The 132,172-nt window shown below is 47.4% G+C and overlaps 3 protein-coding genes, 1 long non-coding RNA gene and 1 pseudogene across 17 annotated transcripts; 2 read left to right on the forward strand and 3 right to left on the reverse strand.

Annotated features, from left to right (window-relative positions):
- Nucleotides 1-3,614: 3,614 nt before the first annotated feature.
- ZNF786 (zinc finger protein 786) lies at nucleotides 3,615-25,265 on the reverse strand. 2 transcript variants are annotated; one of them, XM_063815757.1, is made up of 5 exons: nucleotides 24,254-24,382; nucleotides 14,225-14,351; nucleotides 13,688-13,772; nucleotides 8,014-8,166; nucleotides 3,615-6,124 (listed from the first exon to the last, which is right to left on the reverse strand). In XM_063815757.1, the coding sequence occupies exon 5, from the start codon at nucleotides 6,108-6,110 to the stop codon at nucleotides 4,074-4,076; it is 2,037 nt and encodes a 678-aa protein (XP_063671827.1). In that variant the 5' UTR covers nucleotides 6,111-6,124; nucleotides 8,014-8,166; nucleotides 13,688-13,772; nucleotides 14,225-14,351; nucleotides 24,254-24,382; the 3' UTR covers nucleotides 3,615-4,073. The 2 variants fall into 2 exon arrangements, with proteins under 2 accessions (XP_063671827.1, XP_527956.6); XM_527956.8 differs by lacking the exon at nucleotides 13,688-13,772 and having other exon boundaries at nucleotides 24,254-25,265.
- Nucleotides 25,266-39,154: 13,889 nt separating this feature from the next.
- On the reverse strand, nucleotides 39,155-62,767 carry ZNF425 (zinc finger protein 425). 3 transcript variants are annotated; one of them, XM_009454460.5, is made up of 4 exons: nucleotides 62,243-62,767; nucleotides 54,601-54,727; nucleotides 48,526-48,663; nucleotides 39,155-41,922 (listed from the first exon to the last, which is right to left on the reverse strand). In XM_009454460.5, exons 1-4 carry the CDS (start codon nucleotides 62,633-62,635, stop codon nucleotides 39,968-39,970), a joined length of 2,613 nt encoding a protein of 870 aa, XP_009452735.3. In that variant the 5' UTR covers nucleotides 62,636-62,767; the 3' UTR covers nucleotides 39,155-39,967. The 3 variants fall into 3 exon arrangements, with proteins under 3 accessions (XP_009452735.3, XP_519465.5, XP_063671828.1); XM_519465.8 differs by having other exon boundaries at nucleotides 48,526-48,684; nucleotides 62,243-62,390; XM_063815758.1 differs by having other exon boundaries at nucleotides 48,526-48,667; nucleotides 62,243-62,328.
- Nucleotides 62,768-80,880: 18,113 nt separating this feature from the next.
- LOC129135455 (uncharacterized) lies at nucleotides 80,881-83,312 on the reverse strand. Its single transcript, XR_008536295.2, has 2 exons — nucleotides 83,062-83,312; nucleotides 80,881-82,309 (listed from the first exon to the last, which is right to left on the reverse strand). It is a non-coding gene; the product is annotated as an uncharacterized LOC129135455 (long non-coding RNA).
- A 15-nt stretch (nucleotides 83,313-83,327) lies between these two features.
- On the forward strand, nucleotides 83,328-120,878 carry ZNF398 (zinc finger protein 398). Of its 11 annotated transcripts, none has more exons than XM_063815760.1 (7): nucleotides 83,747-84,233; nucleotides 87,168-87,243; nucleotides 89,931-90,326; nucleotides 101,889-102,015; nucleotides 102,548-102,661; nucleotides 114,550-114,663; nucleotides 116,725-120,878. In XM_063815760.1, exons 2-7 carry the CDS (start codon nucleotides 87,205-87,207, stop codon nucleotides 117,876-117,878), a joined length of 1,944 nt encoding a protein of 647 aa, XP_063671830.1. In that variant the 5' UTR covers nucleotides 83,747-84,233; nucleotides 87,168-87,204; the 3' UTR covers nucleotides 117,879-120,878. The 11 variants fall into 11 exon arrangements, with proteins under 11 accessions (XP_001166485.1, XP_063671830.1, XP_003951223.1 ...); XM_527957.7 differs by lacking the exon at nucleotides 83,747-84,233 and adding an exon at nucleotides 84,268-84,466; XM_054655267.2 differs by lacking the exon at nucleotides 83,747-84,233 and adding an exon at nucleotides 84,292-84,525.
- On the forward strand, nucleotides 100,760-101,605 carry LOC134810590 (centrosomal protein of 83 kDa-like; annotated as a pseudogene).
- Nucleotides 120,879-132,172: the final 11,294 nt, after the last annotated feature.

Consider the following 132,172-nt stretch of genomic DNA (forward strand, 5'->3'; position numbering starts at 1 on the left):
TAATTGGTACCATTTCACCAAAATAAAATTTAAAGTGACAGTTTGCTCCAATACAACTATGAGAAATTATCTTCTTCAAAACATTTTGCACCAGAAAAGCAAAACATCACTTTCCCTAGAAGGTGACAAAGCAGAATAAGGAAAATGCCCTTTAGTTTCCTAGTAATTAGAAAACAGAATAGAAGCTTGACTAGGCAGTCACTAGCCCAGAGACGCAACACCATTAACATTAATAATACCACGCCTGTAATCCCAGCACTTTGGGAGGCCAAGGCAGGCGGGCACGTGGTCAGGAGTTCGAGACCAGCTTGGCCAATATGGTGAAACTCAGTCTCTACTAAAAATACAAAGCTCAGCCGGACATGGTGGTGCGTGCCTGTAGTCCCAGCTACTCAGGAGGCTGAGGCAGGAGAATCACTTGAACCTGAGAGGCGGAGGTTGCAGTGAGCCGAGATCGCGCCACTGCACTCCAGCCTGGGCAACTGAGTGATACTCCGTCTCACACACACACACTAGCCGGGCGTGGTGGCGCACGCCTGTAATTCCAGCTGCTTGGGAAGCTGAGGCACGAGAATCGCTTGAACCCGGGAGGCGGAGGTTGCAGTCGGCTGACATGGCACCACTGCACTCCAGCCTGGGTGACAGAGCGAGACTCCGTCTTAAATAAATAAATAAAAAGAAAATGGAAGTGCCTAATATTGCAATTCAGCATTGTACTTTCACATGTGCCCTTTATGGGAATCCTTTCCTTTTCTCACCCGTAATTTTCAGTTCTTTCTCCCAATCTGCACCTCATCCAGCACAGTCTCCGCCCACAAGCTGCGCTTAGGGAAGCAGGCACTCTCCGGAAACTCTGGACTGAGTAAAATCAATGGGTGCGTGCAGGACTCCTCCACTGATTCTTTGATTCCACAGCATTTGTACAGCACCCACGGGGGCCCCACACTAGGTGGGAAACGAAGATGAAAAGTCGCAGTCTCTGTTCCAAAGACCGCAGAGCCCAGGGCTGCGTTTCTTTCCCGGCCTTTTGTCCAGGCCCCAGGGAGCGAGCTGGGGGAAGGCTCCCCGGCCAGGGCTTCCCCGCAGATTTTACTAGGTCAGGGCAGCCCCGGGGAGGCGCCGCCTCCCGGCCGGAACCGCCCGACTCCGCTTCGTCCTCTTGGGCCCACAGACCACTCCCCACTGCCCCAGCCCCAACACCTGCAGATCCTGCGAGCCCGAGCCCTCCCGCGACCGCCCAGAGAGGGTCTGACACCCGAGGGGGAACCCCAGGGACTAGTCCTGCCGTAGTCTGAGCTCTGGTCTCGCGGAGGAAAAGCAGGGGCAGCCCCCGTACGCGGGGCCTGCGCCCTTCAGCCCCAGCCCCACCCTGCGCGACCCCGGGATCTCGCTTGGCGGCGGCCGTTGCCCAGGGCACAGGCAGGGCATGCTGAGAACGCTCTGCCTTTCCTGTGCCTGGACACGGCTCCGGCTGGGATCCCACAGCGCCGCCTTCTGGCGGGAGGCACCCCCGCGGCGCTGTGCATTCTGGGCTCCCTGGATCTCTGAACTTGAATTGGAGCTGCTCCAAGCTCTCCAGAGGTAACCTCCTTAGGGTTACACGAGATTGCCTCTGAAATTGATGGGTATGTAAATTAGTAGGGATTTGGAGAATGTGTAACGTCGCCATTTTCGGTCTCAATTTTTGCTACTACAAGCCGCCTGTCTTCAAAATGAAACTGTGTTATACGCCGGGCGCGGTGGCTCATGCCTATAATCCCAGCACTTTAGGAGGCTGAGGCGGGCGGATCACCTGAGGTCAGGAGTTTGAGACCAGCCTGGCCAACACGGTGAAACCCCGTCTCTACTAAAAATACAAAAATTAGCCGGGCGTGGTGGCACGCGCCTGTAGTCCCAGCTACTGGGGAGGCTGAGGCGGGAGAATCACTTGAACCCAGGAGGTGAAGATTGCAGTGAGCCGAGATCGCGCCACTGCACTCCAGCCTGAGCAACAGAGCAAGATTCCGTCTCAAAAAAAGAAAAAAAGAAAGTGTTATTAAATAAAATAATAGGAGTCCATTGGTTCGGACTCAGCTCCAGCACTAGGCTCCAACAGACCACACCAAGATGGAGTTACTCATGCAAAAGTGCCACATCACCAAAGCAAGTGGAGATGTTTATCTGACCAAACAGGCCAGCATGATAAGGAAGACCCCTCTGCTTTTTTTTTTTTTTTTTTTTTTTTTTTGAGACAGAGTCTCACTCGGTCGGCCAGGCTGGAGTGCAGTGGCACAATCTTGGCTCATTGCAACCTCTGCTTCCCGGGCTCAAGCACTTCTCCTGCCTCAGTCTCCCAAGTAACTGGGATTACAGGGGTGTGTCACCACGCCCGGCTAATTCTTGTATTTTTAGTAGAGACGGGGGTTTCACCATGTTGGCCAGACTGGTCTTGAACTCCTGACCTCAGGTAATCCACCCGCCTCGGCCTCCCAAAGTGCTGGGATTACAAGTGTGAGCCACTGTGCCCGGCCAGAAGACACCCCCTCTGCTTTAACCTTTAGAAGAAAAAAGTAACTTTGAAACAACCAACCCACTTTTAGTTTTCTGTTTCTGCTTTTCCCAAGCTTTTTAAGTCCATAAAACCAACCGCAGGCCGGGTGCAGTGGCTCACACCTGTAATCCCAGCACTTTGGGAGGCCAAGGTGGGCAGATCACGAGATCAGGAGTTCGAGACCAGCCTGGCCATCCTGGTGAAACCCCCGTCTCTACTAAAAATACAAAAAATTAGCCAGGCATGGTGGCGCGCATCTGTAATCCCAGCTACTCGGGAGGCTGAGGCAGAATTGCTTGAACCCGGGAGGTGGAGGTTGCAGTGAGCCAAGATAGCGCCACTGCTCTCCAGCCTGGGTGACAGAGGGAGACTCCTTCTAAAAAAAAAACAAAAAAACAAAAAAACCCGCCTGGGCTGGCTCATCCAAACACTTATTCTGTTTTTTTGTTTTTGTTTTTGAGACCGAGTTTCGCTCGTTGCCCAGGCTGGAGTGCAATGGCATGATCTCGGCTCACTGCAACCTCCGCCTCCCGGGTTCAAGCGATTCTCCTGCCTCAGTCTCCCGAGTAGCTGGAATTACAGGTTCGCATCGCCACACCCACCTAATTTTTTTGTATTTTTAGTAGAGACAGGGTTTCACTGTGTTTGCCAGGATGGTCTCGATCTCCTGACCTTGTGATCCACCCACCTCGGCCTCCCAAAGTGCTGGGATTACAGGTGTGAGCCACCACCCCTGGCTCAAATTTTTTTTTTTTTTTTTTTGAGACGGTGTCATACTATGTCATCCATACTGGAGTGCAGTGGCACCATCATTGCTCACTGCAGCCTTGACCTCCCTGGGCTCAGGCGATCCTCCCACCTCAGCTTCCGGAGTAGCTGGGACTACAGGTGTGTACCACCATGCCTGGCTAACTTTTGTATTTTTAGTAGAGACAGGGTTTTGCCATGTTGCCCAAGCTGGTCTCAAACTCCTTGGCTCGTGATCCTCCTGCCACGGCCTCCCAAGTGCTGGGACTACAGGCATGAACCACTGTGCCTGGCCTAAATTTACTTTTATAACAATTACTTTTTAAAATGTCAGAACTTCCTTATAATTACACACATATATTTTTATATAAATGTACAAAGGTAATCACATCTTATCTGGATTTCTGTGTGCACCTTTTCTTAAAAATGTTAACAATCACATATAACCTCGTATAAATTGTTTTCGTTTGCAGATGCCTCCTTTTTCATAAAATTATGTCCTTGTTTTATAATGCTGTCTTTTCCAATATAGCTGGGATCACGCCACTGCACTCCAGCCTGGGTGACAGAGCAAAACTCCATCTTGGAAAAAAAAAAAAAAAGAAAGAAATATAATTGGTGATGTTTCTGAAGAGAAAATCCTTTGTGGTTCTTCATATTCCTAACTTGCATGACACTCTTGCTCAAAGAAGGACACCTGCTCCTAAAACCCGTCTACCAGCGGGTCTGGCTACTGTTGCTGTGGATTCCTGGGCAATACCAATCCTGCTCAACGCTTTGGATGTCCCACTCTGCCTCAACTCCAATCGGCCTCTATCATTGCAAACAGTTGGCTGAGCCTTTTCTTAATGTCCAGTTCATTTGGAGCAGGACAGGATTTTGTGTGTACTCTGATGTGCTCCGCAAGCTTAGACTTGTAAATGAAGCCCTTCCCACAATCGCCACAGGCAAAGGGCCTCTCGGGCCTGTGGATGCGCTGGTGCCTCAGCATGTGTCCCCTTTCCCGGAAGTTCTTGTCACACTCAGGGCAGTGAAAAGGCCTCTCCCCTGTGTGCAGGCCCTGATGGCTGAGCAGCTGCGCCTTCAGGCGGAAACTCTTGTCACACTTGGGACACTGAAAAGGCTTCTCTCCCGTGTGCGTTCTGATGTGCTCGATGAGCTTGGAGTGTTTCACAAAGCCCTTGCCACACTCACAGGAGAAAGGCATCTCCCCGCTGTGCAGCAGCTGGTGGGCCTTCATGTCGGCCTTCACGCGATAGCGCTTGTCGCACTCCGGACACTGGAAGGGCCTCTCTCCCGTGTGCAGGCGCTGATGGCTGAGCAGCTGCCCCTTCAGGCGGAAGCTCCTGTTGCACTCTGGGCACTGGAAGGGTCTCTCCCCGCTGTGCACGCGCAAGTGCTCCGTGAGCTTGGATTGTCTGGTGAAGCCCTTGCCACATTCCCCGCACGAGAACGGCCTCTCCTTGCTGTGCGTGTGCTGGTGGGCCTTCAGGATGCCCTTCAGGCGGAAGCGCTTGTCGCACTTCAGGCACTGGAAGGGCCTCTCCCCGCTGTGCACTCTCAGGTGCTCACGGAGCTTGCACTGGTGGGTGAAGCCTCTGCCACACTCGCTACAGGAGAACGGCCTCTCCCCACCGTGCCGGAGCCGGTGGGCTCTCAGCATGCTCTCCAGGCGGAAGCTCAGCCCACACTCTGGGCACTGAAAGGGCTTCTCGTCCGTGTGCAGCCGCTGGTGCCGCAGCAGCTGTCCCCTCTGACGGAAGTTCCTGCCACACTTGGCACACCAGAAAGGCTTCTCTCCGCTGTGGACTCGAATGTGCTCCGTGAGTTTACACTGCTTGGCGAAGCCCTTGCCACACTTCCTGCAGGAGAACGGTCTCTCCCCACCGTGCGCGTGCTGGTGGACCTGCAGCAGGCGGCGCAGGCGGAAGCGCTTGGTGCAATGCGCACACTGGAAGGGCTTTTCTCCAGTATGCGCCCTGCAGTGGCTGGCGAGCCTGGCGCTCATAGGGGAGCGCTCGCCACACTCCGAGCAGGAGCAGGGCCCCTCTGCGCCATGCTGCAGCGCCTCCGTGTCCCCTTCCTGGTGGCTGTTCCCCTCCTGGGGCAGGCGCGAGCCTGGCTTCTGTCCCGAGTGCACACTGCTGGAAGCCCCGCGGCCTTCTCTCCAAGAGGCCGGCCCCTCCCGGCTGTGCTGGCACCGGCGAGCCTGCGTGCTGTCCACCGGGAGGGAGCACTTGGCGCATGGAGTGCACGGGGCAGGCTTCTCCCCCTGCTGCGGGAGGCGGTGGCTGGGATGCGCCAGCTCGTGTCGGAAGCACATTTCACCGTCAGCGCTCTGGAAGGGGCCCCTCCCCGTGTGGGCCGCCAGATGGCGCAGGAGACACAGCTTCCGGCGGAAGCTCTTACCGCACACGCCACACCGGAAGTGCCTCTGTACCCGAGGGCTGCTCCACGGCATCTGCGTCTCCGCTCTCTTGTTGAATTTCTCCCAGGCCCTACGTGTCCGGTCCTTTGAGTGGCCTCTCTGGTGCATTACTAAATGGTTGTTCTCCCAACAGCTTTCCCCGCAGACAGGCCAAGGGTGCTGGGTGCTCTCCCAGGCGGGGACGTCCCGCAAACCAGGAAGATCCAGATTTCTGGGACCTGGGATTCCTTCTTTTAGGGTAGATTCACTGGGGCCGCAGGCTAGTGGCGGAGGAGCCCTGGCGTCGTGTCTCTGTGGGCTCGCGAGGGTGATGCCTTGGTCAGGCCTGAAGGAAACAAAGGATCCAAAGGAACACTGGCTCTCAGGATCTAATTGGAAATGGCTTTTAGTTTTTCCTGAATTCATAGCCTGCTGGCTTCCTGCAATTGAAAACAAAAATTCAGTCGGTATTCCTGTCTGCAGCACTACTAGCGATTCTCACAGTCAAGTGACCCACAAGAGTGCCTTGTGGTGGCCTGGGAACCCAGCTTCCACTGAGCTACCCAACCATGCAGTGTGGTCTGTCTCATGGCCGTGAGTTTGGTGAGTCTCCTGAAACTAAACTGAACAGACATATCTTTGGATAATATTGAAAAAAGGAAAATATAGGTCACAAATATAGAGTGTAAGCTCTGGAATCAGTCTGCCTAGTTTTGAATCCTATCTGTCCACTGTGTAACCTTTGTCAAGCTAATCTCTTTTGGCTTCAGCTCCTTCTGTAAAAACATGGAAACAAAAGTACATAAGATTACTGTGAGAATTAAATGAGCTAATGTGCATGAGGTGCTTAGCATGGTGCCTGGCATAGTGCATGTACTCTGTAAGTGTTGACTGTTCTCATGACTTCAGGAAAGCCAGTGTATCGCATTCTGATGTACAGACACACCTGGAGTCCCGAGCTGGAGCCCTGACTAATACCACAGTTATACGTGATCCTTGAACCATCCTGTCTCTAAGACCTGGCAGCAAGGCTTGGGCCTATTCCTCCCTCCCTGCCCCCATTTCTGCCAATGTTTCAAGAAGGTTTCTTGGAATAATGAATAGATGGTAGAAAGTTGGGTAATTTGTGGGGAAAAACCTTCACTTTCGAAAGAAGCACCTAAAAACAAAAACTATTTGACAAGATTTCTTGAAATGATGCTCCTGTTTGACTTTTTCATTCTGTACTTTAAGAATCCAAAAATCTCAGACTCTCTCATCATGACAAGAAATGAAAGAGAGGAGCTCAGGTTGAAGTATTCAAGTAGACAACAGTCTCTAGTTAGGAAGGAAGCCACGTTAGTCACAAAGATCTGGATAACCATGGGCCAGGCATGGTGGCTCACACCTATAATCCCAACACTTTGGGAGGCTCAGGTGGAAGGACTGCTTGAGGCCAGGACTGCTTGAAGCCAGGAGTTCAAGACTGCAGTGAGCTATGGTCATGCCACTGTGCTCCAGCCTGGGTGACATAGCAAGATCCTGTGTCTTAAAAAAACAAACAAACTAGATAACCAGTTTCTGCTGAGTTCTTACTATATAAACTGTCTCTCAATATATATACACATATATATGTATACATATATACACATATTTATGTATACATTTATATATATGTATATACACGTGTGTGTGTATATATGTGTGTGTGTGTATGTGTGTGTGTGTGTGTGTGTATATATATATATATATAGTTTTTTTTTTTTTTTGAGATTGAGACTTGCTCCATCGCCCAGGCTGGAGTGCAGTTGCATAATCTCAGCTCACTCACTGCAAACTCTGCCTCCCAGGTTCAAGCAATTCTTCTCCCTCCGCCTCCTGAGTAGCTGGGATTACAGGCACCTGCCACCATGCCTGGCTAATTTTTTTGTATTTTTAGTAGAGTAAGGGTTTCACCATGTTGGCCAGGCTGGTCTGGAACTTCTGACCTCAAGTGATCTGCCCGCCTCGGCCACCCAAAGTGCTGGGATTACAGGCCTGAGCCACCATGCCTGGCCTAACACTATATATATTAACCAATTCAATCCTGTTAACATGGGTACTTTCATTTTATAGATCAGGCATTGAAATACCAAAAGGTTCAATAACTTGCCCAAGGTCACCAAGAAAAAGCAAGATCCAGACACAGACTCTAGAACCCACATTCCTAACCATTATGCTTTACTGCCTTTATCTAGAAGATAAGAGTCATCAAACCTCAGCTTGCCCAAACAGGATGACAAGATCAGAGAAGAGAAACAAATCTGAACACGATGTCTCAAGGTTGGGGCCCTGATTTCTTAATACTCACCCCAAAACAGCTGTTCCTCAAAACCTGGATCAAAATGCTTATCAACAGAGGAGCAAATTATGTTTCCTGATTTCTGTGATTCTCTCCATTTCCTGAAGGGCTCTCCCCCGTGTTCAATCCAGGATATTAGTTCTGGTTTTGGAAGTCCATCATCTGCACAGAGAAGTCAGACAGGGTAGTTTGGCTTCCTGAATTTAAAGCACACTAAGTTTCTAAATTTCTCAACATTCACTCCTGGGACAAAGTATGAGAACAACATGTCAAAAAAAAAAAAAAAAAAACAGGTTTACACAAAGATGAAAAAACCGCCTACACATCCTAACAATGCCTTCTAGTCTGTCTGGGCATGTTAGATCAGGTATGTTGTTTTAATTTTGTCATGGTCCCCACACATTTAGCAATGCTGTATTTTGTCCAAAAACAAAATGGCTAATGCTATATATATATATATATATATATATATTTTAAATTATTTATTTATTTATTGAGATGGGTTCTCACTCCGGTTGCCAAGGCTGGATTGCAGTGGTGCAATCATGGCTCACTGTAGCCTCGGCTTCCCGGGCTCAGGTAATTCTTCAACCTCAGCCTGGGACTACAGGCACGGACCACCAGGCCAAGCTAATTTTCGCATTTTTAGTGGAGACGGGTTTCACTGTGTTGCCCAGGCTGGTTTCAAATTCCTGTGCTCAAGCAGTCTGCCTGCCTTGGCCTCCCAAAGTGCTGGGATTACAGGCATAAGCCACTGCGCCCAGCCTTCAATATTCTTAATAGTGATTTAATAACAGCCAGATCATAGGGTCCAATTTTAAAGCAAGTTGGTTATGGCAAAAATGCGGTCAAAAAGGAGTTTTTAAAATAATGCTTTAAGTTATTATTACTATTGTTTTAGATAGGGTCTCACTCTGTCTCTCAGGCTGGAATGCAGTGGCATGATCACAGCTTACTGCAGCCTCAACCTCCTGGGCTCCAGTGATCTGCCCACCTCAGCCTCCTGAGTAGCTGGGACTACAGGCAAGAGCTACCACACTGGCTAATTTTTTTTATTAGTTTCTGAAATGGGGTCTCACTATGTTGCCCAGGCTAACCTCAAACTCCTGGACTCAAGTAGTCTTACCCCACCCTGGAGTCTCAAAGTGCTGCGATTACAGGCATGAGCCACCGCACCTGGCCAGTGGTTTAACTTATTAGAAATATTTCTGGCACATGGAGAAGGAGAAAAATATACAAAAACCTGGATGCCATCTAACTTTGTCAAATCCTACTGTGCTGACACACTTCAGGTTTTTTTTTTTTTTTTTTTTTTTTTTTTGATAGGGTCTCACTGTGTCTCCCAGGCTGAAGTGCAGTGGTGCAATCATAGCTCATTGCAGCCTCAACCTCCTGGGCTCAAGTAATCCTCCCACCTCAGCCTCCTGACAGCTGGGACTACAGGCGGGAGCCACCATGCTCAGCTAATTTTTAAATTTTTTGTAGAGAGAGGGTCTCCCTAGTTTGTCCAGGCTGGTCTCAAACTCCTCGGCCCAAGATATCCTCCTACCTCAGCCTCCGAAAGTGCTGGGATTATTGGGATGAGCCACCATGCCCAGTCTACTTCAGGTTTTTTGAAGATATGAGACATTACACAGTTTAAGCCCCTGTATATCCCTCTCCAGACATAAGCACTACCCTGAATCTGGTGTACATTATTCCTATGCATGTTCTTATTTTAAAATATATATGTATAAATAAAATGTTGCTGGGTTTTTGTTTTGTTTTTTTTTTGACAAAGTTTCACTCTTGTTGCCCAGGCTGGAGTACAATGGCGCAATCTCAGCTCACCGCAGCCTCCGCCTCCCAGGTTTAAGCGATTCTCCTGCCTCAGTCTCCCGAGTAGCTGGGATTACAGGCATGCGCCACCACACCTGGCTAATTTTTGTATTTTTAGTAGAGACAGGGTTTCTCCATGTTGGTCAGGCTGGTCTCGATCTCCCGACCTCAGGTGATCCGGCTGCCTCGGCCTCCCAAAGTGCTGGGATTACAGGCATGAGCCACCGTGCCCGGCCTATATTGCTGGTTTTAAACTTTACACAGACCAGGCCGGGCGCAGTGGCTCACGCCTGTAATCCCAGCACTTTGGGAGGCCGAGGCGGGAGGATGACGAGGTCAGGAGTTCGAGACCAGCCTGGCCAATATGGTGAAAGCTCATCTAATACAAAAGTTAGCTGGGTGTGGTGGTGTGTGCCTATAGTCCCAGCTACTCGGGAGGCTAAGGTAGGAGACTTGCTTGAACCTGGGAGGTGGAGGTTGTGGTGAGCCGAGATCGCGCCACTGCACTCCAGCCTGGGCAAGAGAGAGAGACTCCATCTTGAAAAAAAAAACAAAAAACTTTACATAGACCATACCACATTGTACTGCAACTTGCTCTTCTCTCCTCAAATTATATTTTGAAAATTTCTCCATTTTGGAACACTTGGCTTCATTTGTTTGATAGTCTTGATTATATGAATATATCACAGTCTGTCTTTTTCTTCTGCTCCCTGGCATGCCTCTATGAATACACACATAAGCACTGACAGTTCTTGAAGTGAATTGCTGTATCATAGGATAAGCATGTCTTCAACTTTACTGTATGTTACCAAATTGCTCTCCAAAGTGGCTATGCTGATTGACAATAGAGTAGGAATGTTCACTTTGCTTCATATCTTGACAACACACGATGCTATCAGATGTTTTACTATCTCTAACACAGTGTCACATAATAAGTCTTGCTATCTGATAAGACAATCAGTCACGTTCCATCTTGTTCCATAAGACTGTCTTCATTATTCTTGTCTTGGTTCTCCCATGTTCTTTAGGATCAGCTTATCAAATTCTGCAGAAAGCTCTATTGGGATTCTGACTGGACTTGCTTTGAATCTATAGATTCATTTGGGGAGAGAATTGACAGAAGGCAGAAAGATCCACGTAACTGACTATTAGATTAAGAAGATGGGTGGCCAGGCGTGGTGACTCACGCCTGTAATCCCAGCACTTTGGGAGGCCAAGGCGGGTGGATCATGAGGTCAGCAGATCGAGACCATCCTGGCAAACACGGTGAAACCCCGTCTCTACTAAAAATACAAAACAATTAGCCGGGCGTGGTGGCGGGCGCCTGTAGTCCCAGCTACTCGGGAGGCTGAGGCAGGAGAATGGTGTGAACCCGGGAGGCGGAGCTTGCAGTGAGCTGAGATTGCGCCACAGCACTCCAGCCTGGGCGACAGAGGGAGACTCCTTCTCAAAAGTAAATAAATAAATAAATAAAAGAAGATGGGTGTTCTCCTAGCCGGCCACAGTGGCTCACGACTGTAATCCCAGAACTTGGGGAGGCCAAGGCAGGTGGATCACTTGACCTCAGGAATTCGAGACCAGCCTGGGCAACATGATGACGATGATGGATAATCACAAGGATATGATGAAAGCATGAGAAACAGTTGTGGCCCAACAGTGAAACAAATTAAAATGTAGCATAATTTTGTCTTTTTTTTTTTTTGAGATGAAGTCTCACTGTTGCCCAGGCTGGAGTGCAATGGCGTGATCGCGGCTCACTGTAGCCTCCGCCTCCTGGGTTCAAGCGATTCTCCTCCCTCAGCCTCCCAAGTAGCTGGGATTACAGGCATGCACAACCACACCCAGCTATTTTTTGTATTTTTAGTAGAGATGGGGTTTCACCATGTCGGCCAGGCTGGTGTCAAACTCCTGACCTCAAGTGATCCACCCACCTCAGCCTCCAAAAGTGCTGGGATTACAGGCGTGAGCCACCACACCTGGCCAAAATGTAGCATAATTTTGAACAACTGATAAGAATGAAAAAAAGAGAATCCATTTGATCTTGATGCTTGGAACATTCTTATTAGGCTGGCACAGGGTTAATGGCATAGAATTATATTTTTGCCTCTATAGATTCATTTACTGTAACTGATTCTTCAGTAACAATGAAAATAATGTAATGTTTTCAGTTATATGTTTTAGAAACAATCCATACATTACAGCCTGCAAAAGTTAACTATGGTAGGCCAGGCACGGTGGCTCATGCCTGTAATCCCAGCACTTTGGGAGACCAAGGTGGGTGAATCACCTGAGGTCGGGAGTTTGAGACCAGCCTGACCAACATGGAGAAACCCCGTCTCTACTAAAAATATAAAATTAGCAGAGCGTGGTGGCGCATGCCTGTAATCTCAGCTACTCAGGAGGCTGAGGCAGGAGAATTGCTTGAAGAGGCGGAGGCTGCAGTGAGCCGACATGGTGCCATTGCACTCCAGCCTGGGCAACAAGAGTGAAACTCCGTCTCAAAAAAAAAAAGTTAACTATGGTAACAGAACAGAATATAAATATTAGAAACTTCGCAATATAAAGGAAGTGGTATGGCTGTTGTCAACTGGCAGAAGAGATGAAGGGAAATACTAGAGAACGAATTATCTTTATATACTGAATGAGTCAGATGAAAATGATGGAATACAATCTAGAATCTTAAACATATTATTTTAAATTATAAAGCTGACCAACAGAGGCACAAAAACTATCAAAAACTGGGGAGAAGATGATAGAAGAGGGATTGTATAAGTGAACTAATGCCTAATTTTTCATTGTAATTAATTCTGTCTAAACTCGATAAATCAAGTTATTGGAAGCATATTTAGATTGGAGGAAGCCACTTTAAAAACTAAAACAAAAATGGTTAAAAGTGGTTGCCCTCACGTGGTTAACTGAATGTGGAGATAAGAATGAAACGGGCTGGGCGTGGTGGCTCACGCCTGTAATCCCAGCACTTCGGGAGGCTGAGGGCGGCGGATCACGAGGTCAGGAAATCGAGACCATCCTGGCTAACACGGTGAAACCCTGTCTCTACTAAAAATACAAAAAAATTAGCCGGGTGCAGTGGTGGGCGCCTGTAGTCCCAGCTACTCGGGAGGCTGAGGCAGGAGAATGACGTGAACCCGGAAGGCGGAGCTTGCAGTGAGCTGAGATCCCGCCGCTGCACTCCAGCCTGGGGGACAGAGCCAGACTCCGTCTCAAAAAAAAAAAAGAAAAGAATGAAACAGGAGACTTCGATCTTTCACTTGATGCTTCTCTGAACAGACTGATTTTTTAAAAATGATATTTGATAAATGAAATATAAAAACCAAATAAGCAAAAAGGACATCCAATACCATACCCAGGCAGAGACAGCTACTCTTTTTTTTTTTTTTTTCCTTTTTGGAACGGAGTCTCACTCTGTTGCCAGGCTGGAGTGCAGTGGCGTGATCTCGGCTCACTGCAACCCCCGCCTCCCAGGTTCAAGTGATTCTCCTGCCTCAGCCTCCTGAGTAGCTGGGACTACAGGCGCCCGCTACCACGCCCAGCTAATTTTTGTATTTTTAGTAGAGACGGGGTTTCACCATGTTGGCCAGGATGGTCTTGATCTCTTGACCTCGTGATCCACCTGCCTTGGCCTCCCAAAGTCCTGGGATTACAGGCGTGAGCCACCGCGCCCAGCAGACAGCTACTCTTAAAACACTTCAGGCCAGGCGTAGTGGCTCACGCCTGTAATCCCAGCACTTTGGGAGGCCGAGGTGGGTGGATCACGAGGTCAGGAGATTAAGACCATCCTGGCCAACATGGTGAAACTCTGTCTCTACTAAAAATACAAAAATTAGCCGGGCATGGCAGCACGCACCTGTAGTCCCAGTTACTCGGTAGGCTGAGGCAGGAGAACTGCTTGAATCCGGAAGGCAGAGGTTACAGTCAGCCAAGACTCCAGCCTGGGTGACAGAGTGAGACTGTGTCTCAAAAAAACAAACACTTCATTGTACACCCTTCCAAAATAGCTTTTCTGAAGTATTTAGACCCCACTGTAAAAGCTGTGAGGTGGGGACATCGTAGGTTAAAGATATACAGAGCACTTCATGAATGTGCGCTAGGTGTGCTCCTATGTGGACAATCATGGCATCCTGATAGTAAGTCATGACTAAAGGCCCCTCATAAATAATATTTAGTCACCCGGACCACCTTACATTGTTCAAATATTCTCATGCAACAATGTCTACCCTTGAGTAAAGATTAACAATGTTTAACAATAGATTGCAGGGTAAAAATACCCTTCTGAGTTAATTTCTGAGAAATCTTGCTACCTGAGAAACAGGAGCATCAAGTGACTGTGACCCCTTACAGGATCCAGTTCCATGACCTACCCACAAAGGTGAACAGGTCTTACCTAGAGAGACGAGAGTCTCATAATTGCTTCTCATCACATGCTTGTAAAGTTCCTTCTGCCATGCCTCTAGATCCTGCCATTCTTGCTCGGAGAAATAAATGGCAACATCCTCAAAAGTCAGAGGTAGCTGAAATTGTAGACATAAGACATATGCATTCATGGTTGCTTCAAAATGACTCCAGCTCCTTCTCCTTGTTAATTTAAAAGACTTCTGCAGTGGACAAATGTTTTTGGTTGTTCAGCAGCTTCTTCCTGGAGAACTACTCCTTCCTCTACTCCAATTACATCATTCTGCTGTTAACCACTACATCCCCCGCTCCACGTTTCATTATGCTTGTTCAAAGTATATATACACATGTAGAGTATGGAATTTTTTTCTTTACAAAATGGGAACAAGTCACTTTGTAACTTCATTCACTTAATATGTCACAGACTTCTTTCCAGGTCAATAATATATATTGAGGCAAATTCATTTTTTTGGTAAAGTCGCACTATATTCCATGAGTAGATATACCCCACTGATGGGACATATAGTTTGTTTCCCTTATAAATTACAGTATTCGGCCAGGCGCAGTGGGTCATGCCTGTAATCCCAGCACTTTGGGAGGCTGAGGCGGGCAGATCACGAGATCAGGAGTTCGAGATCAGCCTGACCAACGTGGTGAAACCCCACCTCTACTAAAAATACAAAAATTAGCCAGGTGTGGTGGCGTGCACCTGTAATTCCAGCTACTGGAAAGGCTGAGGCAGGAGAATTGCTTGAACCTAGGAGGCAGAGGTTGCAGTGAGCGGAGATCGCGCCACCGCACTCCAGCCTGGGCGACAGAGCAAGACTCGGTCTCAAAAAAAAAAAAAAAAAAAAAGTGTTCTCATGTGCTTTCTAGGTATTAGTGCTTTTAGTTCTTCAGGATAAAGTATAAAAGGGGAAATACTAAATCAAAGAGAATACACATCTTCAGTTTTAATAGATAACATCAGATTGCCTTCCAAAAAGAATGCAGCACATTTACCCTTGCTATTAACATGAGACTTCTTGTTTCTTTACACCTTTGCCAGCACAAGATGTTCTCAAACCTTATTTTTTGCCAATGTGGGGCGGCAAGTTGTATTTCAGTATTTTAATTTACATTATAAGGCTGGAAGTCCTAGCCACAGCAATCAAGCAAGAGAAAGAAAGAAAGGGCATCCAAATTGGAAAACTATCTCTGTTTGCCAATGATATGATCCTCCACCTAGAAAATCCTAGAGACTCCTCCAAAAGACTCCTCCAAAAGACTGCTAGATTTGACAAATGAATTCAACAAAGTCTCAGGTAACAAAATTAATGTATATAAATCAGTAGCACTGCTATACACCAACAGCGACCAAGCTGAGAAATCAAGAACTCAGTACCTTTTACAATGGCTGGAAAAAACAATAAAATGCCTAGGCATTCACTTGACATGGTTTGGCTCTGTGTCCCCACCCAAATCTCCTGTTGAATTGTAATCCCCAGGGTTGGAGGAGGGGCCTGGTGGGAGGCAACTGAATCATGGGGGCGGACTTCCCCCTTGCTGTTTTCATGATAGCGAGTTTTCACAAGATCTGGTTGTTTAAAAGTGTGTAGCACTTGCCCCTTCGCTGTCTCTCTCCTGCTCCAGCCATGAGAAGACCGTGTGATTGTAAGTCTTCTGAGGCCTCCCCAGAAGCAGAAGACTAAGAGTTACCAGCAATTGGTTTTGAATTTTACTGCTTTTCTAAAAACTGCATTAGAAAAAATGCAATGTATGCAAATGTTCAGTATTGTTTAATATTTGTGTTTATTACAGTTGACTTGGATAAACGGATACTTCCTGAGGCTCACAACTAGGAGTATGTAAATTATATATTTGTTAATTTAAAACACTCTAATTACATAAGCATACATCCCACCTTTTATTGAACTGCCATTGTTATTGCCATATGTCCTCAATTTTTATGGGTATTAAAGTTTATCTTGTTCCAACTTAAATTTTTTTTTTTTTTTTTGAGACGGCATCTTGCTCTGTTGCCAGGCTGGAGTGCAGTGGCGTGATCTTAGCTCACTGCATCCTCCACTTCCCAGATGCAAGCAATTCTCCTGCCTCAGCCTCCTGAGTAGCTGGGACTACATGTGTGCACCACCACACCTGGCTAATTTTTTTGCATTTTTTGTAGAGATGGGCTTTCACCATGTTGGTCAGGCTGGTCTCCAACTCCTGACCTCAAGTCATCCACCCACCTTGGCCTCCCAAAGTGCTGGGACTACAGACATGAACCACCATGCTCAGCCTCTTCATCTTTTATTTTTATTTATTCATTTTGAGACGGAGTCTCACTCTGTTGCCCAGGCTGGAGTGCAGTGGCGTGATCTTGGCTCACTGCAACCTCCACCACCCTGGTTCAAGCGATTCCCCTGCCTCAGCCTCCTGAGTAGCTGGGATTACAGGCACACGCCACCACACTGGGCTAATTTTTTTGTATTTTTAGTAGAGATGGGGTTTCACCATGTTGGCCGGCTGGTCTTGAACTCCTACCTCAGGCAATCTGCCTGGCTGGGCCTCCCAAAGTGCTGGGATTACAGGCACGAGCCACCGCACCCAGCCAGCCTAGTCATCTTTAAATTTTTTTTTCTTTTTTTTTGAGACGGAGTTTTGCTGTTTTGCCCAGGCTGGAGTAAAGTGGCACGATCTCAGCTCACTGCAACCTCCACCCACCAGGGTTCAAGCGGCTCTCCTACCTCAGCCTCCCAAGTAGCTGGGATTATAGGTGCCGGCCACCACCCCTAGCTAATTTTTGTATCTTTAGTAGAGACAGGGTTTCGGCACATTAGCCAGGCTGGTCTCGAACTTCTGACCTCAGGTGATCCACCCGCCTCGGCCTCCCAGTGCTAGGATTACAGGCGTGATCCACCGCGCCCGGCCAAAGTTTATTTTTATTTATTTATTTGTTTATTTTAAATGTTAGTTTCAGGCGTACATGTGCAGGTTTGCTATACAGGTAAATTGCATGTTGTGGGGGTTGGTGTGCAGACTGTTTCATCACCCAGGTAATAAGCATAGTACCCAATAAGTAATTTTTCAGTCCTCATTCTCCTCCCAGCCTCCACCTTCAAGTAGGCCCCAGTGTCTGTTATTCCCTGCTTCGTATCCATATATACTCAGTGTTTAGCTCGCCCTTATAAGTGAGAACGGCACTTTGTTTTCTACTCCTGTGTTATCTCACTTAAGACAATGGCCTCCAGCTCCATCCATCTTTCTGCAAAGGATATGATTTTCTTTATGGCTGCATAGTATTCCATAGTGCATATGTACATTTTCTTTATCCAGTCTGCCACTGATGGGCATTTAGGTTGATTCCACATCTTTGCTATTGTGAATAGTGCTGCAATGAACATATGCAAACATGTGTCTTTATGCAGAACAATTTATATTCCTTCGGGTATATATTCAATAATGGGATTGCAGGGTCAAATGGTAATTCTGGCTGGGCGCGGTGGCTCACGCCTGTAATACCAGCACTTTGGGAGGCCAAAGCGGGCAGATCACCTGAGGTCAGGAGTTCTAGACCAGCCTGGCCAACATGGAGAAACCCCATCTCTACTAAAAATACAAAAAATTAGCTGGGCGTGGTGGCACGCGCTTGTAATCCCAGCTACTCAGGAGGCTAAAGCAGGAGAATTGCTTGAACCCAGGAGGCAGAGGTTCCAGTGAGCTGAGATAGCACCAGCCTGGACAACAGAGCAAAACTGCATCCCCCCCAAAAAAAAAAAAAAAAGTTAATTTTGCTTTGAGTTCTTTGAGAAATCACCAAACTGCTTTCCACAACGGCTGAACTAATTTACATTCCCACCAGCAGTGTATATGTGTTCTCTTTTCTCTGTAACCTTGTTTTTAACTTTTTAATAGCCATTCTGACTGATACGGTTTTGATTTGCATTTCTCAAATGATTAGTGATGCTGAGCATTTCTTCATAAGCTTGTTGGCCATGTGTATGTATGTCTTCTTTTGAGAAGTGTCTGTTCATGTCCTTTGCCCATTTTTTAATGCAGTTGTTTTTTGCTTGTAAATTTAAGTTCCCCATAGATTCTGGATATTAGACCTTTGTCAGTTGCATAGTTTGCAAATATCCCATTCTGTAGGGTGTCTGTTTACTCTGCTGATAGCTTCTTTTGCTGCATAGAAGCTCTTTAGTTTAATTAGGTCCCATGTGTCAATTTTTGTTTTTGTTGCAGTTGCTTTTGGAGTCTTCATCACGAAATCTTTGCCAGGGCCTATGTCCAGAATGCTACTTCCTAGGTTATCTTCCAGGGTTTTTATAATTTTAGGTTTTACATTTAAGTCTTTAATCCATGTTGAGTTGATTTTTGTATATGGTGTAAGGAAGGGGTGCAGTGTCGGTCTTTTGCATATGGCTAGCCAGTTATCCCAGCACCATTTATTAAATAGGGAGTCCTTTTCCCACTGCTTGTTTTTGTTGACTTTGTAGAAGATCAGATGATTGTAGGTATGTGGCGTTATTTCTGGGCTCTCTATTCTGTTCCATTGGTCTATATGTCTGTTTTCTTACCAGTACCATGCTGTTTTGGTTACTGTAGCCTTGTATAGTTTGAAGTCAGGTAGTGTGATGTCTCCAGCTTTGTTCATTTTGCCTAGGACTGCCTTGGCTATTTGGGCTCTTTTTTGGTTACATATGAATTTTAAAATAGTTTTTTCAGCCAGGTACTGGCTCATACCTGTAATCCCAGTAAGTTGGGAGCCCAGGAGTTTGAGAACAGTCTGGGCCACATAGCTAAACCCCATCTCTACCAAAACAGTAACAAAACCCACAAAAATTAGCAGGGCATGGTGGCACATGCCTGTAGTCCTAGCTACCTGAGAGGCTGAGGTGGGAGAACTGCTTGAGTATGGGGTTTCACCATATTGGCCAGGCTGGTCTCGAACTCCTGGCCTCATGATCTGCCCGCCTTGGCCTCCTGAAGTGTTGGGATTACAGGCGTGAGCCACCACTCCTGGCAATATAGTTTTTTTCTAATTGTCATTGGTAGTTTGATAGGAATAGCAATGAATCTGGAAACTGCTTTGGGCAGTATGGCCATTTTAACAATATTGATTCTTCCTATCCATGAGCATTAAATGTTTTTCCCTTTGTGTTATCTCTGATTTCTTTGAGTAGTGTTTTGTAATTCTTGTTGTAAAGATCTTTAACCTCCTTGGTTAGCTGTATTCCTCGGCATTTTTGACTAGATGTGAATGGGACTGTGTTCTTGATTTGGCTTTTAGCTTGGATGTTGTTGGTGTATAGGAATGCTACTGATTTTTGTACACTGATTTTTGTATTCTCAGACTTTGCTGAAGTTGTTTTATCAGATCAAGGAGCGTTTGGGCACCCTATGGGGTTTTCTACATATAGAATCATACAGTCTGCAAACAGGGATAGTTTGACTTCCTCTATTTCTGTTTGGATGACTTTTATTTCTTTCTCTTGCCATACTGCTCTGGCTAGGACTTCCCATCTTTTTGTTATATTCATTATGAAATTTAGAGTTGAGTTTTAAAAACTCTGACTTCTTTAAATTTGTCTTAGTCTGTTTAGTATTGCTGTAAAGGAACACCAAGGTGGGGTAATTTTTAAAGAAAAGAGGTTTATTTGGTTCACAGTTCTGCAGGCTGTATAAGAAGCACATCACCAGCATCTACTTCTGGCGAGGGCCTCAGATGGCTTTTGTTCATGGTGGAAGGTGAAGGGGGCTGGGCACGGTGGCTTACACCTGTAATCCCAGCACTTTGGGAGGCCAAGGTGAGCAGATCACCTGAGGTCAGAAGTTCAATACCAGCTTTGCCAATATGGCTAAACCCTGTCCCTACTAAAAATACAAAAATTAGCTGGGTGTGGTGGCAGGGGCCTGTAATCCCGGCTACTTGGGAGGCTGAGGCAGGAGAATCGCTTGAACCCAGGAGGCAGAGATTGCAGTGAGCCAGTATCACACCATTGCACTCCAGCGTGGGCGACAGAGCGACACTCTGTCACACACACACACACACACACACACACACACAGAAGGTGAGCTGGCATGTGCACAGATCACATGGCAAGAAGAAGCAAGACAGAAGGGGGGATGTCAGGCTCTTTTTAACCAGCTCCCTCAGGAACTAATAGAGGACAGCACCAAGACATTCATGAGGGATCCACCCCCCATGACCTAAACACCTCCCATTACAGCCCACTTCCAACAGCGCAGATCCATTTTTTTTTTTTTGAGATAGAGTCTTGCTCCATCGCCCAGGCAGGCTGAAATGCAGTGGCACGATCTCAGCTCACTGCAGCCTCCACCTCCCAGGTTCAAGCAATTCTGTCTTGGCCTCCCAAGCAGCTGGGACTACAGGCGCCTGCCAACATGCTCGGCTAATTTTTGTATTTTTAGTAGAGGCAGGGTTTCACCTTGTTGGTCAGGCTGGTCTCGAACTCCCGACCTCAGGTGATCCACCTGCCTCAGCCTCCCAAAGTGCTGGGATTACAGGCGTGAGCCACTGTGCCCAGCTGCAAATCCAATTTTGACATGAGCTTTAGGGACAAATATCCAAACTGCAGATATAGCAACACTTAAATCAGATATTCATTATTTTAACTTTAAGGAAATATAGTCATTTCTGCTATAATCCTTGTTTTGAAATGTGAATTTGTTCCAACATGATTATTAGGAGACAATATATTACAAAATTTTGCATTTGCTTATGTGCAATTCTGTCTATAAGAAACACTAGATTAGTGGTTCTCAATCAGAACAATTTTGTCCCCTGGCGACATTTTTTATTGTTATAATGTGGGGAAGCAGGGTGGCCTACGGGCATCTAGTGCGTAGCAGCCAAGAATAGTGATAAACATCCTACGATGCGCAGGACAGCCTGCAAAACAGAAAATTATCCAGCACAGGATGTTAGTAGTGGCAAGGGTGAGAAACTTTGTACTATGTGAACAAACAGAACTGGGCTGCATAGACATACGCAAAATGCACACATGCAACACACTTCAAACATCAGATTACCCTGTGTTATGAGCCCTACCCATTTGCCTCCGGGGTCACAACTTTCCATCTCATTTCAGATAACCTTCCTTTCACCACTTCACAATAGCTCACAAACTGCAACCCTTGCTATGCCCACTTCCACAAGCACATTTCAGGTAGTTCTTTTAGGTTTTTTTTTTTTTTTGAAATGGGGTCTCACTCTGTTGCCCAGGCCAGAGTGCAGTGGTGCCAACACAGCTTACCATAGCTTTGCTCTCCTGGGCTCAAGTGATTCTGTTGCCTTAGCCTCCCGAGTAGCTAGGACCACAGGGATATGCCACCACACCTGGCTAATTTTCTGTAGAGAGGGGTCTCACCATGTTGCCCAGGCTTCTTTTTTTTTTTTTTGTCTTTCTTTCTTTAGAGACCGAGTCTTGCTCTGTCACCCAGGCTGGAATGCATTGACGCGATCTCAGCTCACTGCAACCTCCACCTCCGAGGTTCAAGTGATTCTCCTGCCTCAGCCTCTCGAGTATCTGGGATTACAGGTGCCCGCCACCACATCCAGCTAATTTTTTTATTTTTAGTAGAGATGAGATTTCACCATGTTGGCCAGGCTGGTCTTGAATTCCTGACCTCAGGTGATCTGCCCACCTGGACTTCCCAAAGTGCTGGGATTACAGGTGTGAGCCACCACGCCTGGCCTGCCCAGGCTTATTTCAGGCAGTTTTTAAGGCAATTGAGATAATTTATTACTCATTAAAGTGCATAAAACTGCTTTTAGGTTCTTTCAACACATCACTGATGAAAGTTTGAGTATTGTATGTGTAACATTTCTCCCAATAAGCTCTGTGGTTTTTATTGCACAATTTTGCATAGCACTATGATTTTTAGAAATGCATATGCTGTATTATTGCAGAACTGAACGTATGTTTATACTTGTGTTAAAGATACTCATTCTCTTCTCTTCTCTGATTAAAATTCCTTACTTTTAAAACTTTTTTAATTTTTAGAAGTTTAAAGATCCAGAAAGTTACAGAGAAAACTATAAGCATCCTAGTATTCACCACTGACTTAACAAGTTTAACATTTTTCTTCAGAGTTCCTTTTAATGAAATAGAATGTGACCGGTGAAACTCAAGTTCTTGTGGTTCCTCTCTTCAATCATGTTCTGATATTGTCACATTCTCCTTCCTTTGTAAAGGCAAACATTATAAATAATATGGGAACTTTCCAGTTCATTTTAATACATATATGTATCTGTAAATATTCAGTATTACTTTGTGTCTTTTATACGTAAATACTTTATTATACTTGTATTCTTCCCTCAACATTTTGGGATCTGGCCCTGTTGAGTTTCCTTTTTTTTTTTTTTTGGAGACAGAGTCTTGCTCTGTCGCCCAGGCTGGAGTGCAGTGGCGCGATCTCGGCTCGCTGCAAGCTCCGCCTCCCGGGTTCTCCCGCCTCAGCCTCCCGAGTAGCTGGGACTACAGGCTCCCGCCCACACGCCCAGCTAATTTTTGTTTTTGTATTTTTAGTAGAGACGGGGTTTCACCGTGTTAGCTAGGATGGTCTCGATCTCCTGATCTCGTGATCCGCCCGCCTTGGCCTTCCAAAGTGCTGGGATTAGAGGCGTGAGCCACCACGCCCGGCCCTGTTGATCATATATGTAGCTAATTTATTTTAATTTTGTATAGTGTTCCACCGTCTGAATGTCACAAGTTTGTTTGTTTTTGAGATAGAGTCTCGCTCTGTCGCCCAGGCTGGAGTGCAGTGGCGCCATCTCAGTTCACTGCAACCTCCACCTCCCGAGTTCAAGCAATTCTCCCTACCTCAGCCTCCCGAGGAGCTGGGATTACAGGCGCCCGCCACCACACTCAGCTGATTTTCGTATTTTTTAGTAGAGACAGTTTTTCGCCATGTTGGCCAGGCTGGTCTTGAACTCCTGACGTCAAGTGATCTGCCCACCTCGGCCTCTCAAAGTGCTGGGATTACAGGCGTAAACCACGGCGCCTGGCCTGAATGTCACAGGTTTTAAAATCCATTCTTTTACTCATTAATAATTTATTTTCAGGTCTGTGATTTGGCTGTTTATATCCTTTCCCCATATATATAGGTATGTATATATTTTTGGAGACGGAGTTTCGCTCTTGTTGCCCAGGCTGGAGTGCAATGGTGCAGTCTCGGCTCACTGCAACCTCCGTCTCCCGGGTTCAAACAATTCTCCTGCCTAAGCCTCCCGAGTAGCTGGAATTACAGGCGCCCGCCATCATGCCAGGCTAATTTTTTGTATTTTTAGTAGAGTTGGGGTTTCACCATGTTGGCCAGGCTGGTCTCGAACTCCCGACCTCACGTGATCCACCCGCCTCGGCCTCCCAAAGTGCTGGGATTACAGGCGTGAGCCACCGCGCCCGGCCTAATTCATTTAATAATCAGCAAAAATCCTCAACATTAAAGTTTACAAGATAAAAATACCCTCTAAACCTCGATTTTAAGAAACCACTAACTTAATTTTTTGCATCCTCTTCTACTCTTCCCAACGTATCATCTTACACTCAACCCAAATCACGCTAGACAATAAATTCTGACATTGAAGCCCGCGCCAAACACCGTTTCAACCATTCGGAATCTTAAACTTTTTGGAACAGTTGTTCTGATTTCGGTGACTATGATGTAAAACTGGTTGACCTGTAACATCCACCTCTGGCCCCAAACCTTTCTATCCTTTCCACCGTCCGCTCCCCGTCCGCCCGGCATCCTCGCCCAGGCTCCGCCACGCTCCTAGGTCGGCCTCGGTCCACGCTCGGCTTTGTCCAGGGGTTTGGCCACGGACAAGCCGCGGGAGCGGAGGCCACCTGCTCACCGCAGGGCCCAGAATCCACATCCCCAGCAGAAGCGGCCTGCAGACTCCGTCCTACCAGTGCACCGCGCGCACTCACGGGGACCCCAGGACACGGGCGAGCCCGGAACCCGAGGACCCACCACGACCCCGAAACCGGGCGTCCAAACAGGCTAGCCCGCTTACCCGAGGCGGCTCCGCCATGGTCCGCGCGGTCCCGCCCGGCCCTGGCAAAGCCGACAGTCTCCGGCGGCTCCGCGGGAACCTGCCCTGCTGCGCACTGACTCCCCTCCGCTCCGCCCCAACCCGACTCCCACGCACAGCCCGGGTGGCCCCCAAACGCAGCGCCGGCCGGGCGCGGTGCATGCTGGGACCCGGCGCCCGGCCGCGGCTGCCGCTCCGCCCTACAGCGCCTCCTGCGGGAGGAAGAAGCGGCGCTGCCTGAGCGTCGGTCCTCAGAGGAGGGACCCAGGGGCCCGGGCACCCTCAGAGCAGGCCGCAGCACGCCGGTCTTTGAGGGACCCTCGGATTCCCGGGATCTGGGGAGGGAAGCGGTCAGAGACAAGCTGAGGAGCTGACCGGAGGGGAAACGGAGGGGCAGGACATGGAGAGATCAGGGACAGGGACAGGGAGAGATCAGGGACAGGGACAGGGAGAGATCAGGGACAGGGACAGGGAGAGATCAGGGACAGGGACAGGGAGAGATCAGGAACAGGGACAGGGAGAGGGAGACGCGCTCCACAGAAACCCAGACTGAGAGGCAGCGAGAGGGGAACCTCCGGTGCGGTTCCTCCCAAAGCCGCCCCCGAGACAGGCTTCGTCTGTGAGGGGGTCCCGGGAATCCAGCGAGGCCGGAAAGTGGGTGGGGGGCGCGCGCTGCCCGCAGTGGCCCGGGGCATCCGTCCCGCCGGGGGCGCGGAGGCCGTGGGAGCCCCATGCTTGTCCCGCCGGGGACGCGGAGGCGGGGTCCGCCCACCAGGTCCGGTCGCCGTGGGTCTAGAGCCCTCCGGGCTCCCCGGGCGGCCACGCTCCTTCCTTAGCAGAGAACGGCTTTGGGCAGAGACCCCATGCGGAAGCCACCCCGGCCTCAGGGCCGCCTGCAGGGACTCAGGGTGGCCCAAGGCTGCGGTCGGGCACCCCCGGCCCCGGCAGGAGACAGAGACAGAGTAGGAGGAGAAGACGGAGGAGGCCATGACACAGGGCGTGAGAAACACGAGAACGCAAGAACAGGGGAGAGGTGGGGAAACCAGGAAGAGACAGAAAGGAGAGAGGGCGAGGAAGGGGGTGGCGATTGTCTCCAGAAAATCAACCTCGCATTCTGTCTTAGTCATGTTTTAGGTGTCAGGCTGAAGTAGCAAAGGAAAAGTGTGTAGTTTGGAGAGGATGTGCATAAGAAATAAAATAGTCCCTGCGTAGGCTGAGGAGCATATACGCATCTGTGTTTGCCACAGAATCGTGAAATGTACATGCACCTTACTGTTTAACGTTTTTTATTTTTACAACTGTTATACAGTACAATTTTTTTTTTTTTTTTTTTTTTGGAGACAAAGTCTCACTCTTGTCACCCAGGCTGGAGTGCTGTGGCGCAATCTCGGCTCACTGCAACCTCTGTCTCCTGGATTCAAGCAATTCTCCTGTCTCAGCCTCCCGAGTAGCTGGGATTACAGGCATTTGCCACCACGCCCGGCTAATTTTTGTATTTTTAGTAGAGACGAAGTTTCACCATGTTGGTCAGGCTGACCTCAAACTCCTGACCTTGTGATCTACCTGCCTCGGCCTCCCCAAGTGTTGGGATTACAGGCGTGAGCCACGGCGCCTGGCCTTTTTTTTTTTTTTTTTTTTTTGAGACAGAGTCTTGCTCTGTCGCCAGGCTGGAGTGCAGTGGTGGGATGTCGGCTCACTGCAACCTCCGCCTCCCGGGTTTAAGCGATTCTCCTACCGCAGCCTCCCGAGTAGCTGGGACTACAGGTGCGCGCCACCATGCCCGGCTAATTTTTTGTATTTTAGTAGAGACGGGGTTTCGCCATATTGGTCAGGCTGGTCTCGAACTCCCAACCTCAGGTGATCCACCCGCCTCGGCCTCCCGAAGTGTATACAGTACAATTTTTTTTTTTCTTTTTTATTGATCATTCTTGGGTGTTTCTCGCAGAGGGGGATTTGGCAGGGTCACAGGACAATAGTGGAGGGAAGGTCAGCAGATAAACAAGTGAACAAAGTTCTCTGGTTTTCCTAGGCAGAGGACCCTGCGGCCTTCCGCAGTGTTTGTGTCCCTGGGTACTTGAGATTAAGGAGTGGTGATGACTCTTAACGAACATGCTGCCTTCAAGCATCTGTTTAACAAAGCACATCTTGCACCGCCCTTAATCCATTCAACCCTGAGTGGATACAGCACATGTTTCAGAGAGCACAGGGTTGGGGGTAAGGTCACAGATCAACAGGATCCCAAGGCAGAAGAATTTTTCTTAGTACAGAACAAAATGAAAAGTCTCCCATGTCTACCTCTTTCTACACAGACACAGCAACCATCCGATTTCTCAATCTTTTCCCCACCTTTCCCCCCTTTCTATTCCACAAAACCGCCATTGTCTTCATGGCCCGTTCTCAATGAGCTGTTGAGTACACCTCCCAGATGGGGTGGTGGCCGGGCAGAGGAGCTCCTCACTTCCCAGTAGGGGCGGCCGGGCAGAGGCGCCCCTCACCTCCTGGACGGGGCGGCTGGCCGGGTGGGGGGCTGACCCCCCACCTCCCTCCCGGACAGGGCGGCTGGCCGGGCAGAGGGGCTCCTCACTTCCCAGTAGGGGCGGCCGGGCAGAGGTGCCCCTCACTTCCCCGACGGGGCGGCTGGCCTGGCGGGGGGCTGACCCCCCACCTCCCTCCCGGAGGGGGCGGCTGGCCGGGCAGAGGGGCTCCTCACTTCCCGGTAGGGGCGGCCGGGCAGAGGCGCCCCTCACCTCCTGGACAGGGCGGCTGGCCGGGCGGGGGGCTGACCCCCCAACCTCCCTCCCGGACGGGGCGGCTGGCCGGGTGGGGGGCTGACCCCCCCACCTCCCTCCCGGACGGGGCGGCTGGCCGGGCGGGGGGCTGACCCCCCCACCTCCCTCCCGGACGGGGCGGCTGGCCGGGCGGGGGGCTGACCCCCCCCACCTCCCTCCCGGACGGGGCGGCTGGCCGGGCGGGGGGCTGACCCCCCCACCTCCCTCCCGGACGGGGCGGCTGGCCGGGCAGAGGGGCTCCTCACTTCCCAGAAGGGGCGGCCGGGCAGAGGTGCCCCTCACCTCCCGGATGGGGCGGCTGGCCAGGCGGGGGGCTAACCCCCCCATCTCCCTCCCGAACGGGGCGGCTGGCCGGGCCGGGGGCTGACCCCCCCCACCTCCCTCCCAGACAGAGTGGCTGGCCGGGCAGAGGGGCTCCTCACTTCCCAGTAGGGGCGGCCGGGCAGAGGCGCCCCCCCCACCTCCTGGACAGGGCGGCTGGCCGGGCAGGGGGCTGATCCCCCCACCTCCCTCCCGGACGGGGCGGCTGGCCGGGCGGGGGGCTGACCCCCCCACCTCCCTCCCAGATGGGGCGGCTGGCCGGGAGGGGGGCTGACCCCCCCACCTCCCTCCCGGACGGGGCGGCTGGCCGGGCAGAGGGGCTCCTCACTTCCCAGTAGGGGCGGCCGGGCAGAGGCACCCCTCGCCTCCCGGACGGGGCGGCTGGCCAGGCGGGGGGCTGACCCCCCCACCTCCCTCCCGGACGAGGCGGCTGGCCGGGCAGAGGGGCTCCTCACTTCCCGGTAGGGGCGGCCGGGCAGAGGTGCCCCTCACCTCCCGGACGGGGCGGCTGGCCGGGCGGGGGGCTGACCCCCCCACCTCCCTCCCAGACGAGGAGGGAGGACGCTCCTCACTTCTCAGACGGGGTGGCTGCCAGGCGGAGGGGCTCCTCACTTCTCAGACGGGGCGGTTGCCAGGCAGAGGGTCTCCTCACTTCTCAGACAGGGCGGCCGGGCAGAGACACTCCTCACATCCCGGACGGGGCGGCAGGGCAGAGGTGCTCCCCACATCTCAGACGATGGGCGGCCGGGCAGAGACGCTCCTCACTTCCCAGATGTGATGGCGGCCGGGAAGAGGCGCTCCTCACTTCCTAGATGGGATGGCGGCCGGGCAGAGACGCTCCTCACTTTCCAGACTGGGCAGCCAGGCAGAGGGGCTCCTCACATCCCAGACGATGGGCAGTCAGGCGGAGACGCTCCTCACTTCCCAGACGGGGTGGCTGCCAGGCAGAGGCTGCAATCTCGGCACTTAGGGAGGCCAAGGCAGGCGGCTGGGAGGTGGTTGTAGCGAGCCGAGATCACGCCATTGCACTCCAGCCTGGGCGCCATTGAGCACTGAGTTAACGAGACTCCGTCTGCAATCCCGGCACCTCGGGAGGCCGAGGCTGGCGGATCACTCGCGGTTAGGAGCTAGAGACCAGCCCAGCCGACACATCGAAACCCCATCTCCACCAAAAAAATACGAAAACCAGTCAGGCGTGGCGGCGCACGCCTGCAATCGCAGGCACTCGGCAGGCTGAGGCAGGAGAATCGGGCAGGGAGGTTGCAGTGAGCTGAGATGGCAGCAGTACCGTCCAGCTTCGGCTCGGCATCAGAGGGAGACCGTGGAAAGAGGGGAGAGGGGAGAGGGGGGAGGGGGGAGGGGGGAGGGGGGAGGGGAGGGGGGAGAGGGGAGAGGGGAGAGGGGAGAGGGAGCTCTATCTACCACACAGTCCTTCTCTGAATATGAGTCGGTCCCAACTACAGTACAATTTTTTAATGTATACCACTATGAACTTTTTTTTTTTTTTTAGACGAAGTCTTGCCCTTGTTGCCCAGGCTGGAGTGCAGTGGCACGATCTCAGCTCATTGCAGCCTCTGGGTTCAAGTGATTCTCCTGCTGGCCGGGCGCGGTGGCTCAGGCCTGTAATCCCAGCACTTTGGGAGGCCGAGGCGGGCGGATCACGAGGTCAGGAGATCGAGACCATCCTGGCTGACACGGTGAAACCCCGTGTCTACTAAAAATACAAAAAATTAGCCGGGCGAGGTGGCGGGCGCCTGTAGTTCCAGCTACTCTAGAGGCTGAGGCAGGAGAATGGTGTGAACCCGGGAGGCGGAGCTTGCAGTAAGCTGAGATCGCACCACTGCACTCCAGCCTGGGCGACAGAGCGAGACTCTGTCTCAAAAAAAAAAAACAAAAAAACAAAAAAACAAAAAAACAAGTGTGATTCTCCTGCTTCACCCTTGCGAGTAGCTGAGATTACAGGCGCATGCCACCATGCCTGCCCCGCTAATTTTTCGTATTTTTAGTAGAGACGGGATTTCACCGTGTTAGTCAGGATGGTCTCCATCTCCTAACCTCGTGATCCGCCCACCTCGGCCTCCCAAAGTGCTGGGATTACAGGTGTGAGCCACTGCACCCTGCCATGAACTTTTAACTATTAACTTTTTTTATAACTGTAAGTTATATAGAAGTATAACTTCTATACTACTACATAGAACTCCAAATTTTAACATATGCATAAACATGTAACTGACATCATAATCAGGCTGTTGTAGAACCCCAAAATCAGGCTTGTGTACCTCATGGGCAGCTGAGGCCAAACACTGAGACACCGGTGCTTGGAGATGCAAAAAGGTTTCATTGATTTGGCCAAAGCGAGAAGGCAGCAGAGCAAATCTCTAAAATCTGTCCTAACAAAAGGAAGCAGGGAGTTTTTATGGGGCTAGAGAGTAAGGGAGGGGGAGTTTCAGGGAACCAAGGGGGAAAGTCTGTGTTTCTTCAGTCTCTGATAACACCTTGAGCAATCAGGCTTCTGGGCGTCAGGGGCTGGCCGCAACGACCCTGAAGGCATTCCCCCTGCAACAATTTTTCATGACCCTGAAGTTATCTCCTTCTCCTTGACAATCAAACAGTACATCAGCAGTATGTAATTATATTGTAAGAACAGGGAATATTGGGCAAAAAGCAAGTGGTTAAAACGTGCAAACAAGCAAGGGCCTGATCAAAATTTTCATTTATTCAGTCCTTAAGAACTGCAGAATGCTGAAGTCTCAAGGGGCCCGGTTACAAGGCTATTGGAAGTTTCATCACCCTCTAAAATGCCCTTAAATAGCCTTTTTTGTTTGTTTTTTAAAAAATTGTTGGTCCGGCGCGGTGGCTTACGCCTGTAATCTCAGCATTTTGGGAGGCTGAGGCAGGCGGATCACCTGAAGTCAGGAGTTCTAGACCAGCCTGGCCAACATGGTGAAACCCCGTCTCTACTAAAAATACAAAAATTAGCTGGGCGTGGTGGCACGCGCCTGTAATCCCAGCTACTCGGGAGGCTGAGGCAGAAGAATCGCTTGAACCCTGGAGGTGGAGGTTGCAGTGAGCCGAGATCACGCCACTGCACTCTGGCCTGGGCAACAGAGCGAGACTCCATCTCAAAAAATAAAACAAAACTAGCCAGGCATAATGGCAGGTGCCTGTAATCCCAGCTACTGGGAAGGCTGAGGTGGGAGAATCACTTGAACCCAGGAGGCGGAGGTTGCATTGAGCCAAGATCACGCCATTGCACTCCAGCCTGGGCAACCGAGCAAGACTCTGTCTCAAAAAAAAAAAAAAAAAAGTGTAGAGACAGGGTCTTGCTATGTTGCCCAGTCTGGTCTCAAAATCCTGGCCTCAAGTGATCCTCTGCCTGGGCCTCCCAAAGTGCTGGGATTATAGGTGAGAGCCACTGTGCCCAGCCATCTTGTAATGTCTTTTGATCCACCTCCCTTCCTATATCTGTAACCCCTAGCAAGGGCTGATTTATTTCTGTCCCTATAGTTTTACCTTTCAAGAATGTCATATAAACGGAATTATACAGTATGTAACCTTTTGAGACTTATAAAAGTTTACAACATACTTCAACTCACTATACCTTTGAGATTCATCCACATTGTTATCTGTATCAATGTTATTAAGGAGCACCAGCTGTAGTGGCTCTCACCTGTAGGTCCCCTCAAGGGATCCTGAGGTGGGAGGATCCCTTAAGCCCAAGAGTTCATGGCCAGCCTGGGCAATATAGCGAGACCCCTGTCTCCAAAAAGAAAAATAAATGCAGGCCAGGCACAGTGGCTCATTCCTGTAATCCCAGCACTTTGGGAGGCCGAGGTGGGCGCATCACTTGAGATCAGGAGTTTCAGACCAGCCTGGCCATCATGACAAAAACCTGTCTCTACTAAAAATACAAAAATTAGCTAGGCGTGATAACGCCTGCCCGTAGTCCCAGCTGCTTGTGAGGCTGAGGTAGGAGAATCACTTGAACCCGGGAGGCAGAGGTTGTAGTGAGTGGAGATCACACCACTGCAATCCAGCCTGGGCGACAGAGGGAGACTTTGTCTCAAAAGAAAAGAAAAAAATGCATTAGTACTATGGATGTATCACAGTTTGTATAGCCACCATTCATCAAAGGACATTTGGATTGTTCCAAATTTTAGCAATTCTGAAGGGAGCTGCTGCAAACATTCATGTACGTGTTTTTTTCTTTTTTTTTTTTTTTTGAGATGGAGTCTCGCTCTGCCGGCCAGGCTGGAGTGCAGTGGCGCGATCTTGGCTCACTGCAAGCTCTGCCTCCCAGGTCCATGCCATTCTCCTGCCTCAGCCTCCAGAGTAGCTGGGACTACAGGCGCCCGCCACCACGCCCGGCTACTTTTTTTTTGTATTTTTAGTAGAGACGGGGTTTCACCATGTTAGCCAGGATGGTCTCGATCTCCTGACCTCGCGATCCGCCTGCCTCGGCCTCCCAAAGTGCTGGAATTACAGGCGTGAGCCACCACACCTGGCCATGTCATGTACATGTTTTTGTGTGAACAGAGGTTTTCATTTGTCTAGGATAAATACCCAAGAGTGGGATTGCTGGTCATTCGGTAAGTACATATTTATAAGAAACAAATCATTTTCTAGAATGGCATGATGCTGTTTTGCATTCCCATCAGCAATGTGTGAGAACTCTAGTTGCTCCATATTCTCCATAGTAGCTGGTATTGTCAGATGTTCTAAGGAGTAGAAAGCCTACAGTGGGCTGTGCCTCATGTTTCACTGGTTTAATCCCAGCACTTTAGGAGGCGAAGGCAGCAGAGGATAACTTGAGGCCAGGAGTTCAAGACTAGCCTGGGCAACATGGCAAGACCCTGTCTCTATTTAAAAAAGAAAAGAGAGGCCGGGCACGGTGGCTCACGCCTGTAATCCCAGCACTTTGGGAGGCCGAGGTGGGTGGATCATGAGATCAGGAGTTCAAGACCAGCCTGGCCAAGATGGTGAAACCCCGTCTCTACTAAAAATACAAAAAAAAATTAGCCAGGCACAGTGGCAGGCATCTGTAATCCCAGCTACTTGGGAGGCTGAGGCAGGAGAATCGCTTGAACTCGGAGGGCGGAGGTTGCAGTGAGCCGAGATCGCGCCACTGCACTCCAGCCTAGGCGACAGAGTGAGACTCCATCTCAAAAAATAAAAAAAAATTAAAAAATAAAATAAAAGAGAAAGCCTACAGTGCAGGGCACTGACAACTGAACATGTCAAATAGAAACCTTTGAAACACCCCACCCAGCAAAAATCCTAACTATGAAATAGTCTTTAGTTTTAGGAAGAAGACATAAAATTTTAACTGCAGGCCGGGTGTGGTGGCTCATGCCTGTAATCCCAGCACTTTGGGAGGCCGAGGTGGGCAGATCACCTGAGGTCAGGAGTTCGAGACCAGCCTGGCCAACATGGTGAAACCCCGTCTCTACTAAAAATACAAAAAGTAGCCAGGCATGGTGTGCACACCTGTAGTCCCAGCTGCTCGGGAGGCTGAGGCAGGAGAATCGCTTGAACCCGGGAGGCAGAGGTTGCAATGAGCCAAGATTGCGCCACACTGCACTCCAACTTGGGTGACACACTGACAGCTTGGGTGATGCTGCACTCCAGCTTGGGTGACAGCTGCACAAGATTGTGCCACTGCACTCCAGCTTGGGTGACAGCCATCTCGAAAAAAAAAGAAAAAAGAAAAAAAAATTTTTGAGTGGTTTTTCTCAAATTCACTGTTTGGAAAGAAAATGGGAGAGGAAGAGTAATGATACAAAATTAGCATGTCAGAATCACCTGTGACAGCTTTGAAATGTACATACATTATTTTCCCATCTAGTGGGACTGAAAGACATGATTTCAAGAATGTTTGATTTCTCCCTCATGTGACCCAGTCACCAAACCCTGCTTAATCTTCTTTACCTTTTTTCATATCCATCCTTTCTATCCTCAGTACCCAAAACCCAATTCATCGCTCCTTCTGACCATTCAAGAAGAATTTCTAGAATGTCTTGTTTTTCTTCCTTTTAGAAACGGGCTCTTGCTATGTCCTCCAGGCTGGCCTCAACCTCCTGAGCTCAAGCGACCCTCTCACCTCAGCCTCTCAAGTAACTGGGTGTGCCACCATGCCTAGTCCTAGAATGTCTTCTATGTCAGGTGTGTGTTAAGTGGAGAAAATGCAAAAACAAGAGCATACAGATGCCCTCCAGGGGTTCAGGCTATGAGGGGAAGCAGACAGAGTTTCAGTGGGGAGTGCTTTAGAGGAAGGAATTTAGAGGTGCTGGGAGAAGAGACAAGCATATAGCTAAAACATTCCTTTTCTCTGGACTGAATCATGGAATGTGAGGGAGGTGAAGTGAGGGAGGGAAGGCATTCCAGACAGACGAGAGTCGTGAGAGAATATAATGCACTTGAGAAAGATGCATGCTGTGCAATGAGGCTGAGGCTCACATTGTGAAGGTCAAACTGAAGCGGCAGGTCAGGGTCAGCTCACAGGTTCTTCTAGGTCTCGCCACCTCGCCCGGCTAATTTTTTGTATTTTTAGTAGGGACGGGGTTTCATCGTGTTAGCCAGGATGGTCTCGATCTCCTGACCTCGTGATCTGCCCATCTCGGCCTCCCAGAGGGCTGGGATTACAGGCGTGAGCCACCGTGCCCGGCCTCTTCTAGGTCTTATTAAAGAGTGCATTTATAATAAAATGGGAAACTTCTTTTTTTTTTTTTTTTGAGACAGTCTTGCTCTGTTGCCCAGGGTGGAGTGCAATGGCATGATCTCAGCTGACTGCAACCTCCGCCTCCCGGGTTGAAGCAATTCTCCCACCTCAGCCTCCCGAGTAGCTGGGACTACAGGCATGTGCCACCATGCCTGGCTAATTTTTGTATTTTTAGTAGAGACGGGGTTTCACCACGTTGGCCAGACTGCTCTCGAACTCCTGACCTCGAGTGATCCGCCCGTCTCGGCCTCCCAAAGTGCTGGGATTACAGGCATGAGCCACCGCGCCCGGCCAAAATGGGAAACTTCTAAGTATTTCTTGAAGGGAGCAGCGTTAGAATTGCATTTTAGAAGAACCCATCTGGCAGATGGATGATAAATGTACTGGAGGAAAAAAGCCAGAAGCAAGGAAACCTGTCAAGGAAAACACTATTAAATAAATAAATAAAGTGAGCTTCAAGTAGTAACAGCAGAGATAGCGAGAAAGGATCTTGTTTGGGAAGAATCAGGAGCTAGATGCTAGATTGGGTGTAAGAAAATCTAGGTGCATCATCAGATTTATAACTTTGGAGATGAGGTAGATTTAGTATACAGAGGTAGGAAATACAGAACAGTCTAACAAAGAAGGGTAGAGGCCGGGCACAGTGGCTCATGCCTGTAATCCCAGCACTTTGGGAGGCTGAGGCAGGCGGATCATTTGAGGTCAGGAGTTCGAGACGAGCCTGACATGGTGAAACCCTGCCTCTACTAAAAATAGCAAAAAAATAAAAAATAAAAAAAAAAATAAGCTGGGCGTGGTGGCGGGCGCCTGTAGTCTCAGCTACTCGGGAGACTGAGGCAGGAGAATTGCTTGAACCTGGGAGGCAGAGCTTGCAGTGAGCCAATATCGCGCCACTGCACTCCAGCCTGGGTGACAGAACGAGACTCTGTCTCAAAAAAAAAACAACAACAAAAAAACGGCCGGGCGTGGTGGCTCATGCCTGTAATCCCAGCACTTTGGGAGGCCGAGATGGGCAGATCACGAGGTCAGGAGATCGAGACCATCCTGGCTAACACGGTGAAACCCTGTCTCTACTAAAAATACAAAAAAATTAGCCAGGCGTGGTGGCGGGTGCCTGTAGTCCCAGCTACTCGGAAGGCTGAGGCAGGAGAATGGTGTGAATTCGGGAGGCAGAGCTTGCAGTGAGCCGAGATGACGCCACTGCACTCCAGCCTGGGCAACAGAGCGAGACTCCATCTCAAACAACAACAACAACAAAGGGGGTAGAGTGAGGGTTGATACAGGTGACAAGTCTTACTTGGGGCATTTTGTGTTTGAGATGTTCAGGGCACAAGTTGACAATATGGATTTATAGATTTGAAAGTCATTAGCACATATGTGGTAACAGAAGAGATGGCTGTACCAGATGCAGCTAGGGACAGCCAAATAGTCACGCACACAAACAGCCATAGCTTGCTGCTGGTTTTGGAGGTGGGCGCGCTTCTCCCTCATTCTTGGTGTTCCTCTCCACTGAGGGGGAGCTCCGTGAGCACAGCACTTGCAGCCTCTGCCTCCTCACCCACTTTGCTCAGGTCATGCGCACGCTGGGCTCTCCCGTGTTAGTTTTATGACTAGTAAAGGTGTCATGTTGATCTTACAGTCACACTGGGGGTTAGGGATTCAACCTGTGAATTTGGAAAGGGGAGGGGACATGATTCCGTTCATAACATGGGGTTACATCTTACTGAACGCCTACTCTTTTTTTTTGAGACAGGATGTTGCTCTGTCACCCAGGCTAGAGTGCAGTGGCATGATCTCAGCTCACTGTGACCTCCGTCTCCTGGATTCAAGTGATTCTCCCATTTTAGCATCTCGAGTAGCTGGGGCTATGGGTGCATGCAATCACGCCCGGATAACTTTTGTATTTGTAGTAGAGACAGGGTTTTCCCGTTGGCCAGGCTGGTCTCGACCTTCTGCCCTCAAGTGAACCACCCATCTCGGCCTCCCAACGTGCTGGGATTACAGGCATGAGCCACTGTGCCAAGCCCTGAATGCCTACTCTTGACTAGACACTATGTATTTCATATTCATAATCTCATGTTCATCCTCACATTATAGTGTCCATTATTGGCCTTTATTTCCAGAATCTGAGTACTGGTCATGAAACAATTTATACACCCTTACTTAGGTGACCAGATCTGGGGGCAAAGACAGCTTAGATAGAAACTTCTACTTGGCTCCTGATAAGCATGAGCATCCGGAAAGTTCCAGGTAATGCTTACCACAGTTCCTTTCTCCTTTCTTGTTTGTTTGTTTGTTTTTCTTTGAGATGCATTTTCGCTCTTGCTGCCCTGGCTGGAGTGCAATGGCGCGATCTCGGCTCACTGCAACCTCTGCCTCCTGGGTTCAAGCGTTCTCCGGCCTCAGCCTCCCGAGTAGCTGGGATTACAGGTGCCTGCCACCACGCCCAGCTAATTTTTTGTATTTTTAATAGAGACAGGTTTTTACCATGTTGGCCAGGCTGGTCTCAAATTCCTGACCTCAGGTGATCCACCTGCCTCGACCTCCCAAAGTGCCGGGATTACAGGCGTGAGCCACCGCGCCCTGCCCTTTCTCCTTTCTTTCTTCTTTTTTTTTTTTTTTTTTTGAGAGTCTCCCTCTGTCACCAGGCTAGAGTGCAGTGGCACGATCTCAGCTCACTGCCACCCTTGCCTCCCGAGTTCAAGCGATTCTCCTGCCTCAGCCTCCTGAGTAACTGGGACTACAGGCGCGTGCCACCAGCCCAGCTAATTTTTGTATTTTTAGTAGAGACGGGGTTTCACCATATTGGCCAGGATGGGCTCCATCTCTTGACCTCGTGATCCGCCCGCCTCAGCCTCCCAAAGTGCTGGGATTACAGGCATGAGCCACGGCGCCTAGTCTCTCCTTTCTTAAAGCTACCCCTCCTCCTTGTTCTCAGCTCCTCCCCATTCTCTACCTGCACTTGGTCACTTTCTTCTCCTAATTCCTGCCTCGGCTTGACCTCAGAAGCACTCCTTATTGCTGTTTCTGTGCCAGTCCCCCATGGGTGGACGGGGAGTGATTCTGTAGGCCACTCCATGTACTGCAATCCATCACCTAACTCATACTAGAGAATGCCTGTGTTACCAGTATAGCTGAAAAACAGCATTTATTTTTGTAGATGTGGCTGATTTTCATAAAGGTACCCTCCCCTCACCATTATATTAAATGGAGAAAGTAAAACTTACAGAGCTCTAGTGTCTTGCCCAAGGCCAGAGCGAGGGTCTGTTATATTTTGTGGGACTTACTCTAAGCCCTGTGCTTTCTGAACTATGTCATGCAACTGCCCCTTCTCTTCTGTGTTCTACTCAGCCCCGTGCTTTTGCTTCAGCCACTCAGGGTAATATCTCTCACTGACATTTATAATCCTTTAACTTCTTCTTTGACCTCTTTCTGCAGCATGTGGTAATGTGGGGTACTCATTATTATTATTATTATTTTCATTTGTTTAGAGATAGGGTCTCACTCTGTCACCCAGGCTGGAGTGCAGTGGTGCAAACATGGCTCACTGCAGCTTTAACCGCCTGGGCTCAAGCAATCCTCCCACCTCAGCCCCCAAGCAGCTGGGACTACAGGTGCACACCACCATGCCCTGCTAATTTTTCTAAGTTTTGTAGAGATGGGGTTTCGCCATGTTGGCCAGGCTGGTCTTGAATTCCTGAGCTCAGGTGATCCACTCACCTTGGCCTCCCAAAGTGCTCAGATTACAGGCGTGAGCCACCGTGCCTGACCCATTGTCTTTTAAAACTCTTTCTGAAAAGCATTTTTAAAAAATGTCTTTATTTTCACATTATTTTATTTTTAGTTCTGAATCTACCTGTTAAACTGTTGGCATTTCATTTATCTGATCACTGGCACTTTAGTTTTGTTTTTTGAGGTGTACCACATAAATAGCAGCCTATTCCCTACCCACAGGACTGTCCCAAACACAGGCGGCACCTTTTTCCTCTTTGTATAGATGCTGTGATTCTTTTTTTCTTTTTTTGAGACAGAGTCTCGCTCTGTCCTCCAGGCTGGAGTGCAGTGGTGAGATCTCAGCTCACTGCAAGCTCCGCCTCCCGAATTCACACCATTCTCCTGCCTCAGCGTCCCGAGTAGCTGGAACTACAGGCACCCGCCACCACACCCCGCTAATTTTTTGTATTTTGTATTTTAACACGGGGTTTCACCGTGTTAGCCAGGATGGTCTCAATCTCCTGACCTCGTGATCTGCCCGTCTTGGCCTCCCAAAGTGCTGGGATTACAGGTGTGAGCCACTGCGCCCGGCCGACACTGTGATTCTTGTAGCGACTTTGATCCCAGCAGATTCTGACTTTGGTAACTGGGGACCATGTTTTGTGCAACACACACAAAATTTATGAAGGTACTCAAATTTCCTAAGGAAGGCTGTAAGTTCTCTTAACAGTAATGTCAAAGGCTGGGCGCGGTGGCTCATACCTGTAATCCCAGCACTTTGGAAGGCCTAGGTAGGCGGATCACGGATGTCAGGGGATGGAGACCATCCTGGCTAACATGGTGAAACCCCGTCTCTACTGAGCATACAAAAAATTAGCCAGGCGTGGTGGCAGACGCCTGTAGTCCCTGCTAATCGGGAGGCTGAGGCAGGAGAATCACTTGAACACAGGAGGTGGAGTTTGCAGTGATCTGAGATGGCGCCCCTACTCCAGCCTTGGTGACAGAGCGAGATTCCATCTCAAGAAAAAAAAAAAAAAAAAGAGTAATGTCAAAGATTGACAGTCTGAGAGACAGATGAGGGTTTGCCAGAATAGCCTGGAAAATCTTATAATGTTAGATTAGGCGACAGGGCAAAAAAAATAGTGGTGCTGTGGACTGACAGTATTTTTTCCTTTGGTATTTTCCTCAGAGACCCTAATGTTAAGTATAGTTCTTTGAGAACTGACATAACACTGTTGAAAATGCAGAGGGGTTAGATAAATAACACTGCCTATTACTCACAGTGGCGGACTTTTAGGTGATTTAAGTAAAATTCAGAAGGAAAGAACACATGGGTAATCATTTTAACAAAGGAGATAGTGGAAGACATTTATTTTTAGCAATATGGAAACATTCCAAGAAACAGAAGCCCTCTCACCATCTGAGAGAAAATGAAAATCCACTATGAGAGAAAACTGAAGACTTTAATACAGATTTAAGTAAAATGGCCTGGTAATGGAAAAGCTGACTGAGGAATATGTTCCTGGCTGTAACATTTCTTCACTCAGGCTGTAGTTTCTAAATTTAATGAAGGGATTATTGGATGACACTGAAGAGATCGTTGGACTAGCAGATCAGTGTGAGTTTCCTCCACAACTGGCATGTCTTTCCTATGACGACTATTGAGGGAGATGTCTCTTTGACTGTCTTTGGATTATTTGGAACTTTTGTCAAGGAGCCATAGAGTTCTGCAGACCACACACCCGTCCAGTGTGTCTGTAGCCAGTATTTTGTGATTTTTTTTCTTTTTTGAGACAAGATCTTGCTCTGTCACCCAGGCTGGAGTGCAGTGGTGTGAGCATGGCTCACTGCAGCCTCTGCCTCCTGGGCTCAAGCGATCCTCCTGCCTCAGCCTCCCAAAGTAGCTGGGACCACAAGCATGCACCACAACGCCTGGCTGACTTTTATATTTTTTGTAGAGATGGAGTCTTGCAATGTTGCCCAGGCTGGTCTCAAACTTCTGGGCTCAAGCGATCCTCCCACAGTAATGGGATTACAGGCGGGAGCCACTGTGCCCGATCTTACCCTGTGAATCCTTCAACCTGCCTCAACTTGAGCCAACAGAGCTGCTGGCACCTCCTGAAAGCTGACTGCGTGACTGCTGCATGGCCTGACCTAGAGGCTGGAGGGCTTCTCTTTGGCATGCACTACAATGTGGGTCTTGAGCGCCCCCACGTACGTGAAGCTCCTTCCACACTCATCACAAGAAAAAGGCCTCTCCCCACTGTGAAGGCACAGATGGGCCTTCAGGCTTCTCTTCTGGAGGAAGCCTTTGCCACACTCGGGACACTGGAAGGGCCTCTCTCCACTGTGCTTATACAAGTGGACCTTCAAGCTGCCCCTGATGCAGTAGCTCTTGTCACACTCCGGACACTGGAAGGGCTTCTCCCCACTGTGGACTCGAATGTGTTCTGTGAGCCGGTACTGTTGAGTGAAACTTTTGCCGCACATCACACAAGAGAATGGCTTTTGGCCACTGTGCTGCAGCAGGTGGCTTTTCAGATTTCCCTTGAGGCGGAAAGTCTTCTCGCATTCAGGACACTGGTAGGGCTTCTCTCCACTGTGCAGCCTCAGGTGCTCGGTGAGCTGAGACTGATGCGTGTAGGTCTTGTCACACTCACCGCACGCGAAGGGCTTCTCGTCCCTGTGCATCCGCTGGTGGAACTTCATGGAGGCCTTCCAGGAGAAGCTCTTGTCGCACTCGGGACACTGGAAGGGCTCCTCGCCACTGTGAAGCCTCGTGTGCTCTGTGAGATGCGCGCGCCGGCGGAAACTGCGGCCGCACTCGGCGCAGGAGAACGGCTTTTCCGTGGTGTGGACCTTCAGGTGCTGCGTGAGCCGCGACTGCTGAGAAAAGGTCTTTTTGCACTCGCCGCAGGGAAACTCCTTCTGCCTGTCGTGGACTCTGGTGTGGCAGGCGAGCTTGGAGGGCCGCGTGAAGCGCTTGCCGCACTCGGCGCAGGGGAAGGGCTTTTGCTCGCTGTGCAGGCGCTGGTGGGCGCGCATGGCGTTCCTCCAGAAGAAGCCCCTGCTGCACTCCGGGCACTGGAAGGGCCGCTTCCCACTGTGCTGCAGCCCGTGGGCTTTCAGGCTTCTCTTGAGGCGGAAACTTTTGTTACACTCGGGACACGAAAAGGGCTTCTCTCCCGTGTGCACTCTGATGTGCTCGTCCAGCTTAATCTTGTAGATGAATTTCCTGCCACATTCACCACAAGAAAACGGCTTTTCCTCGCTGTGCGTCCTCTGGTGGGTCTTCAGGGCAGCCTTCCGGGAGAAGCTCCGGCCACACTCGGGACAGTGGAAGGGCCTCTTCCCGCTGTGCTGGGACAGATGGACCTTCATGCCCCTCTTCAGGCGGAAGCACCGATCACACTGCGGACACTGGAAGGGCTTCTCTCCGCTGTGCAGCCGCAAGTGCTCCGTGAGCTCGCACTGCTGCACGAAGGCCCGGCCGCACTCCCCGCAGCAGAACGGCCGCTCCCCGCGGTGTAGACACAGGTGCTTCTTCAGGTTGGCCCTGTACCGGAAGGTCTTGTCGCACTCAGGGCATGGGTAGGGCCGCTGGCCGGTGTGGACAACCTGATGAGTGACGAGGCTGCCCTTCAGGAAGTAGCTCTTCTCACACTCACTGCACTGGAACCGCTTCTTCTGACACAGGAGCCTCTGCGTCCGCCTGAGTTCGGACTTCCCTCTGGACGAGTTTTTGTACTTTGGATATCTGCAGAGCTGGCTCTTGGAGTGGCTCCGTTTGTGCTTTAGCAAATCCCTCCTTACTTGGAAGACTTTCCTACAGACATAGCAGGAATAGCATCTTGGCCCTGTGGGAATTTCTAAGCGCCCTGGGGTCTCCCGAGGCTTATGCTGCAGGTCTTTCTTGTCTGGATCATATGCTGTGATGCTGACTTTTTTATTTAGAATCTCTGTTTCTCGGAGACTTGGAGACTGGAAGGTGGCTGTTTGAGCTAACAAAATCTTTCTCTCTTTCCCTCGTAAGGCAGCACACAAGTCCTGTTTTTGAGGACCATTTAAACGGCAATCCTCTTCTTTTGTCCTGGGAGTTCCTTCGTCATCTGGAGCAGAAAGAAGTATCACTCTCATCAGTGATATGTCTACCCTATAAATGGGTTCAAGGACTGTCTTTTAAAAATTTATTATTATTATTATAATTATTATTATTTTTTTTTGCGATAGAGTCTCGCTCTGTTGTCCAGGCTGGATTGCAGTGGTGCGATCTCGGCTCACTGCAAGCTCCGCCTCCCGGGTTCACGCCATTCTCCTGCCTCAGCCTCCTGAGTAGTTGGGACGACAGGCGCCCGCCACCACACCCGGCTAATTTTTTGTATTTTTAGTAGAGACGGGGTTTCACCATGTTAGCCAGGATGACCTCGTGATCCACTGCCTCGGCCTCCCAAAGTGCTGGGATTACAGGCGTGAGCCACCGCGCTTGGCCTTTTTAAAAAAAATTTTTCTTTTTTTTTTTTTTTTTTGAGACGGAGTATTACTCTGTCGCCCAGGCTGGAGTGCAGTGGCACAATCCTGGCTCACTGCATCCTCCACCTCCTGGGTTCAAGCAGTTCTCTGCCTCAACCTCCTGAGTAGCTGGGATTACAGGCACCCACCACCACGCCTGGCTAATTTTTGTATTTTTAGTAGAGACAGGGTTTCACCATCTTGGCCAGGCTGGTCTTGAATTCCTGACCTCCTGATCCACCCACCTCAGCCTCCCGAAGTGCTGGGATTACAGGCATGAGCCACCATGCCCGGCCTAAAATTTTTTGAGACAGTCTCACTCTGTTGCCCAGGCTAGAGTGCGGTGGCGTGATCTCGGCTCACTGCAACCTCTGCCTCCCCGGTTTAAGCAATTCTTGTGCCTCAGCCTCCTGAGTAGCTGGGACTATCCACCACCATACCCAGCTAATGCTTTTGTATTTTTAGTAGAGACAGGGTTTCACCATGTTGGCCAGTCTGGTCTCAAACTGACCTCAAACAATCCACCCACCTTGGCCTCCCAAAGTGCTGGGATTACAGGCATGAGCCACTGTGCCTAGCCATTCAAGGACTGTCTTCATGTCACTAACAAAGTAGAAAAGGGAATCCCACTGATCTCAATGACTTTGTCAATCTGCCTCCTGCAGGTAAATCATATTTGACTTTTATATTCTTTTCACCATGTGTTAAGAAATAACTTAGCATGAAAAAAATTGCAAGCAAATTGAAATTCATAGTTCACATCTTGTGAACTATAGGGTAAGCAGAAGTTGGAGACCGTGAAAATGAGTTACTCTGATCATCTGACTATACCATTACATCTATGAAATAAATGGTAAATATTTAAAGAGGTGGCCAGGCACAGTGGCTCACACCTGTAATCCCAGCACTTTGGGAGGCTGAGGTGGGCAGATCACGAGGTCAGGAGTTGGAGACCAGCCTGGTCAATATGGTGAAACCCTGTCTCTACTAAAAATACACAGATTAGCTGGGTGTGGTTATGTGTGCCTGTAGTCCCAGCTATTCCGGAGGCTGAGGCAGGAGCATCTCTTGAACCCAGGAGACGGAGGTTGTGACGAGTCAAGATCACACCACTGTACTCCAGCCTGGGTGACAAAGTGAGACTGTCTCAAAAAAAAAAAAAAAATTTTTTTTAAGGAGGACAGCTTAGGGCCATATTCTTGTCTCCCTTCTACCAGAGATTTCAGGAAAGATTTTCTGGAAGAAATGCTAATAGAAAATATTTTTCTTAGGAATATAAAAATGACAGCTTACTGAATTCACAAATAACACTGTAGAATTTTTTTCCTTTTCCAAAAAACTCTGCATTATAAGAATGATTTATTTATTTATTTATTTATTTATTTATTTATTTATTTATTGAGACAGAGTCTAGCTCTGTCGCCCAGGCTGGAGTGCAGTGGCGCGATCTCTGCTCACTGCAAGCTCCACCTCCCGGGTTCACGCCATTCTCCTGCCTCAGCCTCCTGAGTAGCTGGGACTACAGGCGCCCGCCACCACGCCCAGCTAATTTTTTGTATTTTTAGTAGAGACGGGGTTTCACCATGTTAGCCAGGATGGTCTCGATCTCCTGACCTCGTGATCTGCCCGCCTTGGCTTCCCAAAGTGCTGGGATTACAGGCATAAGCCACCGCGCCTGGCCAAGAATGATATATTTATATAGCATAATCACTACTGTTCCCAAAGTAGAAGACATGATGACAGGAAATAGAGGAACCTGAGTTATCATTATTACCCACTAGATCTGGAAAGGGCCATTGCAGACATTCACTTAAGCCATTATATTTCAGAACTGCTTTTCCTCCAAAGTCTTGTCGAACTGGATAATGGAACTCTCTCCCCTTTATTTATTTATTTATTTATTTATTTATTTATTTATTTATTTATTTTTGAGCTAGGTCTCACTATGCTGCTGCCCAGGCTAGAGTGCAGTGGCATGATCACATTTCACTGCAGCCTTGACCTCCAGGGCTCAAGTGATCCTCCAACGTTAGCCCCTACCTCCAAGTAGCTGGGACTACAGGCACGCACCATCATGCTCAGCTAATTTTTTTTATTTTTTGTAGAGATGGGGTCTTGTTATGTTGCCCAGGCTAGTCTCAAACTCCTGGCTTCAACTGATCTTCCTGCCTCAGCCTCACAAAGTGCTGGGATTACAGGCATGAGCCACTGTACCTGAGCAAACTCTCAGCCTACAGACACCCACTACCACGCCCGGCTAATTTTTGTATTTTTAGTAGAGACAGAGTTTCACCATGTTGGCATTTTTTAATCTCCTAACCTGGGAGGAAACCCAAGTGACACTGCCCCCAGAGGACTCTCACTGTGCTCTGTGGTCACCTTAAGGACAACACAGGTGATGTTTTCAACATGATCATATGATTTAGTAAGTTAACACTAATACCTTTTGCCTGGATTGTGATGAAAGTATATTTACCTTGAATCCCCTTCCTCATCACTGGAAGTTAAATCTTCCTAAAAACATGCTTTTACTATTTAACCCAGGCAGACGAGCAGCTGTGATTATTGGCTGAGCACCACCTTGTACTAAGGGAACAACATTTATTTTTAGGGATAGCTACCAAAGTTGTTAACTCTTTGGTACTCAAAAATCCTTCCAGGACTGGGTGTGGTGGCTCACGCCTGTAATCCCAGCACTTTGGGAGGCTGAGGTGGGTGGATCACGAGGTCAGGAGATGGAGACCATCCTGGCCCACACGGTGAAACCCCATCTCTACTAAAATACAAAAAATTAGCCAGGCATGGTGGAGTGTGCCTGTAATCCCAGCTACTCGGGAGGCTGAGGCAGGGGAATAGTTTGAATCCGGAAGGTGGAAGTTGCAGTGAGCTGAGATTGCACCACTGCACTCCAGTCTGGTGACATAGCAAGACTCTGTCTAAGAAAAAAAATAAAAATCTTTCCAAGCTCCTCCCATTCTATAGGATGAAGTCAAACTTTCCACTTGGCAATCCTGGCCTCAGGTTGTCTAACACCAATTTATGTTTTTCCTCCCATGTCCCACTATGTCCCAAGAGTAACATTCAGCTACAGGCAGGTTGGTGTCTTCTCTGTTTTCTTTTTTCTTTCTTTTTTTTTTTTGAAACGGAGTCTCGCTCTGTTGCCAGGCTGGAGTGCAGTGGCGCGATCTTGGCTCACTGCAACCTCCGCCTCCCGGGTTCACGCCATTCTCCTGTCTCACCCTCCTGAGTAGCTGGGACTACAGGCAGCTGCCACCACGCCTGGCTAATTTTTGTATTTTTAGTAGAGATAGGGGTTTCACCATGTTAGCCAGGCTGGTCTCGATCTCTTGACCTCGTGATCCACCCGCCTCGGCCTCCCAAAGTGCTGGGATTACAGGCATGAGCCACGGCGCCCAGCCTAGTCTTCTCTGTTTTCTAAATGTAATGGATTTGTTCCTATCTTTGAGCTTCAGTTCATGTATGACCCCTACTGATTCTTCTTTCTCTAACCAAATCTGCCCATTTTTTGCTATTTATATCCTAATTCCTTTTAGAGTCCTCCTGGGATATTGCTCTCTCTCCTCCGCTCCTTCTCCTCTAAATCCCTATAGCACAGAATTAGGGATTACTTACTATTTTATTAAGTCATATGCAATCTTATTTTATAGTTGACTAATTCGACTATGTATAGTTCAATATAATTGGCTAACTTAATTGCCATGTCAGTAAGACGATCAACATCTAGAATATAACAATTGTTTTATTCATATGTATACATACACATACATTATATAGTTTTTGCCCTCGCCTAAAGTAATATTAACGTACTCCTGTGACTGTGGGAGGCACTCGATATTGGTTAGATGAGTGAATGAATAGACAGTGTCAATGAAATGAAACCCTTGATAATTCTTTATTTATTTACTTTTTCTTTTTTTTTTTTTTGGAGACAGAGTCTCGCTCTGTCGCCCAGGCTGGAGTGCAGTGGCGCAATCTTGGCTCACTGCAACCTCCGCCTCCAGGGCTCAACCAATTCCCCTGCCTCAGCCTCCTGAGTAGCTGGGATAACAGGAGCCTGCCACCACACCTGACTAATTTTTGTATTTTCAGTAGAAACAGGTTTCATGATGTTGCCAAGGCTGGTCTCGAACTCCTGACCTCATGTGATCTGACCTCCTCAGCCTCCCAAAGTGCTGAGATTACAGGCGTGAGTCACTGCGCCTGACCAGGAAATTCTTTTATCCTGTTGATGGGGCTTGGACACACTTCCTGGCCTCAAAGTCTCCTGCTTCAGAGGATTCCTCGACTCCCAAGAACCTAGAAAAGCATTTGTGCAGCCGGGCACGGTAGCTCACGCCTGTAATCCCAGCACTCTGGGAGGCCGAGGTGGGTGGATCACCTGAGGTCAGGAGTTCGAGACTAGCCTGGCCAACATGGTGAAACCCCATCTCTACTAAAAATATAAAAACTAGCCAGGCATGGTTGTGGGTGCCTGTAATCCCAGCTACTCAGGAGGCTGAGGCAGGAGAATTGCTTGAACCCAGGAGATGGAGGTTGCAGTGAGCTCACACGATGTCACTGCACTCCAGCCTCATTGACAGAGTGAGACTCCATCTCACAAAAAAACAAAAAGAAAAGCATTCGTGCACTATAAAAAGTGAAATACTCCCTTATGTCACAAGGAATTCAAAAGGAGTTTTAAAAACCCAAGTTTTAAAGTTCTGTATAATAAAAAAAATTTTGTACAAAATTAGAGGGTTTTTCATTTCTGTATATTCAAATGGACATGACAGTGTGACAAGGAGGTGGTTTTTCCTCTCAGGGTTTTGACAAATGGATCCCTTGTTCTTTTCTTTTTTTTTTTTTTTTTGAGATGGAGTCCCACTCTGTTGCCCAGGCTGGAGTGCAGTGGTGCAATCTCGACTCACTGCAAACTCCGCCTCCTGCATTCCAGCAATTCTCCTGCCTCAGCCTCCCGAGTAGCTGGGATTACAGGCATGCGCCATCACCCCCGGCTAATTTTTATATTTTTAGTAGAGAGGGGGTTTCGCCATGTTGGCCAGGCTGGTCTCGAACCCCTGACCTCAGGTGATCCGCCCGCCTTGACCTCCCAAGGTGCTAGGATTACAGGCATGAGCCATCGCGCCTGGCCATCCCTTGCTCTTTACAAGGAATTGTCATCTTCTTCCCCGGATTTGTTTTTTTTTTTAATAACATATATCACCACACCAGGCATGGTGGGTCACGTCTATAATCCCAGCACTTTGGAAGAGCAAATGGGTGGATCACTTGAGGTCGGGAGTTCGAGACCAGCCTGGCCAATATGGCGAAACACCATCTCTACTAAAAATACAAAAAATTAGCCGGGTGTCGGGCGCGGTGGCTCACACCTGTAATCCCAGCACTTTGGGAGGCCGAGTTGGATGGATCACAAGGTCAGGAGTTTGAGACCAGCCTGGCCAGTATGGTGAAACCCCTTCTCTACTAAAAATACAAAAAAATTAGCCAGGTGTGGTGGCAGGCATCTGTAGTCCCAGCTACTCTGGAGGCTGAGGAAGGAGAATCCCTGGAACCTGGGAGGCAGAGGTTGCAGTGAGCCGAGATTGCACAGTTGGGCTCCATCCTGGGTGACAGAGCAAGACTCTGTCTAAAAAAAAAAAAAAAAAAAAAAAAATTTGTATATCTATATAAAACTTTCTGTATGAGAGTAATACATAATACAGTCTCACATTTGCTACCCTCTTTTTTTTTTTTTTTTTTTTTTGAGATGGAGTCTCGCTCTGTCTCCCAGGCTGGAGTGCAATGGCATGACATTGGCTCACCACAACCTCCGCCTCCCAGGTTCAAACAATTCTCCTGCCTCAGCCTCCAGAGTAGCTGGGATTGTGGGTGCCTGCCACCATGCCCAGCTAATTTTTTTGTATTTTTAGTAGAGATGGGGTTTTACCATGTTGGCCAGGCTGGTCTGGAACTCCTGACCTCAGGTGATCCACCCACCTCAGCCTCCTAAAGTGCTGAGATTACAGGCGTAAGCCAACATGCCCAGCCCACATTTGCTACCCTCTTGAGTAAAGAAAACTAACATTCTCCATCAAAACAACTTTTTTTATTGACTAGATCTAGTCAGATATCCAAAAAGAAAGATTCAGGAAACAAGGCTAGGAAAATTAAATAATTCATGACCTTAAATCCATCTTACTCACCAAAACATAGCAACTTTCCAGTGTTCTTCATGTTCAACTGTTCATCAGTAGGAGGGCTAGTTGTCCTTCTTGTTTTATCTAAGCATCCCTGTTCGCTGATTAATAGCATTCTCCCTTGTTCCATCCATGTGATCAAATCTGGCTTGGAAAAAGCATACCCTGTAAATAGAGTCCACACAGACTTTGAGTTTACTGCATACTTAAATAATTTTTTTGGCCGGGCGTGGTGGCTCACGCCTGTAATCCCAGCACTTTGGGAGGCCAAGGCAGGCAGATCTCTTGAGGTCAGGAGTTAGAGACCAGCCTGGCCAACATAGCAAACTCCGTCTCTACTAAAATTATAAAAATTAGCTGGGCGTGGTAGCACACGCTTGTAATACCAGCTACTCGGGAGGCTGAAGTGCAAGAATCACTTGAACCTGGGAGATGGAGGTTGCAGTGAGTAGAGATCGCGCCTCTGCACCCCAGCCTAGGCAACAGACCGAGACTCCATCTCAAAAAAAATTATTTTTAAAAATTATTATCATTATTATTTTATTTTATTTTTGAGACAGGGTCTCACTCTGTCACCCATGCTGGAGTGCAGTGGCACAATCTTGGCTCATTGCAACCTCTGCCTCCCGGGGATCAACTGATCCTCCCACCTGAGCCTCCTGAGTAGCTGGGACTATAGGCATGCGCCACCATGCCCTGCTAATTTTGTATTTTTATAGAGATAGCGTTTTGCCATGTTGCCCAGGCTGGTCTCAAACTGCTGGGTATAAGCAGTCTGCCTGCGCTGGCCTCCCAAAGTGCTGGGATTACAGGGGTGAGCCACCGTGCCCAGCCCTGTGACCCCTTTTTTTTTTTTTTTTTTTTTTAGACAGAGTATCGCTCTGTCTCCCAGGCTGGAATGCAGTGGCGCGATCTCGGCTCACTGCAACCTTCACCTCCCAGGTTCAACCAATTCTCCTGCCTCAGCCTCCCGAGTAGCTGGGATTACAGGTGCTTGCCACCATGCCTGGCTAATTTTCATATTTTTAGTAGACAGGGTTTCACCATGTTGGCCAGGATAGTCTCGAACTCCTGACCTCAAGTGATCCACCCACCTCAGCTTCCCAAAGTGCTAGGATTACAGGCATGAGCCACTGTGCCCGGCCTCTCTCTCTTTTTCACCATTACTCACAATAAAAATCATTTTCATAGTTGACTTCGATTCCTAGAGACGTGAGATCAAAGTTAAGTCAAAAAAATGAAAGCCGTTGAAATGACATGAATGACAATAGAATAAAGCCTTACCAAGACTGTTTAGTTCAGGCCAGGTGCAGTGGCTCATGCCTGTATACCCAGAACTTTGGGAGACTGAGGTGGGAGGACTGCTTGAGCCCAGGAGTTTGAGAGCAGCCTGGGCAACATAGGGAGACCCCATCCCTACAAATTTTTTTTTTTTTTTTTTTTGAGACGGAGTCTCACTCTGTCGCCCAGGCTGGAGTGCAGTGGCATGATCTCGGCTTACTGGCAGCTCCACCTCCCAGGTTCATGCCATTCTCCTGCCTCAGCCTCCCGAGTAGCTCGGACTACAGGCACCCACCACCACGCCCGGCTGATGTTTTGTATTTTTAGTAGAGATGAGGTTTCACCGTGTTAGCCAGGATAATCTCGATCTCCTGACCTCGTGATCCACCCGCCTTGGCCTCCCAAAGTGCTGGGATTACAGGCGTGAGCCACCGCGCCTGGCCCAAAAATTTTAAAAATTAGCCAGGTGCGGTGGTGTATGCCTGTGGTCCCAGCTACTCAGCAGGCAGAGTTGGGAGGATCACTTGAGCCCATGAGTTTGAGGCTGCAGTGAGCTGTGATTGTGCCACTGCACCCAGCCTAGGTGATAGAGAGAGACTCTGTCTAAAAAAAAAAAAAAAAGAAAAAGACTGTTCAGTTTAAATATCCTCTGCAATATTTCACAAAATTTTTTGAGACAGAGTCTTGCTCTGTTGCCCATACTGGAGTGCAGTGGTGTGATCTTGGCTCACTGCAACCTCTGCCTCCCGGGTTCAAGCGATTCTCCTGCCTCAGCCTCCTGAGTAGGTGGGACTACAGGGGTGCACCACCACGCCCAGCTAATTTTTTTTTTTTTGGTATTTTTAGTAGAGACGGGGTTTCACCAAGTTGGTCAGGCTGGTCTGGAACACCTGACCTCATGATCCACCTGCCTCAGCCTCCCAAAGTGCTGGAATTACAGGCGTGAGCCACTGCGCCCAGCCTTTTTTTTTTTTTTTTTTTCTTTGAAATGGAGTCTCACTCTGTCACCAGGCTGGAGTGCAGGGCACAGTCTGGCTGGAGTGCAGTGGCACAGAGTGGCTCACTGCAACCTCCGCCTTCTGAGTTCAAGCAATTCTCCTGCCTCAGCCTCCTGAGTTGCTGGGATTGCAGGTGTGTGCCACCATGCCCGGCTAATTTTTTGTATTTTTAGTAGAGATGGGGTTTCACTATGTTGGCCAGGCTGGTCTCGAATGCCTAACCTCATGATCCACTCACCTTGGCCTCCCAAAGTGGTGGGATTACAGGCGTGAACCACTGTGCCCGGCCCAATATTTCACAACATAATTAAAGGAAGCAGACAAGTTAAGGATGATGTGGATTTTAAAAAGTGATCATTATGAGAACACTGTGAGTAAAAAAAAAAAAAAAAAAGAAAAGAAAAGAAAAGAAAATTTACAGGGAGTTAAGGAGGGAACTTCAATCACTAAACTTTTCTGATGAGATGGCTCACATCCAATCCTCACTATTGAGGTACCAAAATTCTTTTTTTCTTTTCTTTCTTTTTTTTTTTTTTGAGACAGAGTCTTACTCTGTCACCCAGGCTGGACTGCAGAGTTGTGATCTCGGCTCACTGCAACCTCCAACTCCCAGGTTCAAGCAATCCTCCCACCTCAGCCTCCTGAGTAGCTAGGATTACAGACGTGTGCCACCACGCTGGCTAATTTTTTTTTTTTTTTTGTATTTTTAGTAGAGATGGGGTTTCACTATGTTGGCCAGGCTGGTCTCAAACTCCTTACCTCAAGTGATCTGTCTGCCTCGACCTCCCAAAGTATTGGGATTACAGGCGTGAGCCACCACGCCTGGTGAATATCGAGGTACCAACATTCTTGATCAGTGAAGTGACAGAAACAGGAGGTTGTTAAATAACAGTGATTAAGAGGTAGAGAGTAATGCAGTCTAGTGGCATAAGCCTAAAAGAAGGGTTTTTTGCCGGGTGTGGTGGCTCACGTTTGTAATCCCAGTACTTTGGGAGGCTGAGGCAGGCGGATCACCTGAGGTCAGGAGTTCGAGACCACCCTGGCCAACATGGTGAAACCCTGTCTCTACTAAAAATATAAAAATTAGCCAGGTGTGGTGGCGCATGCCTGTAATTTCAGCTACTCAGGAGGCTGAGGCAGGAGAATAGCTTGAATCTGGGAGACAGAGGTTATAGTGAGCCGAGATCGTGCCATTGCACTCCAGCCTGGGTGACAGAGCGAGACTCCGTCAAAAAAAAAAAAAAAAAAAAAAAAAGAAGGGTTTTCATAAATCAGTAGAGGGTCTTCAGAGTAGGCAGCAGGAAGCCTCTTCCTCTGAGCCTTTGGTGGTGTCAGATACAGCTCAGCCCTCAGATCAAGGCTTCATCTCCAAGGGAAGTGGGTACCGCCAGCATTAGCAGCACCTCAAGTACTTGTGAAAAATGTAGATCCCTGGGCCTGAGCCCGAACCTGCTAAATCCTAAGCTCTGGGGCTGGGATCTGGATGTTCTATATGGAAAATCATTGGCAGGTAATACCATTTGATTTTTAAAATTTGGAAAAATCTGGCTAAATTTTCCAAGTTGAAGGACACTAATTGTGATACCTCAAAACAACACTGGATCAGCACACAGCTCTCATCTGTCCCACCCTGCTGGCTCCTGGGCCTCGGTGTCCTCAGGTTAGCCTCTAAATGAAGGGTTGTCCCAGGTCTCTTTCTGTTCTGTCTACACATTCTCCCTGGATGATCCCAAACCAGCCACATAGTTTAAAATACCATCACTATAACGTCTTCCAATTCTGTAAATCCAGTCCTAACCTTAACATGGAGTTCCAGTTTTACATACTTTATGTTTCCATGGAAATGTACATGAGCATCTCAGATGTAATGTGGCCCAAATGTGCGACCTCCCTAACCTTCCTCCTGTTAGTGAACAAAGCCACTCGCCATCAGGATACTCAAACCAAAAATCAAGGAGTTGATTCTTCTTTTTTTCCACATCTAATCCATCAGCAAAATCTAGGATTCTGCCTCTAAAGCCTATCTGGAGACCATCTTCTTCTGTCTTAATTACTACCTACCTGGTTCAGCTGCCATGAAACGCACCAGAACGGCCAACACTCTTGGCTAGTGTCTCTCCTTTCATTGCTGTCCACTATGATTCATTCTCCACATAGCAACCCAAGTAACCACTTTAAAAGTAAATCACTCCCCTCTGTTTAAATCCCCCCATCATCTTCCCCTTGTGCTGAGAATAAAATCCAACTCCTTATCTTGTCCTTTGGGGCCCTTCCTGCCTCGGCATCCCTTTCTTACCAGCCTTCTGTGCAGATCCTACCACAGGCTCAGTGTAGGTCTCAACAACCTAAGCCCAGGCACTCCTACCCTGGGGCCTTTGCCCTAGTTTTTCTCTGCTTAAAATTGTCTTCCCCCTAATTTCACATGGTTGACTCTTGTCATTCCTATCTCACACAATAAAATATAAATCCCCCAAGCAGGGAATGAGTCCTTCAGGCTAGACTGAGATCACTTATTATATTGATACCAGTAGAAATGGTTTTAATGAGGCCAGGCATGGTGGCTCATGCCTGTAATCCCAGCGCTTTGGGAGGCTGAGGTGAGCAGATCACGAGGTCAGGAGTTCGAGACCAGCCTGGCCAACATGATGAAAACCCGTCTCTATTAAAAATGCAAAAAAAAAAAATTAGCCAGTGCGGTGGTGGGCACCTGTAGTCTCAGCTACTTGGGAGGCTGAGACAGGAGAATCACTTGAACCCAGGAGGCAGAGGTTGCAGTGAGCGGAGATTACACCACTGCACTCCAGTATGGGTGAGAGTGAGACTCTGTCTCAAAAAAAAAAAAAAGAAAAGAAATGGTTTTAATGATACAAGAATGTGTCAGAATAAGCCGGATAAGCAGCAAGTTATAATTTCCCCAAATTTCTCTTTAATCTTTTTAATCTACTCCTTGAGTATGTCCCTGGAGTTACCTAAGTGTCCCATCCCACTGCTCTCTCCTCCTTTCCTCTACCCTTTTCTTGCCTGTTATATTCACACCATGCACTATGTTGCATCCCAGCTTATTCTCACTTAATCACTCTGTCCCCTTCATGAAACCAATAGTTCCTTGAAGATGAGAAATTCATCTTATTCAGGCAGGCAACACAATAAGGAGGCATGAAAGTATTAAAGAAATAAAAGAATACACTTTTTTTAAAAAAGGGGCAATTAGATTACTTAGTAATTCTTTCTTTTTTTTTTTTTTTTTTTTTGAGATGGACTCTTGCTCTGTTGCCCAGGCTGGAGTGCAAAGGCACGATCTTGGCTCAATGCAACCTCCGCCTCCTAGGTTCAAGCGATTCTCCTGTCTCAGCCTCCCCAGTAGCTAGGATTACAGGCGTGCACCAACATGCCCAGCTAATTTTGTATTTTTAGTAGAGACAGGGCTTCTCCATGTTGATCAGGCTGGTCTCGAACTCCTGATCTCAGGTGATCCATCCGCCTCAGCCTCCCAAAGTGCTGGGATTACAGGCGTGAGCCACCGCGCCTGGCCAGATTACTTAGTAATTCTAATTGTGGGAGACATTGGGGAGGGTTAAGGTAGGAGACAGAGAATTTAGAGTATTAATAATACTGAAGGCAAAGATACCACTGGATAAAAAGGAATTTAATATTCCCAGGCCATTATAGGAAAGGGAGGAGACATTATGAATGTAAACTGGGCACAGTATCATATTCAACCAGCCCACAGCTCATACAGGGAAGGAAGCCTGGTACTATTAGGTTGGTTCCTAAAAAGTGACTCCTTAGAAGCTCATCTTACCCAGGGAATCAAGGGTCTCGTAATTGGTCTTCATCTCTTGCTTATACATTTGCTTCTGCCACTTCTCCAGGATCTCCCACTCTTGTTCCGAAAAATATAAGGCCACATCATCAAATGTCACAGTTACCTGGAATCACAAATAGTATACACATACATTTTTACTTTACGGCTACTTTGTTTTTCAATGTCCATTACTTTATTGAGATACAGAAAGAAAACATGTTAATTATTTCTGGGTGGTGCCATATTATAAAATAAACAACAAAAGGGTCACAAATGTCCACTGGAGCCAAGTAAAATGAATGAATGGGCCAGGCCCAGTCGCTCACGCCTGTAATCCCAGCACTTTGGGAGGCCAAAGTGGGTGGATCACCTGAGGTCAGGAGTTTGAGAGACCAGCCTGGCCAACATGGCAAAACCTCATCTCTACTAAAAATTAAAAAATTAGCTGGGCGTGGTGGCACATTCCTGTAGTCCCAGCTACTCAGGAAGCTGAGGCAGGAGAATTGTTTGAACCCGGAAGGCAGAGGTTGCAGTGAGTTGAGATCCTGCCACTGCACTCCAGCCTGGGCTACAGAGTGAGCCTCTGTCTCAAAAATAATAAAAATAAACTAAAATGAATGAATGAATAGCAGGCCTTTGAGCACAAAGACCATCTAAAAAGGGATGCTTTACTTAGCAGCAACCAGTTATTGCTGTGGAAGACTGGGTCTAGTATTGCTGGATGTGTCCGTTTTTGAAAAATGTTTTACTTTGAAATAATTATAGATTCACAAGATGTTGTAAAAACAGCACAGAAGGCTTCCATGTAAGTGTGCCTATAGTCCCAGCTACTTGGGAGGCTGAGGCGGGAGGACTGCTTAAGTTCAGGAGTTCGAAACCAGCCTAGTTTTTTTTTTTTTTTTTGAGATGGAGTCTGTCTCTGACACCCAGGCTGGAGTGCAGTGGCTCAATCTCGGCTCACTGCAAAGTCTGACTCCCAGGTTCAAGTGATTCTCCTGCCCCAGCCTCCCTAGTAGCTGGGATTACGGGATGTGCCACCACGCCTGGTTCGAGAGACCAACCTGGCCAACATGGTAAAACCTCATCTCTACTAAAAATACAAAAATTAGCTGGGTGTGGTGGCACGCCTGGATTAAGGCACGAGCCACTACGCCTGGCCCAAAAATTATTTTTAAAAAGGTTCCATGTACCCTTCACCCAGTTTACCCAAAAGGTCATATTGTATATTATAGTACAATATCAAAACAAGTAAACTGACATTGGTGCAATATGTACATATAATTCTGTTATTTCATCACATATGCTCACTCATGTAACCACCACTGCAATCAAAAAACACAACTACAGTCAGTCTTTGTATTCACAGGTTCCACATCCATAAATTCGACCAACCTTAGATCAAAACTGCTTTAAAAATAAAAGCCAGGTATGGTAATCCCAGCACTTTGGGAGGCTGAGGCGGGAAGACTGCTTGAGCTCAAGTTTGAGACCAGCCTGAGCAACATAGCAAGACCTCATCTCTATTAAAAAATAAAATAAAATTTTAAATAATGTATTTTAAAATGCAAGAATATACTACAAATTTTTAAAAATCCAGCATAACTATTTACATAGCGTTTATATTGTATTAGGTATTATAAGCAATTGAGACATGATTTATGTACAAGAAGATGTGCACGGGGTATATGTAAATTCTACCATTTTATATAAGGGACTTGAGCATCCATGGATTTTGGTATCTGTGAGGGGTCCTGGAACCAATCCCTTGCGGATACTGAGAGACAACTGCATCCCATCACCACAAAGAGCTCCCTTGTTCCAACCCTTTATAATCACACCCACGAATCTATTATCCATCACAATTCTGCCATTTCAAGAATGTTGGCTGGGTACAGTGGCTCACGCCTGTAATCCCAGTACTTTGGGAGACTGAGGCAGGCAGGAGTTTGAGACCAGCCTGGCCAACATGGTGAAACCCCATCTCTACTAAAAATACAAAAGTTAGCCGGGCATGGTGGCACATGCCTGTAGCCCCAGCTACTCGGGAGGCTGAGGCAGGAGAATTGCTTGAACCTGGGAGGCGTAGTTGGCAGTGAGCTGTGACTGTGCCACTGCACTCCAGCCTGGGTGACAGAATGAGACTCTGTCTCAAAAAAACAAACAAAAAAAGTTATATAGATGGAATCACATGGTATGCGACCTTCTGAAATTGACTTTTTTCTCTCAGCATAATGTCCTTGAGATCCATCCAAGTTGTCATGTTTACCAATATAGTCATGTGCCACATGATGCTTCAGTGAGAGACCACATATACAACAGTGGTCCTATAAGATTATAATATTGCATTTTTACTGTACGTTTATGTTTAGATACACAAGTACTATTGTGTTACAACTGCCTACAGTATTCAGTACAGTAACATGCTATACAAGTGTGTAGCCTAGGAGAAATAAGCTATACCATCTAGGTTTTTGGAAGCACACTCTGATGTTTGCACAACCACAAAATTGCCTAACAATGTGTTTCTCAAAACACATTCTTGTCGTTAAGCAACCCAGGACTGTATTTCATTTCTTTTTTTATTGCCAAGTAGTATTCCATGGTATGGATGCACCAGTTTGATTAGCCCTTCACCTACTGAGAAATATTTTGGTTTTAACTTTTCGGATATTAACAAAAGAGCTGTTATGGACAATCATGTACAGGATTTGGGGTGGGCATGTTTTTATTTTTCTGGGATAAATGCCCAGGACTACAACTGCTGTGTCATATGATGAGTATTTGTTTAGTTTTTAAAGAAAATGCCAAACTATATTCCAGAGTGGCTGGGCCATTTTGCATTCCTTTTTTTTTTTTTTTTTTTTTGAGAGGGAGTCCCGCTCTGTGGCCCAGGCTGGAGTGCAGTGGCGTGATCTCGGCTTACCACAACCTCCGCCTCCCGGGATCAAGTGATTCTCCTGCCTCAGCCTCACGAGCAGCTGGAACTGCAGGCGTGCCCCACCATGCCTGGATAATTTTTGTATTTTTAGTAGAAATGGGGTTTCACTATGTTGGTCAGGCTAGTCTTGAACTCCTGATCTTGTGATCCACCCACCTCGGCCTCCCAAAGTGCTGGGATTACAGGTGTGAGCCATTATGCCTGGTCGCCATTTCACATTCCTACCAGCAATCTATAAGACAGCATTTCTTAGCACCATCGCCAGCATTTGGCAATGTCACTACTTTTAACTGTTCTAATAGGTGTATAGTGATCTCTAACTGTGGCTTTAATTTGGTTTTCCTAATGAGTAATGATGTTAAACATCTTTTTATGTGTTTTTCCCATGAAAATATTCTCTTTGGCAAAATGCCACTTTATATATTTTGCCCGTTTTCTTTTTTTTGAGACGGAGTCTCGCTCTGTCACCCAGGCTGGAGTGCAGTGGTGCAATCGCGGCTCACTGCAAGCTGCACCTCCCAGGTTCACGCCATTCTTCTGCCTCAGCCTCCTGAGTAGCTGGGACTACAGGCACCCGTCACCACCGCCGGCTTTTTTTTTTTTTTTTGTATTTTTGTATTTTTAGTAGAGATGGGGTTTCACCATGTTAGCCAGGATGGTCTCGATCTCCTGACCTCGTGATCCGCCCACTCTCGGCCTCCCAAAGTGCTGGGATTACAGGTGTGAGCCACCACTCCCGGCCATCTTTTGCCCATTTTCTAATTGGATTTTTTTTTAACTGTCCAAGGAAGATTCTTTTTTTTTTTTTTTAAAGATGGTGTCTTGCTACATTGCGCAGGCTAATCGGAAACTCCGGGGCTCAAGCAATCCTCCTGCCTCAGGCTCCGGAAGTGCTGGGATTATAGGCAGGAGCCACCTTGCCTAGCTGAGCTCTTTACGTAGTCTAGACAGGAGTCCTTTGTCAGATATGTGGTTTGCAAATTTTGGCCCCAGTCCGTATCTTTTCACCCTCTTAACAGGATCCTTCAAAAAGCAAGTTTTAAATTTTGATTATGTCCAATTTATCACTTTTTTCCCTTTATTGATTGTGCTTGTGGTACAACACCAGGGACTTCCCACTGTGCCCTAGGTTCCAAAGATTTTCTCCAGTGTCACCTTCTACAGGTTTTGTAGCTGTGTTTTACATTGAGACGTGGGTTTTTTGTTTTTGTTTTTGTTTTTTTGTACACGGAGTCTCGTTCCGTCGCCCAGGTTGGAGTGCAATGGTGCAATCTCGGCTCACTACAACCTCTGCCTCCCTGGTTCAAGCAGTCCTCCTGCCTCAGCCTCCTGAGTAGCTGGGATTACAGGCATGTGCGACCATGCCCGGCTAATTTTGTATTTTTAGTAGAGACGGGGTTTCACCATGTTGGCCAGGCTGGTCTTGAACTCCTAACCTCAGGTGATCTACCCACCTCGACCTCCCAAAGTGCTGGGATTTACAGGTGTGAGCTACCACACCCGGCCTGGGATGTGTCATTTTCTTAAAGAGAAACTGGAAACATAGATCATTTTATGTGAACTCATGTTGGCAACTAAAATTCCCAATTTTAACAGGGGTGTTTCAAACAAAATGTCTGCAAGCCATGATTGGCTCATGGACCATTAACCTACAACCTCTAGTATGGACTGAACTAACCAGGGCGGCTCTTCCTGGGTGTTTGAGGACAGATCCACTGTGTCAATAGGGAAGCAACAGAACATGTGTAACTTTTGAAAATTCCATTTTCACTCCTTTCAGATTCTGTGCTATAAGTATAGATGACAGCCTACTAGCAAAGCACTGGACATCTTGAAAGATGGCTAAGGCTCTTCCCAAGTATATAGAAAATGTTGGTCAGAAGCACTACAAGTCTCCCAATAAGAGAATCTAGGAGACCTGACGTTTAACACTTAGGCTTTTGGAGGTAAAAGTTTCAGAGCTAAAATTCTATCTAAACTATCATAAGCCCTGAAAGCTTAAGTATCAGCTGTTATGACAAACAAGTTCAAACTTGTTTTATTTTTATTTATTTATTTATTTATTGAGGCGGAGTCTCGCTCTGTCCCCAGGCTGGAGTGCAGTGGCACAATCTTGGCTCACTGCAACCTCTGCCTCCCAGGTTCAAGAGATTCTTCTGTCTCAGCCTCCCGAGTAGTTGGGTTTACAGACGCGCGCCACCACACCCGGCTAATTTTTCTATTTTTAGTAGAGACCGGGTTTCGCCATGTTGGCCAGGCTGGTCTGGAACTCCTGACCTCAGTTGATCCGCCCGCCTCGGCCTCCCAAAGTGCTAGGATTACAGGCGTGAGCCACTGCGCCCGGACTTGCTTTTTTTTTTTTTTTTTTTCTTTTTGAGACGGAGTCTCGCTCTTTCGCCCAGACTGGAGAGCAGTGATGCCATCTCGGCTCACTGCAAGCTCCGTCTCCCGGGTTCACGCCATTCTCCTGACTCAGCCTCCCGAGTAGCTGGGACTACAGGCGCCCACCACCACACCCGGCTAATTGTTTGTCTTTTTAGTAGAGACGGGGTTTCACCGTGTTAGCCAGGATGGTCTTGATCTCCTGACCTCGTGATCCGCCCGGCTCGGCCTCCCAAAGTGCTGGGATTACAGGCCTGAGCTACCACGCCTGGCCTGGCCTTGCTATTTATTTATTTATTTTTGAGATGGAGTCCCCTCTGTCGCCCAGGCTGGAGTGCAGTGGCGTGATCTTGGCTCACTGCAAGCTCCGCCTTCCGGGTTCACGCCATTCTCCTGCCTCAGCCTCCCAAGTAGCTGGGACTACAGGCCCCCGCCACCATGCCCGGCTAATTTTTTGTAATTTTAGTAGAGAGGGGGTTTCCCCGTGTTAGCCAGGATGGTCTCGATCTCCTGACCTCATGATCCGCCCGTCTTGGCCACCCAAAGTGCTGGGATTACAGGCATAAGCCACCACGTCCGGATGGCCTTGTTATTTTTACAATGTGATTTCAACCAAATTCCTCTACAGTTTTATTGTACCTCACCCATATGTTTTTTTTGTTGTTGTTGTTGGTTTTGTTTTTGAGACGGAGTTTCGCTCTTGTTGCCCAGGCTGGAGTGCAATGGCACGATCTCGGCTCACTGCAACCTCTGCCTCCTGGGTTCAAGTGATTCTCTTGCCTCAGCCTCCCCAGTAGCTGAGATTACAGGCATGCACCACCATGCCAGGCTAATTTTGTATTTTTGGTAGAGAGGGGCTGTCTCCATGTTGGTCAGGCTGGTCTCGAACTCCCGACCTCAGGTGATCCGCCCGCCTCAGCCTCCCAAAGTGCTGGGATTACTGGCATGAGCCACCACGCCCGGCCACCCATGCGTTTTCCACCTATAAAATTCCCATTTATGACCACATTTACAATTAGCATTAAACTGCTACAGTGGAAAGGAAAATCAAGAAAACGATTTTTCCTTGCCTATCCCAAATAATACATTAGCCAATAAACTGTTACCACATTTTCTATAAATTCAATGTACAAAGAAGAGCTACCACAAACTTTCCCAGAACAGAGAGGAATATTCCAGGAGATTCCCAATCACTTAAAGAGGAGAGAAAAAAAGAAAGCCTGGCTGTAGAAACAAAGCTTGGAGAAATCAGAAAAGAATCTGTACCTGCCAAAGGAGGCTGGGGAAAAGGGGTGGGAGGCAAAAGGGAAGAATCAACTGCAAATAAGGAGCATTACATTCCTAAGATTATAAAATTTCATTGGGGGCACAAGAAAAACTTGCACACTTAAGCAAGTTATACTTAACTGAATGTAACAGGGTTTCCTGGATTAAGCCTCAGGATATGCCTTTCAAACTCTAAAACCGGTGCTCAAATTTTCAATACTACATTACAATACTACAGCATTTACGGTAAATTCGATTTACGCTAACCACCCAATTCATTTTAAGTTTTCTGTCCTTTCCTAGAGGGAGCGGTCTCCAATTTCTCTCACTTCCAGTTTTCCTTCTCCTTTTTCTCATCTGCTTAACACTGATGTGCTTCTCTGAAACTACCTTCAGCAGGAGAGCACGGGCCCAGAGAGACCCCGAGGTTCAGAGCCCCGACACTGAAGGCAGGGACAGCGTTGTTGATCTGAGCCTACGACAGGCCGAGAAACAGATCTTTCCCACCCGGATTCTTTCTCCCAAACCAACTTTTATTTATTTATTAAACAGACGGGGTCTGGCTGTTGCCCAGGCTGGAGGGCAGTGACTATTCACAGGCGCGATCCCACTAACGATCAGCACTGGGGTTTTGCCCTGCTCGGTTTCCGAGCTGGGCCGGTTCCCCCTCCCTGGGGAACCTCGTGGTCCCCGCTCCCGAGAGGTCACCACACAGATGCAGAACTCAGAGGCACCGCGCGACGGACCTAGCGCATATACAGCGCAGAGCTCCCGGGCTCAAGCGCTGCTCCCGCCTCAGCCTTCCGAGTGGCCGGGGCCACAGACGCGCGCGGCCAAGCCCGGCCAGACCAGCTTTTCCCCAGGTCAATTCCAGAACAGCACACGCAGCAAGACTGCGCCTTCTCCAGCCCAGCCCGGAGCTCAGTCCGTGGGCCACTGCCAACCCCCAGGCCCAGGCCCCGGCCGCCCCACTCCCTGGACGCGGACCCCAATCCAGCTGCGACAGGGACCCGAGTTTCGACAGAGCCTGCATCCTCCACCGGCCCTTCTTACCGAAGCCGGCTCGGCCATGGCGGTTCCGCACGAACCGGCCCTGCCTGGCACGGCCTCCCCTCCGCTCCGCCCCAACCCGCCTCCCAGGAACAGCCCTGCTGGCCCCCAAAGGCAGAGCCAGTCGGGCGCGGTGCATGCTGGGGCGCGGTGCATGCTGGGACTCGGCGCTCGGCAGCGGAGGCCGCTCCGCCCCATAGCACCCCCTGCGGGCGGGAGGAGCGGCGCCGCTAGAGGGAGTCGGTCCTCAGAGGAGGGGCCCGGGCACCCTCCGTGCAGGCCGCAGCACGCCGGTCTTTGAGGGACCCTTGGACTCCCGGATCTGCATGCGAGGGATGCGGTCGAAGACGAGATGAGGGAGCTGACGGGAGGGGAAACGGAGGAGCAGGTGAACATGGAGAGAGCAGGAACAGGGAGAGAGTAGGGACAGAGACTGGGAGACGCGCTCCACAGAAACACGGACTGAGAGGCAGCGAGAGGGGAGAGTCCGGTGCTTTTCCTTCCAAAGCTGCCCCCAAGTCAGGGATGAGCTCGAGGGCTTCGTTTGTGAGGGGAGTGCCGGGAATCCAGCGAGGCCGGGTAGGTGGTGGGGGGCGCGCGGTGGCCCGGGGTGTCCGTCCCGCCGGGGGCGCGGAGGCCGTGGGGGGCCCGGGCATGTCCCGTCGGGGACGCGGAGGAGGGGTCCGCCCACCACGTCCGGTCCCCGTGGGTGCAGCGCCCTTCTGGGCTCCCCGAGCGTCCACACTCCCTCCTTGGCAGAGAAAGGCCTCGGGCAGAGACCCCATGCGGAAGCCACCCCGGCCTCGGGGCCGCCTGCAGGGACTCAGGGTCGCCCAGGGATGCGGGCCGGGCACCCCTAGCCCCCGGCGGGAGACTGTGACAGAGCGGGAGAAGACGGAGGAGGCTATGACACAGGGCGTGAGAAACACGAAGACGCAAAAACGGGAGAGGTGGGAAGACGCAGAAGGGGAAACCAGGGAGAGACAGAAAGGAGAGAGAGGGCAAGGAAGGGGGTGGCGACTGTCCCCAGAAAATCAACCTCGCATTCTGTCCTAGTCATGTTTTAGGTGTCAGGCAAAAGTAACAAATGAAAAGTGTATAGTTAGAAAGGATGTCCATGAGAAATAAAATAGTCCCTGCATAGGCTGAGGAGCGTGTGCACATCTGTATTTGTCCCGGAATCGTGAAATGTAGATGCACCTTACTGATTAAAGGGTTAAAAAAAAAACCTTACATTAAAACTAACGTTTGGGATGGGCGCGGTGCCTCACGCCTGTAATCCCAGCACTTTGGGAGGCGGAGGCGGGCGGATCACGAGGTCAGGAGAGCGAGACCATCCTGGCTAACGGCGAAACCCCGTCTCTACTAAAAATACAACAACAACAAAAAAAAATAGCCAAGCGTTGTGGCGGGCGCCTGTAGTCCCAGCTCCTCGGGAGGCTGAGTCAGGAGAATGGCGTGAACCCGGGAGGCGGAGCTTGCGGTGAGCCGAGATCGCGCCATTGCACTCCAGCCTGGGCGACAGAGGGAGACTCCATCTCAAAAAAAACAAAAACAAAAACAAACAAACAAAAAAAACTAACGTTTCTTTGGGTGTAAAGTTCTATGAATTTTCACATATGTAAGGATACGTGTAGTAACCACTGTAACCAGGATACGGAAGAGCCCTGTCCCACCCTGAAACTCCTTGTGCTGCCATTCTCTTCTGTACTTCATTTGCTTTATAGTCACTCCCTCCGACACCTGGATCCCTGGCAAGGACTGATCTGCTCTTGGAACCTAGTTTTCTCTTTTTAGAAATGGTGTATAAATGGAATCATACAGTATGATGTAACCTTTTGTGACTGGCTCCTCAAAAGCGTAATGCTTTTGTGATTCATCCATATTGACGAAGAGTCAAACTGTAAAATATTTAGAAGTTTATTCTGAGCCAAATATGAGTGAGGAGGCCAAGGTACTGTCTGAAGAGGTCCTAAGAACATGTATCCAAGGTGGTTGGGTTACAGCTTGATTTTACACGTTTTGGGAAGACTTAAGACATCAGTCAATACATGTAAAGTGTACACTGGTTCTGTCAGGAAAGGCGGGACAACTCCAAGCGGTGCTTACAGGTCATAGGCGGATTCAGCGATTTTCTGATTGGCAATTGGCTATCTGAAGACCAGGTTCATAGAAAGGAGTGTCTGGGTTAAGATAAGGGGTTGTGGAGACCAAGATTCTTAGGATGTCTCATAGTGACTGGCTTTAGATGGCAAAAATTTCCTATTTAAACCTTTAAAAGGTGCTAGATTCTCTGGCCGGGCGCAGTAGCTCACGTCTGTAATCCCAGCACTTTGGGAGGCTGAGGCAGTAGGATTGCCTGAGCACAGGAGTTGAAGACCAGCCTGGGCAACATGGCGAAACCCCATCTCTACAGAAAATACAAGATTTTGCCCGCACAGTGGCAAAGACGTTAATCTCAGCTATTTGGGAGGCAGAGGTGGGAGGATTACTTGAGCCTGGGAGGCGAAGGTTGCAGTGAGCCCAGATTGTGCTGACACTACAGCCTGGGTGACAGAGGAAGACAGAGGGAGACTCTGTCTCAAAAAAATAAAATAAAATTATATATATATATATATATATAGTTTGTTTGTTTGTTGGGTTTTTCCAGACGGAGTCTTGCTCTGTTGCCTAGGCTGGAGTAGAGTGGTGTGATCTCGGCTCACTGCAACCTCCGCCTCCCAGGTTCAAGCGATTTTCCTGCCTCAGCCTCCCGAGTAGTTGGGATTACAGGTATGTGCCACCACGTTGGGCTAATTTTTGTATTCTTAGTAGAGATGGGGTTTCACCATGTTGGCCAGGCTGGTCTTCAACTCTTGACCTCGTGATCCACCTACCTCGACCTCCCAAAGTGCTGGGATTACAGGCATGAGCCACTGTGCCTGGCCCTATATTTTCATATAAATATATAATATATACTGCAAAGAAGCATATTTGGGGATAAAATATTTTGATTTCCTTCTTTGTCATGCAATGTTATGCCAGAGTCAGGTTGGAAACTAAGCTGTTATATAGGGTTAAATAAAACCCTTCTGGTGAGATTTTTATGGTTTGTAGGGCGTGACTCCCTATGTCCCTTAGTTAGAAATTTGGACAAGAAAGGAAAAAAGGTCACAATTTAGTTGGTATCTGTATCATTGTGTGTGAAAACAGTTTATTTTATTTATTTTTATTGTTATTTTTTTGAGACAGAGTCTTGCTCTGTTGCCCAGGCTAGAGTGCAGTGGCTCGATCTTGGCTCACTGCAACCTCCGCCTCCCAGGTTCAAATGATTCTCCTGTTTCAGCCTCCCGAGTAGCTGGGGCTACAGGTGCATCCCACCACACCCAGCTAATTTTTATATTTCTACTAGAGACAGGGTTTCACCATATTGGTCAGTCTGTTCTCCAACTCCTGACCTCAAGTGATCCACCCACCTCGGCCTCCCAAAGCGCTGGGATTACAGGCATGAGCCACTGCGCCTGGCCTACAACAGTTTTATTTTAATTGCTGATAGTATTCCATGTTATGATATACTGAAGAGTATTTATCCATTGAAGGATATTTGTATTTTTTCCGTTTTATTATTTTTTATACTTATTTATTTATTTATTTATTTTTTGAGATGGAGTTTTGCTCTTGTTGCCCAGTCTGGAGTGCAATGGAGCAATCTCAGCTCACCGCAACCTCCGCCTCCCAGGTTCAAGCGATTCTCCTGCCTCAGCCTCCCTAGTAACTGGGATTACAGGCATGTGCCACCACGCCTGGCTATTTTGTATTTTTGGTAGAGATGGGGTTTCTCCATGTTGGTCAGGCTGGTCTCGAACTCCCAACCTCAGGTGATCCGCCCGCCTCAGCCTCCCAAAGTGCTGAGATTACAGGCATGAGCCACCGCACCCGGCCTATTTATTTATTTTTGAGATGGAGTCTCACTCTTTTGCCCAGGCTGGAGTGCAGTGGCACGATCTCAGCTCACTGCAACCTCCACCTCTGGGGTTCAAGCGATTCCCCCACCTCAGCCTCCCGAGTAGGTGGGATTACAGGTGCACACCACCCCACCTGGCTGATTTTTGTATTTTTAGTAGAGAAGGGGTTTCACCATGTTGGCCAGGCTGGTTTCAAACTCCTAACCTCAAGTGATCCGCCTGCCTTGGCCTCCCAAAGTGCTGGGATGACAGGAATGAGCAACTGTGCCCAGCCTTTTCCAAGTTTTGGAATTCTGAACAGAGCTGCTATAAACATTTGCATACAGGTTTTTGTGCGAAGATAAATTTTTATTTCTTTAAGGTAGATACCCAGGAGTGGGACTGCTGAGTCATGGTAAATATGTATATTTAATTTTACAAGGAACTAGCAAACCATTTTTAAGAGTGACTGTACTATTATGTGTTCCCCTTGTGAACACATGAGAGTTCAGTTGGCCCACGTTCTTTATTTGGTATTTTTAGCATTTTTAAAAACTGTTAGACATTCTAATCAATGGTGTTGTTACTGAAACACCAGGGGTTTGGTCTAGGTGCTGCTGTTTGTGGCTCAGAAAGCCAATCATGACAACAACAAGTGTTGCCAACGAAGAAGGCTTTAATTGGGTGTTACTGCTGAGGAGATGGGAGATGGGAGATGGGAGATCAGTCTCAAATCCATCTCCCTGACAGGCTAAAATGAGCGGCTTCTATTGCTGGGAGGAAATGTAACCATATGTGGAAAAACATGAATTGGTTAGGGGTAAGGAAGAGGGGTTGGTCAACAGGAAGCAGGTGGTGGGTTAGGCAATCATGATGGGTGAGGGGTCTGACTTTCATTGTCCAAATTCAGTGATCCTGTGAGTTTCAACTGGTTAATACTATCTGGGAGGCCTGATGGTTGGTTTCCTGAGAAAGGAACTCAGATAAGACAAATGTAACTGTCTCAAGTTTTAAGACTAAAAGGATCAGTTACTGTGTTTATTCAAAGAAACCATAAACATCAGTTCTATAGGGCAATTGGGTCTGTTTCAGTGTAGGGGTATCTCAATGTAGTTTTTATTTGCATTTCCCTAGTTGCTAATGATACAAAAAATTCTTATTACGTGCTAAATTGCCAACTTTTAGTTAAGTTTTTGTTCTTGCTCCTTGTCCATTTTTAAATTGCATTTTTCTCAGGTTGATAAATATGGACTTTTTATTAAGGAAAGATTTTACTATGGGCAATTCTTTTAACATATTAGAACAGGCTGGGTGTGGTGGCTCACACCTGTAATCCCAGCAATTTGGGAGGCAGAGGCTGATGGATCACGAAATCAGGAGATAGAGACAATCCTGGCCAATACGGTGAAACCCCATCTCTACTACAAATACAGAAATTAGCTGGGTGTGGTGGCGGACGCCTGTAGTCTCAGCTACTCGGGAGGCTGAGGCAGGAGAATTGCTTAAACTTTGGAGGCGTAGGTTGCAGTAAGCCAAGATCGGGCCACTGCACTCCAGCCTGGGCAACAAGAGCGAGACTGCCTCAAAAACAAAACAAAACAAACAAAAAACATACGCAGAACAATGTAATAAGCCCCAGCCATAATCCAGCTTTGGAAACATTTAAAAATATATATTTTATTTAGCATTTCTATTGAATTTGAAGTAGCGGGGAGGGTTTCCTGTTTTAGCTTAGTCTATTATCCTAGTGGAAAATTCTTTGCTTTTGACACTTTTAAACAGTTTTAGACATTTTAAATATGTTCACACCTTCTTTAATAGCTACGCAGCATACCAATTTACCACAATTTATTCATCCAGTCCTCTACTAGACATTTTGTTTAGAGTCAAATTTTAGTTTATAGTCAAAAAGCATCAAGTATTGCTTTTGATGAATCTTACATTTGCAAATATATTTATAGAATACGTTCCTAGAAAAATATTGCTTGATCAAAAGGTCTACTTATTTATAATCGATACACTACTAAGTTGCTCAGAAGAGGTTATATCAATTTATTACTCCACCGACTTCCTTATATTCTCTCTCTCTCTTTTTTTTTTTTTGAGACAGAGTCTTGCTCTGTCCCCCAAGCTGTAGTGCAATGCCGTGATCTTGGCTCACTGCAACCTCCACCTCCCAGGTTCAACTGATTCTCCTGCCTCAGCCTCCCGAGTAGCTGAGATTACAGGCATGTGCCACCCATGCCCTGCTAATTTTGTATTTTTAGTAGATATGGGGTTTCTCCATGTTTGTCAGGCTGGTCTCGAACTCCTGACCTCATGTGATCTGCCCACTTCAGCCTCCCAAAGCGCTGGGAATACAGGCGTGAGCCACCCCACCCGGCCCAGAGAACAGCTTTCTCTCTTTCGAGAGAGAGAGGCACCCGTATGGAACCTCCAGACCTCAGTGGAGTGCACCGGATTTTATAGGCAGGCTTGAGGAGGCAGTGTCTGATTTACCAGGGGCCCAAAGATGGGTTGGACCAGGTGGGACGTCTACATAGCATGAGAGGAAGTTGGCCACCCACCCTAATCTTCTTAATGCAAATGAGCTTTCCACTGGGCCAGTGCCATGTTGTGTGCTCCCTACTGCACAAGTGGTTGGAAAGAAAAACAGAAGATGGAGCTGCCATTTTAAACACACCTAGTCTCTGGTAGCCTTTTCCGATTGACACAACTGCCAGCATTCACCTGTGCAAGTTTCCGCTTGCTTGTGTATGTCTGCAGCTCATTTTTACAGGCTCCTTGTTAGAAAGTAAAATGATTTTGGGGCTGCTTTTTATTAAAAGGAAAGCTTTACCGAGGACTTCCTTACCCTCACTATCTGCCTAAATAATTTCTTTTTAACTCCTATATCAGCGGTGAGGAAAACCAGAGGTCACTCTGATTGCCATCTTGGTTTTGGTAGGTTTTAGGCTGGCTTCTTTAGTGCAAGCTGTTTTATCAGTAAGGCTTTTTTTTTTTTTTTTTTTTTTTGATAGAGTTTTACCCTGTAGCCCAGGGTGGAGTGCAGTGGCACAATCTTGGATCACTGCAACTTCCGCCTCATTGGTTCAGGCGATTCTCCTGCTTTAGCCTTCCAAGTAGCTGGGATTATAGGCTTGCCACCACACCCAGATAACTTTTGTATTTTTAGTAGAGATAGGGTTTCACCATGTTGGCTAGGCTGGTCTCGAACTCCAGGGCTCAAGTGATCTGCCCACCCCAGCCTCCCAAAGTGCTGGGATTATAGGCATGAGCCACTGTGCCAGGCCATCAGCATGGTCTTTATGACCTGTATGTTGTGCTGACTTCCTGTCTCTTCCTGTGATTTAGAATGCCTTAACCATCTGGGAATGCAGCCCAGCCTCATTTTACCCAGCCCCTATTCAAGATGAAGTTGCTACAGTTCAAAGGCTTTTGACAAAGTGATCTGCCTGCCCCAGCTTCCCAAAGTTCTGGGATTACAGGGGTGAGCCACTGCACCTGGCTTTTGGTTATTTTTGTGTTTTTAAAATATATATATATATATATTTGTTTTTTGTGACCTTCAGATTTTTTTTTGTTTGTTTTTTTGAGATGGAGTTTTGCCCTTGTGCAGGCTGGAGTACAATGGTATGATCTCGGCTCACCGCAACCTCTGCCTCCCAGGTTCAAGCGATTCTCCTGCCTCAGCCTCCCGAGTAGCTGGGATTACAGGCATGCGCCACTGTGCCCGGCTAATTTTGTATTTTTAATAGAGACGGAGTTTCTCCATGTTGGTCAGGCTGATCTCGAACTCCTGACCTCAGGTGATCTGCCCGCCTTGGCTTCCCAAAGTGCTGGGATTACAGGCGTGAGCCACCGCGCTCGGCCATGCTGTTTTTGTCTTTTTTTTTTTTTTTTGAGACGGAGTTTCGCTCTTGTTGCCCAGGGTGGGGTGCAATGGTGTGATCTCAGCTCACTGCAACCTCTGCCTCCCAGGTTCAAGCAATTCTTCTGCCTCAGCCTCCCAAGTAGCTGGGATTACAGGCACCCACCACCATGCCCAGCTAATTTTTTTTTTTTGTATTTTCAGTAGAGACGGGGTTTCACCATGTTGGCCAGACTGGTCTTGAACTCCTGACGTCAGGTAATCCACCCCCCGCCCCCGGCCTCCCAAAGTGCTGGGATTACAGGTGTGAGCCACCACGCTCAGCCCGTTTTTGTCTTTTTGATATGAGATCTCATTCTGTTGCCCAGGCTGGAGTGCAGTGGTGTGATCATAGCTCACTGCAGCCTCCACCCTCTGGGCTCAAGATGCTCCCACCTCAGCCTTTCAAAGTTTGGGGACTACAGGTGTGAGCCACAGCATCCCATCCATTATATTCTTAATGATCTTTCTGTACAACTTAAAGTTTATTTTTTCAACTCTGAGTACTTTTAAAGATATATTAACTAGACATTAGATAATAGGTAAAAGAGTAACACCTAATCATTTATTATTTATTTAGAGATGGAGTCTCACTCTGTTGCCCAGGCTGGTTTTTTTTCCTTCAGCACTTTTATTTTTATGTTTTTGGACAGAGTCTGGCTCTGTCGCCCAGGCGGGAATGCAGCGGCGCAATCTTGGCTCACCGCAACCTCTGCCTCCCTGGTTCAAGCAATTCTCATGCCTCAGCCTCCCAAGCAGCTGGGACTACAGGCACACACCACCACGCCCAGCTAATTTTTGTATTTTTAGTAGAGAAGGGGTTTCATCATGTTGGCCAGGCTGGTCTGGAATCCCTGGGCTCAGGTGACCTGCCCAGCTCGGCCTCCCAAAATGCTGGGATTACCACCTGACCTCATTTATTATGTTAAAGGCTGTTAGAGATAATGCTGATTGCAATAACCACATTAACAAAGCCTAGTTGAAGAAGGCAGGCATTTGAAAGTGGTTTATTTTCTTATTCAGTTTTGACAGTTCTTAATTTATTCTGAATGTAAGTCCTTTGTTGGATATATGATTAGTAAATATTTTATCCTGGCCAACACGGTGAAACCCCGTCTCTACTAAAAATACCAAAAAATTAGCCGGGCGTCGTGGCAGGTGCCCGTAGTCCCAGCTACTTAGTAGGCTGAGGCAGGAGAATGGCATGAACCTGGGAGGTGGAGCTTGCAGTGAGCCGAGATCACGCCACTGCACTCCAGCCTGGGTGACAGAGCGAGACTCCGTCTCAAAAAAAAAAAAAAAAAGAAAGAAAGAAAGAAAAAAAGAAAGCTTTAATTTTAAGTGGGAGCTAAGCTATGAGGACGCAAAGTCATAAGAATGATATAGTGGACTATGGGGACTTGGGAAGACTGGGAGCGGGGGTGAGGGATAGAAGACTACACATTGGATGCTGCTGCGTACACTGCTTGAGTGATAGATGCACCAAATCCCAGAAATCACACCTGGAGAACTTATCCATGTCGCTAAACACTACCTGTTCCCCAAAAACTATTGGAATAATAATAATAGTCCGGGTGCGGTAGCTCACACCTGTAATCCCAGCACTTTGGGAGGCTGAAGCAGACAGATCACTTGAGGTAAGCAATAGTTGAAGATCGGCCTGGCCAATATGGTGAATCCCAGTCTCCACTAAAAATTCAAAAATTAGCTGGGCATGGTGGTGCGCGCCTGTAGTCCCAGCTACTCAGGAGGCTGAGCATGAGAATCACTTGACCCCAGGAGGCGGACGTTGCAGTGAGCCAAGATCATGCCATTGCACTCCAGCCTGGGAGACGGAGACTACGTCTCCAAAAACTAATAACAATAATAATAATAATAAAGCTTTAATTTTGATTAAGTCCAATTTGTACTTTGTTGCTTTTTGTGGATTGGGCTTTTGGTGTCATGTGTAAGAACTCTGCCTAATTCAAGGTCATAAAGATTTGTTTTTGTTCTAGAAGTTTCCTTGTTTTATGTTTTAAATTTATTTATTTATTTTTATATGTTTATTTATATTCCCCTATTTAAAGCTTTTAATTTAAAAGTAAAATTTAATGTCAAAAATGCAAACTTGGGGAGGGCGTAAAAATCACACTCAAGGCTGCCACCTCACACTTAGAGGGTTGCAGAGCGGCCAGGCAGAGGCGCTCCTCACTTCCCAGACTGTGGGGCGGCCGAGCAGAGGCACTCCTCACTTTTTAGACAGTGCAGCTGCCAGGCAGAGGTGCGCCTCACTTCCCAGTTTAAATTTATATCTATGATCTGTTTTTATTTACTTTGTGTAAAAAGTGTAAGAGTTGGGTTCAGGTTCATTTTTTTGCATATAAAAGTCTAATAGTTGAGACACAATTTGTTGAAAAACTTTTTCTATCTTCATTTAAGTGCTTTTTTTTTTTTTTTTTTGAGATGGAGTCTTACACTGTCACCCAGGTTGGAGTGCAGTGGCATGATCTAGGCTCACTGCAACCTCTGCCTCCTGGGTTCAAGGGATTCTCCTGTCTCAGCCTCCCATGTAGCTGGGATTACAGGCGCCCGCCACCACACCCAGCTAATTTTTTAATATTTTTAGTAGAGACGGGATTTCACTGTGTTGGCCAGGCTGGTCTCGATCTCCTGACCTCGTGATCCACCTGCCTTGGCCTCCCAAAATGCTGCGATTACAGGCGTGAGCCACCGCGCTGGGCCTTTTTTTTTTTTTTTTTTTTTTTTTTTTTTTTGAGACTGAGTTTTGCTCTTGTGGCCCAGGATGGAGTGCAATGGCATGGTCTGGGCTCACCACAACCTTCACTTTCTGGGTTCAAGTGATTCTCTTGCCTCAGCCTCCCAAGTAGCTGGGATTACAGGCACCCACCAGCATGCCTGGCTTATTTTTGTATTTTTAGTAGAGACGGGGTTTCACCATGTTAGCCAAGCTGGTCTTGAACTCCTGACCTCAGGTGATCCTCCCACCTCAGCCTCCCAAAGTGCTGGGATTACAGGTGTGAGCCACCATGCCTGGCCCATTGAATTGCTCTTAAACCTCTGTAAAAAGTCAGTCGTCCAAATTTGTGTGGGTTTATTTTTAGATTCTTGTTTTATTGATCCATGTGTCTATCCCTTCCCCAATATGACATGCTCATGATTACTGTAGCTTTGGAGGAGTGTTGAGAGTAGACATCCTTGCCTTTCTCAATCTGAGGGGAAGCCATTTAGTCTCACTATTGAGTATGACGTTAACTGCATACTTTTCTTTTAACACAGAGTCTTGCTCTTTCCTGCAGGCTGGAGTGCAGTGGCGTGATCTTGGCTCACTGCAACCTCTGCCTCCCTGGTTCAAGCAATTCTCCTGCCTCAGCCTCCTGAGTAGCTGGGATAACATGCGTGCACCACCATGTCTGGCTAATTTTTGTATTTTTAGTAGAGACGGGTTTTCACCATATTGGTCAGGCTGGTCTTGAACTCCTGACCTCGTGATCCACCTGCCTTGGCCTCCCAAAGTGTTGGGATTACAGGCGTGAGCCACTGTGCCTGGCATGTAGATACTTTTTATCATGTTGTGCTAATTCCCTTTCATCCCTAGTTTTGTGAGAGTTTTTCTTGTGAGTAAATGTGAATATTTGTTTTGTCAAATCATTTTTCTGCATTTATGGGCAAGCACAATCACTTACATGTATTTAGTTGTGAAAAACTGGAACCTAAATGTATAAATAAGTCGGAAGCATCCATAAGATGAAATATGTAGACATTAAATTTATGTTTTCGAAAAATATTTGGCTGGGCGCAGTGGCTCACGCCTGCAATCCCAGCACTTTGGAAGGCCGAGGCGGGCGGATCACCTGAGGTCGGGAGTTCAAGACCACCCTGACCAATATAGAGAAACCCCATCTCTACTAAAAATACAAAAAATTAGTTGCGCATGGTGGCGCAGGCCTGTGATCCCAGCTACTCGGGAGGCTGAGGCAGGAGAATAGCTTGAACCCGGGAGGCAGAGGTTGTGATGAGCTGAGATCAGGCCATTGCACTCCAGCCTAGGCAATAAGAGCGAAACTCTGTCTCAAAAAAAAAAAAAAAGAAAAAAAAAAGAAAAAAATTTAATGCTGTGCAAGATATTCAAGTATATTAAATAACAAAGGCAGGTTTCAAAACAGTATTTATGGCTGGGTGCAGTGGCTCACGCCTGTAATTCCAGCACTTTGGGAGGCCGAGGTGGGTGGATCACCTGAGGTCAGGAGTTCGAGACCAGCCTGGACAACATGGCGAAATACCATCTCTACTAAAAATACAAAAATTATCTGGGCGTGGTGGTGCACACCTGTATCCAGCTACTCTCAGGAAGCTAAGGCAGGAGAATCGCTACAATCCAGGAGGCAGAGGTTGCAATGAGCCGAGATCGTGCCACTGCACTCCAGCCTGGGTGACACAGTGAAACTCCATCTCAAAAACAAAACAAAACAAATCAAAAAACAGTATTTACAGTTTCAACTGTATTAAGAAAATAAATAAATATTGTGTGTGTGTATACATATATATATATTTATATAAAAGAAGCTCACAAAGAACCAAAATGCTTCGAGTGATTGGATTGTATGATTATATGTGGCCTTTGTCTTTATACATCCCTGTATATTTCAAATATTCTGCAAAGCACAGAAAAATAATAATAAATGTGCTCACTGCAGCCTCAACCTCTGGGGTTCAATTGATCCTCTCATCTCAGCCTCCTGAGTAGCTGGGACTACAGGTGCATGCCACTATGCCCAGCTAATTTTTTTTTTTTTTTTGAGACGGAGTCTTGTTCTGTCACCAGGCTGGAGTACAGTGACGCATCTTGACTCACTGCAACCTCCGCCTCCCAGGTTCAAGCAATTCTCCTGCCTCAGCCTCCAGAGTAGCTGGGACTACAGGAGCACGCCACCACGCCCAGCTAATTTTTGGATTTTTAGTAGAGACGGGGCTTCACCATGTTGACCGTCTTGATTTCTTGACCTCCTCGTGATCCGCCCACCTCGGCCTCCTAAAGTGCTGGGATTATAGGCACAAGCCACCGTGCCCAGCCAATTTTTTTTTTTTTAAGTTTTAATTTTTTTTTGTAAAGATGGGGTCTCACAATGTTGCTAAGCTGGTCTTAGACTCCTAGGCTCAAGTGATTCTCTCATCTGGGCCTCCCAAAGTGCTGGGATTATAGGCATAAACTAGTGTACCTGGTCTATTGTTACTGTGTGAATACCTACTTTTAAATTTAGGTATTCTAAATTCCAAATGTAACTTGAAGTATAAAATCTAATGATGTGCCTGCCGGGCGCGGTGGCTCACGCCTGTAATCCCAGCACTTTGGGAGGCTGAGGCGGGCACATCATGAGGTCAGGAGTTCGAGACCATCCTGGCCAACATGGTGAAACTCCGTCTCCACTAAAAATACAAAGATTAGCTGGGCGTAGTGGCACATGCCTGTAGTCCTAGCTACTTGGGAGGCTGTGGCAGGAGAATCACTTGAACCCGGGAGGCGGAGGTTGCAGTGAGCGAGATCAGCCACTGCACTCCAGCCTGACAACAGATAAATAAATAAATAAAAATTTGGCCGGGCGTGGTGGCTCACGCCTGTAATCCCAGCACTTTGGGAGGCTGAGATGGAGGGATCACGAGGTCAGGAGATCGAGACCATCCTGGCTAACACAGTGAAACCCTGTCTCTACTAAAAATACAAAAAATTAGCCAGGCGTGGTGGTGGGCACCTGTGGTCCCAGCTCTACTCAGGAGGCTGAGACAGGAGAATGGCGTGAACCCAGGAGGCAGTGAGCCGAGATTGCGCCACTGCACTCCAGCCTGGGCAACAGAGCGAAATCCATCTCAAAAAAAAAAAAAATAAATAAAATAAAAATTTAAAAATAATAAAAGTAAAATCTGATGATGTGCTTTAATGTTCAAATCCTAGCAGTCAGTTGAAGTATATATGAATATATATTTAATACTGCAAAAGTAAAATGCTATAATAATTATTGAGGATTACGAAAGATGTTATTTTATGTAATAAACAGGAACTTTCAAATAGTTACATACATTGACAGTATATTTAGAGTGTTATCTAGATAACTTTAGAAAGAACATTATGTTCTTTTTGAGCCTACAGATGTTTATAAAAATATAATTCTACCATAGGGAAAGAGAATTAACATTAGACATAATAATTCTAGTTACTATGGAATTATTTTGCACAGTTGCATTCATAACAGTACATAAAATACTCTTTATTTTTTTTGAGACAGAGTCTCGCTCTGTTCCTCAGGCTGGTGTGCAATGGCACGATCTCAGCTCACTGTAATCTCTGCCTTCCAGGTTCAAGCGATCCTCCTGCCTCAGCCCCCTAGTAGCTGGGATTACAGGCATGTGCCACTATGCCCGGCTAACTTTTGTATTTTTAGTAGAGACGGGGTTTCATCATGTTGGCCAGGCTGGTCTCAAACTCCTGACCTCGGGTGATCCACCCGACTCGGCCTCCCAAAGTGTTGGGATTACAGGCGTGAGCCACCACGCCAGGCCCATAAAACACTCTTTAGAAACGAATGTTTAACAATTTTGTTCCATTCTGTCCTTTCAAAAAAAAAAAAGATCCCTGGCTGTGCGTGGTAGCTCACACCAGGAATCCCAGCACTTTGGGAAGTCAAGGCAGGAGCATCCCTTGAGCCCAAGAGTTGGAGACCAGCTTGGGCAACATAGCAAGACCTTCTCTCTACTAAAAATTTAAAAGTTAGCCGGGTGTAGCAGGGTGGGCCTGTAGTCTCAGCTACTTGGGAGGCTGAGACGGGAGAATTGCTTAAGCCAAGGAGGTCAAGGCTGCAGTGAGTCATGCTTGTGCCACTGCACTCCAGCCTGCGCGACAGAGGCACAGCCTGTCTCAAAAAAAAAAAAAAAAAAATCCCTATTTGGTAATTTTTCACACATTAGGGAGAAAAAAGCAGTGTCAACTTGGTCACCTCAAAATTTCACAAGGAGGGAGAATCTCATCTACAACACATATATGATAAATCATCTTTAAATCATCTTTCAGTCATGATTAAAATTTTTTTTAAAAGAGAGTATGAAGAAAAAGAGAAAGTTTAGATTAAAATGGGGCACTCCAAATACAACTGTTCTCTCTAATCCACAGATTTTTTTTTTTTTTGAGACAGAGTGTCGCTCTTGTGGCCCAGGCTGGAATGCAATGGCACAATCTTGGCTCACTGCAACCTCTGCCTCCTGGGTTCAAGTGATTCTTCCATCTCAGCCTCCCGAGTAGCTAGGATTACAGCTACTTTTCTTTTTTTTCTTTTTTTTTTTTTTTTCTGAGATGGAGTCTCACTCTGTAGCCCAGGCTGGAGTGCAGTGGCATGAACTTGGCTCACTGCAAGCTCCGCCTCCCGAGTTCATGCCATTCTCCTGCCTCAGCCTCCTGAGTAGCTGGGACTACAGGCGCCCGCCACCACGCCTGGCTAATTTTTTGTATTTTTAGGAGAGACGGGGTTTCACCGTGTTAGCCAGGATGGTCTGGATCTCTTGACCTCGTGATCCACCTGCCTCGGCCTCCCAAAGTGCTGGGATTACAGGCATGAGCCACTGTGCCCGGCCTCATTTTTGTATTTTTGTAGAGATGGGGTTTCACCATGTAGGCCAGGCTGGTCTTGAACTCCTGACATCAGGTGATCCACCCACCTCAGCCTCTCAAAGTGCTGGGATTACAGGCGTGAGCCACCGCGCCCGGCCCTAATCCACAGACTTTAGAGCATGCTTTTAATAAGACAAGTTATCATAGGTTGGCATCCATGAAGGCTGTTTTTGTTTGAGACAGGGTCTCGCTTTGCCACTCAGGCTGGAATGCAGTGGCGCAGTCATGGCTTACTACAGCTCCAAACTCCTGGGTTCAAGCAATCCTCCCACCTCGACTTCCCAAAGTGTTGAGATTACAGAGGTGAGTCACCGTGCCTGGACTAATGTTTTTAGAGCTTGTAGAGATAATTGCTATAGACTGGTAACCATTTTCGGTTGAGATTTCCTCAAGATCTTAATTCTAAATATTGATTTATTTTAGGAAACATTCCTAAAATATTTTTCCTGATTCATTTTCTGCTGTGCACAAAAAGGTTAATGAAATATTAAAAATGCTGCAATAAAATACTGAAAATGTCTTATATACCAGATATATACTGTATATATCTGTATATGTACCAGATACTGTATATATCTGGTATATAAGATATTTGGGGCTGGGAGTGGTGGCTCACGCCTGTAATCCCAGCACTTTGGGAGGCCGAGGCGGGCGGATCACGAGGTCAGGAGATCGAGACCATCCTGGCTAACACGGTGAAACCCCGTCTCTACTAAAAATAAAAAAAATTAGCCGGGCGCGGTGGCGGGCGCCTGTAGTCCCAGCTACTCAGGAGGCTGAGGCAGGAGAATGGCGTGAACCCGGGAGGCGGAGCTTGCAGTGAGCCAAGATCGCGCCACTGCACTCCAGCCTGGGCAACAGAGCGAGACTCCGTCTAAAAGCAAACAAACAAAGAAACAAAAAACCAGACATTTGGATATGAAGAATCACGCTTAACTTTTTATGTTTGACCATACAGAGGACCAATTATTAATTCAACTGGGTTTCCATTTTCCCTACTTAATGAAAAATTCCTAGGTCTCAGTGAATCTGACTTTGAGAAAAATTTATGGAATGTAAAATCAGTAAACAGAAACGCATGAACGTCGAATTTCCCATGGAAAAATACAGTAAAGGCTATGAGCACAAGCACACTATAGTTTGTTCCCATCTTCAGTTTTACATTCAGAAAACAGGTATAGCTTCATGTATGTTATTTTATTGATTGATGATTGATTAGTATAGTGGCATGATCTCGGCTCCCCGCAAACTCAACCTCCCAGGCTCAGGTGATTCTCCCACCTCTAGCTTAATGTATTAATGATGTAATAGACAATTACTGGCCAGGCGCGGTGGCCAGAGCGAGACTCCATCTCAAAAAAGAAAAGAAAAGAAAAGAAAATTACTGGCGGCAAGCAGGAACATTGTAGATTTTGAAAATGTCTTGTTTTACAAGATACTGAAGCAAGGTGGTGCAATTATTACGTCCTTTTAAGCTGATCGGATAAAGGCTTTAATTTTGTAATTTTCAGAGAATATTACCAATGTAGCAAGATTTACCAATAACCAATGGTTGCTTGAAGACAAAAGAGTTTGTTGGAACTTGCTGAATAAATTGATGTGCTATCAGTGTATTTTTTACATGATACATGCTGAAAAAAATCTGTCCTTGATTCTATGCAAGGGAAGATGCTGAAATTGGTGTGCATATGCAGGGAAAGTCAAGATGCAGATGGAAACTGGGATTATTTTGTTAACTCAAAAACCAATTGGCAGGGTGCGGTGGCTCACGCCTGTAATCCCAGCACTCTGGGAGGCCGAGGTGGGCAGATCACCTGAGGTCAGTAGTTCGAGACCAGCCTGGCCAACATGGTGATACCTCGTCTCTACTTAAAATACAAAATTAGCCCCCATGGTGGCGCATCCCTGTAATCCCAGCTACTTGGGAGGCTGAGGCAGGAGAATCACTTGAACCCGGGAGGCAGAGGTTCCAGTGAGCAGAGATTGCGCCATTGCACTCTAGTCTGGGCAACGAGTGAAAACTCCATCTCAGAAAACAAACAAACAACCCCCCAAAAAAGCCAATTAAATTGTTTCATAGTCACATTTCTAGATCCAAACTTTTAGGACAATTTTTTTCTCTAGTGATTATGTATAGCAGCAAGAGCAGATAAAAATATTATAAATTAAAAATAAGTTAGTACAACAACCTTACATCTGCTTCTGAAAATATTGTGCATATTCTTTAAAAAGTACACAAAAAGCTTCAGTCAGTGAAATTGCTTAATGAAATGCCAGTACCATCCAAAGAATTTTTAAGGCCAAGAATTAAATAGGAAGAATTTCTTGTCTTAATATATTCTAATATATTAAATGAAGGAACATTTAATAAGTTGGTGGTAATATTACCATATTAAAGCAGAGAGGTAGCCTTGCTTTCTATGGAGCTCAGTTGGAAGTGTCTTATTTAGTAATACAAATGTCCCTGTTAAATGGCCATAGGAGCATCTGACAGAAATTGTTGTTCTTGCCTTATAACATCAAACTTGAAAACTTTACTACTTTTTTTTTGGAGATGGGATGTCAGTCTGTCGCCCAGGCTGGAGTGCAGTGGTATTATTACAGCTCACTGCAGCTTCAACCTCCCTGGCTCGAGTGATCTTACCTCAGCCTCCCGAGTAACTGGGTCGACAGGTGTGCATTACCATTTCAGGCTAATTTTTGTATTTTTTTATAGAGACAGGGTCCCACCAGGTTGCCCTGACTGGCCTTGAATTCTTGGGCTCCAACAATCTACCCACCTTGGCCTCCCACTGTGCTCGGCTACTACATTTTTTTTTCTTTTTTGAGATGGAGTTTCACTCTTGTTTCCCAGGCTGGAGTGCAATGGTGCAATCTCCGCTCACTGCAACCTCCTCCTCCTAGGTTCAAGTGATTCTCCTGCCTCAGCCTCCTGAGTAGTTAGGATTATAGGCGCCCACCACCACGCCCGGCTAGTTTTTCTATTTTTAGTAGAGATGGGGTTTCACCGTGTTGTTCAGGCTGGTCTCCAACTCCTGACCTTAGGCGATCCACCCACCTCGGCCTCCCAAAGTGCTAGGATTATAGGCGTGAGTCACCGTGCCCGGCTTCTCGGCTACTACATTTTAAATAATAAAATTATACAACAGAATTTTCTTTCCAAGAAAATTCAGATTATTATTTTTTTGTAACCTACTCATATTGTGAGTCAGAGAATGGCAATTTTCATTATTAAGCATTCACCATCTGACAAATATGTATATTCAGGTAAATCCCAAATTACGGACTGCATATGTAGCCACAGGCTAAAAGTAACTTAGTCTGCTCAAGAGCAGTTGCCCCAACAGGATAGTTCTCATACTTTTGTGATTTACAGATAGTTATACTGTTAAGGGCATTGACTTGATTCATGTGTTGAAATACAGGTTTGGCAGGGTTTGATTCATACATGTTTGAAATGAAGACTTCCTGGAAAACCAGGGTCATGTGCTTATCCTATCACCACACACATGAAACCACCCCAACAGGGTTGACAAAAATTGCATGCAGGTTCTGGATAGAAATATAGTTATCATTAAGCATTAATCAGGCTGCACTTCGGCCTACTTCCTTGTTGCTAATAGTCACAAGGCACTAGGTACTGACATTTGCATCTCTATTGTTCCTATAGATAGGATTTCAGACATCAGACTAAGAATTGATTTGCATCCCTGTTGTTCCTGTAGACAGGATCTCTGACATTAGAATCATAAGGCTTTTGTTTAAGGATCGCTTAAGATGTTTTTCAGACCACGAGTTCCGGTGAAACAGTTGAGTTCAACCAGCTTGAAGGCCCCCCACAGAGGAATGGGATGAGCATGAGAATGTAGTTTCTTCATCTCCTTGTACCACGATTTCACCAGCACTCTCCCACCAATCAGTCAACTCCATTACCCTTACAAACTCTAACCCCAAATTCCCAAATTCCTAGCAGAGATGGATGTGAGGCTTCTTCCTGTCTCCTCCTTAGGTGGCCCTATGATTAGACCTCTTTCTCTGCTGCAACCTGGTGTCTCTGCATATAGACTTGCTATGTGCATTAGGCAAGGAACCTACTGCTGTTACACACACTCTGTTGACTTAAAACACAACCTCCCCAGAAAACACTTTGTTCGCGCAGGTCCTTTTTTTTTTTTTTTTTTTTTTTTTTTTAAGATGGAGTCTAGCTCTGTCGCCCAGGGTAGAGTGCAGTGCTGCCATCTCTGCTCACTGCAACCTCCGCCTCCTGGGTTCCAGCGATTCTCTTGCCTCAGCCTCCGGAGCAGCTGGAATATCAGGTGCACGACACCACGCCCGGCTAATTTTTGTATTTTTTAGTAGAGACGGGGTGTCACCATGTTGGCCAGGCTGGTCTGGAACTCAGGTGATCTGCCCGCCTCGGCCTCCCAAAGTGCTGGAATTACAGGCGTGAGCCACTGCGCCCGGCCTGTTCTCGCAGGTCCTTTAGCTCAGACGCAGCAAACCGTAACCCCAAGCTCGATCTCTGCTGCTCTCAGGAATTCCACTTCCTCCAGCTTGGGCAACATAGCGAGACCCTGTCTCTACAGAAAAATAAATAAGTAAATAAATAAATACAAATAAATAAAACATTAGCCGGGCTTGGTAGCTGCGCCTGTAGTCCAAGATGCTCGGGCAGGCTGAGGGGAAGGATCGTTTGAGCCCAGCAGTTTAAGGCTGCAGTGAGCCTTGTTTGTGCCACTTGCACTCCAGCCTGGACGACAGAGGGAGACTGTCTCTAAATAAATCAATAAATAAGGCCGGGCGCAATGGCTCACGCTTGTAATCCTAGCACTTTGGGAGGCCAAGGCGGGTGGATCATTTGAGGTCAGGAGTTTCAGACCAGCCTGGCCAACATGGTGAAACCCCGTCTCCACTTAAAAAAAAAAAAAAATTAGCTGGGCATGGTGGTACATGCCTGTAATCCCAGCTACTTGGGAGGCAAAGGCAGGAGAATCGGTTGAACCCGGAAGGCGGTTGCAGTGAGCCGAGATCCCGCCACTGCACTCCAGCCTGGGCGACGGAGTGAGACTGCGTCTCTAAATAAATAAATAAACAAAAATTAAGAATCCTATTTCCAGACCAGGCCCCGGAGAGTCAATAATCCGAGATGTGAAGGAGACCTTAAAATATTATTGATCCCAACACGGGCCGCGTGGGACGTGAACCGCCTCACCTTGGCAACCACATTTGTAATTTCCGCAAATGATCTATATCTTCTTCATTCCAAAATTGTGCCTCTCCGTCACTCATTCCACCCATAGGCTCCCTTCAGCCCTGTCCCCCTTACTCTCACCCTGCACATTTCCGCTGTTCTAAATACGGCTGCCCTTCAGCAGAAGCTGTTCCCTGCAGACGGCGCCTGCGTATCGAGCCTCCGTGAAGAAAATCACTCCCCAGAATGAGCCCGGCTTTGCGGCTGGGTCCTAAACTGCGGTGAGCTGAACCTTCTCGTGGGAATGTGAGAAAGCGGAACACACGTGGGCCCCAAATAACAACCCTCCCCACACCGAAGCCCAAGAGCTGGGGGGGAGGGGCGGAGGCGACGCGGGCGGCGCTGGCCGCAGGGGCCGGCAGGGGGCGCGCTGGCCGCGGCGGCTGGGCAGCGCGAGCCTGCGGCGCGTCTAGGCCCGCGCGGTTCCCGGTGCACTCGCTGCCCACAAAGCGCCAGCTGAGGGGCCGCTGCGGGTGGAGTGCGGCGGAGTCGGCCTCGCGACCCCAGCTTGACCCGCCGCCTGCTGCACCGCGCCTCCGCCGCGTTCCTGCGCGTCCCGAGCCCCGACGGCCGCGTGAGTCCCGTCCGTGCGGGGAAGGCAGGGCCGGGTCGGCGCCGCCTGTGGAGAGGACCCGGCGGCCGGGCCTGCTTGGAGCCGGGCGCGGCGGCAGCGGCGGCGACTTCCGAGGCCCGGGCTAGACAGCGCAGGGTCATGGCTGAGGCGGCCCCGGCCCCGGTAAGGGCGGCCGCGCGCGAGTGTTGTGAGCCCCCGAGACCCAGACCCCGAGGGAGGAAGGCGGGCGGGCAGGGAGCTGCCAGGCACAGGCGCCGTTCTCGGGTCCCACCGGCCACGTCGCCTGTCGCCCGTGCTTGGCGGCTGCAGCCTCGCGTGAGGGGACTTAGCGGGTGGGTGTGAAACCGCCCACCCGGGGACACCAGGCTGGGCCGCAGGTCTGAGGGGGACTCGCAGGCAGCTATGAGACCCGGGGCCCTGCAGTTGGGTTGAAGTCGAGGGGGTGCCTGCTGCGTGTCAGCCCCACGCCTGCCCGCTAGACGCGCAGCGGGGTTGGGCTGGGGAGCCGTCAGCCATTCTCGCGGCCGCGGGAGCGTTCGTCACCAGCAATCTGAGCGGTGGCGCGGGCGGCATTTAAGTGTGCGGAGGCTCATTCCCGCCGCGCTGCGTGACGCCTGGGCTCCCGGCACCGGACGCGGGACACGCGGGAGGCCCTCCCGAAATAGCTGCCGAATGAATGGTGCGGACCCCGAGGCTGGAGTGGCCTCGCGTGCGTGGCGGTTCATTCGCGGGTGTTTGCCAAGGCCTGCGGGGGCCGGCAGCGGCCAGTTGCCAGGGCGACCGAGGCGACCGGGCCGCGCCTGCACGCAGCCCCGTAGAATGAGAAGGGGACGGTCAGGCCGCGGGGAAAGCACTGATCGCATTTGCCACCCAAGAGGTCTTTGGTCACCTCTAGGAGAGCGATTGTACTGGGTCAGGAGCCACCCTGGCACATGAGGGGTGACTGGGAAAAGGAGGAAGAGCAGCGATGGGTAGGGGATAGAGCAGAGGGAAGTGCCACCTCCACTCTTGGACCTGTTTTTCTTTTTTCCAACCTTTTTTTTTGTGTATAGGTGGGATGGTAGCGATGATCCTGTGTCTGTGCCAGTCCTGGCTAATAGAAATATAAGGGAAGCCGCATACAAAACTCTAAATCAAGCTTGTCCAACCCGCGGCCCCCAGGCCGCATGCGGACTAGGACTGCTTTAAATGCGGCCTAACACAAATTCGTAAACTTTCTTAGAACATCATGAGATTTATGCACGGACCTTTTTCTTTGTCTTTTTTTTTTTTTTTTTTTTTTTTTTAGCTCATCAGCTATCATGATCAGTATTTTATGTGTGACCCAAGACAGTTCTTCCAATGTGGCCCAGGGAAGCCAAAAGATTGGACACCCCTGCTTAAATTCTCTAGGCGTCACGTTTAAAAAGTAAAAAGCCAGGCGCTGTGTTGTGCACACCTGTAGTCCCAGCTAGGCCGGGGACTGAGGCGGAAGAATCACTTGAGCCCAGGAGTTCGAGGCAGTCCACACCGCGTCTCTAAAATGAAAAAAATTTTTGAGAAGTTAAAAAATAAAGATAAATAGATGAAATTAATTTTAATTATATATCTAACTCAATATATGCAAAATATTATTTCAACATGTCATCAATTTATTTATTTATTTTTTGAGGTGGAGTCTCACTCTGTCCCTCAGGCTGGAGTGCAGTGGCGCCATCTGGGCTCACTGCAACTTCTGCCTTGCCGGTTCAAGCGATTCTCCTGCCTCAGCCTCCCGAGTAGCTGGGACTACAGGCGCGTGCCACTACGCCCGGGTCCTTTTGTATTTTTAGTAGAGAGGGGGGCTTCACCGTGTTTGCCAGGATGGTCTCAATCTCCTGACCTCGTGATCCGCCCGCTGGGATCCAAAGTGTTGGGATTACAGGCGTGAGCCACCGCGCCTGGCCTCATGTAATCGATTTAAAACATTAATGGCCGGGTGTGGTGGCTCAAGCCTGTTATCCCAAGCACTTCAGGAGGCTGCCGTGGGAAGATAGCTTTAGCCCAGGAGTTGAAGACCAGCCTGGGCAACATAGGGAGACCCCATCTCTAAAAAAAAAAAAAAAATTTTTTTAAATTAGCCAGGCGTGGTGGCATGCGCTTGTACTCCCAGCTACTCCGGAGGTGGGAGGTGTTTTTGAGCCAGGGAGGTGGAGGCTGCAGTGAGCTGTGATCCTGCCACTGCCCTCCAACCTGGGCAACAAAGTGAAACCCTGTCTCAAGCAAACAAACAAATATTTTTTTCATACTAAGTCTTCAAAGTCTCGTGTATTTTATACTCATAGCACATCTCAATTTAACTAACCACATTTCAGGTGCTCAGTGGCCACATGTAGGTAGTGGCTACTGTATTGAACAGTGCCAGTCCACCCTATGGAGAAGAATCAGGAGACAGATTGACACTAAGAAAGGAACAACCTACCCAAAAAGGTGGAAGGGGTTGGCATAAGTGAAGCAAATGTGGAGAGTTAAGATTTAAATAGGATGCAACTTCCTTAGGAAGTAAAGAAGAAAACTTAGATTCGGTTACTGATAAGTTTGAAGCGAGGAGTATGAAGAGAAAGTGGAATGAATTTAGATCTGATTAATTTCCATCTCAAAGTAAGAGGACATGTCATCTTCTGAGAGTGGGGGCTGCAGCAGACAAGTCTTACTACTCAGTGTCAGCATCACCTGGGAGTTTGTTAAAAATACAAAATCTCAGGCTGTGTACCATGGCTCACACCTGTAATCCCAGCACTTTGGGAGGCTGAGGCAGGTGGATCACTTGAGCTGAGGAGTTTGAGACCAGCCTAGGCAATATGGTGAAACCCTGTCTCTACCAAAAATAAAAAATTAGCAGGGCATGGTGGTGTGTGCCTGCGGTCCCAGCTACTCGGGAGGCTGAGGTGGGAGAATCGCTTGAGCCCATGAGATGGAGGTTGCGGTAAGCTGAGATTACACCACTGCACTCCAGCCTGGGTGACAGTGAGACCTCATCCCAAAAAAACAAAAACAAAACCCAACAGAATCTCAGTTTTCCTTACAGACCTACTGAATAAAAATCTGTACTTTGACAAGATCTCCAGGTGATTCTTCCCTGCCCCCTGCGCCCCCCCGCCGCCTCCCCTCCCACCCTAGACAGAGTCTTGCTCTGTCACCATGCTGGAGTGCAGTGGCACGATTTCAGGTCACTGCAACTTCCGCCTCCTGGGTTCAAGTGATTCTCTAGCCTCAGTCTCCCGAGTAGCTGGGATTACATCGCTTGCCACCACACCCAGCTAATTTTTGTATTTTTTAGTAGAGATAGGGTTTCACCATGCTGGTCAGGCTGGTCTCAAACTCCTGACCTCAGGTGATCCACCTGTCTCAGCCTTGCAAAGTGCTGGGATTACAGGCATGAGCCACCGTGCCTGGCCCCTCCAGGTGATTCTTATTCATGTTAGTTTGAGGACAAACTGTACTAAAAGCTGAAGGACTGTGCTGAGGCTTTGTAGTAGCCACTTTATGGAATGGGACAAGCGGCATGGAGGGCACGAGTCAGTGTTGAGATCCCCACTAAGCTTAGAAACCATTGGTATGTGGTGACAGCAGTTTACCTGGTGATTTCCTCTAGGCACGCTTACTAATCTGCTTACAGGAATGGAGAAAGAATGATTGGACTGATTCAAGGCCGGAGGTTAGCTGAGCAGGTGAGGCAGAAAGACATGAGAGAAGGGGAGTTGGAAGTAACTGACGTGATCAACTAGAGAAAAAAAGCCAGGAACGGGCAGATACCAGGAGCGAATGGAGTGGTCAAAGGACTAGGTGAAATGAGAATAAAGTAGTGGGTGAGTTGGAAAGATGGGAGGTTGTGGTCAGAGAGTGGCTTATCAGGTTCATAGAGTTAGAAGGCTTTGTATACATCATCCTAGTCCAACTTATTTGTTGTGGGAATTTTTTCCTTTTATACTACTCTTTGTTTCAAAGTAAATTATTTTGGAGCAGCCTTTTATTTTCTTGGAAAGATCAATAACCCAGGAGTTATAGGTTAAAAGGGGCTATGGTCATGTCAGTGCACTCCAGCCTCGGTGACCCTGTCTCTAAAAATAAAAAAACATAAAAAAAAAATTAAGCTATAGAAGGCACCCTGAGGTGGCTGGTTTGCATGCAAGCCTATTTATTTATTCATTCATTCAACAAAAATTTTTTTCTTTTTTTTTCTTTTTTTTTTTTTGAGACTGAATCTCGTTCTGTCGCGTAGGCTGGAGTACAGTAGCACAATCTTGGCTCACTGTAACCTCTGCCTCCTGGGTTCAAGCAATAAGTGGATAACATTTAAACTATCCATCTTAGACTTTAAAATCATATATAAAATAATGTGGCCGGGCACGGTGGCTCACGCCCGTAATCCCAACACTTTGGGAGGCCGAGGAGGGCGGATCACGAGGTCAGGCTAACATGGTGAAACCCCGTCTCTACTAAAAATACAAAAAATTAGCTGAGCATGGTGGCACGCTCCTGTAGTCCCAGCTACTCGGGAGACTGAGGCAGGAGAATCGCTTGAACCCAGGCAGCGGAGGTTGCAGTAAGCTGAGATGGCACCACTGTACTCCAGCCTGGGCGACAGAGCGAGACTCTGTCTCAAGAAATAAATAAATAAGTAAATAATAAATAATGTGATTTCCCTTAAAGATTTCTTTTTTTTTTTTTTTTTGAGACGGAGTTTCACTCGGTCACCCAGGCTGGAGTGCAGTGGCGCGAAGTCGGGTTGCTGTAAGCTCCGCCTCCTGGGTTCACGCCATTCTGCTGCCTCAGCCTCCGAAGTAGCTGAGACTACAGGCGCCCGCCACAACGCCTGGCTAATTTTTTCTATTTTTAGTAGAGACAGGGTTTCACCGTGTTAGCCAGGATGGTCTCGATCTCCTGACCTCGTGATCCACCCCCTCGGCCTCCCAAAGTGTTAGGATTGCAGGCGTGAGCCACCGCGCCTGGCCTAGATTTCTTTTTTTCTTTTCTTTTCTTTTTTTTTCTGAGACGGAGTTTTGCTCTTATTGCCCAGGCTGGAATGCAATGATGCGATCTCGGCTCACCGAAACCTCTGTCTCCTGGGTTCAAGCGATTGTCCTGCCTCAGCCTCCGAGTAGCTGAGATTACAGGCATCCGCTGTGATGGCCGGCTAATTTTGTATCTTTAGTAGAGATGGGATTTCTCCATGTTGGTCAGGCAGGTCTCGAACTCCCGACCTCAGGTGATCGGCCTCTCAAAGTACTGGGATTACAGGTGTGAGCCACCCACCGCGCCCAGCCTCTTTTTTTTTTTTTTTTTTTTTTGAGACACAGTCTCCCTCTGTTGCCCATGCTGCAGTGCAGTGGCATAATCTTGGCTCACTGTAACCTCCGCTTCTCAGGTTCAAGCTGATTCTCCTGCCTCAGCCTCCCGAGTAGCTGGTGTTACAGATGTGCACCATCACCTGGCTAATTTTTGTACTTTTAGTAGAGACGGGATTTCACCATGTTGGCCAGGCTGGACTCGCACTCCCAAGCTCAGGTGATCTGCCCACCTTGGCCTCCCAAAGTGCTGGGATTACAGGCATGAGCCACCGCACCGGCAAGAATTTCTTTTTTTGAATAGTTCAACAATTATTTATTAGTGGGTCACAATGGCCCACACCTGTAGCCCCAGCTACTTAGGAGGTTGAGGCAGGAGGATTGCTTGAGCGAGCCAGCCTAGGCAACATAATGAGACCCCGAGACCCCGTCTCTAAAAAGAAAAAAATGTATTTATTGTAGGCCAAAGTTTGCCTGTCTGAAAATTTCGTTATATTGGTTCTAGTTCTGCCCTCTGGAGTAACATAGTGTAAGATGAAACAAGGCTGTTCTGCCTTCTGTTTTGTAACCCTCATTATCTGAAAACAGCTCTCATGTTTTCTTCAGATTCAAGATTCTTAGCTTATTCAGCCATTACTGAATGGTGTGGTTGTAGTTTGTAAACAGGGTGATTGACAGGTCTAGAGCATAAGTCTATAATGGATTTATCAGAGGGCACTAAGTTCAGTGAGGCCTGGAAAGGATCCTTGTGCACATTTGCCTTTTCCAGAGATAGAGGATGCTGCAGCAACCTAAGCTGGGCCTTATAGCGGAGGAAATATACCAGACTAGTTCAAGAGCCAATTTCATTAATTCACTGTCTTACCCAATCTATCCCAGAACCACCAAATCAGGTCTCTTGGCTGTTGATGCCAGTGAGCTCCAGAAAGATGAGGCATACGCAGGCAGTACTAGAACTATATTCAAATTAATCTCTGCTGGACAGTTAAGCAGTCCTTATCTGATTTTAGTTTGGAGTTAGGGTTCCTTCTAACACTCAATGTCTTGTTCCATCTTTCCACTGCATGCAGACATCTGAATGGGACTCCGAGTGCCTTACATCCCTGCAGCCCCTTCCTCTTCCTACACCCCCAGCAGCAAATGAGGCACACCTGCAGACAGCAGCTATCTCTCTGTGGACAGTGGTGGCCGCCGTGCAGGCTATAGAGAGGAAGGTGGAGATCCACAGCCGGCGACTCCTACACCTAGAAGGTCGGACAGGGACAGCAGAGAAGAAACTAGCCAGCTGTGAAAAGACAGTTACCGAGCTTGGGAACCAGCTGGAGGGCAAGTGGGCCGTGCTGGGAACCCTGCTGCAGGAGTACGGGCTGCTGCAGAGGCGGCTGGAGAACTTGGAGAACCTGCTGCGCAACAGGAACTTCTGGATCCTGCGGCTCCCTCCAGGTATTAAGGGAGATATCCCAAAGGTAATACCTTCATTTCCAGATGTAAAGTGGTACCACTAGAACTTACATTAGTAGTAGTCTTGGTCATTCAGTTACTTAGATTTTTTATTTCCTTTTAAAGTTTCTTAAAATATCTCAGGCTGAAAGAATCATGAAGGTGTTTTATGTTTGTCTATTTGGGAAACATTTTATGTTCAATTTAGTACCCATTTAGAGTGCCAAGATTCAGATTGGAAACCTCTTGCCGGACCAAAGTTGGCTATCTGGTAGATGGATTTTTTTTCTCTTTTGGTTTCTCCTACCCATTACCCATGAGCCGCTTCTTTCTTCGTTAACTTGTGTGCCAGATTCTTGGGGAGGAGACTACATAAATATTCTTCTAAATCAGTCAATTTGAGGCTGGGCGCAGTGGCTCATCCCAGCACTTTGGGAGGCTGAGATGGGCAGATACCTGAGGTCAGGAGTTTGAGACCATCCTGGCCAACGTGAGGAAACCCTGTCTCTACTAAAAATACAAAAATTAGCCGGGTATGGTAGCACACGCCTATAATCCTAGCCACTCGGGAGGCTGAGGCTGGAGAATAGCTTGAACCCAGGAGTTGGAGGTTGCAGTGAGTCGAGATCATGCCACTGCACACCAGGCTGGGCAATAAGAGCAAAACTCCTTCTAAAAAAAAAAAAAGGCCTGGCGAGGTGACTCACACCTGTAATCCCAGCATTCTGGGAGGCTGAGGCAGGTGGATCTCCTGAGGTCAGGAGTTCAAGACCAGCCTGGCCAACATGGTGAAACCCCGTCTCTACTTAAAATACAGAAATTGGCCAGGCGTGGTGGCTCACACCTGTAAACCCAGCACTTTGGGAGGCCGAGAAAGGCAGATCACAAGTTCAGGAGTTCAAGACTGGCCTGGCCAACAAGGCGAAACCCCATCTCTATTAAACATACAAAAATTAGCTGGGCTTGGTGGCGGGCACCTTTAATCCCAGCTACTTGGGAAGCTGAGGCAGGAGAATCGCTTGAACCCGGGAGACGGAGGTTGCAGTGAGCTGAGATTGCGCCACTGCACTCCAGCCTGGGCAACAGAGTGAGACTCCGTCTCCAACAACAACAAAAAAGAAGAATCACCTGGTAGGCTTTTAAAATTTTGGTGAGCATCACATCCAGATTCTGACCTAATAGGTCCAGGATGGAGCTTAAGCATGAATAATTTTTTAAAAACCTCCATAGATGATTCTAATATATGACTAGGGTTGTGAATCACTGATGTGTAGGGCATTTAAAACCAAGGAAAGGAATTTGGATTTTTAACTAAGGTGTAATGAGGAGAAATTGGAGGGTTTGAAGCAGAGGAATTATATTTGGTTTTATTTATATTTTTATATATATATATATATTTTTTTTTTTTTTTTTTTTTTTTTGAGATGGAGTCTCACTCTGTTGCCCAGGCTGGAGTGCAGTGGCGCCATCTCGGCTCACTGCAAGCTCTGCCTCCCGGGTTCACGCCATTCTCCTGCCTCAGCCTCCTGAGTAGCTGGGACTACAGGCGTCCGTCACCATGCCCAGCTAATTTTTTGTATTTTTAGTAGAGACGGGGTTTCACCATGTTAGCCAGGATGGTCTTGATCTCCTGACCTCGTGATCCGCTCACCTCGGCCTCCCAAAGTGCTGGGATTACAGGCATGAGCCACCGCACCCGGCCAGTTTTATATATTGAAAGAATCCCTTTGGCTGCTTTGTGGAGGATGGATCGTAGGGGAAGAACTGAAGAAGGGAGGAAATACTAAGGCAGGGAGGGATGCAAGTGGCTTGGATGAGGGTAGCAGTTGTAGAGATGGAGAGAAGTGGACAGATGCAGGATGTTTGGTGGTAGAACTGACAATAAGAGTTACTGATGGGAAGGCCGGGTGCATTGGCTCACGCCTGTAATCCCACCACTTTGGGAGGCTGAGGCGGGCGGATCACGTGGTCAGGAGTTTGAGACCAGCCTGGCCAACATGATGAAACCCCGTCTCTACTAAAAATACAAAAAAATTAGCTGAGCGTGGTGGTGGGCGCCTGTAATCCCAGCTACTTGGGAGGCTGAGGCAGGAGAATCGCTTGAACTTGAGGGGGAGGTTGCAGTGAGCCGAGATCACGCCACTGCACTCCAGACCAGGCAACGGGGTGAGACTCCATCTCAAAAAAAAAAAAAAAAAAGAGTTACTGATGGGAATTAGGAAATAAGGCATTAAGAACAGTAATTGTAGGCCAGGCGCAGTGGCTCACGCCTGTAATCCCAGCACTTTGGGAGGCCAAGGCAGGTGGATCACCTGAGGTGAGGAGTTTGAGACCAGCCTGACCAACATGGAGAAACCCCATCTCTACTAAATATACAAAAAAATTAGCTGGGTGTGGTGGCGCATACCCGTAATCCCAGCTACTTGGGAGGCTGAGGCAGGAGAATCGCTTGAACCCAGGAGGCGGAGATTGCGGTGAGGGGAGATTGTACCACTGAACTCCAGCCTGGGCAACAAGAGCGAAACTCCATTTCAAAAAAAAAAAAAAGAATAATTATAAATTTACTGTGTGGTAATTTAGTTAGAACTTACTATTCTAAGTGGTGTTCTTATTTTAAGGCATATGAGTCTCAGAAGAACCCAACTTGCCCGAGATCACATAGTTAATATAAATAACAAAGTTATGTTTTAACTAGGTTGGCTCCAGAGCAGATGCTCTTAACCACGTTAGGTTTACTGTCTCAGGCTTTCGGCTTGAAGAACTGGGTAGATGGTGTTGGAGTTTCCTTGAGGGGAATACCTTGGGAAAGTGTGGCCTTGGGGGTGGGAGGAAATTAGGAGTTCCTCTTTGACAATGTTAGGTTTGAAATGCCTGTGATACTTTCAGGAGAGACGTTAAAAGTGGACTAAGAAAGTCCAGGACAGGGCGGGGCGCGGTGGCTAATGCCTGTAATCCCAGCACTTTGGGAGGCCGAGGCGGGCGGATCACGAGGTCAGGAGATCGCGACCATCCTGGCTAACACGGTGAAACCCCGTCTCTACTAAAAAATATATAAAATTAGCCGGGCTTGGTGGCGAGCGTCTGTAGTCCCAGCTACTCGGGAGGCTGAGGCAGGAGAATGGCATGAACCCGGGAGGCGGAGCTTGCAGTGAGCCGAGATGGCGCCACTGCACTCCAGCCTGGGCAACAGTGAGACTCCATCTCAAAAAAAAAAAAAAAAAAGAGAAAATCCAGGACCAGCAGGGCGTGGTGGCTCACGCCTGTAATCCCAGCACTTTGGGAGGCCAAGGCAGGCGTTTCATGAGGTCAAGAGATCGAGACCATTGTGGCCAACATGGTGAAATCCTGTCTCTACTAAAAGTACAAAAATTAGCTGGGCGTGGTGGCGCTTGCCTGTAGTCCCAGCTACTTGGGAGGCTGAGACAGGAGAATTGCTTGAGCCCGGGAGGCGGAGGTCGCAGTGAGCCGAGATCGTGCCATTGCACTCCAGTCTGGGCGACAGAGCAAGACTCCGTCTCCAAAAAATGAATAAAAATAAAAATCAAAAAGAAGGAAAGGCTGATGAGGTAGAGGAAAAAACAAACAGGAAAGTATGTGGTGTCACAGGGCCAAGGAGAAAAAAAAGCATCCCAAGTAGAGAGTTGTCATTTATGTTGAATATGTTACTGGGAGGTTTAGAAAGATGAGGACATTGAGTATGATTTGTCTGCATAGATGTCACTGGTGGCTTTTACAGTAATTGCTTGTGTGGACTGGTGGGATAGAAGACTGAATGGAACAGATTTTGAAGAGTGAATGCGCAGAGAAAAAATGGAAAGATGATCAACAACTTTTTCAGATTTTTCTGTGAAGTGGGGTGGAGAATGAGGAAGTACCTGGGAAGGATATTGGAGCCGTTTCTCATAGAGAACCTTCTCCATAGTACCTTTTGTTTGTGCATCTGGAGCTCCTCCAGAAGTTCCTTGGGATAATTTAAATTTAGTATTCATGGCCTGGCGTGGTATCTCACACCTGTAATCCCAGCACTTTGGGAGGCCTAGGCAGGCAGATCATCCGAGGTCAGGAGTTGGAGACCAGCCTGACCAACATGGTGAAACCCTGTCTCTACTGAAAATACAAAATTAGCTGGGCATGGTGGCGCATTCCTCTAATCCCAGCTACTCGGGAGGCTGAGGCAGGAGAATTGCTTGAACCCGGGAGGCAGAGGTTGCAGTGAGCCGAGATCATGCCATTGCACTCCAGCCTGGGTGACAGAGCGAAACACCGTTTCAAAAAAAAAAAAAAAGAAAATTAGTATTTATTTTAAGAATAATAGTAAAGGTAAGTTAAAGTTACTGTCTTATCTGGAATAAGTGGTTAACAGTTAAACTGTCCATCTTAGACTCTAAAATCATATATAAAATAATGTGATTTCCCTTAAAGATTTTTTTTTTTGAGATGGAGTCTCCCTCTTGCTCAGGCTGCAGTGCAGTGGCGTGATCTCGGCTCACTGCAACCTCCACTTCCCGGGGTCAAACGATTCTCCTGCCTCAGCCTCCCAAGTAGCTGAGATTACAGGTGTGTACCACCACGCCTGGTTAATTTTTGAATTTTTAGAGGAACTCTGACCTCAAGTGATGCACCTGCCCTGGTCTCCCAAAGTGCTGGGATTACAGGTGTGAGCCACCGCGCCTGGCCGTCTCTTAAATATTTCTTAATGAAATTAAAATGCATTTGATTCTAGTCAAAATGTATTAAAGATTTACTAAATTGAAATATGAGAAACTTTTGTGTCCTTGCTTTGTTGAAAATGCTCTTTTTCGGCTGGGCACGGTGGCTCACGCCTGTAATCCCAGCACTTTGGGAGGCTGAGGCAGGTGGATCATGAGGTCAACAGATCGAGACCATCTGGCTAACATGGTGAAACCCCGTCTCTACTAAAAATACAAAAAAAATTAGCCGGGCATGGTGGCGGGTGCCTGTAGTCCCAGCTACCCGGGAGGCTGAGGCAGGAGAATGGCGTGAACCCGGGAGGTGGAGCTTGTAGTGAGCTGAGATCGCACCACTGCACTCCAGCCTGGGCTACAAAGTGAGACTCCGTCTCAAAAAAAATGCTGTTTTTCTGCTCTTAAATTTGAATGCCAAGTTCCAGGTCCAAAATAACTTTTCCTCAAAAAAAAAAAAAAAAAAAAAAAAAATTTTTTTTTTCAGACGGAGTCTCACTCTGTCTCTGTTAGAAAGATGGAGTGCAGTGGCACAGTCTCCACTCACTTCAGCCTCCACCTCCCAGGCTCAAGCGATTCTCATGTCTCAGCCTCCCGAGTAGCTGGGACTAAAAGCATGCACCACCATGCCTGGCTAATTTTTGTATTTTTAGTAGAGATGGGGTTTCCCCATGTTGGCCAGGCTTGTCTCGAACTCCTGACCTCAAGTGATCCTTCTTCCTCAGCCTCCCAAAGTTCTGGGACTACAGGTGTGAGTCACCAGGCCCAGCCAGTGTGATACTTTGATACATTTGTATAAAGTGTAATGATAAAAGGAGGGTAATTAGCATATCTATCACCTGAAGCATTTATCATTTTTTTGTGTTGGGAACACCAAAAAATCCTCTCTTCTAGGCCAGGCGCGGTGACTCACGCCTGTAATCCCAGCACTTTGGGAGGCCAAGACGGGCGGATCACAAGGTCAGGAGATCGAGACCATCCTGGCTGACACGGGGGTCTCAACTAAAAATACAAAAAAGTAGCCAGGTGTGGTGGTGGGCGCCTGTAGTCCCAGCTACTTGGGAGGCTGAGGCAGGAGAATGGTGTGAACCTGGGAAGCGGAGCTTGCAGTGAGCTGAGAGTATAGACCAGTTTATACTAGGAAGTGGGATTCTCTTCTGCATATGGCCATTCCCTACATGCAGTCTTAACCCCAATGAGGCAGAATTCACAGTCCTCCTCTGAATGCACTCTTCAGTTTCCTTCACTTGAATGTTTTCTCCATTCCCATTAGGACTAGCCAAAGTCACATCTCTTTTTGAGTCATGCCAGCCCCATGTCTTGTCCATGTCATTCATTTGCAGATAGTCATATTCCCCTTTGGGGCAGAAACCATATTTTAGTTATCTCAATGCTTAGGGAAAACCTTGTATGTAGTGGACACTCAGAATATTTTCTTGTGTGAATTAAGTATGCTTTGCATTTGTATCTAACTCTGAGTAACTCTGAGTCCTCCACCCTCCAGAAGCTCACAGCTTTAGATTATCACCTTTCTTCTTGAAATCATTGTGAACTCCTAGAGATTGGTCTGTGTCTTATTTTTCCTGTATCCTTTCAGTACCCCATATAGTTTTCTCAGTCAGGAGGCACTTAGTAAACAGTAAAGATTTTTAGACTGAGGGGGCTAGAGTGGGGGCGGGCTGCTGGCTGAGGTGGTGTCTCTGCTCTGCACCCCAAGGAGGCCTGTCAGGAGGAGGTGGGCTTTCCCCAACGCTGCCCTCTTGACCCTTGGAGCTCTCCCAGGATTCCTCAGATTTCCCCAGCGCCCCTTTGGCACTGTGTCTCCTCCTCTTTGCCCTGCCTCCTCCCTGTCCCACCACCACCTCCTCACCCTGTCTCTCCCTCCTCCTCTTTGCTCTGGCTCCTTGCCACCAGGATCTTTTCCTGACTTTTTTCTTTCCTAGTAGAGACAATGGGCTGACAACCTGACTTCCAAAAAATATTGAGGAAAGGCAAAAACTAGTTTTTAGGCCAGGTGTGGTGACTCAAGCCTGTAATTCCAGGGCTTTGGGAGGCTGAGGTTGGAGGATTGCTTGAGGCCAGGTGTAGGACACCAGCGTGGGCAACATAGCCAGACCCATCCCTACAAAAATTATGTTTCTAAAGATTGACTCGCCATAGTGGCATGTCACTTCCTGACTCATCCCAGCTACTCAGGAAGCTGAAATCGGAGGATGACCTGAGCTCAGGAGGTCGAGGCTATAGTGAGCAATGATCACATCACTGCACCCCAGTTTGGACGACAGAGTGAGACCCTGTCTTAAAAACAAACAAAACAAAACAAAACAAAAACCAAAAACAACTAGTTACCAGATTCTGAATGCCTAACATACAAGCATACAAGGTGGCAGGATGAGTACATAAAGTCGCAAAAAGTACTCAAGCGCCTATTAAATGAAAAGCAAACATACCAGGAAAAACTTCAGCTCCTGCTTGAAGAACTAAGAGGGGAATTAGTAGAAAAGCTAAGGACTTAGAAGAAATGAAGCTGCAGGTAATTAACTCCAAAAAAAAAAAAAAAAAAGGGAATTGTTAAAAGCCCAAATACAGCAAGAATTAGAAACTCCAGTGTTTTTGCAATTGGGATGAAGAAGTGGAAAAGTATAGAGCTGCAAGCTTTGCTATAAACATACATTTCTTAAATAGAATCTGAAACACTAGGAAGAAGAATTTACATGTAGTTTAGAAAAAAACTCTAAAATTTGAATTAGAGATTTATTTTTATTTTTACTTATTTATATATATTTCAAGACAGGGTCTTGCTCTCGCCTGGGCTGGAGTGCAGTGGTGCTATCTTGGCTCACTGCAGCCTTAAGGCTCAAGTGAGACTCTTGACTCAGCCTCCCGAGTGGCTGGGACTACAGGTGTGCATTACCACAGCTGGTTAATATTTTTTTTTGAGTTGGAGTCTCGCTCCGTCGCCCAGGCTGGAGTGCAGTGGCGCAATCTTGGCTCACTGTAACCTTCGCCTCCTGGGTTCACGCCATTCTCCTGCTGCAGCCTCCCGAGTAGCTGGGACTACAGGCGCCTGCCACCATGCCTGGCTAATTTTTTTATATTTTTAGTAGAGACGGGGTTTCACCATGTTAGCCAGGATAGTCTCGATCTCCTGACCTCGTGATCTGCCCGCCTCGGCCTCTCAAAGTGCTGGGATTACAGGTGTGAGACGCTGTGCCTGGCCCCACAGCTGGCTAATTTTTAAATTTCTTTATACAGACAGGATCTCACTATGTTGTCCAGGCTGGTTTCGAACTCCTAACCTCAAGTGATGCTCCTGCCTTGGCCTCCCAAAGTGCTGAGATTACAGGCATGAGCCAGTGCACCTGGCCTGAATTATAGATTGCAAGACTGGGGAAAGATGTAGAACTATATAACTAGCTGCTTAGTGTTGATCCCACAAGAGGCAACAAATGAGTAGAGGAACTTGGTTGAGAAAAAGTCCATTTGTTTCAGAAATTAAAATATTCATAGGCTGGCTGGGCACAGTGGTTCACGCCTGTACTCCCAGCACTTTGGGAGGCCGAGGTGGGCAGATCGCCTGAGGTCAGGAGTTTGAGACTAGCCTGGCCAACATGGCAAACCCCTGGGTGGGGGGAGGGGGGCGGCGGAGGTTGCAGTGAGCTGAGATCGCGCCATTGCACTCCAGCCTGGGCAACAGAGCGAGAGTCTGTCTCAAAAAATATATATATATTCATTCAGAGGCTGAAGTAGCAGATTTAACGGCTGAAAAAGAGAATTCTGGTGCTCAGTTAGAAAATGTCCTAAGAATACAGGTGTGACAGTTGGCTGAGATGCAGTTACAGTCAGGTCCCAGGAGGCCAAAAATGTCACGTAAACTGTAGGTTAAATGCTCGGAAAAAGAGCCACAATCAAACAATGAACAAAATACCTGTGTTTTGTTTGTTTGTTTGTTTGTTTGTTTCAGACGGAGTTTCACTCCTGTCGCCCAGGCTGGAGTGCAGTGGCGTGATCTCAGCTCACTGGAACCTCCGCCTCCCAGGTTCAAGCGATTCTCCTGCCTCAGCCTCTTGAGTAGCTGGGATTACAGGCATGCGCCATCATGCCCAGCTAATTTTTTTTTTTTTTTTTTGAGACGGAGTTTTGCCCTTGTCATGCAGACTGAAGTACAATGGTGTGATCTCGGCTCACCGCAACCTCCGCCTCCCGAGTTCAAGCGATTCTCCTGCCTCAGCCTCCCAAGTAGTTGGGACTACAGGCATGTGCCACCACGCCCCTGGCTAATTTTGTATTTTTAGTAGAGACGGGGTTTCTCCATATTGGTCAGGCTGGTCTTGAACTCCTGACCTCAGGTGAGCCACCGCGCCTGGCCACGCCCAGCTAATTTTTGTGTTTTTAGTAGAGACAGGGTTTCGCCATGTTGGTCAGGCTGGTCTCAAACTGCTGACCTCGGGTGATCCACCCGCCTTGGCCTTCCAAAGTTCTAGGAGCCACTGCGCCTGGCCAAAGTACCTTTTTAATCATTAAAGATTACATAAAACTGAACAAGAAAGAAATACCCTGACCAGGCTGGGAGTGGTGGCGGTGGCTCACGCCTGTAATCCCAGCACTTTGGGAGGATGAGGTAGGTGAATCATTTGAGGTCAGGAGTTGAGACCCACCTGACCAACATGGTGAAACCCCGTGTCTACTAAAAATACAAAAATTAGCCAGGCGTGATGGTGTGCACCTGTAATCCCAGCTACTTGGGAGGCTGAGGCAGGAGGATTGCTTGAACCCAGGAGACAGAGGTTGCAGTGAGCCGAGATAGCGTCACTGCACTCCAGCCTGGGTGATGGAGCAAGACTCCATCTTAAAAAAAGAAAGAGGGCCGGGCGCAGTGGCTTGAGCCTGTAATCCCAGCACTTTGGGAGGCCGAGGCGGGCAGATCACAAGGTCAGGAGATCGAGACCATCCTGGCTAACACGGTGAAACCCCATCTCTACTAAAAATACAAAAAATTAGCCGGGCGTGGTGGTGGGCGCCTGTAGTCCCAGCTACTTGGGATGCTGAGGCAGGAGAAGGGCGTGAACCCGGGAGGCAGAGCTTTCAGTGAGCCAAGATCGCACCACTGCACTCCAGCCTGGGCGACAGAGCAAGACTCCGTCTCAAAAAAATAAAAATAAAAAAAGAGAAAGAAAGAAATACACTGACCACTAAAGTCAAAGAACGAAACTTTCAAGCATACTAGAAATAACAGCCATGAAACTAGAGGCAGCAAGAGTGAGCTAGAAAGGGAAAGGAAAAAGATTCAAAGTGAACTGGATGGTTTACTGTCAGACAATGAAATTCTGAGACCAGCTATTGAACACCACAAAGTGCCCTTAGTAAAAAAAGAGCATATATTAATATGTAAGGCACCAGATGCCAAGGAAGAAGGTTGTAAAAGACTTGTGGCATTACAGGATGAAAAGCTAGAATTTGAAAACAAGTTAGCAGATAGAAAATGAAAGTGGATCATGATGTCTGCAAGCAATGTGAAAAGCATCAGTGTGAAAAGAAATTGTGGGAGGCCGGGCACGGTGGCTCACACCTGTAATCCCAGCACTTTGGGAGGCTGAGGCAGGTGGGTCACGAGGTCAGGAGCTCGAGACCAGCCTGACCAACGTGGTGAAACCCCATTTCTACTAAAAATACAAGAATTAGCGGTGTGTGGTGGCGGGTGCCTGTAATCCTGGCTACTTGGGAGGCTGAGGCAGGAGAATTGCTTGAACTCGGGAGGCAGAGGTTGCAGTGAGACGAGATCGCGCCACTGCACTCCAGCCTGGGTGTACAGCGAGACTCTGTCTCTAAAAAAAAAAGAAAAGAAAGAAAGAAAATGCAGAGGAAGAAAAAAAATGAAAATTTTGACCTGGAATAGTAAATCAGTAGTTTTCAGATCCAAGTTACCTCACTTGCAGAGTTCAAACCGAATGCTGAAAGAAACAATGGAGACATTAAAACAGGAATGCTGAAATATAAGAAATCAAGCTGAGAAAGTCTAATTAGAAGTCAAAAAGACATTGGAAAAAGAACAGACACAGCAGTTAGAAGAAAAGCATATACTTCATGAATGTATCTCAGAGAAATGTAAAGCTAAAGAGAAATTGCAGTGAGCTGCAGTTGCCCAGAAAAAGAGGAAATCTTGCCGTGAAAACAATTGAAGAGATGGCAGGACAAGGTGTAAATCTTGGAGGCAGGTAGAGAAGAAATGGAAACAGAAAATTGGGTTTTAAATAGACAAAATGTTCCATTTGAAGAATGTACAAAGCTTCAGAAAAGACTAAAGGATACACACAGAAGACATAATGAATTTTGAAGTTTAATTTTGGTTCCTAACATGCCTCCAAAATCAATCCTGTTTGCTCTCAGTCATCAGCCATGGTATTATCCTTTCCTCCTCATGTGCATGATGAACAGCATCAAAGGGAACTCTGTACTTGGCAAAAGACTAGAGGAACTAGAAACAACACAAAGAAAACAAATAGAGGAATTTGGATCTCCTGGAGAGTGATGTTCTTAGAGAAAAGGCATTTTAAAAGAGGTGAAATCAAAGACTCAATAAAGCTTGAAGTTTTAACATACATGGTATTTAGATATTTTATTACTGCTTACCGAAATACTCGAATGTGCCTCAAGAAAAGGTACCAGCTTTATTTAAGGGACTCATGCTGTATTGCATGAGTACTAGGATTTTAGGATTTTCTAATGACAAGTGAAGCATTAAAAGAAACCATTTCAGAGATATTTAGAATATTTATTGACCACCCTTTGAAAATGTAAAAAAAATAAAAGGAACTAATTGGAAAGAGATTTATTGAATGACTGAATTATAATGGGAGGGACTAACCCATGTGATTGTAATTTTAGGTGCCTGTGGCATTTGATGATGTCTCCATCTACTTTTCCACTCCAGAGTGGGAAAAATTAGAAGAATGGCAAAAGGAACTTTACAAGAATATCATGAAGGGCAACTACGAGTCTCTCATCTCCATGGGTGAGGCTGAGTTGACACCTTTTGAATGAAGTGACAGCAGCTCCAAGAGGGCTCAGAACAGTCCCTTTTCCTCCAGTGACCTCATTCTCACTCTATCTTCACACACTTCAAATTCTGGTTTCAAGCCAAAATTTGACCAATTAATGCTTGCTAACTAGGAATCATAATCTCTCTTTTTACCAAATTGTAGGACAGAGAATGAAGTTCAGGGTTATGGGTGTGACAGCTGGTGGTTTCCATGGGTATCCTTCACTTGGAAAGAAGCTTGACTTCTCCCCCTTGAGGCACACTGTCACTCTGAAAGCAGTGCTAACCTAGCACATGTGCTTTCCCCACACATTACATCTCCACTGCCTGCTTTCCTGAATAGATATCCACAGCTGAAGATGGATAGATGGGAAGAAGTGATATGAAATCTAAAAGAAATTCCCTGGCACTGTGACCACAAAGCTGCAGCTCAGCCTTGATGGCAATTAGTTGTCATCCTCATTTATCTCTTTGTAATACTCTCTCTTCCTTTTTCCTCTCCTAGATTATGCTATAAATCAACCTGATGTCTTATCTCAGATTCAACCAGAAGGGGAACATAATACAGAGGACCAGGCAGGGCCAGAGGAAAGTGAGATTCCCACAGACCCCAGTGAAGGTAAGTGGGAGAAGAGATGCCTACTTCTTGTCTCCCTTTCCTGGTCAGACATGGTGGCTCAGAACTAAGCACGGCTTAGGGGCTTCTAGAGCCATTCATTGCTAAAGCAACTAGATTTTGAATGTGTCATCAGGCATTTAAATATAAAAGGGAGCTTAGAGGTCACCTTGTCCAGTGTCTTCACCTATCAGTACTACACACCTAACAGTTACAAGTTGCATTTCCTGACAGAAGTACTGACACCTAGCTGTTTAATAAAATAAACATGTCCTTACATGATGAAGGAGGCAGTCATGCTCATCTGGACTAAATTGGCTTGAGCAAATATAAGCATGGCCCTTCATAAGTGCTGAAGGGACTAGGAGTCTGCATGGTCCCTCTAAGATGCATGGAACCAGTAGACACTGATGACATCCACCTGGGCAACATGGATTTTCTCAGGTCTGGGAAGCTGGCTATCATGAACTCTTCCTAACTTTTTGGTTGGCAGCTGCTTAATATTGTGTGGGAAAGACTGCTAACCAAAGTCCAGTTTTATTGTTTCTCTCATGCCTCACCTTTGCTGTCAGAAAATTCTCATACACTTTTTTGTTCTTTGATGGATAGAAGCACACAGAAAGTTCATCCTCCGGGCATCTCTATTATATGAACTTCTCTTACAACCCACTCGCTATCCCATATAGTTATTTTTTTCTTTTTCTTTTCTTTTTTTTTTTTTTTTTTTTTTGAGACGGAGTCTTGCTCGTGCGATCTCGACTCACTGCAAGCTCCGTCTCCTGGGTTCACGCCACTCTCCTGCCTCAGGTTCCCAAGTAGCTGGGACTGCAGGCGCCCGCCACCACGCCCGGATAATTTTTTCTATTTTTTAGTAGAGATGGGGTTTCACCATGTTAGCAAGGATGGTCTTGATCTCCTGACCTCGTGATCCGCCCGCCTCGGCCTCCCAAAGTGCTGGGATTACAGGCGTGAGCCACCGCCACATTTATTTTTTCTAACATTTTATTATGAAAATTTTCAATCAGAAAAGTTAAAATATTTTTATAGTGAACACCTGGATATCCAGCGCCTAAATTCTGCCACTAACATTATACCATCCTTCCTTATCATGCATATATCTATCACTGCATCACTCCATCCAGCCATCCGTCTATTATTTATTTATTTATTTTGGAGATGGAGTCTCACTCTGTCGCCCAGGCTGGAATGCAGTGGTGCGATCTTGGCTCACTGCAACCTCCACCTCCTGGATTAAAGTGATTCTCCGGCTCAGCCTCCTGAGTAGCTGGGATTACAGGTGCCCGCCACCACGCCTGGCTAATTTTTGTATTTTTAGTAGAGACAGGGTTTCAGCATGTTGGCCAGGCTGGTCTCGAACTCCTGACCTCAAGTGATCTGCCTGCCTTGGCCTACCAAAGTGCTGGGATTACAGGCATGAGCCACCGCACCCAGCCATCTATCCTATTTTTGATGTATTTCAAAATCAGTAAAGACATCAATGCATTTTCCTGTAAATAGTTCAGCATGAATATTATTAACCTAGAGTTCAATATTTGTTTTTTTCTTTTCAGGTAAATTTTACATATAATGAAATTTCAAGTCTTAATTGAGTTTTAAGCAATGCACACATCTGCCTCACATATATTATTATTATTATTATTATTATTATTTTGAGATGGAGTCTCACTCTGTCACCCAGGCTAGAGTGCAGTGGCGTGATCCTGGCTCACTGCAACCTCCGCCTTCCAGGCTCAAGTGATTCTCCAGCCTCAGCCTCCTGAGTAGCTGGGATTCCACGCCCGGCTAATTTTTGTGTTTTTAGTAGAGATGGGGTTTCACCATGTTGGCCAGGCTGGTCTTAAACTCCTGACTTCAAGTGATCCACCCACCTTGGCTTCCCAAAGTGCTGGGATTACAGGAGTGAGCCACCACGCCCGGCCATATTATTTTTTTAAGAATGTGTAGGTGATTGCATTTAGTCAGTGTAACAGGTTGCATTTTACTAATCTTTACATCACAGATTAAGTAATGAGGCTAAAATAATACCACCAATAAAGATAAGTGACTTGACTACAGAAAGATTTCTTTCTTTTTTTTTTTTTTAATTGATCATTCTTGGGTGTTTCTCGCAGAGGGGGATCTGGCAGGGTCACAGGACAATAGTGGAGGGAAAGTCAGCAGATAAACAAGTGAACAAAGGTCTCTGATTTTCCTAGGCAGAGGACCCTGCGGCCTTCCGCAGTGTTTGTGTCCCTGGGTACTTGAGATTAGGGAGTGGTGATGATTCTTAACGAGCATGCTGCCTTCAAGCATCTGTTTAACAAAGCACATCTTGCACCACCCTTAATCCATTCAACCCTGAGTGGACACAGCACATGTTTCAGAGAGCACAGGGTTGGGGGCAAGGTCACAGATCAACATGAGCCCAAGGCAGAAGAATTTTTCTTAGTACAGAACAAAATGAAAAGTCTACCATGTCTACCTCTTTCTACACAGACACGGCAACCATCCGATTTCTCAATCTTTTCGCCACCTTTCCCCCTTCTTTCTATTCCACAAAACCGCCATTGTCATCGTGGCCCGTTCTCAATGAGCTGTTGGGTACACCTCCCAGACGGGGTGGTGGCCGGGCAGAGGGGCTCCTCACTTCCCAGTAGGGGCGGCCGGGCAGAGGCACCCCTCACCTCCCGGACGAGGCGGCTGGCCGGGCGGGGGGCTGACCCCCCCACCTCCCTCCTGGACAGGACGGCTGGCTGGGTGGGGGGCTGACCCCCCTACCTCCCTCCCGGACGGGGCGGCTGGCCGGGCGGGGGGCTGAGCCCCCCACCTCCCTCCCGGACGGGGCGGCTGGCCGGGCAGGGGGGCTGACCCCCCCCACCTCCCTCCCGGCCGGGGCGGCTGGCCGGGCAGAGGGGCTCCTCACTTCCCAGTAGGGGCGGCCGGGCAGAGGCGCCCCTCACCTCCCAGACGGGGCGGCTGGCCGGGCGGGGGGCTGACCCCCCCCACCTCCCTCCCGGCCGGGGCGGCTGGCCAGGCAGAGGGGCTCCTCACTTCCCAGTAGGGGCGGCCGGGCAGAGGCGCCCCTCACCTCCCGGATGGGGCGGCTGGCCGGGCGGGGGGCTGACCCCCCCCACCTCCCTCCCGGATGGGGCGGCTGGCCGGGCGGGGGGCTGACCCCCCCACCTCCCTCCCGGACGGGGCGGCTGGCCGGGCAGAGGGGCTCCTCACTTCCCAGTAGGGGCGGCCGGGCAGAGGCGCCCCTCACCTCCCGGATGGGGCGGCTGGCCGGGCGGGGGGCTGAGCCCCCCCACCTCCCTCCCGGACGGGGCGGCTGGCCGGGCGGGGGCTGACCCCCCACCTCCCTCCCGGACGGGGCGCTGGCCTGGCGGGGGGCTGACCCCCACCTCCCTCCTGGACGTGGTGGCTGCTGGGCGGAGACGCTCCTCACTTCCCAGACGGGGTGGCAGCCGGGCGGTGGGGCTCCTCACTTCTCAGTCGGGGCGGTTGCCAGGCGGAAGGTCTCCTCACTTCTCAGACGGGGCGGCCGGGCAGAGACGCTCCTCACCTCCCAGACGGGGTCGCGGCCTGGCCGAGGCGCTCCTCACATCCCAGACGGGGCGGCGGGGTAGAGGCACTCCCCACATCTCAGACGATGGGCGGCCGGGCAGAGACGCTCCTCACTTCCTAGATGGGATGGCGGCCGGGGAGAGGCACTCCTCACTTCCCAGGTGGGATGGCGGCTGGGCAGAGACGCTCCTCACTTTCCAGACTGGGCAGCCAGGCAGAGGGGTTCCTCACATCCCAGATGATGGGTGGCCGGGCAGAGACGCTCCTCACTTCCCAGACGGGGTGGCGGCCAGGCAAGAGGCTGCAATCTCTGCACTTTGGGGGGCCAAGGCAGGAGGCTGGGAGGTGGAGGCCGTAGCGAGCCGAGATCACGCCACTGCACTCCAGCCTGGGCACCATTGAGCACTGAGTTAACGAGACTCCGTCTGCAATCCCGGCCCCTCGGGAGGCCGAGGCTGGCGGATCACTCGCGGCTAGGAGCTGGAGACCAGTCCGGCCAACACAGTGAAACCCACCAAAAAAACACGAAAACCAGTCAGGCGTGGCGGCGTGAGTGCAATCGCAGGCACTCAGCAGGCTGGGGCAGGAGAATCAGGCAGGGAGGCTGCAGCGAGCCGAGATGGCAGCAGTACAGTCCAGCTTTGGCCTGGCATGAGAGGGAGACCGTGGAAAGGAGAGGGAGAGGGAGACGGGAGACGGGAGACGGGAGAGGGAGAGGGAGACGGGAGACGGGAGACGGGTGACGGGAGACGGGAGAGGGAGACGGGAGACGGGAGCGGCGGGGAGTTTTATTGAGTGATGAAACAGCTTTCATCACTTTGGGTGGTCCCCCTACCCAAAGACAGGAAAGTCCCCCAGAAAGATTTCTTATTGGGTATATTTCTTTGGTCTACATTATTAGTTATCTGTCATAGCCCTCAGCAAGTACAAATGAATATATCATTGTATTTTATGGGATGGGTGAAAAAGATAACAAATAATTAGGTTTTGTAATAACGTATCAAAGTTTCATTTTGCTGTCATCTTGTCAGTTTGTTTTTACCATGGGTTTTCAAGATGCTCATGCCTCAACCCCCTGAGTAGCTGGGACTATAGGCATGTGCCACCATGCCCAGCTAATTTTTGTATTTTTAGTAATGATGGGGTTTTGCCATGTTGGCCAGGCCGGTCTTGAACTCCTGACCTCAGGTGATCCACCCACCTCGGCCTCCTAAATTGCTGGGATTACAGGCGTGAGCCACCGTGCCTGGCCCGTTATTTTCTGTTGGTTGATCAAATTGTCAGCTTCACAATTTCTTTCGTTTGTTTGTTTGTTTTTAAGACAAGGTCTGGCTCTATTGCCCAGGCTAGAGTGCAGTGCCATGATCAGAGTGCAGTGCCATGATCTGAGATCAGTGCAGCCTGTGCCTCCTGGGCCCAAGCCATCCTCCCATCGCAGCCTCCCAAGTAGCTGGGACTACAGGCACACACCACCATGTCTGGCTAATTTTTGTATTTTCTGTGGAGATGGGGGTTTGCCATGTTGCCCGGGCTGGCTTTGAACTCGTGAACTCAAGTGATTCACCTGCTTCGGCCTTCCAAGGTGCTAGGGTTACAGGCCTGAGCCACCACACCCAACCTCAGTACTTGTTTTCTTAAAAAAAAATATGCTCCTGGCTCTGTTGGAGGCCCCAAAGACCACTCCCAGATTTGGTGATCTGCTAGGAGGACTCACAGGATTCCCATGTGGTTGTACTCACAGCAAGATTTGTTAGAATGATACAAAGTAATATCAGCAAAGGGAAAAGGTACCTGGGACAAAGTCTGCAGGAAACCAGGGACAGGCTTCCCAGAGTCCTCTCCCAGTGGAGTCTTATAGGATACGCTTAATTGTTCCAGTAATGAGTTGTAACAACCAGAAAAGCTCATTAGAGACTCAGTGCCCAAGGTTTTTATTGGGGGCTAATCACATGCATACCCTCTGTCTAGCACTTACCCAAATTCCAGACTCATAGAAGGAAAGCACGTGTTCTGCATATACCACACTGTTTGACAAACACAATCATGCGCTGCTGAACAATGGGGATATCTTCTGAGAAATGCATCATTAGTTGATTTTGTCATTGTGCAGACATCATAGCGTGAACTCACACAAACTAGATGATGTAGCTTTCTATGTGCCTAGGCTATATAGTATAGCCTATTGCTTCTAGGCTACAAACTTGTACAGCATGTTATTGTCCTGAATACTGTAGGCCATTGTAACACAATGGTAATTGTGTTTGTAAACACATGTAAAGATAGGAAAGGTACAGCAAAAATCTGGTGTAAAAGATACAAAATGAGCTGGGCACAGTGGCTCATGCCTATAATCCCAGCACTTTGAGGCCAAGGCGGGTGGATCATGAGGTCAGGAGATAGAGACCATTCTGGCTGACACAGTGAAACCCTGTCTCTACTAAAAATCCAAAAAATTAGCCAGCCATGGTGGTGGGCGCCTGTAGTCCCAGCTACTCGGGAGGCCAAGGCAGGAGAATTGCTTGAACCCAGGATGTGGAGGTTGCAGTGAGCCGAGACTACACCACTGCACTCCAGCCTGGGCAACAGAGCGAGACTCCATCTCAAAAAAAAATACAAAATGGTACATCTCTATAGGGCACTTGCCATGAATGGAGCTTGCAGGACTGGAAGTTGTTCTCACTGAGTCAGTGAGTGAATGTGAAGGCCTAGGACATTACTAGGCTGTAGGCTTTATAAACACTATACTTAGGCCACACTAAATTTATAGAAACATTTTTCTTTTTTTTTTTTTTTTTTTTTTTTGAGCCTCCTGGGTTCAAGTGATTCTCCTGACTCAGCCTCCTGAGTAGCTGGGACTGCAGGCACATGCCACCACGCCCAGCTAATTTTTTGTTTTGTTTTTTTTTAGAAGAGACGGGGTTTCACCATGTTAGCCAGGATGGTCTCGATCTGCTGACCTCATGATCCACCTACCTTGGCCTCCCGAAGTGCTGGGATTACAGGCATGAGCCACCGCGCCTGGCCAAAAAATTTTTTCTTTAACCATAAATTAACCTTAGCTTACTGTATTACTTTATAATACAGTAATATACTTATAATACTACTTTATAATATAGTAATATACTTTTATTATTTTATAACTTTCTGACTTTTGTAATAACACTTAGTGTAAAACATATTGTACATATATACAAAAATATTTTTTATTTATACCCTTTTTCTATAACTTTTTCCTATTTTTAAATTTTTTAACTTATTTTTTTGAAATGAAGTCTTGCCCTGTCGCCCAGGCTGGATTGCAGTGGCGCAATCTCCGCTCACTGCAACCTCTGCCTCCTGGGTTCAAGTGATTCTCCTGCCTCAGCCTCCCCAGTAGCTGGGATCACAGGCATGCTGCGCCCCCACGCCCGGCTAATTTTTGCATTTTTATTAGAGACGAGGTTTCATCATGTTGGCCAGGCTGGTCTCAAATTCCTGACCTCATGATCCACCCGCCTCTGACCTCATGATCCACCCGCCTCGGCCTCCCAAAGTGCTGGGATTTACTTTTTATTATTTATTTATTTTGAGATGGAATCTTGCTCTGTAGCCCAGGCTGGAGTGCAGTGGTGTGATCTTGGCTCACTGCAACCTCCGCCTCCCAGGTTCAAGTGATTCTCCTGCCTCAGCCTCCCAAATAGCCTGTAGGCTCAAACCACCACACCTGGCTAATTTTTTTTTATTTTTTTTATAGAGATGGGGTATAGCCATGTTGCCCAGTGTGGTCTCAAACACCTGGACTCAAGTGATCTGCCTGCCTTGGCCTTCCAAAGTGCTAGGATTACAGATGTGAGCCACCATGCTTGACAGTGGCCTGTTTTTGACCAAAACACCATTATGCAGTGCACGACTCCATGTGTCTTGCTCAAAACTGTCCTTATATTCAGCACAAATATAAACCTTTTTACTACTATACAAATGTTACATGGTACGTGACTGCAGTTAGGTACAGCCAACCACTCATCATTTAGGGGAAGTTTTGTATCAGCATAGAGACTACATACAGTAGTCCCCCTTTATTGATGGTATCGTTTTCCGCAATTTGTTACCTGCCGTCAACTGTGATCTGAAAATATTAAATGGAAAATTCCAGAAATAATTTATAAGTTTTAAGTTTGCCATTCTGAGTAGTAATGATGAAATCTTGCACTATCCTGCCCTGTCTCATCTGGGGCGTGAATCATCCCTTTGTCCAGTGCATCCACACTGTATACGCTACCTGGCCATTAGTCACTTAGAAGCTATGTCAACTGTGGCAGTATTGCAGTGCTTATGTTAAGTACCCCCCGCTCCCCCACTTTTTAAAAATAAATAATGGCCCCAAGCTGCAAAAGTAGTAATGGTGGCAATTCAGATGTATCAGAGAAGCCGTCAAGTGCTTCCTTTATATGAAAAGGTGAAATTTCTTGACTTAATAAGGAAGGAAGGAAGTTACATGCTGAGGTTGCCAAGATCTCTGGTAAGAACAAATCTTCTATCTGTGAAACTGTGAAGAAAGTAAAAGAAATTTGTACTAGTGCTACTGTTGCACCTCAAACTGCAAAAGTTACCGCCACAGTGTGTAATAAATACTTAGTTAATATGGAAACAGCATTAAAGGCAAGTACAGGCATCTCCAGGATATTGTGGGTTCAGTTCCAGACTACTGCAATAAAGTGAATATTGCAGTACAAGTAACAATAACTTTTGTTTTCCCAGTGCATGTGAAAGTTAAGTTTACACTATGCTATACAGTCTATTAAGTTGGCAATAAATTATGTCTAAAAAAACAATGTACATACCTTAATTTAAAAATATTGCTAAGAATCCTAACAATCATCTGAACCTTCAGAGTCATTATCTTTTTGCTAGTGGAGGGTCTTGCCTCAGTATTGATGGCTGCTGACTAATCCGGGTAGTGGTTGCTAAAGGTTGGGGTGGCTGTGGCAATTTCTTTTTTTTTTTTTTTTTTTTTTTGAGACAGAGTCCTGCTCTGTCGCCCAGACTGGGGTGCAGTGGCACGGTCTCGGCTCACTGCAACCTCCGACTCCTGGGTTCAAGCAATTCTCTTGCCCTGGCCTCCTGAGTAGCTGGGATTACAGGCGCCTACCACCATGCCTGGCTAATTTTTTTTGTATTTTTAGTAGAGACGGGGTTTCGCCATGTTGGCCAGGCTGATCTCGAGCTCCCGACCTCAGGTGATCCACCCGTCTCGGCCTCCCAAAGTTCTGGGATTACAAGCGTGAGCCACCATGCCTGGCTGAAATATGTTTATTTATTTTTTTGAGACAGAGTCTAGCTGTGTTACCCAGGCTGGAGTGCATTGATGCTGAAATACATTTCTTATGCAATAAGACTTCAAAGTAAAAATTACTCCTTGATCTGTGGGCTGTAGAATGGATGTTGTTTTACAGGGATGAAAACAACACTCATCTCCTTGTTCATCCCCATCAGAGATTGTGGGTGACCAGGTGCGTTGTCAATGAACACTAGTATTTTGAAAGGAATTTTTTCTTCTTAGCAGTAGTTCTGAAAAGTGGGCTTAAAATATTCTGTAAACCATGCTGTAACAGATGTGCTGTCATCCAGGCTTTGTTGTTCCATTTCTAGTGCACAGGCAGTGTAGATTTAGCATAATTCTTCTTTTTTTTTTTTTTTTTTTGAGACATAGTTTGGCTCTTGTTGCCCAGGCAGGAGTGCAATGGCGCTATCTCGGCTCACCGCAACCTCCGCCTCCTGGGTTCAAGCGATTCTCCTGCCTCAGCCTCCTGGGTAGCTAGGAATACAGGCATGCACCACCATGCCCAGCTAATTTTGTATTTTTAGTAGAGACAGGGTTTCTCCATGTTGGTCAGACTGGTCTCAAACTCCTGACCTCAGGTGATCCGCCCGCCTTGGCCTCCCAAAGTGCTAGGATTACAGGTGTGACCCACCATGCCTGGCCTGATTTAGCGTAGTTCTTAAGAGCCCTAGGGTTTTCAGAATACTAAAATGAACACTGGGTTCAAGTCACCAGCTGCATCAGCCTGTAACAAGAGAGTCAGCTTGTCCTTTGAAGCCAGACATTGACTTCTCTCTAGTTATGAAAGTCCCAGATGACATATTCTTCCAATAGAAAGTTGTTTCTCATACATGAAAATTTGTTGTTTAGTGTAGCCCCCTTCCTCAAGTAATTGTAGCTAGGCACGTGCCACCACAGCCAACTAATTTTTGTATTTTTAGTAGAGACAGGGTTTTACCATGTTGGTCAGGGTGGTCTTGAACTCCTGACCTCGTGACCTGCCCACCTCGGCCTCCCAAAGTGCTGGGATTACGGGCGTGAGCCACTGTGCCCAGCCCATTCAGAAAATTTTTAAAAACAAGCAGGTGTTTTAAAAGTCAGGTTTTTTGGCTAGGCATGGTGGGTCATGCCTATAATCCCAGCACTTTGGGAGGTTGAGGCAGGTGGGTCACCTGAGCTCAGGAGTTGAAGAACAGCCTAAGCAACATAGTGAGACCCCATCTTTACCAAAAATACAAAAAATTAGCTGGGCGTGGTGGCACACACCTGTGGTCCCAGCTACTAGGGACACCGAGGTGGAATAATCGCTTGAGCCTGGAAGGCAGAGATTGCAGTAAGCCAAGATCACGCCACTGTAGTCCAGCCTGTGATAGAGTGAGACCCTGTCTCAAAAACAAACAAACAAAAGTCAGATGTTTTGAATGGAAAGTTAATCCTCTGGATATCGGTTCAGAGGTTTTCTTCCTTATATCCAGTCTTTCCCCCCCTCTGCCTTTTTCCTTATAGATATGTATGTGTATAACATCTGGAAGAGAACAAAGATAAGATTGGACTATGTTTAATACACTTCAGCTTTTCTTTTAGGTCAGAACAGGAAGTTGGAAAGGCAACTGTTGCATGTGCTAAAATCTATTTCCCAAATCACTCCCCATAACCGATGGTCGTTTGGGCTTTCGTCTTACCTCAGCCTCTTATTTCTGCTTTGAGAACACTTTTAGATTTCAGTGGCGTCTAACTGATTTAAAAGACATTGGGTAAAGTAGTCAGTTCTGTTAATTTGCTGTAAATTAAACCATATTCTGCCCACAAGGCTGTGTTTGAGAAATAACTATAGAGAGCTTCAGGGGACTCTCTGGAGCTTGACAAGCTCTCTTGTCAGCTTGCCAACTTGTCCATTTAGTCCAAAAATAAATAAATAAATAAAGCCATATAGGCCTAGGTTGTAATAGCTAGCACAGCTGTTTTGGTACTGATCAGATGAGGCATGTTGTGTGCAAAGCCTCTATCGGCTGTGCACTTTTTCCTTCAGAAAGAACCCCCAAGACCTGAAGGACTTGCCAATACTATATTCTTCCCCCTCCCAGCATTTAGGAAACAATGACTTGTATGATATAATAGACAAAGATAATACATCTCATAGAAAGAGCCCAGAATTGGGAATCTGAAAAGTGTGTTTCTAGGGAGTTGGATTCTGTGTCTATACTGACCTAACTTTGTAATTCTGGAAGTTGATTTGTTTTTTGTTTGTTTGTTTGTTTTGAAATGGAGTTTTTTTGCTCTTGTTGCCCAGGCGGGAGTGCAATGGTGCGATCTCGGCTCACTGCAGCTGCTGCCTCCCAGGTTCAAGCAATTCTCTTGCCTAGCCTCTTGAGTAGCTGGGATTACAGGTGCCTGCCACCACACTTGACTAATTTTTTTTATTTTTAGTAGAGGCAGGGTTTTGCCACGTTGGTCAGGCTCATCTTGAACTCTTGACCTCAAATGATCCACTTGCCTCGGCCTCCCAAAGTTCTGGGCTTACACGTGTGAGTTACCACACCCATCCTGTATGCATTTTTTAAAAGGCTGGTTCTGTGTTATTGTTATAGTTATTTAGAAATAAATATTTGGGGCTGGGCGCGCTGGCTCAAGCCTGTAATCCCAGCACTTTGGGAGGCCAAGGCGGGCGGATCATGAGGTCAGGAGATCGAGACCATCCTGGCTAACACGGTGAAACCCCATCTCTACTAAAAACAAAAAAATTTTAAAAAAACTTAGCTGGGCGTGGTGGCAGGCGCCTGTAGTCCCAGCTACTCGGGAGGCTGAGGCAGGGGGGAGAATGGCTTGAACCTGGGAGGCGGAGCTTGCAGTGAGCCATCGTGTCACTGCACTCCAGCCTGGGTGACAGAGCGAGACTCTGTCTCAAAAAAAAAAAAAGAAAAGAAAAATATTTGGGGCAAAATATAGTGTTCAACAAACCAACATGATTATCTTACCTTCTTATTCAAGTTCATGAAGGCCATTTTTTTTTCCTCCCACAAATTAGAGCCTGGTATTTCAACATCAGATATTCTGTCTTGGATTAAACAAGAAGAAGAGCCTCCGGTTGGGGCCCCACCGGAGTCCAAGGAGAGTGATGTGTACAAAAGCACTTATGCTGGTGAGTATGAAATTAAAGAGGTGTTCATGTCCATATCCAGCTCATGCCAGGACTGATTGAAGAAACAGCAGGTGAAATTTGTAGAGGCAAATATGTGGGAGAAGAATGAGGGAAAGAAAAAGCCATGCTCAACGTTATGAATGAAACCAAACAGTCACTAAGATAAATTTGAAGTGAGTGAGAAAATACACTCTTACATGCAAAGACAAATGAGAATTGTCAGAAGAAAAATAAGTGCATACAGACGAACCAAAATTAATGGGGATGGGGAAAGACAGAAGAAGATTTGAAAATCATGTAGAAAGGGTAGAAAACGTGGGAGTGGGGTGGGGAGACAAGCCCTGGAGACAGAAATGGCCGTGGAGAGGTGTAAATGGGAATGTTAATTAAGAGCCCTCCCTCAGTGAAAGGAAAATCAATGATGGGAGAAGAAATAGAAGTATCTTCCTTCTAAGATACTTTTGCCATTTGTATTGTAGAAGAGAATCTCAAGATCAGAAGGGTCCCAGTCATTTATACAGCTTAATGCATTCTGTTTTTTTTAGTATTTTCTGTGCTCTGTGTTCTTTTAGACTGGGAAACACAAATGAAAAATAAGATAGTTTTAGCTCTTGAAAAAACTTATACTAGGGACATACATATCAGTACTAGGCAAGCCTGTTAAGTGTCAAGGATGAGTGGGGTGGACGACTTATATAAATGAATGAGAAGTTTCAGGAACATGCATCAGGTTTGGCTTCGTGACTCGTGCCTGTAAGCCCAGCATTTTGGGAGGAGGTTGAGGCAGGTGGATCACTCGAGCCCAGTTCAAGACCAGCCTGGGTAACATAGGGAGACCCTGTCTCTAAAAAAAAGGAAAATATGCATCAGTTTTAGTTCAGGTATTTAGATAAGACCTAAAGAAGGGCATAAAGCCACAATTGTACCTTAAAAGATTGGTATGATATGGCTGGGTATAATTTGGAAAGATGGGGAGAGAGGGGTAGCATTCTGCAAAAGGGAGGACAGAATAAGTCAAGATGCATAGCAGAAATGTGTACTCTGTTCTCAGGGGAAGTAAAGAGACAGCTGACCACAGTGATGGGTTGATCTGATAGAATACAGAGAAATAGGAATAGATAATTATGTGATTTTAGGCTTTGTCACAACAGGCAATAGAGAAAGTTCTTGAGTAGAGGTAAAATATAATGAAAGTAACGTTGGGAAGATTGATGCCAAGGATTTTCTGTTTCTTAACAGATAGCATAGAAGAGGTACAGTGTTAAATTTTCTGATGAGGGCTGGGTGTGGTGGCTCATGCCTGTAATCCCAGCACTTTGGGAGGCTGAGGCAGGTGGACTACTTGACGCCAGGAGTTCGAGACCCCTGGTCAACATGGCAAAACCCCATCTCTACTAAAAATATAAAAATTACCTGAGCACAGCTGGACGCGGTGGCTCATGCCTGTAATCCCAGCACTTTGGGAGGCCGAGGTGGGTGGACCATGAGGTCAGGAGATCGAGACCATCCTGGCTAACACGGTGAAACCCTGTCTCTACTAAAAAGACAAAAAAATTAGTTGGGCGTGGTGGCGGGTGCCTGTAGTCCCAGCTACTCAGGAGGCTGAGGCAGGAGAATGGCGTGAACCCGGGAGGCGGAGCTTGCATTGAGCCGAGTTTGTGCGACTGCACTCCAGCCTGGGCAACAGAGCGAGACTCCGTCTCAAAAAAAAAAAAAATTACCTGAGCACAGTAGTGCATGCCTGTAATCCCAGCTACTCAGGAGGCTAAGGCAGGAGAATCACTTGAACCCAGGAAGTGGAGGCTGCAGTGAGCTGAGGTCACGCCACTGTACTCCATCGTGGGCAACAGAATGTGATCCTGTCATAAAATAAATTTAAAGTGTCATTTCATTTCTCTGATGATTTGCCACAGAGACCACAGATGTCTCGGTTATTATTGCAGCCTTCTGCTGAATTTCTGATCTGAGCTTCGAGTGATCTGTTAGAGCTGGGTAGGAATGCATGAGAGTTGCTAGTGAGACAGTTATTGATGGGTATAACTCTGGAGTCTTTTCTTTCAGATGAAGAGCTTGTCATCAAAGCTGAAGGCCTTGCTAGATCCTCGTTGTGCCCTGAGGTTCCAGTCCCTTTCTCTTCTCCACCAGCAGCAGCAAAGGATGCTTTTTCAGATGTGGCTTTCAAAAGCCAGCAGTCTACATCCATGACACCTTTTGGACGTCCAGCCACTGACCTGCCTGAAGCCTCTGAGGGACAAGTGACTTTTACTCAGTTGGGTAGCTATCCCCTCCCACCTCCAGTTGGCGAGCAGGTGTTCTCATGCCACCACTGTGGCAAGAATCTCAGCCAAGACATGTTGCTGACCCACCAATGTAGCCATGCTACTGAGCACCCCTTACCCTGTGCCCAGTGCCCTAAGCACTTTACTCCCCAGGCGGACCTCAGCAGCACCTCCCAGGACCATGCCAGCGAGACACCCCCCACCTGCCCACACTGTGCCAGGACTTTTACTCACCCATCAAGACTTACCTACCATCTTCGGGTCCATAACAGCACTGAGCGTCCTTTCCCCTGTCCTGATTGCCCCAAGCGCTTTGCTGACCAGGCTCGACTCACCAGCCACCGGAGAGCTCATGCAAGCGAAAGGCCCTTCCGCTGTGCCCAGTGCGGCAGGAGCTTCAGCTTGAAAATCAGCCTCCTGCTCCACCAGCGGGGTCATGCACAAGAGCGCCCTTTCTCCTGCCCTCAGTGTGGCATTGACTTCAACGGCCACTCGGCCCTGATCCGCCACCAGATGATCCACACAGGCGAGCGTCCTTACCCCTGCACTGACTGCAGTAAGAGCTTCATGCGCAAGGAGCACCTGCTGAACCACCGGCGGCTGCACACAGGCGAGCGGCCCTTCAGTTGTCCTCACTGTGGCAAGAGCTTCATCCGCAAGCACCACCTAATGAAACACCAGCGCATCCACACCGGGGAGCGGCCCTACCCCTGCTCCTACTGTGGCAGGAGCTTCCGCTACAAACAGACACTCAAGGACCACCTCCGTTCGGGCCACAATGGAGGCTGTGGGGGTGATAGTGACCCATCAGGTCAGCCACCCAACCCGCCAGGTCCCCTCATAACTGGGCTTGAAACTTCTGGCCTGGGTGTCAACACTGAAGGTCTAGAGACCAACCAGTGGTATGGGGAAGGGAGTGGAGGGGGAGTTTTGTAAATCCAAATCTCTGTGGCTTCATGCTTGTATATGCTCACAGCAGGGCACAAAATCCAAGAGAAGGTCTGTGAGCCCCATCCAACACCCACAGTAATTATTATCTGGCACATCAATGAATTTGGGGTCCTATACACTTGACTAGAGACATGCTTGTGTTTTGGAATTTCACACCCTTACAAGAATACCACATTTTGAAACCCAGAAAGACCTGGAAAGGAGCCCAGCATGTCCATCTTTTCAAAGATACAACAAAAGCAGAAGTTACAAGAATATTGCGGAGAGGTTGGAAAGCAGGATTTAACCTCTAGTTCTCTTGTTCTCAGAGAACAGCAGGTTGATAGTAGATTATGTCTCTAGGTAGAGACAGATACATGAGAAGAGCCTCCAAAACTGGAAGCCCATCATAAGGCGTGAGAATGTTTAACTATAAAGCCTTTTATTAGTTCCTTGATAGCTAAGATGGTTGTTGGAGAAAGTGCTTAAGCCACTGTTTATGTTGCTGCCTCCTCTCTCAAAACCAGCCAAGATCTGTTCACACACCTCTGTGGCTGTCTTTCCCTGAAACATGGTAACTCAAGACTGCCTGCCTAGGTTTCTTAGATTAATTATTCACATAAATTTTGTTTAATATTGGTTGAACAAGAAATCTGACTTTAAAAAATTATTAAGGAGAATATTCCTTAACTATGCTGGCTTGATTTGAAACAGGCTCTTATTGCCATTTAAACTGCCAGAAATCTTTGCCAAGGTCCTGGTTTAAAAAATTGGAAACAGTTTTCTTAGCCCCAGCTTTAAAAGCTAGAGATCTCAGAGAAATAGCTGGCTTAACAATGACAGAACAGCCTAAAATTTGTGCCTACACCATGTTCTGAGAGTCGTTCACAACAAATTCTTATCTTTTCCAAGCCAGTAAGTTGGCTTCTCCATTCCTGGTGTCTGATATTCTTGACAATCATCAGCAACAAAGATCACAGCACTTACCAGAAGCATGGAGCTTCAGAAAGTGCCAGTGAACTCTTGGTCCTCAGTAGTGAGATGATAACAGTGTTATAATGCAGCTTCCTTGAGCCATCAGAGAGAGTGTATGTTCACCCTATCTGGCTGTATCCCATTGGCAGTGGACAGATTGAGGAACTTCCTAGATCAGTGAGAGCTAAGCACCATGCATAGACAACAGTTTGTTCTTGCCTGTGTTGCTTTTAGGGACTTTGACTACCACGTGTTCTTTTCTTGGGGTGATTTAATCACCTGGGAGCATCTGAGTCTGCTCCTAAGTGGCTTTGCAACTGGGCCTAAGTTCTGTTTCCTTTATGGATCTCAAATTTTCATCTGCAAAATGAGGCTGTTGAAAGGAAAAAAAGTGAGCCTCTAGGAATTATTCAAAAAAAGTCTTGTGATACATTCCTTTTCCTGCCAAAGTTCTGTCTCTGTCTTTGGCTTCTGTCCAGGCAAAGCTAAATAAGACAGCAAAGTCAAAGCAGATAAATTCTTGTTGAAACTTGACTAAAATTTATTTGATTTGTTGTTTTACTCCCACTTGGAATCCTGAGGTAGAAGACAGAATGCAGAAGTCTTACATCTTGGTTAGAAAACTGGTTTATTCCTATACTCCTGTTTCCTCTGCTTCTTCCTGAGGTCTAGAACAAGGTCTGGAAATGTTTAGACAGGATATTTTCTTGATGAAGTGATAAGGAAAGGACCCATTTTTTTGCTCATCACCTAGCCCAACCTTCACTCTCTCTAGTTATGCATAACAACACTAGAAGAAGGTGTTAGCCCAGCTAACTTTGCTTCTGGGAAGGCTATGTCTGAACATGTTGCTCTGTAGGATAATCACACTTAGAAAACATCTGCTCCATGACATTCACAATACCAGGGACCATGGGAGACACAAGAAATGTGTGTCTGCTGTCATAACTTATAGTGAAAAAGCCCAATAATACAGAACAAGACATGATGGGCAATACCCTAGCATATTGGGATTAAGACCTTTCTAGCCAGAATCTGGACCTATACCATGGGAAAATTTAGGGGTGCTGGGAATCCCAAAGCCAAGGTTCTGGCTTCATTGGCAACCCACTAGGAACTTGAATGTGAGATTCAGCTCTAGTTTGCACCTTGATTTCCCCAGTGAAAAGGGAGAAGAGCCAAAGTATTGTCTAGGTGCTGAGTTCCCTTTTCTGAGTGGATTTCAAGCATTTGCCAGGGTATGCTGGAGTAGGGACTCCTAAAGTAGGTGAGATGTGGGACTAGGTAACACTTTAAATACTTTTTTACTCAAAGATTTGCCAAGAACACAGCTTATTAGTGAAAGAGACCTGTGGATTGAAATGGCTGCAGATAGATCCCGCAGTCCCTTCTGAAAGGAACTGTGTAGCCAGCAGGGACCTAAACTTTGGCAAAAAGTGAACACAATTCAAATACGAATGAAGCAAGAGCCCTCAAATGGAACGAAAGGCGATGTGCAAGGCCATCCCAGAGAGACGGAAGCAGGTGCGATACTAAGCCTCAGCCCAAGAATAAAAGAGAGTTCAACTGTTACTCTTTTCTTTCATCAATCCCCTATCAGTTAGAACTGCAGGCCAGCTCCAAAGAGTGTTTGCTTGATTCAAAAGTGGGTAAGTAAAATGGATCAGTGGGAAGGATAAGGTGTCCAGCAGAAAGTGTGGAGGAGAAACTCTTGGCCTATCAAGTGCTCCTGAGAGAAACCATGCAATTTAACACTTCAGTTAAAGAAATACATGAGAACTGCTTGTCATGACCAGACAAGATAGGAAAGGGGAAATGCCAGAAACGTGCTCTTCATCTGTCAGCCTTTTGGACCAAGAAGCTGTCACTATCACACATAAGCACCATTCCCTTAGAGTGGATCCAGGTGTTGACTATAACCAGATTTACTCTTTGCTTACTAGGTTTTCCATTGTCACCATTGGATGAACCTCTGGTTTAGCCACAGTTGTGAAAATAAATGGAAGTTGGTTGATTGTCTAGAAAGTGCAAGAAGATGGCCCTGCTCCTTTTCTGCTGAACATTTAGTATTGGAAACTCCTACTTCCCTTTTCATTAATAATGTGTGCAAGTTTCCTATTAGCGGGGAAGGTGTGGGGCTCTGCTGGGCTTCTCTTGAGCATATCTGAGAAATGATGTTCATGTCTATGTCAACCAGGACCAGACCCTGTGACTTACTTGGTAATAACAGTCCATAAAAGCCTCGTTGATATTTAAAAAAAAAAAAAAGGACCTCATTCCAAATCGAATGGGAATCCCAAATTTCTGCTCAGATTTTCTCTGAGGAGGGGCAGGACTCCTGCCCTTCCTCTCATGTCTTAGCTTCTTAAACTACAAAAAGCATCCTCAGTGACTGCCTGAGGGCAGCTCAGTAGCCATGAACAAAAGCATCTTTCTCTCTCAAAAATATTTTCTTACGGACAAGGACCTCTGATGTCACCAAATATGTTTTTTTTTTTTTTCTTTGTGCCTGATTTTTTTTTTTTTTTTGAGACGGAGTCTTGCTCTGTTGCCCAGGCTGGAGTGCAGTGGCACAGTCTCGGCTCACTGCACTCCGCCTCCCGGGTTCACGCCATTCTCCTGCCTCAGCCTCCTGAGTAGCTGGGACTACAGGCGCCCGCCACCACGCCTGGCTAATTTTTTGTATTTTTAGTAGAGATGGGGTTTCACCGTGTTAGCCAGGATGGTCCCGATCTCCTGACTTTGTGATCCGCCCTCCTCGGCCTCCCAAAGTGCTGGGATTACAGGCATGAGCCACCGCACCCGGCAACCTGATTGATATTTCTAACCCTGTTCTCTTTAGTCTTGGTTTTTTGTTTGTTTTTGCTGAAAAATTCTTTTTAGAGAAGTCTCACTGTGTTGCTGTGTTGCTCAGGCTGGTCTTGAACTCCTAAGTTCAAGTGATCCTCCTGCCAAGGCCTCCCAAAGAGCTGGGATTATAGGTGTGAGCCTCCTTGCCTGGCCTAGCTCCAGTTCTTTATCTGTAGCAAAGGAGCAGTCATTTCTCACAGGGTTTATACACAGAGGCTGTTCTTTGTTTTTGGTTTTGGTTTTTGAGACGGAGTCTGGCTCTATGGCCCAGGCTGGAGTGCAGTGGCACGATCTCGGCTTACTGCAACCTCTGCCTCCTGGCTTCAAGTGATTGTCCTGCCTCAGCTTCTGAGTAGCTGGGATTACAGGTGCACACCACCACACCTAGCTAATTTTTGTATTTTCAGTAGAGATGGAGTTTCACCATGTTGGTCAGGCTGGTCTGGAACTCCTGACCTTGTGATCTGCCTGCCTTGGCCTCCCAAAGTGCTGGGATTACCGTGCCTGGTCCGTTCTTTGTTTTAAAATGTTTCAGACTCTTACAAGCAAAAGATACTCAAGTTATATCAAATTGGTGGGGGCAGGGAGTGTGCAGGGCCTTAACAACAATACATCATGTATGTTAGTACAGCTTAATGGTTATGAGCAGGGACTCTGGAGTCCTCGATTCAAGTCCTGACATCGTAAGTAAGATAACTGATGTATTATTTAACCATCCTGAGCCTTAGTTTCCTTATCTATAAGATAGGGATAATAATACCTGTGTCTCAGAGGTGTTAAGGCTCAAGAGGAAACCTATGTAGTATGTAACACAGGACGCTGACAGGAGGTGTTCAGTATATCGGCTATCAGATTTTACAGGACCAACCAGACGGGGGGTCATAAAGCTGGGCTGAATTTGAAGTGAAGGTGCCAAAAACGGAGGCTGCTCTGCAGAACTATCGTGGGCCAGAGCATATTGTTTCTTGCAGAAAACAATATGGAAGGTTCTGTGTATGTATCTAGAAGGTTAGGTTTATGTATCTTGCAGGAGTCATTTGTCACTTTCTAGGATGTTATTCCTTCTGGCCTTGTTTTAGTTTCTTTTTAAATGAGTAACTGGCCACAATCATGTATACACACATTCACAATGACTTTTCTCAACTTGGTCAATTAAATTGCCTCTTCAAAAAAAAAAAAAAAAAAAAATTTACCCTTAAGACCAACCTCCTGGCCGGGTGTGGTGGCTCACACCTATAATCCCAGCACTTTGGGAGGCCGAGGCGGGTGGATCACGAGGTCAGGAGATCAAGACCATCCTGGCTAACACTGTGAAACCCCGTCTCTACTAAAAAATGGAAAAAATTAGCCGGGTGTGGTGGTGGGCCCCTGTAGTCTCAGCTACTCAGGAGGCTGAGGCAGGAGAATGGCGTGAACCCGGGAGGTGGACCTTGCAGCGATCTGAGATTGTGCCACTGCACTCCAGCCTGGGCAACAGAGCGAGACTCTTGTCTCAAAAAAAGAAAAGGAGACCATCCTCCCATCAAAGAAGGCAGATATTCCAGCCCAGAGATGCCTCAAAAGCAATGTCCTGCAATGCTCTAAAAAATTCCCAGGTTACATTTCAAATAAAATACTTGATAAAGGCTGGGCACGGTGGCTCATGCCTGTAATCCCAGCACTTTGGGAGGCTGAGGCGGGCGGATCACCTGAGGTCAGGAGTTTGAGACCAGCCTGGCCAACATGGCAAAACCCCATCTCTGCTAAAAATACAATTAGTTGGGCGTGGTCGTGGGTGCCTGTAATTCCAGCTTCTCGGGAGTCTGAGGCAGGAGAATCGCTTGAACCCTGGAGGTGGAAGTTGCAGTGAGCCGAGATTGCAGCACTGTACACCAGCCTGGGTGACAAGGGTGAAACTCCATCTCAAAAAAAAAATCCATAAAATAATAAAACCTCATTGAGCTATGTGGCTTTATGTTTATTAGCAAAGCTAGTATTTACTGTAAAATCTTAAAACTGGTCTAAAACTTAAGCTACCCAAGAACAGAGGCCATGTATTATTTTGTATTCCTCATGATGCCACATGCTGTTAGGCACATGGTTGCTCAATTAATGATCATATAGTATGAAGACCACCAGAAGTAGGAGTTAAAAAGTGGATGATGGTCCTTGCTTAACATTCTCTACTTGTATGGGGCAAACTACCTAATTTACAAAGATGTTATTTTCCTCTCTCTAATGTGAAGATTGAACAACATGGTAATATAAGTTCCTTTATTCTGGAGTAGGATTGCCAGAATTGGGGAAAAGGCCCTTCAATTACAAAATTACAGAATTTAAGATTTTACTTTTGGGTCCTGTTCCCTTGTCTGGTTTCTTCCTAGATTCTGCCCTATTGAGTGATTGTTCTGCAAAGCAGTATAAACACCTTGGAGAGGTATGCGTTTTTACAGACTAAAGAGTCTCATTCTATCCATATTATAATAACTCCAAAACTACACAAACTGAAAAAGTTCTAGCAAAAGTATAACATTTTGTTTTAAATATGAAGTATATATTTAATTCACTTTTTCAAAACGTAGGAAAACAGTAATTCTTTTGCTAGGGTGCTAGGGTAATTCAATGATTGCTTTTCCCTATAAATTTTGTGTAACGTAAAGCTCTTTGTGGAAACCTTTTTTTTTTTTTTTTTTTGAGATGGAGTCTCGTTCTGTTGCCCATGCTAGAGTGCAGTGGCCCAATCTCGGCTCGTTGCAACCTCTGGCTCCCAGGTTCAAGCAATTCTCCTGCCTCAGCCTCCCAAGTAGCTGGGATAACAGGCGCCTGCCACCATGCCCAGCTAATTTTTGTATTTTTAGTAGAGATGGGGTTTCACCATGTTGGCCAGGCCGATCTCCTGACCTCAAATAATCCACTTGCCTCAGCCTCCCAAAGTAGTGGGATTACAGCCACCAAGCCCCCCTGAGTGGTTTTTTTTTGTTTGTTTGTTTGTTTTGAGATGGAGTCTCACTCTGTCCCCCAGGCTGGAGTGCAGTGGCACGATCTCAGCTCACTGCAGTCTCCCAGGCTGGAGTGCGGTGGCGTGGTTTCGGCTCACTGCAACCTCTGCCTCCCAGGTTCAAGAGATTGTCCTGCCTCAGCTTCCCGAGTAGCTGGGACTACAGGCGACACCACACCCAGCTAATTTTTTATTTTTAGTAGAGACAGGGTTTTACCATGTTGGCTAGGCTAGTCCTGAATTCCTGACCTCAGGTGATCCGCCCGTCTCGGCCTCCCAAAGTGCTGGGATTACAGGAGTGAGCCACCGCGCCCGGCCTGCGTAAAGCATTTTTAATGTTTTTGTAAGAATAAGGATTATTGTCATGAAAAAGGTCCTGGAAAGCAAGTCAGGAGGCCAGAGTTTTAACCTTGCTTTCAGTTCTCATTCATAATGTGAGGATAATACCTAGTTTACAAAGGTGTTGTGAAGATCAAATGAGGAAAGTTTTTTTTTTAAATTTTTTTTGAGATGGAGTCTTGCTCTGTCACCCAGGCTGGAGTGCAGTGGTGCGATCTCAGCTCACTGCAAACTCTGCCTCCAGGGTTCAAGCGATTCTCCTGCTTCAGCCTCCTGTGTAGCTGGGAATACAGGCGTGCACACCCCCGCCACCCCCGGCTAATTTTTGTATTTTTAGTAGAGAGGGGATTTCACGGTGTTGGTCAGGCTGGTCTTGAACTCCTGACCTCGTGATCTGCCCTCCTCGGCCTCCCAAAGTGGTGGGATTACAGGTGTGAGCCACCGCACCTGGCAGGAAAGATTTTAAAGTGCTTTGAAGTCTATATGTCAAACATAAGAAGACAGTGTTGATATAGTAGTTGCAGGAGAATTAATTTGTTAACCAGTTAAACAATATCATGGGTCATATTGATGTTTCTCTTCATTCAAGACTGGGCAGAGGCTGGGTGTGATGGCTCACTCATGTTATCCCACCACTTTGGGAGGCCGAGGCAGGAGGATCACTTGAGCCCAGGAATTTGAGACCAGCCTGAGCAACATAGTGAGACCCCCGTCTCTACCAAAAACTTTTTTAAAAGCTGGGTGTGGTGGCACATGCCTGTAGTCTCAGCTACTTGGAGGCTGAGGTGGGAGAATCCCTTCAGCCCGGGAGGTTGAGGCTGCAGTGAGCCATGATTGCGCCACTGCACTCCAGCCTGGGTGACAAGAGTGAGACCTTGTCGCAAAAAAAAAAAAAAAAAAAAAAGCAGTAGTTGTTTGTTTCCAATTTGCTTGCCTATGATGAGGAGAAGCTAGCCCAATATTGCAATTTGGGGAGCAATGGGAGAAGTGGAAGTATGGACAGAGATGAAAAAATGTAATGCCAAAAAATTAGTTTTACATGTACAGTGTGTTTAGCTCTGGCAGCAACTTTTGTAAGATAACCACTTGTATGTATAGTAAGAATTAGAACATCAGGAAGGCAGGCACGTTACTAGAGAGAGTTGACTAAACAAGCAGGATTCCAAATTAAGGATGTACATCAATCTGTGTACATCAGGTCAGTTCTTGGCCTTGAGTTCATAATTTTAAAAAATTGTATAAGACAATACCTACAAGCCACCCTCAGTGATTAAAGAGCAGGATAAAAACAAGAATAATTACACCAATCATATTTATGTTATTAGCCAAGAAAGTAGTCATTTAGGGTGTTTATTTTCCCAGATGATCTTGTGGGGCTGAGACAAGGAGATGAGGAGTAGGAGGAAGATTCTGTTGCACTAGTTGTTTTTGGCTGAACTTTACAATAACCTGGGGAGCTTAAAAAAATATTTATGCCAAGGCCCGCCATGGTATGATTTAATTGGTGTGCGATAAGACCTGGATGTTCTGTTTTTTAGAGTTCCCCCAAGTGGTTTTAATGTGCCTGCAAGGTACAGAAGATCAGAGAAAGTGAATTATTGGACTGGAAATGGCTACTTAGCCTGCTTTACTGGAGCAGGGAGCTGTGGATTGGAGATTAATAAAGGGTCTTTGAATCCACAATGGGAAGTCATAATTTGATTCTAGAAGCAGGACTCAGAGGGATATAAAGCTATGGGAATGGTGGTTGAAAAAGTTCTGACCTCGATAGTTAGGAGCTCTAGAGTCAGTGGGAAAAGCAGCATTCACTTCAGGCTGCAGAGCTGTGTCCAGAGCCTGTGATTAAAAAAAGTTGGCAGGACTGGGGGAGCACAGATGAGACTGGCACCCCATGCCTATGCTGTAGACCTAACTAACTTCCAGAATGGTGAGGCTAGTGCCTCCTTATAAGAACAGTTTAGTGAAGAACAAGAAGAGACTTTAGTGACATCCTTACCAACTTGGATTTAACAATAACACATTTTTTTTTTGTTATTGTTGTTTTTTTTGTTTTGAGACGGAGTCTCACTCTGTGGACCAGGCTGGAGTGCACTGGCGCGATCTTGGCTCACTGCAAGCTCCGCCTTCCGGGTTTGCGTCATTCTCTGCCTCAGCCTCCGGAGTAGCTGGGACTACAGGCGCCTGGCTATTTATTTTATTTTATTTTATTTATTTGTATTTTTAGTAGAGACAGACGTGGTTTCACTGTATTAGCCAGGATGATCTCTATCTCCTGACCTGGTGATCCGCCTGCCTCAGCCTCCCGAAGTGTTGGGATTACAGGCTTGAGTCACCGCACCTGGCCAACACTTGGTTTTAATGCCTTATTTTTGAATTTGGAAGAACTAGGATGTTTCTGTATAAGCACTAGACTTTATTTTACATGAATTTTGGCCATTATTAGTAATCAAATCTGCACTTGAAAGGTTGCTGGGCGCGGTGGCTCATGCCTGTAATCCCAGCACTTTGAGAGGCTGAGGTGGATCACTTGAGGTCAGGAGTTCGAGACTAGCCTGGCCAACATGGTGAAACCCCGTCTCTACTAAAAATACAAAAATTAGGCGCATGCCTGTAATCCCAGCTACTTGGGAGGCTGAGGCAGGAGAATCACTTGAACCCAGGAGGCAGAAGTTGCAGTGAGGAGATCGCACCACTGCACTCCAGCCTGGGCAACAGAGCCAGACTCAATCTCAAGGAAAAAAAAAAAAAAAGTTGAAATCGAAAGGTTGTCTACTGAGGAGATTCAAGAGAACATATAGCAATTACCAACATAAAACCTGTCATCTGCATAAAGAGTTTCTAAGCCCTAGGTGTCTGTTGTGTTAGTATGTTAGTAGCATACTCAGTTACCTGAGCAGTGGAGAGATACCATGGAGTCACTAAGAACTGATGAGAAGCCAGTGAACTTTACTCATCTACAGTGTCAAAATTTGTAAAGGTAATGAAATGCTTATTTGAAGGAGACTGAGAATGAACTCAAGAGGAAAAAAGTATTTTCTCCAAACATTGCATATGTATAAAGCAAAAATTTTCAGAAATAAGAGAAGGAGAACATGTATGTGTTTGGGTGTTTAAGTTTGAAATAAAATGTTGCCAAAAGGAGGGTCTGTAAAGGGCAGAGATATTAAAAAATGCCTTTGCAAGAGCAAATTGCCCTAAAACTTTATAATACAAAATATTTGACTGTATTTCTCCCCCAACCCCACATTAATACTTTCTGCCCCTTTAAGTGGTCTGGGAGCTTTGTCACCTTACTCCTAGTGCCCATCCCCTCCATAAAGCCCTGCCTCTGATTTTTTTTTATCACACTGAGGCTGTCACTTGTATTGTAACCTAAATTGTTGCTTGGTCCAATGCAGTGGTTCATGCCTGTAACCCCAGCACTTTGGGAGGCCGAGGCAGGCAGATTGCCTGAGTTCAGGAGTCGAGACCAGCCTGGGCAACATGGTGAAACTCCGTCTCTACTAAAATACAAAAAAATTGGCTGAGTATGGTGGCACGTGCCTGTAGTCCCAGCTACTCGGTAGGCTGAGGCAGGAGAATAGCTTGAACCCGGGAGGCGGAGGTTGCAGTGATTGGGTGACACAGCAAGACTCTGTCTCCAAAAAAAAAGAGTTACTCTTCCTTGGAGTTTGGCATAACTAGGCACAGTGTCCTAAAATGAAGGTGGAAAGCTGTGACCAGGGACATGCCAGTGGTGGAGGAAGCCTGAGAAGCTGAGCTGCCTTCCTTTCCCTATCCTGGTGACCACATTGGTACTTCGTAGCCTGCTCATTAAATTAGGTATGGGGCAAAAAACCAAGATAGGAGTGCAAATTTGGTTACCCTCTTCACTTAACTAACAGTGAGTCTAGAGGTTTTCTTCCTCAAATAAAGCTTTATTGCAGTTGTTGAAAAGACGCAGAGCACCAGAAATCTTTAGGAAATAGTAGACATAAATGTTCTGGCGTTGATGCATCCCCTCTCCATTGGCCTCTCCTGTGTGTGTTTTTTTTTTTTTTTGAAGTGAACATAAACTCAAGATTTTATTGTCTTCATAATAAAAGATGACACTTAGAACTGGATCACTTGGCCCTTTTTCCGGAAAATCGGCTTAGTTTGCCCACCATAGCCACTCTGCTTCCTGTCATAACGCCGCTTTCCCTGGGCATGCAGAGAATCCTTGCCCTTCTTGTACTGTGTCACTTTATGGGGTTGGTGCTTGCCACACTTCTTACAGAAAGTCCGTTGGGTTTTAGGGACGTTAACCATGCTTGCGTGAGCGCTATCCGCACGGAAAGAAAGAAGCCGCGCCGCAAACGGAAGTATACCTTTTTTTTTTTTTTTTTGAGATGGAGTCTCACTCTGTCGCCAGGCTGGAGTGCGGTGGTGCGGTCTCGGCTCACTGCAAGCTCCGCCTCCCGGGTTCACGCCATTCTCCTGCCTCAGCCTCCCGAGTAGCTGGGACTACAGGCGCCCGCCACCACGCCCGGCTAATTTTTTTGCATTTTTAGTAGAGATGGGGTTTCACCGTGTTAGCCAGGATGGTCTCGATCTCCTGACCTCGTGATCTGCGCACCTCGGCCTCCCAAAGTGCTGGGATTACAGGCGTGAGCCACCGCGCCCGGCCTCTCCTGTATTCTTTAGCTCAGCATCTATCACTTCAAATATCCTGTCCAGAGCAGTAACAATAAAATTCCTAGGGGAGGGGATGAAAAGCAGTCAGTTCCCACCTGAGAGACTGAGGGGCCAGGCCTGGGTCCTTCCCTAACAAGAAACGTGTGTTAACCATGATACATGGCATTTATAATCCACTTTATCCAGTTGCTCATTCTGCTCCTCGGTACGTTAGATAACTGTCTCCTAGTCACCCAGTGATTTCCGGAAACCAGTCTTATGACTGATTTCTCCCAGTGCAGGGTCTCTCCCACTCTTGGGGATCTCTCTGTCTCATCAGTCCGTTGATCATGGGAGGACCTATAATGGGGCCCACAGCCTGTGCAGCTACAGCAGCTTCCTCCTCATTCCCTGCTTGTTTTCCTTCTGGGAAGTTCTCCTTAATCACTCCCTTCACTACCTTCCTGCTGGTATCCACTACGGCCTTTTATGGCCTGTGGTTGCTAGGCTTGGTGGTTATAAAATAATGTTAGTGGCCAGGTGCAGTGGCTCATGCTTGTAATCCCAGCACTTGGGGAGGCCAAGGCGGGTGGATCATGTGAGGTCAAGAGTTTGAGACCAGCCTGGCCAACATGGTGAAACCCCACCTCTACTAAAAATACAAAAATTAGCTGGGCGTGGTGGCAAGCGCCTGTAATCCCAGCTACTCGGGAGGCTGAGGCAGGAGAATTGTTTGAACCTGGGAGACGGAGGTTGCAGTGAGCCGAGATTGAGCCACTGCATTCCATCCTGGGTGACAGAGTGAGACTCTGTCTCAAAAATAAATAAAATAAAATAAAATAAAATAAAATAAAATAAAATAAAATATTGCAAGTACAATGAAGCCTGTGCATTTAAATTGTTTGAGTTGAGTAGCTTTGCTCATATATCTCTTTTTTTTTTTTTTTGAGACGGAGTCTTGCTCTGTCGCCAGGCTGCAGTACAGTGGCAGGATCTCGGTTCACTGCAACTTCCACCTCCTGGGCTCAAGCGACTCTTCTGCCTCAGCCTCCGGAGTAGCTGGGACTACAGGCGCACACCACCACGCCTGGCTAAGTTTTGTATTTTTAGTAGAGATGGGGTTTCACCATATTGGCCAGGCTGGTCTCAAACTCCTGACCTCATGATTTGCCCGCTTCGGCCTCCCAAAGTACTGGGATCATCTTAGCAATGAATGGGACCTCTAGCTCTGAGCAACTACTCTGGTCACAAAGGGTGAAAGTGTTGATGGCTGCATGAAAATCCACCCTCTGTGAAGGAGAAATGTGAAGTAGACACACTACAGCGATGTCTTACTATGTAACAAAGGACATCGTTATAACTAGTTAAGTGCTTAGGAAGGGAAGTCATTTTAAAGGCTTTATACAGAAAAGATAGCATAAATGTTTGGGACTAACCTAGTCCTGCCTTTATCACCTCTAGGAAAGAGAAAAGATAGTTGATAATCTACAGTGCAGAAGACGTGTTCTGAAATGTGGCTCGCTGGTGGAAATGAATTTGCCTAGAGCTTTTCAGACTTAACTTGCCTGGTTCCTCTAATAAAAGTGGACGTGATGTTTACAGTCAGGGCCAGGAAGCAGGGAAGGAAATCACTGACTTCTGGGAGCATGGACTTTACTGGCCTATAAGCTCCTTGAGGATAATCTTAAGTCTGTGAAGTACTCATTTCTGTATCCTGGAAGTGTGCCTAGCAGAGAAAGTACTTGGTAACTGTTCTTCTGAATATGGCCTTCTAAGCACATGTCTCACATAGGCCAATAATGTCCTTTATTTTATGAAGTGCAGTGGAACTTAAAGGTACTAGCAGGTCTGCTTCCACACAAGGTGATGAGCCTCAGAGATCTCTTCCTTAACAAGACAGGGACTGGTCCTTTAGGAAAACAAAGTAAATACTATTTTGAGAATAATGACAAAAACACCTTTTGGGGGTAACTATCTTTGCAGAATGCTCGCTATGTGCCAGGCACAATTCTCATCTAATTTTACAACATTAAAATAGAGTTGCCATTATTTTCTTCATTTATATATGAAGAGAATGAGGCTCAGAGAAGTTAAATAAGTTGCTCAAAGTCATAGCTAGTGAGTGGTGATTTTGGGATTTAAACTCAGGTGTATGCAACTGCAAAGCTCACCCTCTTCCTAAACAGTACCTGGCACACAGTAGGTGTTCAATAAATACATTTGGAATGACTGAATTTTCCCCTCCTCCATCTTCATCAGCTTATACTGGCCTCTCCCTGGTTCCTCCTCTGACCTGGCCTGATGTTTCAAAGTGACACTGACCTGCCTTTAAAGGGTTTTATTTGTAGAGAAGGGATCTCGCTCTGTCACCCAGGCTGGTCTTGAACTCCCGGCCTCAGCCTTGGCCTCCAAAGTGTTGGGATTACAGGTGTGAGCCACCATGACTGCCCGATTTAAAGGTTTATTTATTTATTTATTTGACACAGGATCTTTGCTATGCCGCCCAAGCTGGAGCGCAACGGCA

This window comes from Pan troglodytes, chromosome 6, assembly GCF_028858775.2.
Source record: "Pan troglodytes isolate AG18354 chromosome 6, NHGRI_mPanTro3-v2.0_pri, whole genome shotgun sequence".
Lineage (NCBI taxonomy): Eukaryota > Metazoa > Chordata > Mammalia > Primates > Hominidae > Pan > Pan troglodytes.

Excerpts from the sequence above, each read along its gene's own strand:
- ZNF398 (XM_016958355.3), top strand. The coding sequence starts at position 84,374 with ATGAGAAGGGGACGGTCAGGCCGCGGGGAAAGCACTGATCGCATTTGC. Across the intron at positions 84,467-89,930 it reads TAGGAGAGCGATTGTACTGG|ACATCTGAATGGGACTCCGA; the intron begins GTCAGGAGCCAC and ends CACTGCATGCAG. Across the intron at positions 102,016-102,547 it reads CGAGTCTCTCATCTCCATGG|ATTATGCTATAAATCAACCT; the intron begins GTGAGGCTGAGT and ends TTCCTCTCCTAG.
- ZNF786 (XM_527956.8), bottom strand. The coding sequence starts at position 24,433 with ATGCACCGCGCCCGGCCGGCGCTGCGTTTGGGGGCCACCCGGGCTGTG. Across the intron at positions 14,352-24,253 it reads CCATGGCGGAGCCGCCTCGG|CTACCTCTGACTTTTGAGGA; the intron begins GTAAGCGGGCTA and ends CTACAATTTCAG. Across the intron at positions 6,125-8,013 it reads TGAGGAACAGCTGTTTTGGG|GAAGCCAGCAGGCTATGAAT; the intron begins GTGAGTATTAAG and ends TTTCAATTGCAG.
- ZNF425 (XM_009454460.5), bottom strand. The coding sequence starts at position 62,635 with ATGTTCACCTGCTCCTCCGTTTCCCCTCCCGTCAGCTCCCTCATCTCG. Across the intron at positions 54,728-62,242 it reads CCATGGCCGAGCCGGCTTCG|GTAACTGTGACATTTGATGA; the intron begins GTAAGAAGGGCC and ends TTGTGATTCCAG. Across the intron at positions 41,923-48,525 it reads TGGAAAGTTGCTATGTTTTG|ATGACGAAGGAACTCCCAGG; the intron begins GTGAGTAAGATG and ends TTTCTGCTCCAG.